The following is a 121,896-nucleotide window of genomic DNA, read 5'->3' on the forward strand; positions in this document are numbered from 1 at the left end:
ACATGTTTTTCAAACACTGTATTTCTGGAGCATGTTCACACGTAGTTTCTACTTTATATGAAAGAGCTTGAACTTACATTGAACTGGATTCTCAAACAGTGATTTCTTTAAGTGTTCCTGAGCCCATGCATTGATTTCCACGACAGATTCATGCTTGTTTTTAATGTTTTGCCACTCGAGGGCCTGAAGATCTCAGGCATGCATTACTGATTTTTCATCTTGTGCCTTTGCACACAGATTTCTCCAGATTCTCAGGATCCTTTGATAATATACACTGTAGATAATGAGATCTTTAAAGGTTTCACAATCTTATGCTGAGGAACATATTTCTGAAATTGTTCTGTTATTTATAAAGATGTAGTGTTTTCAGATTAATCAATCTTTGCCTCTCTAAGATGACCCTTTTAAACCATCATGTTACTAATCTGTTTCCAATTAGCAGCTTCTATTTTTCTAGCTTTTCATTGCCCCTGTTTCAAATTTTGAAATGTTTTGCTGTCATCAAATTCAAAATCAAAATTTTCTCTGATGAAACAATAAAATGTTTGATATGTTTTGTATATTCTATTGTAAATGCAGGTTTATGACATTTGCAAATCATTGTATTCTGTTTTTATTACGCAGCATCCAAACCTTTTTGCAATTAGGGCTGCATTTCTACAGTTGTATGCAACGCCAGTTCTTTTAAGCTATGAATTCATTAATTTTAAATGACATCCATGCCCTTTTAACACCACTGACAGTATGAAAACTCACACAATAGGAAATGCCAAACACACAGCAGGACGAATTGAAGCTGACAGCACTCCTCTTTCAAATTAAAATCACCACATCCCTCAAAACTAAACCTGTAACAGTGCTGCTGTGCAGTTTTACGTCCTTTGAGCCAAATCCAGAAAGAATACGGTACTCAGTCTGTGTTTCTATGTATGGAGCTGAGCTGCTTATTACCTCATGGGAACATTTTTTAGTATAAACCTAGTTTGCCATCTAGTGGTCCTGATTTGAATCACAGAGACACTGTCTGTGCAGGAGTTAAATTTTCACAGTTAAGTCTGCATCACTTCTTAGTGTTTGCATTTAATGAGGAAAATAAATATCAAATGTTTGCTTCATTGCCTGCATACTCAAGTTTTTGGACGGGATCAGTCCTGTAGATTTGCATCACCACTTACCAGTTCATGTGTAATCACAGATTTGTGGAGTATAATCACCCTCTTTCTCTATTTTTAGCTGCCGAGTCTGTGAGCGAGCCCCCGTTCCGCCAGTCCCTCTCACTCTTAATGAGATTTACTCTTGGCACATGGAGCAGCGTAGAGCAGACAATGGAGATGTCTAGACCAACCACATCTAGGACACAAAATGGTCTTTCATAAATGGAAGCAGCAACAAGGGCAGGAGCAGCGCCAGCATGAATGCGGCAATATTTAAACGGCTCGCCTTGTTTACCAACTGTGAAAATCTGTTCTAAATATATCCTCGCTGCAAAGGGCCTTCATGTGTTTTTTCTTAGTCTCTGCTCCCCTGTATATTCAGGACTAAAGTGAGTTTATTCCTTGTCCCCCTGTCCTACATCTTGAGGCCTACTTTTTGACTGGTTCTGCACTTTTCTAAAGTCTGGAAAGGCGTTTTATTATAGTTATGAGAAAGTAATTACTGTTTAATGCATCATCAGGGAACATAAAAAAGCTACAAGGTTTGCATTTTGATGAAAATAAAATATGATGAGGGCAGCATGGTGGCGCAGGAGTTAGTGCTATCACCTGACAGCAATAAGGTCCTTTTTATGTGGAGTTTGCATGTTCTCTTAACATCTGCATGGGCTTTCAGTACAGAGACAAGTGTAGGGTTAGGTTAACTGGTTATTCTAAATTGCCTGTAGGTGTGAACGTGACCATGAACGCTTGCTTGTCTCTGTGTGATTGCCCTGAGACCGATTACCACAGAGCTAACAAATAAAAATAGGGTGACACTTTACCCACCGACGCAAGACGAATGACTGAAAACAGTGAATGTAATTTCTGTTATGGTGCAACTGACTCATGAGAAAAGACTTTCATGAGAAGAAAAATGGAAGAATGGGACTGTGTTTATGTATCAATGACAGAGTGAGGACAGAAATACTGATGTCACCGAAACAAACTGTAAAGACAAAGCAATCCAGACTATTCGAGGCTGATGTAATTATTGTTGGTTTGGTTAGTTACCCTTCTTTCTTTTGTGCATATCTGAAATTCAAAAGTAACAAAAAAAGGTTAAACAATAATTAAACAATAAGAAAAAATGTAATTATTCGCAGAAATTACCTAATCCTGTAACACCAAGTATAGGTTTGATATTTAATGTATGAGTTTTTGAGACCTCTGCATCATCAGTGTGATTTTTATTCATGGGAAAACTTGATGTATAAAATAAGATACATGCAGTGCTAGTGTGAGCAATAAATTGAAAAAAAAAGTTGCTCAGTTTTCTGCCAGTTATTTCAGGTTCAGGCTTGGGTCAAAACTGATAAATATTTTTGCTTGTTATGAATTTGATGCTTGCAACATATTACTAAAAGCTTGGGGCCAACAGAATGTAATGCTAACAAAACAATGGAAGATCTCAGTTAGTAGTAACTGGGGAATAAAAAGAGCATCACAGAAAGGCAGAGCCTTTCAGAAGTAAGGACAGGGAGGGGTACATCACTCTGTGAAAGACTGTGTGGGCAAAGAGTTCAGCAATTTAAAAAAAACGTTTCTGTTTCTCAAAATAAAGTTTATGAGGAAATTCATTGTCATAATCGGGGTGTGACTGTGGCTTTCTGAGATTTGAGGTTCTTTGTTTGGTGCCCATAGACTTGTTTATTTAACTTCATGTTTTCTTAAGTGTTTTTGTAGCCTTTAGTTTTTGTTATAATGAAAGCATTAAAACTATAAATGAATGCACATGGAATTATGTAGAAAACATAAAAGTGTGACATAACTCAAACACTTTGCTTTGATTACTGCTTTCTTTTTTCTTTTGATGAGCCTTATGAGGTCGTCACCTGAAATGGTTTTTCAACAGGAGCTCCCAGAGATGCTGAACACTTGTTGGCCCTTTTGCGTTCCCTCGCGGTCCATCTCATCCCAAACCATCTCGACTGGGTTTACATCGCATGACTGTGGAGGCTAGTCCATCTGGCGCAGCACTCCATCAATCCTCCATCTTGGTCAAATAGTCCTTAGCCTGGAGGTGTGTTTGGGGTCATTGTCCTGTTGAAAACATAAATGATGGCCCAACTGAATGCAAACCGGATGAGATGGCAAGTCGCAACATGATGCTGGTTCAATGTGCCTTCAGTTTTGAATAAATCCCCAACAGTGTCACCATCATCACACCTCCTCCTCCATGCTTCACAGTGGGAACCATGCATGTAGAGAGCATCCATCCACCTTTTCTGCATCACACAAAGACACAGCAGGTGAAGCCACAGATCTCAAATTTGGACTAATCAGACAAATCTCTTCTGCTTGTTGCTTTTCCTTAGTTGTGGTTTCTTAGCAGCTATTTGACCATAAAGGCCTGATTCACACAGTCTCCTCTGAACAGTTCATGTAGAGATGTGTCTGCTTCTGGAACTCTGTGTGGCATTTATCTGGGCTCTAACCTGAGGTGCTGTTAACCTGCGATTTCTGAGGCTGGTGACTCGAGTGAATTTATCCTCAGCAGCAGAGGTGACTCTTGGTCATCCTTTCCTGGGCCGTCCTCATGTGAGCCGATTTTGTCGTAATGCTTGATGGTTTTTACGACTGCACTGGTAAACTCAAAGTTTCAGCAATTTTCAGGACTGACTGACCTTCAGTTCATTTCTCTTTACTTCGCTGATTGGTTCTTGCCATAATATGGGCTGTAAGCTGTGCACCAACTTAAATTCTGCACAACACAACTGATGGTCCCAACTCCATTAAGAAGGGAAGAAATTCTACAAATGAACCCTGACAATGCTCACCTGAGAAGTGAAAACCATTTCAGGTGAACATATAAATAAACATGAAGACAGAACTAAACCTACACTAAACATGAGGGGCACGGGAACAAAACCCAAGAACTAGAAATCACAAAACAAAGAAGAAATAGAGCTAGAAATGAACCACAACCCAAAAGACTAGTAATGATAAACCATGTTTAAATCAAACATTAATAATAACACAGAACACAAAACACTGGGTAAGTGATGTCCAGATGGCTACTCCGTCTCCTCTAAAGCTATTTTTCGCCTAACTTTGCTCTCAGACACCTTTATCTGACCTCTCTGCCGTGCACAGGTGCCTTCCTTCACATCAGTGGGTGTCACGTGTGGTGCAACGACCTGGTGTTTTGAATAGATCGCTCGTAATGAGCCGACTGGAACCAAGTGCATAATCAACAGTGACTCACAGGTGTGACACCAAAGGAGCAGGAAGCCAGAAAGATACAAGGACACGCACAGACAGAGGGAGATGGAGAGAAACGGGTGCATCGACCAGGAGATCGTGACAGCATGTAGATGGGACGTGCAGTAACCTGGAGAGTTTGTTAGAATGATTGTTGTGTGATGTAATGCAGATTCTTCATATTTCTTTTCTCTGTGAAACTCGGAGCTTTCTGTGTGAGAACAATCTGCTGGTTTGATGTTCATGTGTTGCAGTAAAGTCCTACGAGTCTTTGACGTAGGTCTTCTTTTGTGTTCTGTTTTTTTATGCTTTCTGATGGCAGCATGTCTCTGTTGCAGTCTGGTTTATGAAACCCTGGTTGTTCCTGCCTCCCTTTCTGTTTCCTCAGTCATGTCTTGTTTGGTTCTGTCAAGTTCACACGTCTTAGTCTTGTTTATTTAGTGTGTTTGTTTAGTTTTTTGTTTAGTGCAAATAATACAAATTTTAATTTATCAGATGCCTTACAAATATCATTTATATAAATAATAAATTTTGAAATGCAAAAATATGAAACAAAACGCCCCAAACTGTCAAAGCTGAATAATAAACAAGAATGGATCTCTTCAGTTTTGAAACGCTTCCCATGAGAAGTCGCAATATATCCATAATGTCCTTAAATATCCTGCCTATGAACGCAGCTCAGGATTACATGATGTTTATTTCTTAGTGTAGTTGAGTTTGTGTGTTTCTGTGTGTTGTAGAAAACTATAATATTGTTGTTAGCGTTTAGAAATTGCAGGTAATAAAACAGTATGAATGTGTTTTGAAACATGGCGGTGCAGCGTTTATCACTGTCAACTCACAGAAAGGTCCTGGGTTTGAATCTGCCAGCCAGCTGGAGCCTTTCTGTGTGGAGTTGGCCTGTTCTCCCTGTACCTGCGTGGGTTCTCTTTAGGTACTCTAGGCTCGTCTCACAGTCCAAACACATGCATGACTGTGTTTGGACATGCACAGTCCTGTTAGACTGCTAACTTGTCCAGGGTGCACCTTACCGTTCACCTCCTGGCACCTGCATAGGCTCCAGTCTCACCACAACTCTGGATTCGATAAGTGATTCAGAGGAAAAAAAAGGAGATTTTCAAATGTTTTTTATGTGAAAATTTTCACATGAACATAAACTACAGAAGCATTAGAGCGACACCTTGTGGTCTCTCTTCGCAGCTGCAAATAATAATCCTTTGATTTGAATCATATTCTTCCTCTGCACCATAAACACTCAGACTCTTGGACTCTGACCACGAGTGACGTCCTAGTGGATTCATGAACTGTCAGTGCAGATGCTTGTCAGACACCTCATGTGTCTGACAAGCCTCATGACATTGAAAATAAGACTGTAAGTGGACTCCTGATTAACGACATAAGTGACCATCTTCCAATTTTTACAATCTGTGATAGGAATTACAAGATCAATAAAATGGACAGTAAAAAAGAGTACAGACGAGTAAGAACAGAAGAAAGAATGAATGCATTTAAAAAAGATTTACTGAAAGAAAACTGGGGTGAAGTATATCAGGAACGGGACGTTAATAGTGCTTATAATGAATTCCTTAGAATATTTACATTACTGTACAATACCAACTGTCCAATAAAGCAATATAGTAGGAAACAGAAATATATGGACTGTCCATGGATAACAAAAGGTCTGCAAAATGCATGTATAAAGAAAAATGCTCTATACAGAGAGTTCTTAAGAACGAGAACTAAAGATGCTGAAATCAGATACAAAAGATATAAAAATAGGTTAACTAATATACTTAGATATAGTAAAAAGGAATACTATAAGAAGCAATTAGATATAAATAGAAATAATAATAAAAGATTATGGGAAATCCTGAACAGTGTTATAAAATGTGGGACTGGACAAAAGAACTATCCCAAGTATTTCATTTGTAATGACCATGAAGAATACAATATGGATGTTGTGGCAAATAGTCTCAATGAATTCTTTGTAACTGCTGGACCAAATTTAGCAAGAACAATCACTCATCCTGGGAAAGCACAGGAAAAACCCGATACACTGATTGACAGAAATCCATATTATATGTTTCTCACAGCCGTTGATGAAAATGAAGTTTTTGAAATTGTCAAAAAATGTAAAAATCAGAAATCTTTGGATTGTAATGATATTGATATGATAGTGGTTAAAAGAGTCATTGAGGCTATTATAAAACCATTTACATACATCTGTAATTTATCATTTCAAACTGGTCGATTTCCAGACAGAATGAAAATAGCAAAAGTTATACCTCTATACAAATCTGGAAACAAACACCATTTCACAAACTACAGGCCTGTCTCTTTACTACCTCAATTCTCAAAAGTTCTTGAAAAACTGTTTAAAAACAGACTGGAAAAATTTATAGATAAACATAAACTACTCACTGAGAGTCAGTACGGATTCAGATCAAGCAGATCAACATCATCGGCACTATTAGATTCAATAGAATACATCACAAATTCCATAGACAAAAAGCAATATGTGGCTGGGTTATTCATAGACTTGACAAAGGCATTTGACTCTATAGATCATGATATATTAATAAGAAAACTGGAACTTTATGGTGTCAGAGGGGTAGTTTTAGATTGGGTCCGGAGTTATTTAAGTGACAGAAAGCAGTTTGTGAAAATAAATGGTGGTTGCTCCTTATGTATGGACATTGCTTGTGGTGTACCCCAAGGGTCAGTTTTAGGTCCAAAATTCTTCAACTTGTACATTAACGACATCTGTAAAGTGTCCAAAGTATTAAAAATGGTTCTCTTTGCTGACGATACAAACATTTTTTGCTCTGGTGATGATCTGCAGAATTTATTGGAGGATATGACTAATGAAATAAGTAAAGTGAAGTTCTGGCTTGATAAAAATAAATTATCATTAAATTTGAATAAATCTAAACTGATGTTATTTGGAAATAGTAGTTTAAATACAAATGCAAAGATTCAAATAAATGGTGTTGATATTGAAAGAGTCAGGGAAAATAAATTTCTGGGGGTAATAATAGATGACAAACTTAACTGGAGAGCTCACGTAAGATATATTCATTCCAAAGTATCACGAAGCATTGCAGTACTAAACAAGGCAAAACAGGTATTCGACAGAACATCACTTCATATTCTCTACTGTTCACTGGTTTCACCATACTTAAGCTATTGTGCAGAGGTCTGGGGCAATAACTATAAAACCACATTACATTCACTTTTTACTCTTCAAAAAAAAGCAATTCGAATCATCCACAATGCAGGTTATAGGGAACATACAAACTCACTATTTTTGCAGTCTGAAATATTGAAAATTGACGATATAGTGAAATTCCAAACAGCACAAATTCTATTCAAAGCAAAAAATAAAGAACTGCCAGGTAATATTCAGAGTATGTTTTTTTTGAAAGAAGGAAGTTATAATTTAAGGGGTTTTTGTAACTTCAAAACAATGAAGGGACGTACTACAAGAAAAGGCTTTTGTGTTTCTGTTCATGGAGTGAAACTATGGAACAAACTGAATATGGAATTAAAGCAATGTCCAAACATAAAACTGTTCAAAAAGAGTTATAAAAATATGATCTTCTCGAACTATAAAGAAAAGGAAAATATTTAAATTAAGTGAATGTCTCTATTTAAAAACAAACAAACAAAAAACTCATGATGTGATATTATAGTATATAGTATATCAGAAATCTGTTCACTATTTTTATCACAAATTATATCAGTAAGGAAGCTGACTAAACATTAACTGATAATTTATGGCAAAGGGGTGGGATTAAATAAGTGTATACTTCTTCCCACTCCCTTTCAACATGTAAATTAATCAGAATGTTTTTTTGTATGTAATTTGTATAGTATTTTTTTTCTCTCTTATTTTCTTTTCTAAATGTACTTGTATATTGTTCACAAGTTGAAATAAATTACCAATCAATCAATCAATCAATCAATGTGTGCTAGTTTTTAGTGTGACAAAGAAACAACAGACAAGACTTCAACACAGGAAAGAAGCAGCATTTGTTTCGCAATGACTGTGGTGCACAAGTGGTTTCAGCATCCGCACGTTAATCAGTTAGTGCTATAACGTATATGTAATTAACAAAAAAAACCATGACAACCAGAGGCTGTATATAACTTTATGCTTATATGCTCTGGATGGGTTAGAGGACAGTGTCTTATTGCCTAGAGAACATCTTAACATACATTTTATTGCCGTTTCTTTTTTAAAACCCGATTTTTTGTCCTTTTGTCAGCATTTCCAACAACACTGCAGGTCCTCTTGTTAGGAATCAGTCTGCTCCACTGAGGGAAAGACACGGTTGTTTAAAAGTTTTTGACTGTGTTTATTTTCTCATAATTAAATCTGGACTTGTTCTCCTTAACATCCCGAATAGATGGAACATATTTAATAAAAACACACATTTTTGTCACGGACCCAGTTCCAGGGATTCGGGGTCCGTGAGCAGTGTGGACTACTATTGTAGTTATTATTATTATTATTATTATTATTATTATTATTATTATTATTATTATTATTGTGGTTGTTGTTATTATGGTTGTGTCTGCTGTCCTGTTTTTCCGTGTTGGTGTACTGTCAGGTGTTTAGGGGTGTGTGCTTGTGTATGTGAGGGTGCGGTCGTGGCAGGCACTTTTAGGCCTGGTGGGTGTGGCCCTGCCAGCTGACCGGTCCCACCCAGGAATCCACACACACCTGGCGCCGATCAAGCCTCGTCAGAGGAGCTTCAAAACAGTGTGGCTGAGAGCTCCTCGACGCTGGATCGTTGAGTGACTTCCCGTCAGTCTTAAGTGTATTGTGCAAGGTTAGTGCAAGTCTACTGTTAGGTTTTGTACTCACGGCTGCCTTTGGTATGCGTGTTTCCTCAGGAGGAATTGTGGCGACCAGGAGGCAGCACACAGAGAGTACACAGGGAACGGAGACAGAGCACGGAGCACGGGATAAAGGAGAAGACACGGAACGGGAGTTGGGATCGCACGGGGGAATTTATTGTTGTTCGGATTGTCACCACTGTAAATAAACACTGTTGCACTGTAGAGTCCTGCATTTTGGGTCCTCCTTTCCCCACATCCCCACGGTCTGCCAGCGAGACCGTGACAATTTTATCATCATACATGATGGTTTACTAGCAAAGATGGTTTCATATATGACTTCAGAAGCATCACTTGGAGCCCACCAAAATGACATTTTTTCTCTTCTCCCAGCTTTTTGAATTTCATGTGTATCATGTTTGCATGTTTTTCAGTTGCTAAAAATGTGTTGTAGAATTTCTATGTTTTGTTTTACGAGAAAAAAATCACTGATGATGTTGAAGTCTCAAAAACTCATGTATCAAATATGATGCACTTGGCTTTACTGGGTTAAAAAAGTCTTGTTAAAGAGAGGGATGATGCAAAACATTGGGAAACCTGTCCCTGTTCTTCTTCTTTTATCGTTCCTCTTTTTTCAGCTGCTCACTCACCACAGGAAATCATCTGCCTCTGCATCACCATGTGAATGCTATCCTCCTCTGTCACACCAACCCTCTGCATGACCTTTTGTCCTGTATATCCCCTATCCCTCCTCTCCACATGTTCAAACTATCTCAGTCTTGGCTCTCAAACTTTCTCTACAAATCGCTCATCCTGAGCTGTCCCTCTGATGCACTCTGGCAATTACAAAATACATGTTATTAAACTAGCTGGGATAGGCTCTAGCACTTATCCTGAAAAGGATAAGTAATTTTTACTTGATACTTAAAAACCACAGCGGGGTTAGACTGGTCTGTTTACATGGTCTATACACAGTTTGATATGAGCCATAAACTCCACATACAAACATGACTGACGGACAAAATGCAGGCGGAAGAAATCAAACATCGGGGGGAAACCAATGAAGATGGAGCATAAAGGAGCAGGAAGCAAAAGACAATGAGACCATCAGTGCAGTGACTTACCTGCAGTTAACGTTTGAATGGTGTTTCCACAGTGTTTCTGAATTGTGTGGGACTACTTGAGACGAGAAAACTGTGAAAAATAAAAATATGTGTCAGGGCACAGCATGTGCTGGGCTAATGTCAAATGTATTCAACAGATATATTAATGATGAGACTTTAAACCTGTAAAATCTGGAGACAAAAACACTCTCAGAATCAGTTAAAGGAACTTGCAAAGAAAAGCGCCTGGACTTCTTTTTTATTTTTATTTTTTTATTTTTATTTTTTTTATTTGGCCTGTCCCGTTTGGCTCTTTTGCCCTCAGAATTGTTGTCTAAAGGCAAAGAAAGATGCCCAACGGATTTACTTTACCAAACTGACCATCCCAGCCTTGCCGTAATGGTCCATTTGATTCACCTTTTATTGTTTATTTTATTTTCACTTACTGAATACGGGACAGACTTGACTGGGGGAAAGAAGGGGAGAAAGAAAGAGGGAAAGAGAAACAGCTGAGAAGAGGGACGGGGGAGAAGGGCAAAAGACAAAAACCAACAGAACGGGCAGAGAAAAAAAAATGCATATATCAATCACCTGGATCACCTGCTGAGAAAGAAAAAAGAAAGCAAGCAGAAGAGAACAAGAGTAATAGAATAAACAACATCACAATGATATATGGGAATATGACAGTAAATACTAAATGTTAAACATTATTGTGCAGTACATAAGATCAACAGAACACAGTGTGCTTTGAGGTAGGAGCCAAAAAGGGTGTAGTTTGTGGGTGTGATCACCCGTGTGTACACCTGTGAGCATGGACGCGCTTGTTTTTTGTTTTTTTAAAGGTTCCTTCATGTAATAATCTGCTAGAGGGTGTGGGGGGGCCACAGCCCCGTCCTCCAGGGTGTGAAGCAGGTGTGGAGGAGATCAAAAGAGCTGAGGAGAGTCCCAGATGAGGGCTCACTCAGCAGCCGCGGAGCAGAAGCCAGGGGGAGTTGCAGTGACGCGCCCGTGAGCTCCGCCGGCAGCCAGCTGCGCCTGAGTGACCGAGCCCCAGGCCGAGAGGCCGGGGGCACCCCACCTCCGAAGTGGCCCGAACGAGCCCCAGGCTCCAGGCCCCGATAAGCGGCCGCCAAGGAGTGAGCCGGTGTGTACCTGGACGCCCATCCCCGGACACAAAGAACCACCAACGCACCGATGTCTGAGGGGGTCCGCCACTGGCAGGGGAAGTGGTGGTAGGGGGAGATAGGCCTCCAAACCTTGGAGGGCCTGAGATGTCCCCAGAGAGGTGGCGCCTGACACCCAACCTGACATATAGACACAGACATACAGGCACACACAGATACAAACATCCATTCCCACCCTCATGCTCTCATATGCACTCACTCCACACTCAACCAACGTGGAGACAGACATAAAGAGACGTTGTACACACGATCACACTCCCCAAGCGTACTCTACAAACCTGGTCTAGGTGCCCCCGACCCTGGAGGGGGGAATTGCACCCAGACCCAGGTGGTGTTTCCCTTTTCCCTGCGGTGGGGGGAGGCAGACCGCCCCGACTCCGCAGCAGCAGGAAGGCTCCACACTCCAGACCGCAGTCGGACGGCCAACTCCTCCTCCTAGTCCCCCTGCTCCAGCAGGTCGCAGAGAACAGGGGTGAGAGAAGACTCCGAACCTCCCTCCACCCGCTCATTGTAATGTTGATGCATGTGTGTTCTAAGGTGCATTTAAAACCCAGGAGGGCATGGAGCTACCTGCCAGAGAGCAGCAGGTAAGCGCATAGTCCCTCCTGATAGCCCTCAATGTCTACGTGTATTTAAAATTGAGAGGTGGGCAACGATGCCAGGGGTGGGGTGTACACCCTGATGGTACTTTGGGCTCCGTGTATCGTGCCCACCCCCAAGATCCTATATGTATGTGTAATGAGAGTGTGAGTAATGTGAATGTCTAAGTTGTGGGATAAAATTGAGGCAGAGGCAGCCAGAAGGGGACAGAGGGGGGGGGGTAGCCTCCTCTGCACCCTGGTGACATACCCCTACTCCAAGGCCCTGCATGTGTGGGTGGTTGTGGTGGAGCGGGAAGAGGGAGGCAGCTGGAGATGGGGAGGGAAGGAAGGGAGGGGCAAGTGACCCCTCCCTGGGGCCAGCTCCCCCGCTGACCCCAGTAGGCACCCCCATACTCCGCGACCCGCCAGGGAAAGGGGGCCCAGGCCCATCCAGACCGGGCCCAGTGCAGCAGCGCCGCCCGGCCCCACAGAGCCCGGGACAGTCCACCCAACCCCACCACAGAGAAAACTGCACCCACCCCACCAACCACTCATCTTCCAGACTACATAAGACAATAAACACCCAGGCTGAGATCTTCCTCCACCTCTCCTGTATCTCCCCCTCCTGCAGAGGGAGCTCCTGAGGAGAGGAAAGCTCCTGCAAGATGTGACAATCTCCCCCACCAGTTGAAGAGCCCCCCAGGTGGCTCGACGCACCGGCGGCACCCTGCTCCAGGGCTGGGCCCCCATGCACCCACCCGCCCACAACCCCGGCAACACACCAACCAGGACCCAAGCCCCCGAGGCCCGGTCCGGGTCCCAGCCCAGAGACGGAGCGCCCCCAGAACCTCACGCCCATCCCGGACCCACCCAGGGGCAGCCAGGCTACCAGGTCAGTAACCCACGTCCGTCAGCACAGACCCTCCCCTAGCCCCGCTGCACGCAGCCGCGAGGAAACAGTCACCGGAGAGCCAACAGAGCCCCTAACCGGACATGACCGCTACCCCGGGTTGAGCCCCCCAAGGAAGATGCCTCCAGGGAACCCCCCGACGCCCTAAGCCTGTCCCTACCCCCACACCAATCACAACAGTGAAGGCGGGACCAAACTATGACCCCCCACCCCCACTAGGTGATGGAGCTGATCAAAGGAGCCCAGAGCAATTGATCTGATGTGGTGGCAGAGGCTGTATCAAGACTAATGTAATCTAATAGATAATTTCTATATTGGTTAGAATTAAGATTATTTTTATTTTTCCAGTTCATGAGGACTGTTTTCTTGGCTATGCATAGGGCAGTGAAAACCATATGGGCGATATTCTTTTCTGAAGTGACATTATCTAAGCTGCCCAACAAACACACTAAGGGGGAAGTTGGAATGTTACATTTCAGACACTTCGATAAGTCTTCACATATCTCGCGCCAAAACTTCTGAACTGGTGGACAGAACCAAAGAGCGTGGATATAATTGTCCGGTGAATTGGTTTGGCAGTGTGAGCAGTTGTTGGTAGCCGTAAAGCCCATCTTGAACATCCGATGACCTGTATAGTGCACTCTATGTAATATTTTGTATTGAATTAATTGAAGACTGGGATTTCTAATTAGATGAAAGGTTTTTAAGCAAATCTGAGACCAGAAGTTTAGGTCTAAGTTAACTGATAAATCCGCTTCCCATTTTGCAATAGGAAGTGATATTGATTCATCTGTTTTAGAAAGCATTCTGTATATTTTGGATAGTAATTTGGGGGTTTTAAGAGTAAGAAATTGAACCACACTTGGTGGTGTTTGTAGTTCAACTTGACCCGGTTTAAATTTCTTTTTTACTATGGATTTAATTTGTTGATATTCTAAAAATCTTTTCTTGTTGATCCCATATTGTGTAACTAGTCCGTCAAATGAAATAAATTCTGTTCCTTCTAGTATATGTTCTAAATATTTGATTCCTTTATCACTCCAATCTGAAAAGTTTATCATATTATTGTTTTGTAATATGTCAGGGTTGTTCCAGATAGGTGTACGTTTGCATGGGATTAATGAAGACGCCGTCAATTTTAGAAACTCCCACCATGCTGTCAGAGAAGAGCTGATGTTGATGCTTTTAAAGCATTCATGTCGTTGGATGTTTGAGCTGATAAATGGTAGGTCTGAGATCTCTAGATTATTGCAGAGTGCTTGTTCTACATCTAGCCAAGGTTCATCTAAGAGGGTGTGTTTTAGCCATCCTGAGATAAACTGAAGCCTGTTGGCTAAGAAGTAGTGCTGAAAGTTAGGCAGTTCTAGTCCTCCTTTATCCTTGGTCTTTTGTAGTGTTTTTAAGCTTATACGTGGGGGTTTATTTTTCCAAAGGAATTTGGACATACATGAATCTAGAGATCTGAACCAATCTTGTGGCGGTTTAGTTGGGATCATTGAGAATAAATAATTTATTTTTGGTAAGACCATCATTTTTATAGCGGCAACCCTTCCCATGAGTGATATGGGTAGACATTTCCATCTAGCCAGATCATCTTCTACCTTCTTTAAAAGTGGGATATGGTTTAATTTAGTTAGATCTGCAAGCTTGGGAGAAACATTAATACCTAAATATTTTATATTTCCCGATTGCAGTGGTGTAGAAGAGGAATTATGGAAGGAGCAATTAATCGGTAGGACTGTAGATTTTGACCAGTTAATTGAGTAATCTGATATTCTTGCAAAAGAGTTTATCAATTCAATCACCCCAGAGATATTGGTTTGTGAATTTTGGAGAAAGAGTAACACATCATCCGCATAAAGGCTGATTTTATGTTCCACGTTCTTGCATTTTATGCCCTTAATTACTGAATTCTGTCTAATTGCTGCTGCTAGTGGTTCAATAAAAATTGCAAATAGTGAAGGGGAGAGTGGGCATCCCTGCCTGGTGCCCCTCAAGAGACAGAAGCTGGAGGATGTCTGGTCATTTGTTCTAACACAAGCTGTTGGGGAATTATATAATATTTTTAACCAGTTTATGAAAGAGGATCCAAAACCAAATTTGTGTAAAGTTGCAAATAGAAATTTCCAGTTAACTCTGTCAAATGCTTTTTCTGCGTCTAAAGAGAATATTGTAGTTTCTAGGTTTTTACTGTATGAGTAGTCTATCAAATTAAGTAATCTACGTGTATTTGTTGATGAGTGCCTGCCTTTTATGAAACCAGTTTGGTCAGGATGAATTAAGAGGGGGGTTATTTTCTCCAGTCTCTTTGAGAGAGCTTTGCAGATTATTTTAAGGTCTACATTTATAAGGGATATTGGACGATAGCTTGAGGGATATACAGGGTCTTTGCCTGGTTTTAGCAGGAGATTAATGTTTGCAGAATTCATATTTGATGGAAGTCTGCCCTTTTCTTTAATTTCCAACAACGTTCTGTAGAAAACTGGTGCTAGAATCGACCAGAATTCTTTGTAGAATTCTGCAGGAAAGCCATCTGGACCTGGAGCCTTATTATTGTGCATACTTATCAGGGCTTCCTGGAGTTCACCTGGTGTCAGTGGTGAATCCAGTGCCATTGCTTGAGTGTCCAATAATTTTGGAAGAGTTATGTTGTCCAAAAACTGATCAATTTCTTTTTTAGATGGGTTTATTTGTGGTGAATACAGCGTTTTATAGAAATCCCTGAAAATGTTGTTTATTTGTATCGGTTCATATATTGTGTTCCCAGATGAATCTTGAACAGCACATATAGTTGTTTTTTCTTTATTTATTTTTAGCTGGTTTGCTAGAAATTGACCAGATTTATTACCATGTTCGTAATTTTGTAGGCGTAGTCTTTGTACTAAGAATTTTGTTTTTTTATCAATTATCTCATTTAATTCTAGTTTTGTTTTGCGTATTTTGTTCAATGTTTCCTGATCTTGGTGGGACGCGTAGGCTTCTTCTAGTGATTTGATGTTTTTTTCTAATTCCTGAATATTTTTGTTTTCTTTTTTCTTTTTATGTGATGAGAAAGAAATTAGCGTCTGGACTTCTTTAAGTTGCTTGAAGACGTTTCACCTCTCATCCGAGAAGCTTCTTCAGTTCTACGGTCAAATGGTGGGGAGTCCCAGATTTAAACCTAGTGGGAGTGTCCCCCCACAGAGGGACAAAAGGACCCCCTGATGATCCTCTAATCGCCTGAGCCAAGGTGTGAAACTGGGTGTGGGTCCCAATCAGCCAGGGTTTCGGGTGAGCTCTTTTTGAAACCTGGCCCCACCTTATCATGCGAATTCCTGAGGTGTGTCTGTGTGTCTTTGTGTGTCTGCAAAGACGTGACGTCCAACACATGCAGACACACAAAGACGCAGACGCACTCATAAAGTGAGTCAAGTTTGTTTCTCTAGCACATTTAAAGTACAGCTGTTGACCAATATGCTGTACATCTAAAATAATTAAATAACACCCAACACAGGATGAAATTACAGAGTTTAAGAAAGGAAACATAAAATTAGAAAACCTGAATAAAAACAGGACAAATAATTGTCATCTACACAATGAATTGAGATGCTCTTTTATTAAAAACTAAGCCAAAAGAGAACATAAACTGAAAAAAAAAAAACTGGCTCAAGGAAAAATATCAGATGCTAACAAGGCTAGACCACATGAAGATACTTTCAGGGAAGAAGAAATAAAAATGAAAACGTGTCTAATGGTCAGTGGAGGAATTTACAAAATCTGTGTTAGTTTTATATCAGCAACACTCCTCAAAGTTTTAAGACTGCTTCCTACACCTTTGCAACAATATTAATTCTTAAGAAAATCTCTTTAATGGCCAAAATATAAACACAAGAGGTTGGTCAAATACCTTTCATTTTATTTATTTTTTGCCATTTGTTTACAATTCAGGTTGAAATTCAGAGTCTGATCAAAGCTAACCAGAAAGAAAAAGGAAAAGCTTGTTTATGCGCTGGTATATGTTGCTTTAACAGCATCGCTGAAGGTTTATGCCAAAGGATGGTTGCACACAAGCATCACTTCATGCCTTTGGACTTTTCAGAGCTCCAGATTTCTTCGCACTCTCTGTTCACCACCAGTTTGCCGTCATCAGTCAGTTGAAGACGGCACATGTTGCAGTCAGGTCTGACAGAGTTTGTGTGCCACCTAGGCGTGTCACACTTGTTGTACATGACCAGGTTGCAGTCAGCCTGCATGCACAGACGGACGGCGTCTGATCCATAGGTGTCTGAAGCCCACAAAGGCTTCCAGCCATAGATGACAAAGTTACCATCATCCTGTAGCCATAAATTATATGTTAGATAACTGTCAGCACGCATGACTGGGAAACAAGGCTTTTATGAGCTTCTGAACTGAGAACATTTAGTCACCTGAAATATAGCTTTGAACTGCTTGTTGTTGGACACCAGGTAGTCTCCCCTGCGGAGCTCATCATTTTTGGACAAGAAGTTTCTGCTCATGATTCTAAAAGGAGAGAATATAGATGAGCTTGTATCCACAATATGCATTTAAAAGTATCAGGAATGTGTGAATCAATCAGTCAGTAGAGATGCGTAGAATACTTACAGGTTTTAATATTTCACACCAGCCGGTCTGCAAGCAGAAGAGAAGGGAAGAGTTAAAACTGAAAGCATATCACTTCATCTTTATACAATCTTGACCGGGGGTGGAGTCACACTCACTGCCCTTTACAGTAAAGGGATTGCATTTCCTAAGAAGTGTGTGTGTGTGTGTGTGTGTGTGTGTGTGTGTGTGTGTGTGTGTGTGTGTCCTTTGGTTGGGGGTGAGGGAGAGGGGATCGGGGGGGGGGGGTTTGTTTTATGTGTTGTTGGAGTGTCTCTTTTTTCAACCCACAGAACTCATATTGGGTGTGTATAGGAATTTCTTTTACTTGTGTATTAATCACATTATTTTATTGTATAATGCATTGGTGCCACTTGATTTTAACAAGTCTCACACTCATACAGTAAGACAACTGGTGGAGGTGTAGTAAGGAAGTTGGGGGAAGCAGGAACTCCACAGGAAGAGTCTTTTGTCTCTTCGAGGACTCTGGGAGGTAGCAAGGGAGTGTGAACCTTAAGGTGTGAAACAGCTGTGTACTGCCTTTTGTTCCTGGAGAAGGTATTTAACTGAGAGCCATGCTAGGCTCAGGGAGACTCTGCTGACCTGCCCCGCAGTCATGTAGGCTCTCCACAAGTTTGGTTTTCTGTTCTTTGTGTGTTTGGATTAAAGAATGTTAGCTACCGCTCACCGCTCGTCTGCAGGCTTTATTCAAATGGAAAACTTCCACAACAGGTGTTATACCATGTTCTGTTCTGGGCTTCTCTCATGCTTTTCTGTTTTTGCATCCCTTCATTATCTTTCTATAATCTTACATGATTAGTCCCATAAATCTGCTCAGCTGGAACGTTAAACCATCCTATTAAGAGAGGAAAGGTTTTTGCTCAAATTAAACAAGAAAATGCCTCCATTGCCCTTTTACAAGAAACCCGTGTCAGAGGTTAACTCAGGGCTTATGTCTCGGTGGGCGGGGCAGCAGTTTCATTTATGTTTTGAGGCCAAGGCCAGAGGAGTATCAATTCTCATCAGCCCCAGGGTTCCATTCAAACAATATGTTATTTCAGATCAACATGGTTGTTTTGTCATTGTTTCAGGGAGGTTGTATAACGTACAGGTAGTTTTGGTCAATGCATATCCTCCTAACACAGATGATCCCAAGTTTTTCAAACATCTTTTTTCGAATTTACCAGACGTAGGCTCGTACTCTTTGATACTTGGCGGAGACTTAAACTGCTGGTTTGACCCTGTTTTCAAGGGTTCAAGTTTCTTTATTTGTCACATGCATAGTTATACAAGTATGACACACAGTGAAATGTAGCCTGACACGCTCCTCGACATGTGGAAAAATGAGGGGGGGGGGGGGGGGGGGGGTAGAGGAAGAACATTATATAAATATATAGTATATACATTGGGTGAATGAATGTGCAGTAGTAGCAGCAAGCAGGTGAATTCTGTACATTAATATGAATAGACATCTGACTATTTTACAGGATAGACAATATAGACATATTTAAAATTAAAGGAATTTGGAATGTACATTGTGCCTTGGTTTAGTGTCTGGAAGAGAGTCCTGTCTCAGTCAATTATAGATGATGTGAGAGGGCGGGTGTGTGTGTTTAGGGCCCGGATGGCTTGGGGATAGAAGCTCCTCTTGAGTCTCTCTGTCCTTGCCCGGAAGATGCGGAACCTTCTACCAGATTGCAGAAGTTGGAACAGTTTGTTGCCAGGATGGGACGGGTCCTTCAGTATCTGCGCTGCTCTAGTCCGGCATCTCCTGGTGTAGGTGTCCTGAAGCGGGGGGAGAGCAATCCTGCAGCAGCGTTCTGCTGTACGGATCACTCTCTGGAGAGCTTTTTGGTCCTTCACACAGCTGTTCCCAAACCACGATGTCATGTTCTGTGTGAGGATGCTCTCCACAGCGCCTGTATAGAAAATCCTGAGGATCTTTGGAGAGACCCTGAACTTCCTCAGTTGTCGTAGGTGATACAGGCGCTGCCTAGCCTTTTTGGTCTGGACCTGAATGTGGGCAGCCCATGTCAGGTCTGAGGAGATGTGGACACCAAGATACTTGAAGGACTGCACCCTCTCCACTGGAGCTCCATTGATGATAATGGGCTTGTAGTCTCTGTGCTGACCCCTTCTGAAGTCCACCACCAGCTCCTTGGTCTTGCCGACATTCAGCTGGAGGTGGTTGTCCTGGCACCATGATGCCAGATTCTTCACTTCATCCATGTAGGCCGCCTCATCGTTGTTGGAGATGGCACCCAACACCACTGTGTCGTCAGCAAACTTCACAATGGTGTTGGAGCCATGGGTGGCCACACAGTCTGAAGTGTAGAGGGAGTAGAGCAGTGGCCAGAGGACACATCCCTGAGGTGCTCCTGTGTTGATGGTGATGCTGTTGGAGAAGCACCTGCCCACCCTCACCACCTGAGTTCTGCCAGTGAGGAAGTCCAACACCCATGCACACAGACGGCTGTTAAGTCCCAGATCCCTGAGCTGTGTGAACAGTCTGCAGGGCACTATTATGTTAAACGCTGAACTGTAATCAACAAACAGCATTCGCACATAGTTACCCTGTTTCTTGTCCACGTGGCTGAGAGTGGTGTGTAGGACGTGGGCGATGGCATCCTCTGTGGATCTGTTGGATCTGTAGGCGAACTGCAGCGGATCTGTGGTGTCTGGGATGGAGGAGGAGATGATGTTCTTCAGCAGCCTCTCAAACACCTTCATTACTACCGAGGTCAGTGCAACTGGCCGGTAATCGTTCAGGGATGAGGGTTTGCTGTTCTTGGGCACAGGGATGATGGTGGATCTTTTGAAGCATGTGGGGACCACAGACTTCGCCAGGGACTCGTTGAAGATGTAAGTGAACACACCTGCTAGCTGGTCCCCGCTGCTTTCCTTGTGTTCACTCTCCTCAATGCCACTCGGACGTCATGCTCCGCGATGCTGGTCACCGGTCTCTCGCTGATGACGTCACTGTCCTCGGTAGTCAGGCGGCAGATAGCATTAGCCGCCTGGCTAACCTCGAAACGGGCGTAGAACCGATTCAGCTCGTTGGTGAATGCAGAGTCGGCGTTGATCGGCGCAGTGTCCCTGGCTTTGTAGTCCGTAATGGTGCGTGGTCCGTGCCACATACTCCGTGTGTTGCCCTGGTGGAAGCAGGATTCCACACGTTCCCGGTACCGGCGTTTGGCATCTCTCACCGCGTGCCGCACGCCGTATGAGGCCGCATTGTAGGCGCTCATATCGCCAGTGGCGAGACCCGCGTTGTAGGAGGCGGTCCTGGCGTTTACTGCAGTGCGGATCGATCTGTCCATCCACGGTTTCTGGTTTGGGAATGTGGTGACTCTCGCAGTGGGGATAATCTCCTCCGCTAGCATATTGACGAAGCATACTGCTACTTCCGTAAACTCGTTGATGTCGACTGCGCATGCTCTGAACATGTCCCAGTCGACGTCGTTGAGTGCGTCCTGTAGCGTAGCTTCTGATTGGGCAGTCCACCGTTTTACCTCTCTCGTGGTTACGTCTTCCATCCGTATGCTTTGTTTATACTGGGGAATGAGGAAGATGGCGTTGTGGTCAGACTTCCCAAAAGCCGGGTGTGAGACAGCTTTGTAGCCCTGCTTGTATGGCGTGTAGCAGTGATCCAAAATTCGATCCCCTCTCGTTGGACACAAGACATGCTGGTAAAAGTTTGGCATGACTTGTCTGAGGTTCGCTTTGTTAAAGTCTCCTGCTACAATGAGGGCTGCGCCCGGGTCCTTGTTTTGAAGCAAGCTCAGCACATCATGTAATTCGGACAAAGCCATACCTGTGTCCGCTTGGGGTGGGATGTAGACCACCGTGGCGATGACCGAGGTGAACTCACGGGGCAGATAGAAAGGGCGGCACTTAATGATCAGGAACTCCAGATGTGGCGAGCAGCCGCTGGAAAGAGTAGAAATGCTCCTGGCATCACACCACTTTCTGTTTACCATGAAACACACTCCTCCACCTTTGGTTTTGTTCGACTCTGCCGTTCTGTCCGCGCGGAGCACAAAGAATGAATCCGACGGAGTTACGGCCTGGTCCGGCACGGTGGGGGTCAGCCATGTCTCCGTGAAGCACAGAATGTTGCAGTCCCTCATGTCACGTTGGAAGGTGACCCTTGCTCTTAGGTCATCGAGCTTGTTCTCCATGGATTGTGCATGCGCGATGCACCTGCTGTCTCAGTCTGTTCCTAATGCCAGCGCGTTTCCCCCGGCGCTTCTTTGTTCTGCGCCTCGGATGAGCGGCCCGTCCTTTGTTGTTCTCCATGCCGCGTAGAATCTCTGGCGGCCAGGAAGGGTCAGGTTTAAAAGTGTCCAAGATTAGATGTGCAACCTTGTCACTGATGTTTACAAGTGATCCGCTGTCGTATACTATAAGACTAGAGGATTTTGGGATGTAAACCAGAGCAAAAAATAAGTAAAAAACAAGAAAAGTGGATAGTCGGAGCGGAGGGTCAGGAAGGCGTCTGGACGTGGCCGCACCATCTGGATCGATCCTCATTAAAACCGGCCTTTCTGAGTAAGTCATCCTCGCGTATTCATTCAGCTTTTTCTACATATGGGGTAGGGGTATTTGGCGACATCTTCTTCCGACCGACAGGGAGTATTCTTTTTTCTCTAATGTCCATCACACTTTTTCTAGGATAGGCGACCTTTTCTTAGATAACTATTTGACTAGCATCGCGAGTGCCTGTGAATACCATGCCATAGTTATATCAGACCACGCCCCCCTAATTTTGACTCTGTCTATGACGACTTACCTAGAACAGACAGGAGTTGGCATTTTAACCCCACACTACTAACAGATAATACCTTTCTGGAATTTATGAATAACCAAATAAATTCTTTTAGACATAAACCTTTCCCTGAACATTTTTAGCCTTTTAGTTTGGGACTCAATGAAGGCCTATCTCCAAGGACAGATCATTTTTATATACAGCTATACAACCTCACGTTTTCCATCAGATGGCGAGCATCTACAATGGGGTGGCTATGACTCAGGTGATATAGCAGATCAGCTACTGATCGGAAGGTTGGTGGTTCGATCCTTGGCTTCCCCAGTCTACATGCCAAGTATGCTTGGGCACGATACTAACCCCAAAATTTCCATGGTCCTGTTAGGGAACCTGGGTGGTTGAGCCACTTTTCTTTTCTGTTAATAGAATTTTGAGTCTTGTCATTCATTGTGTTTTCTGTGTATCTTATGTTTCCTAGTTCAGTTTGTTTACACTCTTGAGTTTATTCAGTATTTCTAGTTCCTTGAGCTCCATCAGTCTGCGCCTCGGTGTGTGCGTTCCTCGTACTTCATGTTTTACTTTCAGTAATGGTCTCCTGTCTGGTGTGCGTCATTTTCAGTTTTGCATCCACCTGTCTCGTCTGTTAGATTTTTGCCAGCTGTGTTTCCCAGATGTTTCCTCTTTGCCTTGATTTCCTCTTGTATTTAGTGTCTGCGTCTCCCCCTGTCCTGCATCCCGGTCTCCCTCAAACAGGGAGAACGAACAGTCGGGGGGGGGGGGCTGTGTTCTGCCAGCCTGTTTGTTTAGTTTTCCTATGCCTCCCAGTTTTGTTTTATGTACATTTGGTTTCCAGTATTAAAGCTGAGGATTAAGTTTAGCCTTATCTGAGAGTCTGTATTTTGGGTCCTCAATCCTGCCTGCCTCACACAGTACATGACTAGTCCTGAGTGTTTGTCACGTTTCTCATAATGTTCTCATATGCATCCCTGTCTAATTCTAACCCTGTTATCTCATCATGACCCAGAAACATTTTCTGTAAGTCAGTTCATGGAAGCAAACTAGCCACCACTAATCGGAAACAGAAATTTAGTTGAGCAACTTTTGGGTGTAGAAAGTTCAGAAAAAATGGATGTGAAAGCATGAGTGGTTAATTTAAAATAATCTAACAAAAACTTACAAAATCAAGTTTGCTGATGGTTTGGTGTGCAGTGGGGAAAATTCTAGTTTTCACATTGTCAGACATTTAGATGTAGGTGTTTATAATCTCATTCTAGAATTTTTGTATATCCTTTGCATGCTTGGATGAAGTATGTGAAAACTGCTCAGCTTTGCTTAACGATGTTTGACTATGTTATCTGCTAACTGTGTAGGTCATAGAAGTACAAAATTCCCAAGATGACCAGTGCCAGGAACTTCCTTGGAAAAGATAGTGGGAGTTGCTCTCTGCCCAGCAACAGCCTGTGGGACAAAAACCTGTTGTAACTAAAAGATACAGAGAGTTGTGTGTGAGGGGATAAAAGGGATGCTGCTAACAAGTGCTCATGCTGACATGCAAAAATGCTCCACATGCACACAGACTCTGTTGCAAGAAGCCATTGAACACTTAGAATGCATTTCATGCCATCCAAAGGGCACTATGTACATTTAACAAACAAAGCCTATAAATCTCTGCCTATGTATACAATGTCTGTGTGTAGTGAGAAGGTGGAATTTCTTGTAGACTCCGGAGCCACTCACATCCTGGGCCATCTGACTTCAGGAAATCACATGATACGGTGAGGTTAGGTTTCACAATGAGCTCACCCGAAACTTTGGCTGATTTTTGACCTACACCTGTTTACACTGCGATAGACTTCAGTGAAAGTTTCTAAAACTACATGAACCTATTTCAGCCTCAGCAGTTGGAGAAGACAACTCCCTTTACAGGTGCTGATAACGCAAAGGCCGTAAAACAGTAGACCCATTGTTCAGTTAGGTTTCATAGCGAGGCGCGTGATGTGTGGTATGATCAATTTGTAACTTCCTCCCTCTTCCTTGGAATGCATAAAGGAGTGGGAGCACCAATTCTGTTTCAGAACGCTCATTACCTTGTGTCCCTTTCTGTCTGTCCTGTTTAGTTCTGTCAAGTTCATATGTCTTAGTCCTGTTTTTTTTGTTTTGTTTTGTTTTTTTAGGGTGTTTGTTTAGTTTTGTGTCCTGTTGGGTTGTTGGATTCTGTTCACTTGTGTCTTTTCCCCAGCTGTTTCCTCTCTCCCTAATTGCCTTGTGTGTATTTAAGTCCAAAATTGCTGTCTGCTTGTTGTCTTGTCCGTCCTCGCAGAATGTTTTGTTTGAAGATTCGTAGATGTTGGATTCTTTGTTTGGCTGGCTCTTTTGAAAATCTGGATTATTTGTTCTCAGTTTAAGTTAATAAAGCTGCTTTTTTACTGAATTTACGTTTACCGTTAGCCAGCAGTTTTAAATTTCCTTCAATGTCGCCTGCTCTGGCCCCTGGAAGACAATTGACTATGGTTGCCGGTGTCTCTAGCTTCACATGTCTGAGAACAGAATCACCAATTACCAGAGTTTGACCCCCGGCGGGTGTGTCGTCGAGTGGGGAAAAACGGTTAGACACATGAACAGGTTGGTGGTGTACCTGGGGCTTCTGTTTAGGACTATGCTTCCTCCTCACTGTCACCCTCTTTCCCCAGCTGCTTGGGGTCTGCCGGGGAACAGCTACTGAGGCCTACGCTATCTTCGGCTTCACTGCGTATAAGGGCCTGGCAAGCTACAGGTGAATAAAGGATGCGAATCAGAGTCTCCAATTCAGTAATCCTGGCCTCCAGAGCTGCAAATATGCTACATTTGTTACAAGTATCATTTACCATTTACTAAAGGAGGCCGAGGAGTAACTAAACATCTGACACAATGAGCAGAAAAGTGCAGGAGGGACAGGTGAAGAGGCCATGGTGCTAGCGAGTCAGCTACGAGCTAAGCTAGGCTAGCAAAACAATAAAGACACAATGAGTGAATACTTTGGCTATAAATTAGGGAGTGACTACGATGACCTGGATGACTTAGTACCTTCACAGACACAGAGTTGAAAATGATAAACTAACTGTGAAATATTTATTTTGAAGCTTTACATTTGCTGTGCTTGTGATTTCACTCACTGAAGAACAAAATAGTTGTATGGATGCATTCACCCCACACATTTCCCTTACTGGGTCTACTGACTGCAGGTGGGAAGACCTGGGCAGACTTGTGCGCAATTGTAACAGAACGTGTGACTGGCAAGTCAGGGAGGAGCCAAAAATGTTGTTCTCCCTAAAACTGAATGCTTATAAAACAGTTATGCTGTCTATTGTTATACTGTTCACTGTGTTCGCTCAGTTGAAAATGGTGGTTTAATTGTTTATTGCAGGTCACACCCTGTGCAGACTCCTCTCATGCACTGGTGTCTGACAGCCTGTGGGCCTCATCTAAATATGATGCAGGAATGATTAAAAATTGCAAACCAGTTTACCTCATCTTTTCCTGTCAACTTAGTTGGTTAAGAATTGATATATAAATTAGTTGATTGTTATTAGATCAGGGAAAGATCATTTGATCATAACACAAGTGAATAGAATGTTGCAAATGAGCGGAGACTAACAGACGGAGTTTCTTGTTTCTGATGTATGTGAAGCTTGCACCTAGACATACACGCACGCCTGCTTCAATGGAACAAACTGGCTTTGTCAAATACATGACAGCAATCTCAAACATTTTTATTTTACAAGCTAAGTACAATGATTGGGTGTGTGACTAAACTGAGTGCAACAGTACAAACCTGGGATGAAACATTACAATGAGGTGTTTAGTAAGCATCTGACAGCAAACATTAGTGTTGTGTGAACTGTGCAGCTGCTAACAAAAATTTATTATTGTATTCAGCAGGTGGAACTATGCCAGTTGACACCAGACCCCAGATTCTGTCAGTTAGTTGTGTGACACTATTTGGGTGGATGCCGTAGGCATCCACACTATTGAGATCCTGTTTCTCTTTATTCTTTATCCTTTATTATTCTAGTTGCTCCGTTTCTTTGCCGCTTAACTACTCCCTCAGTTTTCAGCCGATTTTTACCATTCAAACTCTAAACTGTTCTGCTATTTCTGCTTTCGACTGCTATATCTTTTGGTACTTATTACTATTATACTTTTTAAAATATTACACTTTTTTCCTTTAATTTGTCCCATTGAAATGAATGGGAAACTTCTACAATTCTGCTAAAACTTGCTTGTCTTTGAAACTTAACTACTTCCTCATACTTTCACCTAGAAACTCCATTCAAACTTTAAAACGTTCTCAGATGATTGGGCTATTCCTGTGTGATTCAGCTTTTTCATATCTGTTACCGTTTTCATGTAATGACTCTTTAAGTTTTCAGTTACAACTTTGTGATTTTTCAGAAAATACATGTGTTGCTATGGTTGCTATGCAATTAACTCCCACTGCACACTCGTCCGTTCTGAATTTTCTCTTCATGTCTGAACAACTCCTTGCTACTCGCTCAATTTCCACTCAACTTCCACAAATTATACATCAAAACGTAGGTATTTTTGCTGGCTTTAAGACAGTGTCACTATAATTATTGTGAGAGTTACGTTTTTTTCACAATTTGCCTCGAAGTGACACATGGTCTAAAAACTCCCCATTCAAAGTCTATGGGGAGGTTGTGAAACTCAGAGCTGAAATACTGAAACTGAAGGCATTTTCAAATCGTCATATCTCCTTAACGAAGCAAAGTTAAGACATGAGGCTTGTCCCTGTATATCTTCAGACACTCCTGACACTCACAATTCAAGAATTATTTTCTCACCTATTACCGTTCTGAGATGAGTTAGACTTGTTTGAGGGGTGGAAATCTGTCCTCCTCTCATTTTTCAAATTCCGAAAATGAAGCCGTTTCTTCTCTCGTCATATCTCCGCGACGGAGATACAAAGAGCTATGTAAATCGCAGTCAAAGTACACCAAAGTCCGCTGATTCACCCAGTGCAAGAATTATGCTTCTATCCCACCTAGTTTTTGAGTTACACGACGTTTTGTAACTCCAAAAAACGGCGTTTTTCGCGTCTCACCGCGATCTAATTCTGACTCCTCATCACCCTTTTTTTCAAAGCGCCCGCCCCCTTAGAGGTGGCGCGATTGGTAATGACACCGCTCTTCAGACCAGAGGTCGTGGGTTCGATTCCACCTTGGCCCACATGTTTTTTTTTTAACTACAAATTTATACACTATCACAGACCGGTAATTCATATTGATAATTTATTACAATTCTGCAAAGTTTAATGATTTTAGCAGCTTTTCTAATATGGACCTCAGATTCTGGTTAACAGTCTATGGCAGAAATACATACAAGTACACAGCCTGATGAAGCAGACAGAAGCAGTACCTCTGATTGGTTCCGCAGTTTCACCTCTTATCAGCACAAATCTCACCCTCTTCTGCTGTTTTCACCTCTTTTCTGCTAATTTGAGCTTCTGTTCCACAGTGCACTCAGCCTCTTCTGCTGTTTTCATTAGAATTTTAAGCTTTTCCACCTTTTTTCAGTTACGTGAGAACCAGTTTGGCTCAATGAGTAGCTGAAAAATATCAGCCTCTTCTGCTGTTTTAGCAGGATTTCAGAGTTCAGCTTTTTCACTTGTTTTAAGCACAAATTTCAGTTTCTTTACCTCATTTCACAACAAAGTTCTTCCTCTTCACCTCTTTTCTGCTAATTTGAGCTGCTGCTCCACAGTGCACATTTTCCCTCTCATCATATCTTTGCTTGTGACCAGAACTCATTTGGCTCAGAGGGTAGGGCATCTGTCGTGAGACCCGGTGGCAGAGGTTCGAATCCTACCTGTGACAGCTGCTACACATGTTCACTGCTTGCATGCGCTCTGCTTTCTTGACACTCTCCAGTGTGTCATTACACATACAGCCATCTTCAGCAAGCACTTCTGCTTCTACACTTCTTTTCAACTCGGCTTTTTGCTTCTTTACCTCTTTTCAGCAGAAATTATTCCTCTTCACCTCTTTTCTGCTAATTAGAGCTCCTGCTCCACAGTGCACTTAGCCTCTTCTGCTGTTTTCATTAGAATTTTAAGCTTTTCCACCTTTTTTCAGTTACGTGAGAACCAGTTTGGCTCAGTGAGTAGCTGAAAAATATCAGCCTCTACTACTGTTTTAGCAGGATTTCAGAGTTCAGCTTTTTCACTTGTTTTAAGCACAAATTTCAGTTTCTTTACCTCATTTCACAACAAAGTTCTTCCTCTTCACCTCTTTTCTGCTAATTTGAGCTTCTGCTCCACAGTGCACATTTTCTCTCTCATCATATATTTGCTTGAGACCAGAACTCATTTGGCTCAGAGGGTAGGGCAGCTGCCGTGAGACCCGGGGGCAGAGTTTCGAATCCTACCTGTGACAGTTGCTACACATGTTCCCTGCTTGCATGCGCTCTGCTTTCTTGACACTCTCCAGTGTGTCATTACACATACAGCCATCTTCAGCAAGCACTTCTACACCTCTTTTCAACTCATCTTTTTGCTTCTTTACCTCTTTTCAGCAGAACTTCTTCTGATTCACCTCTTTTCTGCTAAATGTTTAGCCTTTTCACCTCTTATTAGCACAATACTAAGCAGCTTCTGCTAATTTCACCAGAATTGTCAGTCTCTCCACCTCTTCTTTGTAAGAATCAGTTTGGTCCAGTAAGGTGAGACGCCGCCTATAGATCAGAAAGGCCAGGTTCGAATCTCGCTCAGGGCAATGTTTTTTGTTTTTTCAACTTTTTCTGCTTTTTTCAGCAGAAATCTTCAGCGTAAGGCATCCACACAGCATTTTCGCAGGAAATGCAATTTTTTCTAGTGTTTTCCTGTTTCTCTTTATTCTTTATCCTTTATTATTCTTCAAGTTGCCACTTTCTTTGCCGCTTAACTACTCCCTCAGTTTTCAGCCGTTTTTCACCATTCAAACTCTAAACTGTTCAGCTCTTTCTCCTGATGCCTGCTATGACTTTTGGTAGTCATAACTTTTATACTTTTTCAGATATTAAGCTTTTTATGTCATTTTTTGGCCCATTTTGCTGAATAGGACCACATTATCAGTGTGATCACAAGTTTTGCTTGCTTGGCTGAGCCATGTTTTAGCTCAGTGAGATAAGCAGCCGTTCTCAGAGAGGGAGGCCCGGGTTCAAATCCAGGTTGTGGCAACATTTCTTTCACTTAACAGTTAAACTTTTTTAACTCTTTTCAACACAAATTTCAGCTTTTTCACCGCTTATCAGCACAATTTTCAGTTTTTTCTGATGTTTTCAGCACAAATCCAAGCTTTTTAAGCTGTTTTCAGCAAAAAACCTCTTTTCAGCAGAAATTCTGCTCATTCAACTCTTTTCAGCAGAAATTCTGCTGATTAAACTCTTTTCAGCAGAAATTCTTCTTATTCACCTCTTATCAGCACAATTCTCAGCCTCTTCTGCTCATTTCAGCACAATTATCAGTCTCTCCACTATGGAACGCCAGGACTGCCATAATGAATTAATTAAATACACCATTAAATAATTAATTAAATGTGGCAATAATTAATTAAAATTGGAATTAATTAATTAAATAAATAGTTATGACACATGTAATTAATTAATTATTGACACATTTAATTAATTATTTATGTATTTCACATTTTAATTAATTATTGACACATTTCATTAATTAATTATTGACACATTTAATTAATTATTTATGTATTTCACATTTTAATTAATTATTGACACATTTCATTAATTATTGACACATTTAATTAATTATTTAATGATATATTTATTTATTTCATTTTGGCAGTCCTGACGCCTGGCTCTCATCATGAAATAATTTTATCTGTCAGCCTCACCCATCAAACTCAGGGGGCGGGGTTAACGCTGATCGAGTCAAAACCATTGCTTTGGCCTGGTGGCCATTGTTTCTAGCACACAACAACCGGCATGTGGAAGCTAACAGAACTGAGCTTTGAAAAACCCTGTTTGTGTGTTACCAAATACCGTTTTAATATTTTTTTAGCCGAGAATGTAGTGGTTTAATCTTCATGTGTCTGGTCGGTTTGTCAAGATACAGCCTCTTTGCAAAAGTGTTTTGATGATTTCGGAGATGTCGTCCCAGTCTCACGGCAAAGCGTGGGATAGACCCGCTCGCCTCGCAAGCAATCCCACCGACAAAGCGCAGGCCCCGGTACACAGCTGTAGTAACCCCCGCTGACTTCTTTTACTGAGGTTATATTTATCGGTGTTTTATTTCCTGATGTTCTTATGTGTCCTACGTGTTTCAGTCGCCAATTCTGAATTATAACTAACATTAAAAACATGTTTAAGGAGGAGAGAGAGCAAATAAATCTGTTTAACATCTGATCTTTGGGTTTTTGTTCAGTAATCAGCGTGACCTGTGTATAAACACATAAAAGAGATAACGTTGGTGTTTCCGTCATGTAGTAACTGCTGGCTTTAACTATACAAAGGTTGTTCGACACTATGAAACACATACAGACTTCATGATGTTCGGCTAATACTTTTATTGTGAATATTAATCATGCTGACCTCGCTCTGTACACCACGCAGCGAGGTCAGCATATCCACGATATCCTCAGCTCCATGAGTTAACACAAAGTTTCCCAGCTGACTATCTAACTGCCAACTATTCCAGAGACGTGAAAATATACAGCATAAAGAAAAGTGTAAGAGACTCAGCAGCAGATTAGAATAACAGTTATAGATTTAATAAATCACCAAATGAATCCAAGAAATGAGCAAACCTGTTCCGACAATTTGAATTTGTATTCCCTCAGCTGCAGACTCGCTGCTGTTTAAATGTTTGAAAAGGAAGATTAGATATAAAAAACGTCAAACATAGCCTCAGTCTGCCTTCACATTTGATATGAGGCCAGCACGTATAGTGGCCTCAGCAGGCTATTACTGAAATACACGTGCTATATCATAAACTATGATATAAACAGGGAGGTCCTATTAACATGTTTAGTTTTAAAGGACACCTTCCTGCCTTTAGGAAGAGCAGTATTAGTTTTCTTCTAACATCCAGAAGTCTGCACAATGTGTTTCATAGTTTGTAACAAGCCTTTGACAGGTAAACATAACATGACCGAAAAAGCAAAAAAAAAGAAAAAAAAAAGAGAGAGAGAGAGAGAGAGAGTTGACATAAGAAGAGAAAATTCTCTCAATTATGGAGACAGGCAAATGGTTCATTTATGTTTGATGTGTGTTTATTCCTCCCTAAATATCGTCGGTGAAGTTCGCCATGCATGTCAGATTTTCCTGCGCATTTTTATACCTCTGCCAACAGAGAGAGAAAAAAAATCACATTCTAACAGACAGCTGGTGCTTAGAATACAGTTGAATAACTATTAAAAAACAGATGATATTTAGATGATAGTTCAGTCTAACACATGTGCCAGTGAACCATTAAACGTCTGTGAAACTATGCAGTTATGAAACGTAACTTTAACCTCAGCCAAACCGATTTGCTCAGTTGTAAATAAAACAGCGAAGTAAACGTGACCCGACAGACAGAACCTGAGTGAATGAAGTCCAGCGTTTAACCACTGAGAGCTAAAACTCAGCTGAGGTTTGAAAGCTGTGTGCCGGTGATTGGACATCAGCCGCCGATGAAGCTGGTTCGCCTATAAAGTGCTCTGTAAGGAAACAAGCTCCAGCAGCTCTGCGCTCGGGGAAAATACTATATTTACTTATCTTGTGCAGAAAAATGCGCTGACATTGCGTTATATCGAGCACTGGCTGCCCAGTTAAACTGTGACTATCACCAGGTAACTAGGCGTGTTTCTTGAATTAGCAGCAGGTGTTAAACAGCTGACAGATGAGGAGGAGGATGCATGCAGGTAAACTGAGGGTCTGCTGAGCTGATCGCTGGTTTCGTGAGAAAAATGTCAGCTCGTTATTTATGTTACAGAAGCACAGAGACACAAGACCAGGCGGAAAGAGACGATCGTTCGGTGAGAATCTGCGAATGCAACATGTGGAACACGGAGAGTGGAATATGTAAACAAACCGGTTAATGTAACCCCCTCGGTGCACTCTGCATGCTAACTGTTAGCAGAGCTAGTGAAATCTCTGAAAACATCTGAGCACTTTTGCAAACATGTTCTATGTTGACAACCTGACCAGACATACGTCGCGACATTCGCGGCTAAAACACTGTTAAAAGTGTAGCTGGTGACAGAAAAACGGGGTATTTTAAAACTACACCACCACCATTGCTGCCTGTGATTTGATCTGCATTCTGGGATAACTGGCTGCCCCAAGTCTACACAAGCAATCGATTATCTAGGATCGACCTGTTTTGACTTACTTTGCACGGCAACCAATCAAATGTTAGAGAAGCTGCATGGGCAGCGTTAACCCCGCCCCCTGAGTTTGATGGGTGAGGCTGACAGATAAAATTATTTCATGACGAGAGCCAGGCGTCAGGACTGCCAAAATGAAATAAATAAATATATCATTAAATAATTAATTAAATGTGTCAATAATTAATGAAATGTGTCAATAATTAATTAAAATGTGAAATACATAAATAATTAATTAAATGTGTCAATAATTAATTAATTAAATGTGTCAATAATTAATTAAAATGTGAAATACATAAATAATTAATTAAATGTGTCAATAATTAATTAATTACATGTGTCATAACTATTTATTTAATTAATTAATTCCAATTTTAATTAATTATTGCCACATTTAATTAATTATTTAATGGTGTATTTAATTAATTCATTATGGCAGTCCTGGCGTTCCATACTCCACCTCTTCTTTGTCAGAAAGATGTTGGCACAGTGAGATGAGAACCTGCCTTGAGTACCAGAAGGGCCAGGTTCGAATCCTGCTCAGAGCAACATTCTTTGCTTTTTTTTTTTTTCAATTTTTTCAGCTTTTTTCAGCAGACATCTTCAGCGTTAAGGCATCCACACAGCATTTTCGCAGGAAATGCAAATTTTTCTAGTTTTGGTTTGTTTCCTCTTTCCAAGAGAAAGGCAGTTTTATGCTTGGACATGTCCTAAACAGTGCACTTAAATCAAACCTGTCAGGTGTCATCCCTCCAGGGAATGATATTTTGTGTGTTGTTGATTTAATAATCAGCTCTCTTTTCAGCAGGCCTGCAAAATTGATACTAAAGCGCTATAAAATATTCTTATTGAAAACAATCAAGTGTGATTCTCCGGATTTCAATGGGCTTATAAATTCACTTATCTGGGACACTGATCACATCAGGTGGTAAGTCCTGAGTTTAAAAGTGTTGTAGCAATAAAAAATAAAAAAAATTTATTGGTTGCATTTTGCATACAAATGTTAGACTTAGATGAAGAAAAGAGGTTAGTGAGAGTGAGGATGAACATGCAAAATTTTCCCTCTAACACTTTAGAATGATGCACATAGTGAACCTCTCTGAGTATGCTGTTGATGCTGAATGGTGTTGAATTGGAAATTTTGTTTTGGTGATTTTATAAAATAATCAAAGGTGGGATGTAATAGAAAATTTCTATTATATTCATTTAAAGTATTTAAGTGCATATGCTTAGTTGTGACACTGCGATAGACTGTTCAGTGAAAGTTTCTAAAACTACATGAACCTATTTCAGCCTCAGCAGTTGGATAAGACAACTCCCTTTACTGGTGCTGATAACGCAAAGGGCGTAAAACAGTAGACCCATTGTTCAGTTAGGTTTCATAGCGAGGCGCGTGATGTGTGGTATGATCAATTTGTAACTTCCTCCCTCTTCCTTGGAATGCATAAAGGAGTGGGAGCACCACTTCTGTTTCAGAACGCTCATTACCATGAAACTGATGTTTTGATGTGTTCTCCTGCATGTAGTAATAAATAGCGTGACCACAGCTGACTGTGTTGCAGACTTTATTTACAGAGAATTCAATGACACCAAAGTGCAGTTTGAACAACGCCGTCTGTGATTAATGCAGATGGAGTGTTTACAATCTTACGAAGTCTTTGACTTAAAGGTCTTCTTAGTCTTTTTTTTTTTTTTTTTTATGGTGTTTTAGTTTTGTGTCCTGTTGTGTTGTTGGATTCTGTTCACTTGTGTCTTTTCCCCAGCTGTTTCCTCTCTCCCTAATTGCCTTGTGTGTATTTAAGTCCAAAATTGCTGTTTGCTTATTGTCTTGTCCGTCCTCGCAGAATGTTTTGTTTGAATATTCTTTGTTTGGCTGGCTCTTTTGAAAATCTGGATTATTTGTTCTCAGTTTAAGTTAATAAAGCTGCTTTTCAGTTTATCCCTCCTGTTTCTGAACCCTTAATTTGGGTCAAGCTCTCCCAGTCATACAGCAAACTTTTCCAATTTCACTAAAAATGCAAAATATGAAACAACAGGCCCTGAAATCTCAAAGCTGAGTAATATTCAAGAATGGATCTTGGCAGTTTTGAAACGCTTCCCAGGATAAGCCACAAAATGTCCTTAAATATCCTGCCTATGAACGCAGCTCAGGATTACATGATGTTTATTTCTTAGTGCAGCTGAGTTTGTGTGTTTCTGTGTGTTGCAGAAAACTACAACACTGTTGTTAGCGTTTAGAAATTGTAGGTTATAAAACAGTATGAATGTGTTTTGAAACATGGCGGTGCAGCGTTTATCACTGTCAGCTCACAGAAAGAAGGTCCTGGGTTTGAATCCGCCCACCGGCTGGAGCCTTTCTGTGTGGAGTTGTTCTGTTCTCCCTGTACCTGCATGTTTTCTCTTCAGCCTCCTCTCACAATCCAAACACATGCATGAATGATTGTGCGTCTCAGTGTTACTCCTGCAATAGACTGCTAACCTGTCCAGGGTGCACCTTACCGTTCACCTCCTGGCACCTGCATAGGCTCCAGTCTCACCACAACTCTGGATTCGATAAGTGATTCAGAAAAAGGGGATTTTCAAATGTAGTAATTTTCTTTTTATGTCAAATGTTTCACATAAACTACAGAAGCGACACCTTGTGGTCTCTCTTCGCAGCTGCAAATAACAATCCTTTGATTTGAATCATATTCTTCCTCTGCACCATAAACACTCAGACTCTTGGACTCTGACCACGAGTGACGTCCTAGTGGATTCATGAACTGTCAGTGCAGATGCTTGTCAGACACCTCATGTGTGCTAGTTTTTAGAGTGACAAAGAAACAACAGACAAGACTTCAACACAGGAAAGAAGCAGCATTTGTTTCGCAATGACTGTGGTGCACAAGTGGTTTCAACATCCGCACTTTAATCAGTTAGTGCTATAACGTATATGTAATTAACAAAAAAACCATGACAACCAGAGACTGTATATACCTTTATGCTTATATGCTTTGGATGGGTTAGAGGACAGTGTCTTATTGCCTAGAGAACATCTTAACATACATTTTATTGCTGTTTCTTTTTTTTAAACCCAAATTTTGTCCTTTTCAGCATTTCCAGCAACACTGCAGGTCCTCTTGTTAGGAATCAGTCTGCTCCACTGAGTGAGAGACACGGTTGTTTAAAAGTTTTTGACTCTGTGTTTATTTATTCATAATTGAATCTGGACTTGTTCTCCTTAACATCCCGAATAGATGGAACATATTTAATAAAAACATACATTTTATCACCATACATGACGGTTTACATGCAAAGATGGTTTCATATATGACTTCAGAAGCATCACTTTGTGCCTCTGGACCATGTGGAGCCCACCAACATGACATTTTTTCTCTTCTCCCAGCTTTTTGAATTTCATGTGTATCATATTTGCTTAATGTGGCATGAAAATTAAAGTTTATGAATTTAAAACTGAAATCAGATCTGCACTCGGTGCCTGGAAACACTCGACAAGGAATTGGCTACCCTCCTCTGACCTACAGTGGCTTGCAAAGGTATTTGGCCCCACTTTTCAGTTATTTATTTGGAATCATGTATGATTTTTGTTCCACTTCTAACGTGTACACCACTTTGTGTTGGTCTTTCACGTGGAATTCCAATAAAATAGATTCATGTTTGTGACAAAATGTGGGAAAGTTCAAGGGGGCCGAATACTTTTGCAAGCCACTGTATATAAGTTGCTCCTGGATTCTGGGTCCCTCAGACCCAGGTCCCTGACATCTAAAGTTATTGGAGAAAACCAAACAGCATATCAGCACAAACACCTCATAACAACTGCGCTGCCCAGTGGTGGAGGGATGGTGATGCAGGCTGGCTTTACACCTACAAGACCTGGGTGCCTTGCAGTCATTGATTCAACCATAAGCTCTATATGCCTAATTACTCTAGATTCAAATGTGATGTCTGATAGCTAAACTACTACCCCCCTGCACCCCTGCTACTGTCACATGTGAAAATGATCCCAAGCACAGCAGCAACAACACCAACAGGATGACTGAAAATGAAAGAATGAAGGTGTTTGCAATGGCCCAGTCCAAGTTTGAAATGCTGTAGTGGAAGCTTAAGAGAGTGTTACATTAACAAATGTCCTCAAACCTCAATGGACTGAAGCCACATTGTGAACAAGAGTGGTGCCAAAATTCCCACACAATAATGTAAGAGACTGAAGATGATTACTATGCACTCCGTACCTCCAATTAAAATAAAAGCTCAAAGTAGTTATTTCTGCACTGCTCACAGCCAGTCTTTGTGGCATTAGTACTTACTTTAACAAAGGAAAACATGTGTTTCAAACAGGTTAAAGAGTCTAAGGGTGGGAATGTCCTGATGTGAAGCAACAGCTTGTCTACAGTTTTGGAGCCACAGATGAAATGAGGTACTGTATTCGTTTTGTAAACTGAGCCAAAGGAGAGTATATAAACTGAAAAAAGAACTGGGCCAAGGAAAAATATCAGTTGCTATTAGGTCTCGACAACATGAAGATACTTAATTCAGGGAAAAAGAAAGAAAAATGAAAGAATGTTTAATATTCAATGCAGGCCAGAGTCATCTACAAAATCTGTGTTAGTTTTGATATCAGCTACATACCTCAAAGTTTTATTATTTATTAATACTTAAGAAAATCTGTTTAATGGCATGAATGTAAACACAGGGAACAAGAGGCTGGTCAAATACCTTTCATTTTATTTTTATTTTTTGCCACTTGGTTACAATACTTTGTGCTTTACAGAGAAAAAATGCACATTCAGAGCTAAGATTCAGAATCTTGCAAAGCTAACCAGAAAGAAAAAGGAACGGCTTGTTTATGCGCTGGTATATGTTGCTTTAACAGCATCGCTGAAGGTTTATGTCAAAGGATGGTCGCACACAAGCATCACTTCATGCCTTTGGACTTTTGAGAGCTCCAGATTTCTTCGCACTCTCTGTTCACCACCAGTTTGCCGTCATCGGTCAGTTGAAGACGGCACATGTTGCACTTGGCAGAGTTGGCAGAGTTTGTGTGCCACTTAGGCGTGTCACACTTGTTGTACATGACCAGGTTGCAGTCAGCCTGCATGCACAGACGGACGGCGTCTGATCCTTCAGTGTCTGAAGTCCACAAAGGCTTCCAGCCATAGATGACAAAATTGCCATCACCCTGCAACCACAAAGAAATCACACATTAGATAACTGTCAGCACGCATGACTGGAAAACAAGGCTTTTATGAGCTTCTGAACTGAGAAAATTTGAAGTAGTCACCTGAAATATAGCTTTGTACTGCTTGTTGTTGGACACCAGGTAGTCTCCCCTCCGGAGCTCATCATTTTTGGACAAGAAGTTCCTGCTCATGATCCTGCAACACACAACAAAGTCAGAATTTTATTTGTGCACATCAATGAAACCTGTTCTTCTTACATTCATTTTTATCCAAAAACTTGATAACAATTGCAAACTTCTCTTCATTTGCAGATATTTAACAGAATGAGTTTATTTTAAAGTATACTTACAGGCTTGAATGTCTTCGACCAGTGAGAGTTCAGCAAATTCAGAGAGGTGATGTGTGAGAGGTAAAATTGACATTTTTATATACCACAGATGAGGGCGTGACAAAAAGTGAAAAGGGGGCTGAGAAAGGGGCAATAAGCCCTCCTTTTTACGCTTTTGTTCGTCTGACATTTAAAATTTGACAGACTATACTTTAATCGTTCTGACCTTTCCATCTTGGCAAATCAGTCAACATCTTTATATAGAAAAGTGTGATTATACAGCATGCAGCATTCAAGGTCATGCCTTCAGGGTCTTTACTAAGTACCTCTTCAACAAGTTTTGTCCTGTAAGGGCAAATCCTTTTCTAGGCAGCCCTGTGCTTTGAGTAATTTTAAGTAGTACTTTGAGTTAGCTACGTTAAGAATTTCCATTTCTGTCTTCTCACTCTTTTCTCTTAAGACTATAACATTAAAAAATACATGTAATCTGTGCAGTTTAACGGAAAAAAACCTGGCTGTCATTCTTACCTTTTTACATTTTTATTTTCCGGTTCTGTTCTGCTCAGTTGTTCAAGTAATACCAGGAATTTGGCCTGTAAAGAATCTGGATTTCTAACAAGTTTAAACAACACAGTAATGCATTGTTACGTTTCCTGGGTAATGCAACGGTTGGGTAATTTATTACACACACAGCTGTTTGACCTCTTTTTTATTATATGTCACACATGCAATGCAATGAGTTCAACAAGAAAAAAACACTTCTTTCACACGTTTATCACAAATGAGTGAGTGAATGATAAAAATTAAAGTGGAGTATGCATTTAACCAGTTAACTAATGGTTACTACAGATTTCTTTCCTTATAGCTTTCTGGATATATTTGAGCTGCAATGGGAAATCTATGCTTTCACAGCCAAAAGTGTAGGAGCGCCACTGTGGTAGACCATTTTTTTGTAGTGATCCTCCCTGGCTTTCTTCATCTCCTGAATCAAGAAAGAACACAAAAAGATGAATGTGTGAATATTATTCACACATAGAAAACTACACGGAAAGCTAAAAAATGTCCAGAGTTTTAAAAGTAAAATAGAGAGCAGAAGAACATCAAAAGCAAAAACATAGAAAAGGACAACAACCCAAAATGTTCTTATTACACATGAGTAATACTACCTCTGTGAATCTCGGTTTCTGGATACAGTGAACGTATGGGTTGGGTTGGGCTTCTATCTGTTCTCCTGATGTTTTGTAGCAAACTGCACAATCCATCAGAGGCTGTGGAGCAATGACAACATGAAGAGCATAACAGTGGTGCTGATGCTTTGATAGACGGTAAAGTTAACACTCCTTTTTTAAAAACACATTTGCTCACTCGATCATTCCTGTAGGGGCATCTCTGAGGGTCAGTCTCAGTTGTTCCTTTCGGACACCTGGTGGGTTTCAGGTGGAAGTGGTGGTAGAAGTATCTCATACCAAATCCACCCTGAAAGAGAACATAGGATAATTTTATGGGGAGCTACAAACACGTTGTTTGATACGTCTGTTCAGCTGATTTGTCAATGCAAATATCTTAACAGACAATCACATGGCAGCAACTGAATTGATGTAAACACTGCTGAGACAACCTACTAAAGTTCAAATAAAGCATTAGAAAGGGGAATTAAGTGAAACTAAATCTGGCATGGTTGTTGGTGCCAGACAGGCTGCTTTGAGTATTTTGGAAAATGCAGATCTGTTGGGATTTTCCAACACAACCATCTCTAGGGTTTACAACAACTGGTTTGAAAAAAAGAAACTATCCTGCAACCTCAACATTTAGATGAGACCATGGATCCATCCTGTCTTGTATCAAAAGGACAATGCACTGTGTGGACTTTGCATATTCTCCCCATGTCTGCGTGGGTTCTCTGCGGGTACTCTTGTTTCTCCCACTGTTTAAAGACATGCAGTTAGTGGGTTTGGGTGACTCTAAATTGCCCTAGTGAATGTTGTTGGGTTGTTTTGTTTGTCTTTCAGTGTTAGCCCAACATTAGGCTGCTGACCTTCCTCTTGCCCTATGCTAGCTTGGAAACCCCGCAACCCTGATAAGGATAAATGGAAGAGAATTGATGGATTGAAAAGGTCGAAAGCACGATGGTTAAGTGGAAACTGCATCTTGGACAGAAACAGCTGCATTATACTGCTAGGACAACTTCAGCTCTTTGCAAGTATCTGCACACAGCATGCTAACATTGAACTAGCCAGACAGGATGCTAACGTTAAGCTAGCCAAAAACCCAGAGTGATTTTAAAGTTGACTGAATGCCGACCCCAGCCCAGCAGCCAGACCCTGAACTTCAACAGGTAACAAACCAATGAGCAGTCAGCTGCCTCTTTTTCTAGCTGCTCATGTTTCTAAAGTTGATAGTTTTAAAGTCTCTGTGTGCTGTTTTTCATTTTTGCTTTGTGTTTTCAGCTTTGTGTTCGACTACACAGCAGGCAATTAATTTGCACAAATGTAATGTCTTTGATATACTGCCTAGTAATTGTGGTGACTCTCAAAATAGAGCCATCCCAATGAGAATCAATAAGTGGTAACAATAATTCTAACAAAATTATTGATTCGATAACAAAATCCTTATCATCTTTCTCATCCCTAATGGCTGATAAAGCCCATAAAATAAATGCAATAAACTGAATCTTTAATGTGTTTGTGTGGAAACAGCAGCCACAGAGAAAAGGTTCCACAGAGAAATCTGTTAGAAATGTAGTTTCTTGATGTAATTCCAGTTCAGTGTGCACAGCCCACTAACAGGCTTCAGAGCTTTTCTTTGGTTGTTTGTGATGGTCAGAATTTAATCTGCAGGGGCTGTGGCCTCCACTTCGCTCCACCTCCTAAACTATGAGACAGTTTCTGGAAAGAGGACACATGTCAGGATGCCAGGAGGCAGAATAAAAGTCCAAATAAATCTTCATGCGCAGAGGTCATGCAGAACAAGGCAAACAATCAAGGACTAAATTCCAAAAACAGCAAACTGATAAACAAGTAAGCAGGCCAAAGGGAACATAAGGGAACCAAGGACTACGAGGAAGACGTGATGAGTGTTATAAACACAAGTTAAATGGAAAACTGGCGTACTAAATAGTAGCATATGGGTAATTTAAAGCAACTGACAACACCTAACTACTGATTTTATTTTCTGTTTATTGCAGGTTATTATGCACAAGCTCATTTTCATCAAAGTTTGGAGAATAAAGAACATATTTGCCTGAAATAGCAGATAATCCACTGCAGCTGAGCCTCTTGGCTTGAAAGTACATCACCAGATAAATTGCACTTCCGCTGGTGACAGCCAGAGCTTTATTATGAGTGTGTGGAGATATCCACCAAATATCTCTCTGTTCTTCAGTATACGTGCAGGTACAGTAGCAATACTCAGCTGAAGTGATCAGCAGATCTGAGATAAAACCAGCTCTCCCCATAGCACCCTGCATCTCACCATTCACATGTCCCCACATGTACATCCTGATGTGAAATCCTACAACTTTTTACCAGATATACATCTTTTTTGATTGTAAATGGTAAATGGGCTGTTTCTTAAATTGTGCTTTTTTACTCTATTTGAGCACTCAGAGCACTCTATACAACAATACCTATTCAAAAAAGCATGTTTTATTCTATGCCTCTTCCTAACATTCATACACATTCACACCACAATGAATCCTTTATAGGGCAACTCTGGGTTTCTGTATCTTGCACAAGGACACTTTGGTATGCAGACTGTGAAAGGCTCCAGTGTTTGAAAGTTTCACATTCAACACTTTCAGTTTTAGCTAAACCTCCTCTGTAAGGCCTTATATTTGAAAAAGAAAGGAGTGAAAGCAGTCTTTAATGTGTACATTCTCACAGAGACACACCTCATCCTGTTTTTTTCTCTGCTGGAAACATTTTCCTCCCTGACATTTAACATCTTGCGTACAGATAGGAAAACAAGTATGAGCCAGAATTTCCCGGAGCAAGAGAGAGGAAAAGTGTGCCAAGTCAGTGTTAACTGAAAGCAGACTTTTGGGGTTTTTTCTCTTTTTAAGATTACAATTCAATGTTTGTCTTTTAAATTTAGGCTGAAAACATCCTGCACACATTTGGGAGAGTGTGGTCTTTATCTCACCCCATCAGTGACGCTACATGTTTTCAAAGTGGGTGTCATTATGAAACAAAAAAACCCAAAGAGCTTGTAAAAGAGCTAAAGCTAAAAGATGCTTACCTCAGTTTCTAACTTCCCCACAGTTTTCAGAAAGCGATAATGCTGTTGGACCCTAGCGTGGGTGCTGAGCTGTTGCATTGCCAGATCCACTCCTTTCTTGTAGATTTCAGGCAGACCATTGTAAGAATCCTGAGCTTCAGCAGAGTACAGCACAGCAACTGCACAAACCAAAAGCAGCAAGCCAGCAGCCATTTTTCTCTGAGTCTGGGAGGAGAGCAGCTTAGAGAATAAAGACCCGAGTTCAAAACAAGTCCTATTATGGCTCTGGGAATCACAAGTGAAACTAAAAACATTGATCATTGACAGACCAGCAGCCGTACTCACTATTTACTTAATATCCCACCCGCTTTCCTGTAACACTCAGGAGGTCATAGCTTAAAACTTTCCAACAGAAAACATGCTCAGTGCCAAAAGAGGACTTAGATTATTACAATCAAGCCATGGTTCACTGATTCAGATCCTGGAAACAAGCTAAGCATGTGGTGCCAAGCTTTTAGCACCAGGACAAATCTAAAGGTTAGCAGTAATTAGATGAAAAGTTTTATTTTCATTTCATTAGATGGCTCTTTGTTTTTACCAACAAAAAAATAAAACCTTTATTTCTGCCAGCAGAACACAAAACAGGCCTTGTGGTGGCTTCAAAACATGATGATCCTTGTTGGACATTGGTGGCAAAAGAAATCAAAGGCTCAGTACTCCAAAGAAAAGTACTTAAAATTCTGCTTAAATCAAAAAAAAAAAAAAAAAGTGAATGCACAGGTATTACAGAAAAATGTCCTTGTTAGTGTAGCAGAGCCAGTTTTACACACTTTATAAATATAGTTCCTTAAAAGGTTTCATGATAATACAGTTAAGGAGAAAAAAAAGCAGCAGTTTGTAAGCATTTTGTGGGGATTACATTATTTTTACATTATTTTTCTCCAGTAACCTCTTTGGGCCACAGTAGAAATCATGTGACAAGAGATCTAACTGAGAGACCTTTCAAGGGTTGATGGACCAAAAAGGTTGGGAAACACTGGTTTAACAAGTTCACGGATTAAATATTCTCTGTGTTTTTACAGTTTTTCTCAGTCGCTTTGGTGCTTTTCTCAGATCAGAATGAAAATTCTCAAAGCCATTAGTGCAACCTCCACAACATTTAGTCATTTGTGCACATCATAGTAGCAATTTCCCCTTCCTCTGAACAAATTGTAAATGCTCATGGACATGTATCAGTTGCTTTCATACAATTCTCTGCCGTCGACAACATTATCATTCGCTTATGTCATGTCAGTCAAAATGAACTATACTTTTAGATGCTGAATAGTCGTTCCCAATAAAACTAATAGTCTTCAATCATTGCATACAAAATTGGTGAATTAGTTTTTAAATGCTGAACTTCAGCTTTCACTGACGAGGAGGTGTGTGAAGTATCAGTTGTAATCAATGATAAGCCACTTGTTCACAGTCACTCATCAATCAATCCCATGAACCCTCAATTGGCAAGCATATATGAACCGAGCAGGACATAGTGTGTACCATTTCTACGATTCTGTGACACAGAAATGGAAGGTCAGCATCGTGGAAGAGGGGTGAGGATGCGGTGGGGACAAAACAGGGGAAGAGGGAGAAGACGCCAAATACATAGGCCGATTCCTAATGAAATTAGGGCAACACTTGTTGACCACGTTGTCAATCACGGCCTTACTGTTCTGTAAATAGTTTGAAATGTTTATTTTAAAAAAAAACACATTGGCTGCATTTTTAGGTAAACCGCTGCAAAAAACTTTGTTGTTTGCATAACTCAGTAACTTTTTTAAGAAGTAACTATATAATTAATTGCCCAACATTGGTCATTATTTACTGTATTTTGCAAACAGAGAGTTACTGGACTTTCTCCCAGACCACAGACTCATAATAAGTCAGAGCTTTATTTTTTTTTTTAAAAAAAGTTTTTTCAAAATTGGAGTTCAAGTTATTTTTACTTCCAATAGTGTTAAAATACTACACAGGTCATGAACAAGATTGTTTTACATTTTCATTGTAAGTGGGCTAAAGCACTTAATTAAAAGTCTAACATAAATGTAAATGCTGTAATTTGATTATTTTAATAAACCATGTAACTTGGATGGATTCGATGCTGGCATGACCACAGTGCACACGTCCAATGTTGCTCACAGTGGTCCAAGGGATCGCTCAGGGAGTTTGTGTGTTCGCTCAGACACATGAAAGATTAGAGAGAATATTGCTGCTCAGTCACCTGCTCAGCACTCTGTGGCTCCCACGCCGCCGCCTGTTCCTGCTGGAGGCCCAGAAGAGCCCCTCCAGCAACCTTTCTCATTCGCTGGGGGTTCAGGAGAACCTCTCCAGACTCGTGCCACGTCAGCTAGGGATTCTGGAGCGCCCTTCCAGCTGCCTGTCTCTGCTGAAGGGTCTGAGATTTGGGTTTGGGTCCTTTTCCTGCCTGCACACAGCCGTTTTATGACAAAACCTCAATGACCCAAAGCAACACTGTAAAGAAGACAGGGCCAAAATTCCTCCACAATGATGTCAGAGGCTGATAAAGTCAAACCAAAGATGATTACTTCAAGTTTTTGCTGCTAAACCTCGTTAAATTAGCACTTAGTATTTGCAATTAAAGTAAAAGAATTGGGGGGGGGTTCCAGTTTTTGTCACAGCTGCGGTGGCAGAGTGGTGAACGAAGGGCTCAAATGCAGGCACTAGCTTTGATGTGAGTAAGCTTTATTTTCAAAATGGTGAGAATACAGACTGAGCGAAGATGGGAAGGACAGAAACTAATATAAACCTAAACTGGCAAAAACTAAAGAAACAAACCTGAAACCATGAATCGCAGAAGAAAATGCAGAAATTATATGCAGAAAGATATGCAGGATAACACGCAGAGGTAACACAGATGGACCAGTCACAAGCAGAGGAAAACACAGGGCTTAAATATTCACAGGAGCAATCAGGGAATGGGAGACGGGGGGAATCAGAGCTGAAGAGACAAGGGCAAGGAAAACCAGACACAGCTACACACAGGAAAGGAACCATCAAAGTAAAATAGGAAATATAACAGTTACACCCAGACATGAGCTTAACACTAAGACATCAGACATGGGAACAGGGATCGAACACCGGAGCTCAAAACAGAAGCCAAACCCTAAGAACAAAAAAATCTTAAGAATTAACCCGAAACATAAGATAATAATAATTAAAACCAAAACCACTGAGTCCACAGACTCAGGACCATGACAGTTTTTTACCTTTTTTCTAAAAAAATATATTTTACTGTTCTGTTCTACCTAATTGCTGAAATAATGGCATGATGTTAAAAAGTGAAAACTTTCAGGATTCAGCCATGAGCCAGATCAGCTTAGGTAAGTGAAATGGTAGCCTGACCTGGGTTAGTATTTGAGTTATTATGGAATCTGATTTACTGGGATTTATTGTTATTACAGTATCTGCAGTCTTAATTAGTTAAACACCAAACCAGTGCAAACCAGGGCAGCTATCCATGACAAGGATTTTGGTCTCATCATGGAAATCTTGCAGACACTAATGCATTGTTGGTCGCTGACCCAATGTTTTGAGTTTGCTCTGGACTTATTATTCATCTCTTTGGAATCAAGAGATTTTCATGTTCTAGCTATGAATTCGTCTTGAGTTTAGTATTTCCTAATACCTCTGAGTTAGCTGTTGGTTCCTGTTTGATTATGTTAGTCACCTCTTTGTGCCCAGTTTGTCTCTTCTCTGTTTGGTCTTTCCGTGCCCTGTGTCTTTTGTTTTCTTGTTTCCCTCTCAAGTCCTGGTCCCTGTGTTTATCACTTCCTGTTCCCTTGATCATCTCTCTGTGTTTCATTCTTTTGTGTCAGTCATGTCTCCATGTCTGTTCCCTGTATCACATTTTCACATCTTGCTCTGTGTCTTATGTCCTGTTTTATTTAGATAGTCACTCGTTCATGTTCAGATTAGCTTCACCTGTCTCGTAAATAACACACACATCTGATTTTCTTTTCATTGTGTAGTAGAGAAAGCATACAATTATCATTATCTTCAACACATTTATCATTAGTAAGTAAATAGTAGCAATCAAAGTGACACTACAGTTGAGTATGCAAGCAACCACTTAACTAAGGTAACTTAGTAACTAAAATATTTTCTTACAGCTAAAAAAAACCATATATTTGTGCTGCAATGAGGAATTTATTTTTAGTTGGCAGTCAAAGCGAAAAGTGTAGGAGCGCCACTGTAGTAGATCATGTTTCTGTAGTGACCCAACCTGGTTTTCTTCATCTCCTGAATCAAGAAAGAACACATAAACACATTTGGTTATTCACACAAAGGAAACTAAACAAAGAGATCCAACTTTATTCCAAACCGATGAAGCCATTTCACCAGGCTCAATGGTTTGGGGGCCATCAGAAGAGCAGTTTGAGACAAAAAGATTGACTTATTGCAACATTTTTTTGATAACAGGTCAAATATCTAGGAAATTAATGTAGGAGAAGAACATAAAATGTAAGACACTTTTTAAACATTTACATTTGAGCAATAATACCTCTGTGAGTCTCTGTCTCTGGATGCAATGAACGTATGGCTCGGGTTTGCCTTTTATCTGGTTTGCTATTGCTTTGTAGCAAATGACACAATCCATCAGAAGCTGTGGAGCAATGGTGGGTTTCAGGAGAAAGTGGTGGTAGATGTATTTCCCGTCAAATCCACTCTGAAAGAAAAGCAGCAAGTCAATGGATTTGGGCAGGTAGACATGGTCAAGCAAACCTGCCAAAGTTCAAATTGAGCATCAGAAAGAAGACAGGGGAATTAAGCGACACTGAACATGGCATGATTGTTGGTGCCAGACAGGCTGGTCTATTTAAGAAACTACTCGTGTACTGGGATTTTGTGGTCGACGCATCACTGCAATACGGACCACTATATCTGAGGAATGTTTCAAGCAACTTGTTGAATCTATGCCATGAAGTTTTAAAGCACATCTGAAGGCAAAAAGGAGTCCAACCCAGAGAATGGATGCATGCTTACATTAATGCTTAAATTAATGAAATGTTTTTATAAGGTAAACACATTCAAATTCATGCAACCACAGAGAAAAAGTTCCACAAAGAAATCTGCCAGAAAAAAACTGTTACTCAACGTAACTCCAGGTCTATGCCCACAGCCCACTAACAGCCTACAGGGCTTTTCTTTGGTTGTTTGTGGTGGTCACACTTTAATCTGCAGGGGCTGTGGCCTCCATATGGCTCCACCTCCTAAAATATGAGACCGTTTCTGGAAAGAGGACCCAAGTGCAGGATGCCAGGAGGGAGAATAAAAGTCCAAATGAATCTTCATGTGCAGAGATCACGCAGAGGAAGACAAACAGTCAAGGGCCAAATTCCAAAATATATCACCGTGGTGAACTCAAAATATAGAACAGTGATTTTGACCGGTGCACAGAGGCTGTGATGCTCATGGTCAGTGTCCGACTACATCAAATGATTCAGAGACTAATTCATTTAATTCCACCTTAATAACAACTGAACACTGTCTATAGTATAAAGACAATATACAGTATACTACAGTAACAGTATTAAAGTGGGAAATGGCAGTCAGCCAAGATAGCTCATCAAGCTTATATCTTGTTGAACTCAGCTGTGTAAATCCACAAAGAGCAGCAGGTCAGCTGATCACAGTCTGTACACTAAGAAATTATTGGTTTTCCTCACACTGAGCCCCTACAGCCAGTTTTAGGTTTCCCCCACTTGCTGAATCCCACTTTAACCCCTTATTGTACTCATTTTCCTGTTTAGATGTAGAGTCAAATTCACCCTCTACAATGTAGGCAACACAAAATAGATATTTACTTTTTTACTTTGAGTGCATTTCGGAGCCTGGACCTTTTCACTTTTACTTTAGTAAAGAAGTTGATTCAGTATTTAATCTTTTACTGGAGTATTTTTTTCTGTATTTTTACTTAAGCAAAGAATGTCTCTACTTTTGCCACCTTTGGCTATTCTTAACTTTAATGTCTAATTATGCTGTCGTGGCTGTGCAACTCATTCATTATCTGCAGGAAGAAACGTGAAATCCTGCAAGTTTTCACCAAATACACATCAGTTTTGATTCTAATGAACAGCTGTGTGGAAACATCAGTCTGTTAAATAGCACTCCAGTCTTTGCACCTCATTATCTAAACATAAACTGTCAACAGTTTCAGTTTTATCAAACCTTTTTCTGTACAGCTGCTATTTGGCAAAAAAAAAAAGGAGAGAGGAAGAGAGAGAGGAAAGTGCGTCAAATCGGTGTTACCTGAAACCAACATTTCAAGTGTTTTTCTCTCTCTTTAACATTAGGATTTAACATTTGTCTTTTAAATTTTAGCTGTTTCTGTTCTTATGCAGACCTTTAGGAGACTGTTGACACAGTCGGTAAAGTTATCACACCTCATCAGTGAGGCAGCTACAGGTTTCATTAGAAAATAAAAGAAAAAGGGGAAGAGTTGGTGAAAGAGCAAACATCCAAACCAAAAAGATGCTTACCTCAGTTTCTAACTTGTCCACACTTTTCAAAAACTGATAACGGTGTCGGATCTTAGAATGAGTGGTGAGCTCTTGCCGTACCAGATTGACTCCTTTTTTGTAGATTTCAGGCAGCCCATTGTAAGGCCGCCAAGCTTCAGCAGAATACAGCACAGCCGCAGCACAAACCAAAAACAGCAAGCCAGCAGCCATATTTCTCCAAATGCGTGAGAAGAGCAGGGAAAACCAAGCACTGAGTGCAAACCAAGTTCTATTATAGGAGATTAAAACACACTCAGTGGGTAATATCACAGAAGACCACGGTTGTCAAATGAGAAGTTAGACTACATCCTAATGCATTATTACAATTAAGTCCTGGTTCACTAATCCAGATCCTGGAAACAAGCCCAACATGTGGTGACAAGCTTTTGGCACCAGGACAGGATATAAAGTTTAGCAGTAATTAGTACAAATTTTTTTTGTTTCGACTTCATTGGATGGCTCTTTGTTGTCACCTGCACCAAAAAACAGTTGTATTTGGGCCAGGAAAGCAAATGGGATGGTCATTTAAATATTTTATTTCCATGAAATGAAAACTCGTGAAGATTTCAGAGTCAAACATAGGCCTTATGAACACTTAACAAACGTTGATCCATGTATAGTGCATCCAGAAAACATTCACAGTGCGTCACTTGTTCCACATTTTACAGCGTTATTCCAAAATGGATTGAACACATTTTCCACTTCAAAATTCCACACAAAAAAATGACAAAGTGAAAAAAGTTTGCATGTAAATTTTTGCAAATGTATGTACTAATATGTACCTTATGTACTCTCAGCCTTTGCTTAATATTCTGCTGAAGCACATTTGCAGCAATTACCTTTGCTGCAATTATCTTTCTTGTTGCTTGTTTGAAAATAAAATTTGGCCTGTAAAGAATCTGAATTTCCAACAAATATAAACAACACAGTCATGCATTGTTGTTGGGTAATGCAACAGAGGGGTGACTTATTGCACACACAATGCTGTTTTACTCTTTTTATTTCATGTAACACATGGAATACATTTAGTTTAAAAGGAAAGAAGCCTCCTTTCACGTGTTTATCACAAGTGAGTAAGTGAATATTAAAAAAGTGACACTACAGATGAGTATACATGCAACCTCTTAACTAAGGTAATTAAAGATTGCCTTTATAGTTTTGTGGATATATTTGTGCTGCAATTAGGATCTTATTAGCCGCTAGTACGAGACAAAAGTGTAGGAGAGCCCGTGTGGTAGATCATCTCTCTGTAGTGCTGCAGCCTGGCTTGCTTCATCTCCTGAATAAAGATAGAACACAAAAAGATGTCTGGTGATTATTCACACTCAGAAAACTAAACAGACACCACAGACCATCCAGATCTAATCTAGGTTTTTGAGCCATCAACAGCAAAAAAAAAAAAAAAAAAAGGTTTATGCAGCAAAAAGTATAAAATGTAAGAAAAAAAAAAGAATTTTTTTAAACACATGAGTAAAATTACCTCTGTGAGTCTCGGTCTCTGGATACAGTGAACATATGGATTGGGTTCATCTTGTATCTGGTCTTCAAATGCTTTGAAGCAAATTGCACAATCCATCAGAGGCTGTGGAGCAATGACAACATAAAGAGCTTTAGTTCTGATAGGCAATAAAAAAGGCAACTTTTTTTTTTTAATGTTAGCATTCGCTCACTCGATCATTCCTGAAGGGGCATCTCTGAGGGTCAGTCTCAGTTGTTCCTTTCGGACACTTGGTGGGTCTCAGGTGAACGTGATGGAACAAGTATTTCACACGAAATACATCCTGAAAGAAATAGAGGTAAATTTTATGAGGTGCAATTGCAACATGGACTAAAACCTAGCAGGTTTCATCGCTGATTTTTCTGTAGTAGTCAGCTCACGCAAAGCACTGCAGAGGTCATGTACAGGAAGGCAACAATTATGGGCCAAATTGCAAAAACAGTCTGAGAAAGTGGTAAACAAGCAAGAAGACTACAGTAATAGGAAACACTTTAGCTTTAGTATGTTTCAGGCTTACTAAATCCACTGCAGCTGTGCCCCTTGGCGTGCATCAACAGATAAACAGATACATGTTTACTGTATGAGCCCCTGCGTAATTATGAGTGTCTGTAGATACGTAGCAAACATCACTGTCTTCTTGGCAACAATACTCAGCTGAAGTCATCAGCAGATCTGGGGAGCCGGGGATGAAATCTGCTGCAGTTCAGTTATCTTTCTTACTCTCTCAGTCTCACATCTGTACACTCTTTGTTGGTTTTGTTTAGTCTGTTTGGCCCCCAAAGTACCCTGCATCTTACCTTACACATGCAGCCACATGTACACCACTCATACCCCTGATATCAGTCTAAAAATCCAACATGATTTTTGCCCCATTCAGATTTGTTGCATTTTCAAAGTGTTCCTTTAATTTTTTGAGCAGACTGTAACTGTTTTGTTTTTCTGCACATAAATCTAAATGCTTGTGAATGTTTTAAGTTTCAAAGTTCACATAATCCAATAGAGATGGGAAAACAAGTTTGAACCTGAATTCTCCGGAGCCACAGAGAACTGCGGCTGAAAGCACTGAAAGCAGAATTTAAAGTATTTTTCTCTTTATTAACATAATTCAATGTTGTCTTTTAAGTTTTAGCTAGAAACATTTATGTTCTTCAGCAGAGCTTTAGAAGACTGTTGCTGTAATCAGCAAGGCTATCTCACCCTATTACAGATCTGATACTGATGTTTTTATACAGAATGTTAAGCAAAAACACTGATAACACTGATTCTGGTCAAGAGTTTTCAAAAGAGTCGACAGCCAAATCTAAATGATGCTTACCTCCTGTTCTAACTTCTCCACAGTTCTCAAAAAGCGATAATGGTTTTGGACCTTATCGAGGGTGCTGAGCTGTTTTATTGCCAGATCCACTCCTTTCTTGTAGATTTCAGGCAGACCATTGTAAGAATCCTGAGCTTTGGTGGAGTACAGCACAGCAACTGCACAAACCAAAAGCAGCAAGCCGGCAGCCATGTTTCTCTGAGTCTGGGAGGAGAGCAGGGCAGCTTGGAGAATAAAGACCCGCGTTCAAAACAAGTCCTTTTATGGCTTTAGGAATGACAAGTGAAACTAAACATACCTATCAACAACAGACCAGCTGCACTCACTGTTTATATCCCCCAGTTTCCTGTAATACCCAGGAGGCCACAGACTAAAACTTTCAGATGGAAAACATGGTCAATGTCATAATAAGAATTTGTTCTTACAATAACTAACTTATCCAGAATACGATCTAAAGTGTGATTAAAGCTGTGGATTAGCTCATTGACAATCTAATGATACATTTAAAGACGACCATCTTCAGCTTTTATGCTCTAGGAGCAGAAACATTCTCTGCAGGGATGGGGTTACATAACACCTGGGGATGCTTACGTAACAACTTCATTTCAATGAAACCACAACTCATAAACATTTGTTAGTCACACACATTGCAGCAAATTATCACAGCAAAGAAAACTCATTTCATTCTACTTAAACCAAAGAAAAAGTAAATGCACAGGTATTACACTGTTGTAGCCGTATATACTACATAGATCAGAGTTCCCAAAGAGGCTTCATAATAATATAGTAAAGGAGAGAAGTAACAAATGTTTATAAACATTTTATGGGGATTAGATTGCTTTTATCCAGTAACTTTTCTGGACCACAAATGACACCATGTGACAAGAGGCCCCACTGAGGGACCTTTCAAAGGCTCGTGGGCTAAAAAGATTGAGAAGTACTGGTTTAATAACTTGCCAATATCCTCTGTTTTAAATGCAAAACTTTAACATCAAGAATAATGACTAGTTGAACAGTTCAGAAGATTAAATACATGTCATCAGATCAATAGAGTGGAAAAAAGTGAAATAATCGTCACTGTTCTGACAGAATAATTTATTTATGCATTTATTTATATTTATAGTTTTGCCTGTTGTTACCACCACAGTGGGTTTTAAAAATAATAAAAGTAAGATGTGATCAAAGGACAGACTTCTAGCTTTAATTCAGAGGCTCTAATAAAAGTTTTATATTACCTGTTTATGAATTAGAGCCATTTTTATACACAGTCCCCCTCCCCCCCCCCCCCCCCCCCCCCCCCCCCCATTTTCAGAGAGTTAAAAAATAATCAGATAGAAGTAAAGCAGATAAAATTTTGGATTCAAAGTTTATTAGAATATAAAAAGAATGCATACATTTACTTAGCAAGGGAGCTAGGAAGGTTGCATTTGAATGAAATATGTTCCTCACATGATGAATGCCTCTCAGAGTGAATAATAGAATATATAATAATAGTTTAATAACATTTCAAAAGACAAGATGCAAACATCATACGTACATCTACCAAACTACAGAAAGGTTAAGTGCAGACTGACAAGAATTTACCTGTCTGATTGTAGTTTTTTAGATATTTTCAGAAGCAAAGACACTAAATGCTGCATGTTTTCTAACAAAACTTTCACTCTTTGCCTGTTGATCCCAGAAGAACTGTTGACCCGCTGCTGTATCCCAGTGTATTGCAGTGCTCCAGTCTGCCTGCTGTCATTGCCTGCCATTCATAACCAAGTAAAGATAAACATGTTTATCATTGCAGTGCGGTTTCATCACTTATGACAGGCCACAGTTAGAACTTTGGGAGAGACTGTATTAAAGGTAAAGCAGGAGATACTGACTTGTGTGATGGCCGGTTTACGGAGGCAGTGAATATACGGTTTGGGCTCTGGTTCGATTTCTCCTCTGTGCATTTTGTAGCAGGCTGCACAGTCCATCAGCGGCTGCATGAATGCAGAAGAGCAAAACAGCATAGACAAGTTAGGGCAGGCCATTATCCTCACATTCCACAGTCCTGAGCCGAGTAACTTGCCAAAAACTTACTCTGTCGTTTCTAGGCTCACACGCTGAGGAGTCAGTGGTCCCTTTTTCACAAGTGGTGGCTTTAAGGTAGAAGTGGTGATAGAAGAAGCTTACATCAAAACCCATCTGAGAAGAAAGAAGCAAAGCAACCCAGATGAGTTTTAGTTCATGAAAGCATCATATTCTTTGTTGCTTATAGCACATTTCCTGATGATTTTAATCCAAATACACCATAAACCATAAACTAATAACCAGGTCTTACAAAATAAATGATAAAAATTGAGCAATAAAACTGGATTTGCTGTTCAGTACCTCATAGTCCGACTTTGAGACACTTCTTAAGAAGACATAATGATCTTGGATTCCAGCGAGAGAGTGGAGCTTCGCTAAGGCCAGATCTACTCCTTTCCTATACGTTTCAGGGAGTTCCTGTGCATTCGAGGACAAGAAGAAAGCTCCGACGCTGAACAGCCAAACCAACAGAGCAGCCATTGTTCTCCTTGTGGCCATAAGAGTGAGGGTGATGTGGAAAGAGCAACAGACCACCCCCTTCTGTACTGTTTACTCAAAGACAGAAGAACACCCTGCCCTTACAAGGGAGAAAAACAGGCGTTTCTGTTTTGATTATGCCTCAGTGTTGATCCAGAGTAGATGTCTGCATCCTCCCAACTTCTTTCTTTTATCAGAAAGATTTTTGACATTTAAAAAGTAGTTTTAGTTTTCTATCAGCACAATGATAATAAAGTAGTACTGAATTTCATGTAGAAAATCACAAAATAAAGTTGGATTGATAAAGTAACAAAGTTCAAATTCAAATTCAAATTCAAATTCAAATTTTATTTGTCACGTACACAGTCATACACAGTACGATATGTAGTGAAATGCTTGGACAACTGCTCGTGACCTAAAGAAAACAAAAAAGGAAAGGCTATGAATAAGATAGGAAATAAATATGAAAAATTAAAAAGGGTAAATTTAACTAGGAAGGAATAAAATATAAATTAAGGTTAAAAATGAAATAACTGTACAACACAAATTAGAATGAAGGGTAAATTTAACTGGGAAGAATAAGATAAAGATAAAATATATAAATTAAAGTTGAAAATAAAATAACTGTACAACAAAATACACAATACACAATATAGAACTATATAAGAATGTATGAAGAAATCTAAATATAAATAAATATATACACAATAACAGCAGCTGTACAAGTATTAACTGGAAATGAAGAATATAGTGACCAGTGTTGTGCAAAAACAATGTCCAGAAAGTCCAGTGTGTGTAAGAACTGTATGTGTGGGTCAGTATTGTGTGGTGGTGTGATTGAGAGACCGTATCGCCTGCGGGAAGAAGCTCCTCCTCAGTCTCTCTGTGTTGGTCTTCAGGGAGCGGAATCGCTTTCCTGACCTCAACAGAGAGAACAGTCTGTTGTTGGGATGGCTGAGGTCCTTCACGATCTTCCTGGCCTTGGTCCAGCACCGCCTGCTGTAGATTGAGTGCAGGTCAGGGAGCTCGGAGCGGATGGTGCGCTCAGCTGACCGCACAACCCTCTGTAGAGCTCGTCTGTCCTGCATGGTGCTGTTCCCGAACCAGGTTAAGATGTTTCCCGCCAGGATGCTCTCTATGGTGCACGAGTAAAAGTTCCTGAGCACCTTGGAGGGCAGTTGGAAGTCTCTCAAGCGTCTGAGGTGGTAGAGACGCTGTCGGGCCTTTTTCACCACGGTGTTGATGTGACAGGACCATGACAGGTCCTGCGTGATGTGAACTCCGAGGTATTTGAAGCTGTCCACTCTCTCCACTGGGCACTCGTTGATGACGGGGGTCTGGTAGTTCCTCTCCTGCTTAGTGCTGAAGTCCACTATCAGCTCCTTTGTCTTACTGACGTTTAGAAGGAGGTTGTTCCTCTGGCACCAGTTCTCCAGATTCCTAATCTCCTTCACGTAGGCCGTCTCGTTGTTATCAGAGATCAGGCCCACCACGACGGTGTCGTCAGCAAACTTGATGATGGTGGTGGAGCTGGTAGTGGCCACACAGTCATATGTGTACAAGGAGTACAGCAGGGGGCTCAGAACACACCCCTGGGGGGCTCCAGTGCTGAGAGTGGTGGAGGCTGAGACATGTCCGCCCATCCTTACTGCCTGTGGTCTGCCAGTTAGGAAGTTGGAGATCCACTGACACATAGATGAGCTGAGTCCCAGATGCTCCAGCTTGGTGGTGAGTGTGGCGGGAATTATGGTATTCCCAAAGAGAACACATACTAAACTGATTTACATTATTTTACTGAAGGGAAATCTGTTGGCGCTCCACAGGGTTCAATTCTTGGTCCTCATTTTATTTAACAACTTTATAGTTTTGTACTATAAATAATGTAAAACAAATATAATAATTCTTGGCATAATTTTAAATGTTAGTCGTAAATATTAGCTGAACTGACCACCGACTGTATATAAAGGATTGACTAACCATTGTGATATTACTGGCTTGTTTGCCCATTTTCAAAGGTTTTGATCTGAGCATTTTAGAAAAAGTGAGTGAAGTTGCAAACTCGTTGGGAAGGTTTCTATTGAGCTCAGTGGATCCAAACAGCCATTTTTAAAAAACAGTCAAAGTCTTTATGGCGCCACAGCAGTCACACCCCCCCCAGTTGCAATTAAAAAGAATGTAGGTTTTAGGTACTTTTGCATTAGATACCAATTTCAGACCAGCAAGCATACATCCATCCTTTATATACAGTCTGTGGAAATGAGTGTTATAATTTCCTCACATAACAGGTAAAAAAAAGCTCATCTTCAGTCCCTGTCTATTAAAATTTTAGATCAAATCAGGAACTGAAATTAATTGAAAACAGATACTTTAAGAACCATACAAATAAAAAGCGGAGAATAACATGTAAAAATACTAAATGTGTAAAAATATCCTGCTCGCTGATAAACTGCTTGAAGATGGCCAGATTCAAACCTGGAAACTTTCCCTGCAAGTTCTGCTCCATGTTATCATCATTGCACCATTTCACTCCTCATTCTAGCTGCTTGTCTTTGGTAGCCGATGAGCTCATGAGTGAAGACAGAAGAGATGCTGTCTGTGTCAAAGCCTGATTCTTCTACCTCTGCAACCCAGTGGACAGGTATTCAGTCCCAGCCTTTCTAACCATATGTTGTTGTAACTATCCACTGTGTTTTCATGTTAAAACACCTATGTGCATAATAATTATTCTTCAGCATTTCTTCAGCATAGACAAGTCATCATCTTCCATTGAAACAATGGGCGATCGCAGGAAACTGCAAGGAAATTTTTACCGACCAATCAGGGGTTAGACATTTAGACCATAGTGCAGACTGGTCGTTAGGCCTATGTGACTTAGGCCTGACATTGTCACCATGATTGTAACACATCCAAAATGGCAAATAGGTTAATGTCACATGGTTAGGGGTCACATGCCTGCAAAACCTCCATATGCAAAGATGTGAATTGATGCAAATTCAAAAACAGATATTTGTCTCATGGCAGCCGCAGCTGTTTTGTATGACTCAGTGACCATATAAAGGAATTTTACTAGTTAATAGGTTCACCATAGTTTTGAGAGCTTAAAGTCAGATTTGTGCATTATATTGTAAAGAACCTAATTAAAGTTAAACGAGGCCTGGGCTGCGATTTCATGCAATTTCCATTTGTACCACCAGATGATGCAGTGGGCCTGTGTAAGCTTTCAACACATTTTTAGGCTAAAAAGAAAAGATGACGTTAAACGGGGATCACTCAACTGATAAAATGTTGCCCCCTGGTGGTTAAAGTTTTAGTTTAATTCTCTGTGTAATTATAAAAAGTCCCTTTAAAACACAGGAACACGTCAGAGTCCAAATGTGTTTGAATGGCAGTGGGACATCCCTGGAAACACATGAAACAAACAGAATCAGACGCAGGTTTACTCACTTTAACCCAGTGATTTATTATTTTGGACAGTAACCAATTAAAATGACTCAGGAAGAAAAGATCCAGGTTTTCCATGCTTTGTTATTTCTGTATCCAAAATGAAAAATTATGTGCAAGTATAATTTGTCTCTTTCCACTAAACGTGCTCGAATATTCTGGATCATATTATAAACACAAAGCCCTTAACATCAGTGTAAATAAAGGAAATAAACCTCCATATGCAGCCACTGTCGTCCATGTTTACAGACCGTCACGAGTAAAAGCTGAACCAGTGTGTGGCAACCTCTGGTGGGCTTATGAAAGAGGAGACTATATTACTTTTTATTATACATGTTTTTTTTTTGTTATTGGCTATAATTTGAAAATGTGTCTTACAAAAGATTCCAAACTTTCCATTGTTTCTTTATAAACACATGATACAAATTCAGTTTATCATCATCTAAGCTAGAGATTTTTATTAAAGCAAACTATCCATTAATAGACACACACACGACCCTGAATTGGATAAGTGGAAGAGAAAAGACGGACAGATGGATGGAACAGCTGAGTAAATGTCCATCCATGTAAATGTGAAGCAGTGTAACATTCATAAATATGTAATATAAAGGATTTAAAAACACATCACAGGTCTGATTTTGGGCATTTTACATTAATCATCTGTAAGTCTTGTGGTAGGGCGACGTTCCTCTTTAAGTGGGACTGCATCGCATCTTTATTCTTCCTCCTCCGTCCCACATCTCTGGAGTCATACAGCTCACCAAAAACATACAAGCTTAGCAGATTTTTTGAATATGATGAAACTATCACTGAGAAAATGAATCAGCAGTATGTACTCACATATCCTCTGTGTCCTGTCCAAACTACAGTGTGTCTGTAGAGGCCTCTGACGGTTAAGCAATAACTTAAATTCAAATTGGTGATGTGTCCCACACAAAAAACTAAGCAGATCTATTTTGTTGGGACCTGGTCGCTCTAAGTGGAGCTGTATCTGCCCTATGAACTACAGTACAAAGAGCTTGATGCCCCTGTTGTAATGTATCCGACTCCTTCATCTGTCACTCACTAACACTGCTTTTCGTTTCTCCCCTTAAATATTTAACTCCTGTCTTGCTTCAAGTTTCTAAATATCACAAACACCTGTTCCTACATGTACACCCCCTTTCAGGCTCCAATCAGTTCAGTTACAAATACAACTCAGCCTGTCCCAAGTTACTATGGTAAACAGGGCTTTTCTACTATACTTGAGCACTCAAAGTGTTTTATATGTCATGTCTCATTCATACATCACATATTTCTACAATGCATTCTGTTTAACATTCACACACATTCACGCTGAACACATTGGAAAGCAAAGTGGGGTTTAGCATCTTGCCCACTAAGAATTATGCAGACTGGGACCAAACTTCCAACTTCCAGCTAGCAGATGATCTGCTCAACCCCCTAGCCACCTGTCAAGTGCTCTATGAGGGTAGAAACGTTTTTGCACAGCAAATGAAGTCAGCTGCCATGAATCAGATGTGCTAAAAGGCTGTACTGTTTTCTTAAGCGTCATACTGTCCGCTCAACAAGCCCTGAGCTGGAAAACACCTAGACCACAGGTGGGCAACTCCTGGCCTCGAGGGCCAGTGTCCTACAGGTTTTAGATTTGTCCTCAATCCAACACAGCTGACTAAATTACCTCCTCAAAACGTCTTAAACCTCTCCAGGGGGCCTGGTTATGAACTAATCATGTTATTCGGGTATGTTGACACAGGTTGTCAATAAGCAAATTCTGTGGTTTCAGGTCACGATGGAGCACTCGGCGACAGTGACAGAAGTAGATGCCCTCCAAAATCTGGTAAAGGTAGCTCTTGACCAACATAGAGTCCATGTACTGGCCAGAGGGGATGGAGTCCAAGTATTTCTTCAGGTCCATGGACAGGAACTCGAAGATGAGGTAGAGACGAGATTCTTGCATTAGGACGTCTAGGAGTCGTACAACATTGGGATGTTTCAGCTCCTGGAGCAGAGAAACCTCTCTGACAGCTGTGCTGGGAACGCCCTCCTCCTCACTCTACAGTCGGATCTTCTTCATAGCCACAATTTGCCCCGTTGCCTTTTGCTTACCTTTATACACAACCCCATATGTACCTTCTCCGATTTTCTCTATTTTCAGGTAGTCTTCCATTATTGCCTTTTTTTTTTTTTTTTTTTTACAGACACGAACAAACCTCTTCAGTTTTGCTAACGCTGCACTACCAGCACATAAAAAACCTGCACCTGTGACCTTTAACTAAAACTGAAACTAAAGCTTCAGGAATACTTTCATATCACTTCACACTTTTTGCTCACTGGCTTCCCTTCAGGTTCCAGGTTTTACAGATTTTATTGCTGAGAATCAGAAAGTTTCTTGGTCCTCTGAGCCCTCTGCTCACACACATTGCTGGTCCGTCACTTTTAATATGTGGCCAGCATTAGGAGTGAGACCCGTGCACCTGTCCACACTCTTGAATATACCGTCCATGTAATAGTAAATTGAATGCATGAACACACTCATGCTTTCTTCATGCTTCACAGCATATCATAGACCAATATGTGAGTCAGATTGTGTTCTTGCAGACTCAGTCTTGATGTTTGTTTGCACATTCATTGAAACCATCATATTTGTGCTGCCAAACTCTTTTTTGCTATTTTAAAAACTCTTGGATGTAAATTTTACAACTTTTTTAGTCAAATACCAGATCATTAAGAGAAGATTGCTGCCACCTGCATAATTTCTGTTTGGTGGTATGGCTGCTCTGGGACTTCCTCTACCTTTCAGTGGAAAAGCAGTGGAAAGGAGAGCAGCACCAAGATGTGATAGTTGACAATCATAGAGCCCAGTTCCTTGTATGTGCAGTTGGGACTAAATATGTCTTCTGTGCATCTACCTTTTCTCCTTCCTCCAAGGTGTTTTACATAAAGACAGCCAAACAGACTCAAACGATAGAAAAGAACTTTTATTCATCATCAATATTTGAACCATTATTGTACACGGGAACATCAGCAATAGCCTGAAGACTTTATTGCGTTGAAATGAATCCACATACTTTTAATCATCAGCATACTTTGACATACACAGACTGCCTTCACTCCAATCACAGGCACAAGAAGCAGACACAAAACTGACACTCAAATCCAACCTCTCATAAATATCGCCTTCACTGCCGTGGGCGTGCTGCAGCTGAACGTGTGTGTACAGAAGAAAAAAATATTGTGTGACGTAACCCGATTAAGGCTTCTAAAGCAGCAATTACTCCACAGATTATAAACAGATAAATAACAGAGATTTTTGATTTATGCATGTCTCAAATGTGCAAACTACTGTAACGTGTGCCATCCTTAAAACACAGGAGACACAGATCACTTCATGGTCCCACAGGCACTTCAGATTTTGTGCGACTGTGACATGAAAAAGGCAACAAGATCACAGCAACAGTGAAACTGGCCCGCCTGGAGGGAAACGTAGTGCTTGAAACGTGTAGGTGAGAGTAACAGGGGCTGAATATTTAAACTATTTGACACAGTCAAAGCTTTAACCAATCCATGAGATTGTCTAAACAGGTTGTTTGGAAATTTTGTCGACCAGGCTGACACAATCGCGAGTGACATATTAAAAACGAGGAATGTCCTGCTGTGAAAATATTTAAAATTAGGCTGAAAATCCTTCAAGTTAGAGGAGATCTAACGTGACTGAAGTGCAGCTTATTTTTCTGACCACAAAACTATTTACACGAGACATTTGGCACAAAGAAACCACCGTTAACCGACCACAGGAGAAATGAGACCTCAGAACAAACTACATTAGTGCCCTACACGTGTACGGGTGTGTGTATATATATGTGTGTGGAGACATTTTAAAGTACACTTAATAAGCCACAGTGTCATTTTCCGTTTTAAAAAAAGTGTTTGCACGATGAGAAATGTGATACGATGTCATTAGTTTAGAGAGAAATAGCATTTTTTTTGTACAGTTTTCTTTTTTCTTATGGAACGTCATAACAGTCCCACAAGATCTCCCCCTGCTGGTGATCTTCACTCACCACAGGTGAAATATAAACATTTAAAATGCTGCATTTTCTGCACAAAAACAACAAATAGTTAAAGTAGGCTAAAAATCACTCACAGATCATTTAAGAAGCAAACTAAAGCAACACTGATTACATAAAATACAGTCATTGTTCAGATTTTGTTATGTTAAAAGTGCTACAAGCTTTCGTGTAAAGTGATCAGCTGTCTAAAATAAGACAAAATAAAGAAAAAAAAATCTTAATACCTTTATATTTCCTTCGTAAGGCGCTTGGTGATCTTAAAATGTGAAGAAAAGAGTGTGAATAGCAATAACTCATAAAGCATAAAGGAATGTATCCCGTATATCTTCCACATATTCAATGTGAATCAGAGCAACTTTCAGGGCTAAAAATCAATCGTACACGTCTATCTACTGTTAACATGTTTAACTCGAGCTCGAGATAAAGTCATTTGATTCGGTATCTCCTGTCCCCTGAAATGTTTAAAATAAAAACAAATAAACTAAGCGAAGAGTTTCCAGCTGCTTTTCCATTATTTGAGACACAAACTGTTATTAAAGCAGCAGAAAAGCTTCTTAAATAGTGAAAAGTTAAAAGCCAAAGCAACCTTTGACATACTGCATTTCAATGTCTTGATGATGATGATGATGAAGAGGGACATCGCTTGAAGGACGCCGTCCCAGAACTCTAACTGGTGATAACTGACAGATTTTCGGTGCGATTTGACAATGCGAGGGCTCGCTGTGGATCACACCGGCATTTGCATCTCCGAGTACTCGTCGTGACACTCGCGCTCGTCAAACTTTGGCTCTGCGTCGTCAGCATCCAGCTAAAAGAAAGACAAGAAGTCACATTCAGTAACCTGAACTAACTCCGAAACAGTTGTGACTCATTTAAACGACTATTTTATCGCAAATTTGTTTTATTTTTTAAAAATTAGTGAAATTTTGATCTGATGTTTTGTGCTACCCATCTCTGTGGATCAACATCAGAGCCATAAATGTTATCGATATTATCAATCAGTTCTAATCATAACATTTAAATTACGTTTCCTTTTTTACCTCTACAGTGTGTGTCAGCGTAAAGCAGGGCACTGCGCCCCCCTGTGGTTAACTTACGCATGCCATCTCTTTGACAGTGAAGACCCGTCGCAGCACAAACATCTTGACGGGGACGGTGAGGATGAGGACAAAGGGGAAAGCCAGAGACGCCGCCGTCGACATAATGGCCCACAGCACCGCCAAACACACCAGCTGGATGCAGGTGAAGAGATGCATGCGCAGCGTGCGGACCTGAAGGATAGAGAGGTCGCTCACATATCTGACAAGGACAACAGTTTCTGCAGGGAGCGCTCAAAAAATTCCCAAATGTAGATACATATAACCTTTGCAAACTATTTTAGGGGTTTAAATAAACGTTTAGAGGTTGTGTGGATTAACATAGATAAAGTCTCCCCTAGCTGGAAACCACTCTGAGGGAACTCCGGCGTTTTTAAGTGTGCAAAACATCTTTTTTGTGACAGACCGCAAAAATCCTGAAACTTCTTTTTCTGTTTGTTTCTGCTACAGCAGAGCATCTCCATCCTCACGTCCTTTACTTTGGCTGTAAAAGTGTGTTTTCATGTTCCTCTCACCTTGCGTACATAGGTGTGGTCAGGGTGATACTTTGGTGGCATGAGCAAAAGCATCATCCGCTCCGTTAGCTGGATACCGTTGAGCGACATCACTCCCATGTAGAGGAAGATCCCGAAGAGCACGGCGAGGGGGATCTGACACAGCAGGTCGCCGATCACGATCGACAGGCCTAACGGAGGAGAGCGTTAAAGGGTAAAGTTCACACAGGACACAGCCACGGGAGGAAAGAAAAGATGATAAGTCTGGAACTCACCAACTAAGATTGCAACCAGAAGCCCAGTGACCCGCTGCTCCTTCACCTCCTGGATGCGAGGTTTGTCTCCGGGAGCGACGGCCTTACTCATGACGGTGAGGGCGTTGACGTGGGTCACCGAGCGAACGGTCGCAGCGGCCATCCACGGCAGGCCGAACAGAGCTGAGGTGCCGCCCAGCACCACGATCAGAAGCAGGTCCAGATGGAAACCAGAACCTTTGACAAGCATGCGCTCCTTTTTACTAACTATCAGCCTGCAGGAAGCCGGGACAGAGCCAAACGTAAGAAACACATTTCAGATTAATCACATATGATGAGGTACGGCATTTTTTTTTTGTGTGTGTGTGCTTGTTTATCTGCATTTTGATGCGTTACAGAAGCTAAAACACTAAACACATCATTTAGAAAACAGCTTAAACATCTGATGGGTTGAAACTGGGAAATAGCTGGAAAATTCAATCTTTGGTATGACCACCTTTATTCTTCACTCTGGGTAAACTTACTCCTTTTGTCCTCAACTTTTTTAAGGACACACTGCACACCATGTCAATTTGACTAATAGTTTTTTGCAGACAACCCTGCTAGTTTCATAGATTCAACTAAAGGAATCAGAACTAATTGTGTGTTTTTGTGACAGGCTGCTAGTAACAAAATCCCTAAAGATATCATTTCACACTGGCTCTTTGCTAAATTGTTGGTTATGTGTAGACACAACAGAAGTTCATCCCTTGAGTAAGGAGTTTATTTTATGCTTGAATGTCTCATGAGGGCAGTGCTGAGCAATTTAAATAAACAAACAAAATATTCCTCTGAAAATGGTCAGGTACATGGAGTGGACTGGACATGAGTGGTAAAAGCAGCCAATGTCCAACAAAACTCGTCCAGAAATTTTGGTCAAGATGAAAAAATGATAAGAAATTCTGGCTCCTTGGAAGAAAAACAAATAAATGAACAGTGGTTAAACGTTTAAACTTGTGCACGGTACTGTGCATCACGACTAAAATACACAAAACTTCCAGAGAATCTCCTGATTCAATAAAATGTTGGTCACTAAAGAACTCGGCTGATGTTTTGTTGCTGTAGTTTACCATTTCAGTTATGGTAAAAATGTAGAAAATAATGGAAAAAAATAAAGGAATACTGCCCCCAGCAGGCCATTGTAGAAAGTGTTAAACTGAAATAAATATCTTTATACTTTAATATCCTGCATAAAAAAAGCTGAGTGACATTTTCCCCGTGTTTCATCTTTTACATTATCTGCCTTCTTTCAGTAACAGGGTGTTTGTCTGTTTTTGGAAGGAGGTTATTAAATGTGCAGTCTACTCTGTACAACTGTGTTTAATTAAAAAATGATCTGGCTGTTTAGAAATATCAGTTAGGAAATAAATAATGACCAGGTGCATTTATTTCTTTCTTAGTAAAAAGTTACAAATAGTTCTCTACTAAACTTGTTTGACCCCACATTTGGATATGAATCTGATAGTTTTGTACTTTTAAAAACGTAACAGATTTTATTTATTTGATTACTGAATGACGTTCATACAAAACTATTGAAAAACTGTCAGTGCCCTCCACCTGTAAAACCATTCCTGGTTTGGGGTCTGTCCCTCTCTCTGTTGTTGCACCTCTAATGTGCGTGTTGTTCATTTCATTAACATCCAAGCAGCTGAAACCGATTAACAACCTCCTCTGCTACTACACTGACCAGATCAATATCCCAGGACTTTGACTTGATAGTGTCCACAGGGGAAAAAATAAAAAGTGTTCCTTAAGGAGTTTTTGAGCAGCGTATAAATGTACACCAGCAACTCTTCAAACATCTGCCTGTGTGATGCGGCTCCAGCAAAACTCACGTGGTGATCTGAGTCTCCATGAAGATAAGGATGAAAACCAGCAGAGCGGGCAAGCAGCAGGCAAACATCATCCAGATAGGGAATTCCCCATTTGATCCAAGCGGACTGATGAACCAGCCGCGCTTGTCGGAATTCGTCACCGAAAATCCACTGGGGACACTCAGTTTCTGTAAGGAAGACACGAGACAGACTCCCATCAACCTCTGAGATAAGGAGGTTCCTTATTTTTCCAATATTTTGCATGATAAACACACTGCACAGTCCACTGAGTCTCACCTGTGTGAATGTGTCTTCTATGGAGTAATCCACCAGAACCATGATGAGAATGGCGATCGGTACCCCAAAGTCTCCAATAATCCTGCGTATCTAAACACCACAGACGGCGCGGTTTAAAGAAGACTGCAAAATGTGTCACATCAAACAAGATCAAATATTTGCTGCAGATCTTAATTACAGATTTCAGCTCCTCACCCTTCCAGGGAAGAAAGCGCTGTTCTTGAATTTGCGCAGGTAGAAAGCGATAAAAAACGTCCCCGCCATGAGAACCAAAGAGAGCAGCGCCGTGTTCGGTTCCCCGCTGACCTTCACAGTCGACGGCTGGCTGCTGTTTTTCATCATTAGGGTGATGTTTTCCGCCAAGTCGTCTGCATCGGTGCCGTTGAGGGAACAGCTTTTCAGCGGGTGCTCCTTGAAAATCTGCACACAGAGTTTCATATTATAAAAAGGTGCTCACGCAAACACGCTGTGATTACTTTTCTTAGACAGATTAACAGGTATCGCAACCACTCTTTCTTTGAAATGAGATTAGCTCGTAGCAAAATGCCTTTTAAGTCCGTGCCATAAAACTCTAAAAATAGCAGATCTTCCAAAAATCATAAGTCTGGACCATAATTAAAACTCTAAATCCATTTAGGATTCAGGCTCCATCAATCAGAAAAGATTTCAGGTGTGCTTGTTAGAAAAACACGCTCATTTCGACCCCGACTTCTGAACCCTGTCCAGAGATTAGTCTGCTCTGCTTAGCGTCAGCGGCGCAAACACACAGCGTGCCAACAAAAACTTTTTCTAATCAGGAGCTTTTCACGTCTCATGTGTACCCTGACAAGCTTGATGAAGGTCTCGCAGATGAAGATGAGGGAGATGAGGAAGGAGAAGATTTCCTGGGTGAAGCGGGAGACGAAGCGCACCAGGAAGCTGCCTTCGAAGGCCACCATGGTGACCACGATGATGATGAGCCAAAAGCCGATCCAGACGCGGCCCGTCAGGTACTCTATGTTGTTTGATGTGCAGAACTGTGAGCACAGAGACATTAAGCACATTTGTTTGCCTATTTAGTAAGTCACCAGCATTTTTAACATTTTTGAAATTAACTTCATATGTTTTTATGCAACTTACACTGTAAAAGGCTTCTTCAAAGACCAGCAGAGGTCCAGAGAAGCCCACAACCAGCAATGGCTGAGCCCCGAGCAGACAGAAGACCACCCCCTGCACTGATGTTGACACAATCAGCTCAGAGACACCGATCAGGCCGTTTGTCTTCTCACCTGGAGGCAGACCCGGGGTTAAAAGGTTAATCAAGAGGCCACTATTACCAAAACACGGAGAGGATTTGCGATATGAGGCGTGAATACGCTCTCAATTCCCTCACACAGACTCACCCAGCAGACCTCCAAATGTTATGGCCGGAGAGAGGGCAGCGAAGTAGATGAAGATAACTGCGGCCATGCACTGGCTGTTCAGGGCATCCTTGAAGTCGCTGACATACTTTGGGTAACGCCGCTGCACGTCTCGTATCAGCCCACCAAAAGGCCGCCCAGTACGCTCTAAGGGGTCATCTGACTTTTTCGAAGGTTTGAGGAGTGCCTCTGAGTGACAACAGAGCTTTACGTTAAAACCCATGAGAAGGCACCTAAAATCAAATCGAGTGAAATTCCTAATTGAAACGGAAACACTTACCTTTTTCTTCAAGGCTTTTAGGCTCTTTGGCCATTAGTTTGACCTCGAGTTCCTCCCTCTTCCGCAGCATCTCCCTCTGAAAGCGGGCGACAGACCGCAGCAGTTCATCACCTCCCACCTCTGAAGGTGGCAGCACGATGCTACAGTCCAAGAAGCTGTTGATGGCATTCAGCAGGTCCTGCCTGTCATCTGCCAGGTAGGCCGCCTCGTGGAATTGCTGAAAGATGATGGCAGAAATAAACCAATTTACCCAACATCATTGGTGCCAACAGAAACCTACAAGTGTTATTTTATTTCATATAAATGTAAAATTCTTCTATGTCCTCCTTCACATTTTTCAAAGTTGACCAGTGGTCCGGATTAGAGCCTTTGCTGGGCCAATCCTGGCTCCAGGGGCTTATTTTTGACACCCCTTGTCTAAATCAGCACCACCACTCACCTTATCAGACATGAGGGTGGAGATGGAGCGTCCTATCTGGTGGTAGTCCATGCTTGTAGTGGCGGGTCCCAGCAAAACAAAGAGAAATCTGACCGGCACTGGCACTTCCAGGACGGACTCCAGCTCCACCGCTTCCTGCAGCCGCACAAACGCCATGGTGGGCTGCGCCAGGAAGTCCACGCTGCCTGGGAAACCACAGGACATGATGGTCAGTGTGCAGAAAGCGCTACATGCAACCAAAGGCAAAGTTTTGTAAGTAGTAACCGGTTTTTAGACTAACTGTAGTTATAAAAAAACAAAAAAAAAAAACAACTAGTGGTACAGCATTACCTGGCCTGTGATTTTAGTCTGTTGCTAGGTGGTTGCTGGGGAACATGATGATTTCATATATAATTCAAGTTTTTCTGGGTATAAATTAGATGTTACAATCATGACATTAAATTTATACCATGCTTTTATAAAAGTGTTGTAGGTGCATAAAAACCTATAAATGGGTAATCTTAGCCTGTTGATTGATGGTTGCTAGGCAATGTGATGCCATATTATGTGATATAGATGAGAACCTTCAGGGGCCTAAGATGTACCTGTGTGCCACAACTGCTGATGCTGTAAGAGAAGTTCATGGACAGATGAGTAACTTACCCACGAGGACCACTGTAGCCTCGGCATTTTCAGGAATCTTCTCCAGCAGCTTCAGTTCATGTTTGGACTTGGACCGATGCATACCAGGTCCAATGCTTGGCTCTCTCTGCTGGAAACAACACAGGAAGTGTAAATAAGGACGGTAAAGATCCCTGTGATATTCTGCAAACTCTGCAGACTCGGACTTACCTGCACTTCATTCTTCTCCATGTCGATGTGCGTGTCTGTGTCCCCCGTAACGCGAACTGTGCCCATGAGGGGGTCGGTCACTGACGGCTCTGTCTGGTTGGTGTGGTTGACACTGTGGTGATGCGCTATCAGACTGCCGAGGCTGGCTGCGGAGATGTTCCTGGGGAAATGGCTACTGTGCTCCTTCTCATCGCTCGGGTGACTAGGGGAGGCAGAGGTGGGGAGAGAGAGGTTGAACAGGAGGAGGAGAGGTAGTGACCAAGCATGAAGCCATCTAATAGCAGGAAGTGTGTAGCGGTGAGGAAAAGAAAACACAGTTTAACCAGCTTCCATTTGTTTGTGCACATACATATATCCGGTCTCCATTTTCCACACCTTGCAATTTATCATTTAACTACCTTGAGACATCATCGCCATTGCAGTGCACAGCATGTGCCACATTTTTTCAGATCATTAACAAGAACAGGTTCACCTCAAATGGCACTGAATGCCTCTGTAAGATGAAATCTCTGCTAGCTTATTTGTAGCACTGAGGTGCTGCCAATCACCTGTGTTTGAGCAGCAGGGCTCTGAGGACGTTGGCCCGGTCCTCAGCTTTGATCTGGTCAGAAATAATCATCTGTTCCACCACCTGGTGGGCGATGCCAGGCAGGGTCTTCTGGTCCAGGTCCAGCAGCACCGCACCTGCAAATACACAAGCAAGCTGAGCTCAGTCGTCTATGAACCAGACGAGAGACTTTCAGGCATACAGCTTACACAAACACACTCAGTCTCTCTCTTTACCGTGGGAGATGGTCCTTCTGAGTTCCAGCAAACTGCGGAAAGACAGCGAAGCGACGTGAGGCTTCCCCCAGCGGTCCGTCTCCTCTTCAACATCTTCCTCAAACTTGATCCAACGGGCCGTCTCCTTCCACTGCAGCTCCTGGTTCTTGTCCATTGTCAGCTCGTTCAGCTCCACAAAGACCTGAGGTGGTTTACATGCATACGGTCCACACGTCATCACTTGCACATCCGTGCCAAACACACAGAAACCGTGAGTAAAGCACTCTGACTGGTCATTTTGTCCAACTTTTCTCATTTCTGTTTTGTGCCTCATCTCATCTGCCCTTGATCCTGCAATCAATCTCAAATGCCACGCTCGAGGATGTCTCCACACCTGAAGGAGAAAGGAGCTATGGTGGTGGATGAAGAAACCCATCATTCACTTTAGCATATTAAAAGAGGCACAGGATAAAGCTAGAATACATAAATAACAGCAGGAGGACCTAACAAATGTTGGCGCTAACATTTCTGATTCCTCTTGCCTTGACTCATACGTTCACATATCTGCTCAAAACTTAAGAAATGAGGAGGGGAAAATTTAGTGATTCATGTCATGCTTTCCAGAAGTGAGCTATCTAAAAAAAACATACTCAGCACACAAAGATAAGTGTTGTTAATCCTTAATCTAAGTTTTAAGAGTAGAATCTGTACAGCCTTAACTTTCTTCCCCTTGAGCATCCAAAAGCAGTTTTTATAACTGTACAAATTTGTAGTTTCCAACAAAATGTGATGTAGCTGGATGCGCTTTTTACAACTACATTTGTCAAAAAGCTTCTTTCGATGCCAAAATATAGCTTAAAAGCAGCAACTACAATGTTAATAACCACTTCAAGCATGCTTAAAATGTGTTTACAACTATTACAAACTAAACAATTTACACATCCAGCTGCACTTGAAAAACAAGCAACTACAAAGACTGCTGTGCATCAGCAGCAGCAGTCTCCCAGCTGCCAGGATCAGGATCTGTTAGGGAGAGATTAATTACGCCATGCTGGGTCAGTCGAAGTCCTCCGAGTAATGATGTCCAAAAAAAAAAAAAAACAAGCTGCAAAATATTCCCTTATTCCCTGCTGCATGCCTGTGAAGTCACGCTCACACAGGATCAAACCTGACTCTTGCCGGCCATCCAGCCTCACCTTCAGACGAGCCATCTGTCCGCATCTGTGGATGCCTTCTGTCCACGAGGCAGAGCGGTACAGAACCACCGGCTGCAAACGGTGCAGGAAACGACTCAAACGCTGACCCGACCGACAGTGCCACAAAGGACGGGACCTTCACTTTCACACACATCCCCACACAAGTAGTTCTTCCTCATCACACACACCTGACAGGGACCTGTTGTTTACTGGGGCTGCTGGGGGCTCGGAGCTGCGTATGGGAATCTGTGTGTGCGTGTTAATAAAACATAGCTCCCCCTTTCTCAGGAGCTCCCAGTGTCTGGTTACCCAAGCTCCCCTCTTTTTTCCTTTCCGTGTGTGAAAGGAAAGAACGAACTCATTCATTTTTAATTGTCTCCTTCTCTCCCCAGCCCATCGGCAAAAGAGTCGAGCCACTGCTAAATTTGAGAGCGAAAGAAGAGAAAACATTTCCTGGACTTTGAAGGATTTGAAATCTGAAGTAGAAAACAGAGCCAACCAATTACGACTGGGTTTAAAAGCCCTGCTATTTACTTTCTCACCACACAAACTTGTTTGTTTACTTCCACTACAAAAGTGGAAGAGTTTCACTTTTAAAAGCTGCTCGTCTTTAAACTCATCTCTTCCAAAGATCCCTGAGATAAAGAAATAATTTGAAAAATCAAAGAAACTCTTAAACTTTCACTGAGGTGACAGCTTCCAATTCAAACTCTGACTTTCCTCAGTTTTATCTCGACATCTTTATCTCAATTAGGGTCATTCAGACTACCACACACAAGCTAATTTAAGACCTTATTCTTAATTCAGCCCAGTAGATTATAAATGTGCTATAATAAGATTTTTATGCAGTTTATTAAAATGCAGTGCTTACTAACAACATCAATTTAAGACACCTGTGCGACGTCAGTGTGAGGTGTTGTCTCACCTCATGGGGGGTGCGATCCTGCTTGCGACTGCGAGTGGTCGGCTCCTTGTGGTCCTTGCCGATGTGCACCACTTGGTTCTTGGTGCTCTTCCGGACCAGGTGTCGGCGCATGCCAGGAACATCTTCAAAGCGATGACCTGGAGTAACGGAAATAAACATGCAGCAAACTGTAGCTCCATGCAACACAACAGCATCAGGTCTTTAGTTTGTATGGCACATTTTGTTTCTTTAGCCCAGAGATGGCACACATTGACCTTCCACCCTTTTAAATCTCAACCCATTTAATCACAGGCCTCTTCGCTTTGTATCTAAGGGAGTAGAGTTACTCATGCTGGCAACACACCAACCACTGAAAGGATGAGGAGAAAGAAACATGATGACAGAGACAAATGGTTCTGTCAGGTGTTGGAAGTTCAAAGATCAACAGATCCGCTGATTCATTCAAGTTGAATTCAGAAACCGAGGAGATGACAGCTTCACACTGACAAATAAACTTGAGAAAATGAACAGGCCTGCTCTTCAACAAGAAATATGCAACAGACATCCAATTACTTAGGTTTTAACACTAAAACACTATTTTTGAGACCATAAGGGAGCCTCGACTCAATCTCACATTTAAATGCATTAACTGTGGCCATGAAAACCGGATCATTGAACAGGAAAGCCTACACAAACCCCGAAAAGCTCACATCAACCTTAAATGACAGTCTGCATCTGTTGAACAAGCATCTTTTCTCTGAACTCACTCAAACATACAACCACAACATCCAAGTTTATTATATTTTCAGGACTTCTACTACAACCTTTTGTGACATCCTGTTTATTCTAAATTGATCTGTTAATAAGTTAAAACACATTCAACACAAAAACGAGTGAAATTTTCCTTAAAAAAATATCAAAGCTTACCATTATCAGAGCTTGCATATCCTACGTAAAAAACACTGAGGCTTTTCTGGTTCTTCATCAAGGCTTTAACTCATTATCTGATAACCGGGCAGGCCTCGCCAGGACAAAAGATGAAATTCTGTCCAGAACTGACTCATTGGTTCTCGCGTCACTCGTACAACCTTCAGGTTTTATTGGGAGGGCCCCTTGTCAGGTCACTACATGATGTTTGCCTGCACTTTGGGGCAGAACCTGGAAAAAAAATGAGCCCTGGCTGGCGTTAAGGAAGAGGAGGGTTTCTGCTGCAGGCATCGAGAGCATCTGGCGCTGGCGCAGCCACCTTACTGCGTGACCCCAACCCTCCTCGCTGCTCAAACTTAAGTGTTGGACTTGTTTTGACAAATTGGAAAAAGTCGCCACTTCTTGACCGGCTCCTGACCCCCGCCGGAGCTGAAGCTTTCAGAATGCATCAGTGAGCAGAGGTGCTAATTTGCTCGGGTCGAACAAAAGGGGAGGGACAGTGATCTAATAATTCCTATTGTTGAGCGGCAGCCAGAGACGGACACTTTCCCAGGATGATTTAGGGTGGCGGGAGGTAGATAAAAGAGGACAGAAAGTATGTGACAGTGAACCTGTTTGCAGGCTCACCTCTTTCATAATGACCAAATATCACGCCCACACTTCCATCCTCAGCTGCCTTGTTTTGGCCCTCGGGTCTACTTAATTCTTCCTCTGGTTTCACTCCTTTAATGATTAAAGGTTGGAAACAGAGGTCCGGATTTAACAATTAGCCACCATGTTGGCTCAGGCCCGAGTCCAGGGCCCTCATCTGACAGCGGGAACAGCTAATTTAATAATGCAGGCCTGTCTGCCACAGTTTCTGATAAGCTGCTGCTCTCTGCGGAGGAGTCGGCTCCCTGACGCAAATCACCTCGGCCCTGGACACTACCCCACGCTGGGCTTGGGGCTGGGAATGTCACAGGGCAGTGGAAAGCAGTCTGCAGTCAAACAGAGAAGGGCCCCACACCTTCACCCTGATGTTTGCGAAGGAATCTAAGCAAAGTGACTAGCTATCAGTTCAGCTGTATTTAATCATTTCTCCAGCTTCTTTAACACGCAGAACATGTTTTAGTGCAAAGTACAAAGTTTGTGTTAATGCTGGTGAAGATTAACAGCAAATGATATCTACAAGAAAGAGTAACGCGTGAATAATACCATATTTTTAAAATGACATTCCCAACAGTGTGTTTTAAACTTTTTGTAAAAGGTGTAGTTAGGAGATTTCCTGAAAACAAAAGAATAATCTACTCACATCAAGGCACTTTTATTGTAAGGCAAAGATCCTAAAATATTAGATAGAAAACCAACAATCACACAGCCCCTCTGAACGAGCACTTAGTGACTGTGGGAAGGAAAAACTCCCTTTTAACAGGAAGAAATCTTCCGCAGAACCAGGCTCGGGGAGGAGGGGCCATCTGACAGTTAGGGTGAGCAGAGACGGACGGGAGAAAGACACAATGTGGAGTGCCAGAGTTTAATAACTGCTAATGCAAATACAGTGAAAAGAAATGAGTGAAGAAGAAGCACCGTGGGAAGCCCACAGAGGCCTAGGCTTATTGCAGCGCAACTACAGGAGGGTTCAGGGTCATCTAATCCAGCCCCATCTTGAAGCTTTATCAAAAAGGAGTTTTAAGCCTGTTCTTAAAAGTAAAGAGGGTGTCTGTTTCCCAAATTCACAGTTTGAGCCTGAAAGCTCTTCCTCCCATTTTACTTTTAGTTACTCTATGATCCAACAAGTAAGCCCACAGTCTGACAGTGAAGTGCTCTAATGGGGTGATATTCTCGCCGCGGGATTTTGAATCAGCCGAAGACTACAATAACATCAGTTTTATATGAATTTAGAAGCAGGAAATGTAGGGCCTTTATCTTTATTATCCATGAAACATTTTCAAACCAGGATAAAAAACAAAAAAAGTGAAGTCCCATTGATTGACCATCAATGGGACTTTTTTCTTTTTTGCATTCACAGTCCAGAGACAAACTGATGATTGTAAATATGTGATTATCTGTATCACAATGACCTGTATCCCACCTCTCTACCTATGACAACCTTAGTTTTGTTGAATAAATCAATAAAAGCAATGGTTGGATTTTTTACTAATAAATAAAATACTCTAATAGATCCATCACCTCAGACATTTTGCCCACAAACTGCATATAAATACTTAGTCTTAGGCAAAGAGCAAAGCAGACACAGACAGCTGGAGACACCACAGATGAGTAGTCATACCTGTTGTGCTTTCTCTGGAATCCACCTGAAGAGTGTGTGCAGAGTTGATGTACTGTAGTCTATTGTCTCTCCTCATAAGAGTCTGGACATGCGCAAAAAGCTAGCAAGCACTCTTTTGTGCACACAAAGCCCTGCACTCTTCACCTGATGACGAAATTGAAGTCATATGGCCCACCGGAGGCTCAAGGATGCAGAAACAATAACAAACCTTTACAGCCTGAGATTTGGTGGATTATGCTGTTTAATCACCGTCGTTTTCTTTTAAGAAAACATCTTTCTATGTTTAACAATAAGTCACTATGTACTGCTGAGCAGGTAAGTATACTTTGTACTATTTTTTGTCCAACCTTGCAAGCTGTAACAATCATCATTTTGTAAAGCAGACAGAAACTGCAGAGTAAGGAGATGATTATCTGTTGGGTTTATCATTACAAGGAGCTCATTTTACATACAGGCAGTCATGTGAGCCACTGGTGATCCCAGAATACAGATAAAAAGAATGCTACATATTTACCAGAATACACAAAACAAAGAGGTAACGAGTCCTCTTTTAACAATATCAACAGCCAATAAAAAGCAGGAGAGAAACGCTTTATTGCTCACATTACATCTCACTTCAATCAACGCTCAAAGTGCGTTTCCTTCAAAAACACCCCTCAAACACAACCACAGAAGGCTAGTTGGAGGGCACCTATGTCAAATACCACTTTACACTTTTAGTCTGTGTAGGCTTGAACTTAAGCCACGATTAGTATCTGCTTGCCAAATGATTCGCACTCACTCTTGATGCCGTCCAGGTCAGCAGAGGCCAGCGTCTGAGCTTCGCTCTCATCAGTGGGGATGCGCTGGTACTTGGCCTGCTCGGCACCCGTCATGTTGCCCGTGCGTCGACGCTCTGTCAGGTCGTAACTGCGGCTGGCGGAGGAGACGCGGGTCAGTGGCGTGTGCTCGGCTGGGACTGACTGGGCAGTGGGGCTGGAGGGCTCAGATGAAGGCAGTTTACTAAAGAAGAGCAGAAAGATTAGAAGTAAAAAAAGGATTGTTTTTCATCTTTTATCTTTAGGATTGAACATTTCCCCCTTTAAAAACTGGGAACTGTGCACACTCAACCACACATAAAAATCCTCCCAATAGTTATTTCGTTTTAACAGGACTAACATTGTCGAAGTATTACAGCCTTCTACTGCTTCTCCTACTCTGATAAATGCATTCACGGTGCAAGTTACACATTTAGCTGCAAAAAGCAAAAAAGTGGACAGAGGACAAAGAATTTTAACAACACATCCAGCAAAAATAGACATAATTAACTTACCGTCTAGCGTAAACGCTACTTTACAACCTCGTCTTTAAGTCAACTTCCTCCACTTTAGGTAAGAATGGTTTAAAAGACAAATCTTCTGCGGTTAAGCTGATCTCTAATCGACTCAAAATAAGCAAAAGGTGTATGTGCAGCTTCTTTCAAGCTCAGATTTCTTTAAAAAGAAACAAAGTAAATGTCACAGGTGGAGTCAGGGCTGCTGAGTAGCAACAGGTGATATATGGGTCTCTGAGGACAGGATTCCTCTGGTCCATCTGATCATGCCCAGCAGGCTCACTGGATGCCTGAGACATGGTAACGTACAGTGCATCACACACCCCCGCCCCCCGAACAGGCGTGAGCCTCAGTGCTCTCACCCAAACAGGATGGCTGTGAGGACATTTCATCAAAAAAGACAAAAACATGCATTAAGCAGTCATCGCGGCAGGTAAGGCATGATTACCAACCTAACAATCACGCCCTTTTTCACTTCTTTTTGAAGTCTATGAAGCACACTTGACTCACTCTGTGGAAGTTGCGTCTTCATGTTCACCTCCCACACCGGACTGCGGTACGATGTCGAGCTTTCGGACCGAGTGTGGGCTCTCTTTGACACTTTTGGATACATGGTCATCTTCGGAAACGAAGAACTGTGGAGGGAAAAGGAAGCGTGAGAGTGCTGCTTCCTGTAACACGGTCAAAAATAAATAAATCAGATAAATCTAACGTCTCTCACATCCAGACAATGGAGAAACAAAGCCTGTGGAGACTTTTGCACATAAATCAGAGTTATTTAGATGTTGCTGGATTTCAGTATGAATTCAAAGGGAGCAAAAAGTTTCATGCAATCGTTTGATTATTACTTGTTGATTTTATGCGAACTCATTCAAGTGGGTTGAGGCAAATAGCCACCCACTCCGAGTCCGGTTCTGTTTGACATTCCCTTCTATTAAAAGGGGGATTTTTCCTGCCCAGTGTTGATTAGTGTTTGTTTAAGAGTATAGAGTTTCTTCTCAAATTCCACCAAGCCTCAGGAACCCATCAACATTTATTCTGGTCTAGCTTTGGTCAGCAAATCAAAAAAAAAAAAAAAAAAGTCTCTTTATGCTTAAAGTAGAAAATCAAAGGTGAAAAGTTGTCAGACAATTGCAAAACCCAGAATTCAACATAATTCAAGCTTTTAATTACTCCCGAAATTAGAACAAGCCTAAAGGTACACAGTAGGTTTCAATTTGGTTTAAAAGAGAAAAGTTACATCACATTGTTCCATTTTCTCGAAGCAAATTTGTATTTAAAACCCATTTTCAACCAATTTTTGTATCAAATAACGCTTCTCGTGGGGTTTTATCTTATTTGCTCCCAAACACTGTGTTAAAAAGACTCAAATGAATCTAATAATAAAATGATTACCTCCACATCTTTGGTTCTCTCTGACTCAGATCGCTCTGACAGAACAGAATTTAGCTCTGTCCCCTCTTCTTCCTCTTCCTCCTCATCTTCACCTTCCTCTATGGGGACACTGCAGAGAGGATGGCTGCTTTTGTGATCTTTATCCTTCTTCCTTTTCTTGCTGCCCTTCCTCCTGCGTACGTCAGAGGGCAGTTTGGACAGAGGCCGGTGGATGTGGTGAGAGGAGTGTCGGTGGTCTGAAACACAGATAAATACATCAATTTCAGAGCTGTTCGCACACAACTGAAAGCATCTCCATGCTTTATGAAGCTTCTGTGCACGCTCACATTCAATGTCTTCGTCATGGTAAATGTGGTGCTCCTTATCAGGCACGGCAGCAGCAGGCGTGAGGATCTGCTGGAAGCGCTGGACACCCAAGGCTTTATTCAGGTCCCCATCATCCTCCTCTTCTGGGCGCGGAGACCCGTGTAGTGATGAAGCAGCAGGAGCTTCTGGCTGCAACAAAAGATGAAAATAAACAAGACAGCAGTGAAATAAGAATGAGGAAATGCTTCAGATTGGCAACCTGTCCAGGGTGTACCCCGCCTCTCGCCCTATGTTAGAAGAGATATGCATATGTCTAAGAGTGCATGCTGAAAACCCAGCTCAGAATGAACAAGTGTGCGCCTCACTTAAAACCACCACTAGAGGGCGTTCTGTCCTAGCTGTGAACACATCAGTTAGGTCATCTCTTCTTCAACATGAGCTTTAAAGTCAGAAACCATAGCCATGAGCTTTGATTAGTTCCAACAGGGATCACATGGGTGATAAGAGATCTGTTTTCCTGCAGCACGACGCAGTAACCCGCTGAGCCCTGCTCCGTCTCTCCCGGTGAGATATTGAGAAAAGGATGGACTGCAGCGATATGACAAGAGTGCTCAGACACCATTCAGCAGGTGGCAAAACTCGGGGATCGCAAGTCATTTGACACCCTGTTAAATGTTCCCAACATGGTGGTCCTACACTAGGCTTTCCTGTGCTGCAGGGAGCAACAGCAAACGTGATGATAGTTTTGTGTCTAGGCTCAAAGTTTTGGCACAGATGGTACTGTACTCTTATTGTTATCAAATACTTTTCTGATGGGTTTAAACTACAAAACTTCAGTTTAACTACTAGTAATTCAATTAAAACGACAATAAAAATGTCGTTACTTACAAGCACGCTGTAAAATATTTTTAGCGTTTTTTTATAGCTCACATCACATTTTCTACACCTTCTACAGCACCTGTGTGATGTACAAAGGTCCCCTAGACACACGAAGATTATGAAGTCCATCGAGATGAGAAAATTTAAGCGGGAAACTTTCTGGTTAATAATAATTATAGGTCAACAGATGATCAGACATGCAGGCATGTGCAGGAAGAGTGTGGAAAACTGACTCCCATAGCCTGTAACACCATGCTTCTTTTTGCATGCCACACAAAGGTGACAGCAGCGGTAAGCCCTCTGCTGAACGGAGGACGGGCTGAAAATAAAAGGCTTTCAAGAAAACGTTCAATATTGACCCAAGGTTCAATTTCTCAGATCTCTCTCCACCCCCCCACCCCCCACCCCTTTTTTTTTTTTAAACAAGTGCCTAAAAACAGGAGTGAGCAGACTCACTGCACCTCAGTGACCTCCAGAGTCAAGAATTCAGCTTTAAGGACCAATAACCAAGCAGATCTGTGCTATTTTGCTATGAACTGAAGCATCAGCCTGCATCCACATCACCATCAACCGTTCAGCACTTAATTACTGATCCAAAACCCTGCAGCGCATTATCCAGACGAGTGAAGCCCTCAGAGTGTAGCTAAATGATCTCGTTGTTTGTTTTTACAGGGCCCTCATTCATATCATGGTTTCACGGTGAATCCCTCGAGGTGGAAGCAACGTGTGAAGGATTCTCGAAGGGGTGCAAGAATTTTCCACAACCGACGGCACGTATGAGAACAAGCTGAGGGAAGCATAGTAGGGAAAAAAAGAGAGCAGAAAAAAAACGAGTAAATTGAATAAGATCAACACTTCTTCTGCAGTTTCAGTGACTTACCTCGCTCATGACGTGAGCTTTATCAAAAGCACGGTTTTTGGTGACAACAAGCGTCAGCGCCCTCCACCATGACAAAACTGGATCTCTTACTTCACTCAGCACCTCTATTAAAGAACTGCAGGCAGGAGATATCCCTCTCCCCCTGCTTATCAAAGCCTCGTGATGCCATAATCAGAGCCCTATCGCCCAGCCTGCCACCTTCACCAGGTTGCGTATTGTGCCGAGGCCGAACAAACAAGACTCGCATTCTCGCTTTGAGGACAAGTGTGGCCTGAAAGGACAAGCCGTGTTTAAACAGTCAAGAACAAAACCCGACGCTGACATTCATCCCCACGTTTTCCACATAAAGTCTAAATATTTACCTGGGTGCTTTAAGTGCATATGATCTAAACCTCTTACACTTCTTTTTTTTGAAGGCTAATATTGACAGAAGTAATGTTAAGCAACGGGCTGAAAAGAAACATGAAAGACTCAAAAGTGACTAAAATCTGACCTGTGAATTACAGTCTGTCTCAATTACAGAAACTAACAAATGCAGCTGTTTTCACCACATATCTACAGCTACATTTAAGACTTTTTAACAGTACATTAAATTATTTTGATGCACGCTCAATCATCCAGGTAAGGAAAACCTAAAAAAGCTGGACACGTTTTCTCAGACTGAAAAGAGATGAACAGAATCTACTTATTTGGGTTCTACTTTAAATGAAACTAATTAAACTTGACATGGAACCAAAGAGCAGTGTGAAAATAGACTCTTTCCAAGAGCTCGAGTTTATGCACGTTGCTCAAATATATTCATTACGGCGAAAAGAAAAACAAAAGTGTGACCCATCTTAAACACACAACGCAGTTTGTTTCATAAGCATTTCCAGTTTTTAGCTTGAGCTAGAACTGTTAAGTTAGACATTTTACAGTCAATGCTTTTTTAAACATGTGAAAAAGCCTGAAAGGTTGAGTCAGACAATAAAGCACGCTCTTAATACTGAATTTGCACTGCATGATCCAAATGTGTAGACCGGGGCTAGAGATGTGCGGTTTGAGACCCGGCAAAACTGAGTTTAAGACATTTTAATATTTTAGCTTTAGCCAGAAAATGAGAGAAGTTTAAATGCATTAGTAACATAATTCAATCTAAGCACACTCTTCATCAATCCTGTTTAAGTGGTTCAGCTATTTCAACAAATGATCTATGTTCATGTATGAGAATTAGCAGTTGAGGGAGCTAATGTACGGTAATGCAATCTAATGGATCCAATACAGAGAAAAAAACAGTTTAGGATTTCAATTGTTGTGAGCTGAAGAAGGAAGAACAGTGCACAGAGTCCTGGGAGGACTTGAGACGGGGTCTGGGTGCTAGGGAAGACTTATCAGATGACTGGGGAAAGTTCAGCAGTAGTGCCAAGAAGGTGTTCGGTGTGTCCTCTGGACAGAGCAAAGAGGACAAAGAAACTTGGCTGTGGAATGAGGGAGTACAAGAAAGTGTTCAAAGAAAGAGGTTGACAGAGAATAAGTGGGATAGGCAGGATGTTTAAGAAAGTAGACAGGAGTACTGGGAAGCGAGGTGTACAGGAACGAGAGGTGGTAAAGACAAGGAAAAAGTTTATAGTGAGTTGTACCTACTGATCTCCAAAGGCCTGAGCATTTCAAAGGTTACTGTGTCTGATGTGGGCGTGTCTGATCATTACTGTGTTTTCTTTGAAAGTAAAATCTCAGCCCACACAAATATATCAACAACAGTGATCACAAAACGGTGTATAACTGAACACAGTAGTGCAATTTTTAACCAGGTCTTCCCATTAACACCTGACCTGTCCAGAGGGTCAGTCAATGAGCTCGTCAATAGCTTCAATGCTAACATGTTAAATGTAATGGACACTATTGCTCCCATTAAGGTGAAGGTTATCTCTGGAAGGAAAAAGTCTCCATGGAGAAACTCCACACTGGTGAAAAATGAAAAAAGAGAGTGTAGGAAAGCTGAGCGCAGATGGAGAAAAACAAACCTCCAGGTTCATTATGACATTTATAAAGAGAAACTTCACAATTATAATTTACAACTGAGGAATGCAAGGAGGTCCTACTTCTCTGACATCATCACTAAAAACAGCCATAATGCTCGGGTCTTATTTTCTACAGTTGACAGGCTAACAAACCCTCCTGTGTCAGTGGCAGCTGAACTTCATTCGACCATGGCCTGCAATGACTTTGCCAAATTCTTCACTGAAAAATCCAAAAAATTAGACAAGCAATTGGTACATCAACAGCAGATCCAGGATATGTACTGTGTCCACCAAAAAACTGTTTAAACACCATGAAACAGTTTCAACCTATTAACAGCAAAGACCTGGAGGACATCTTAGGTCAACTGAACTCCTCCTCCTGCTGTTTAGATGTCCTGCCAACAAGTTTTTTCAAAAAGGTCTCAAAGACTTTAGAGTCAGACCTGTTACAGATCGTCAACTTTTCTTTATTATCAGGTGTGTTTCCAGAATCACTAAAAACTGCTGTAATCAAACCTATACTGAAAAAGGACAATCTTGACAAGACACAAATGAACAACTACAGGCCGATCTCAAATCTCCCGTTTTTAAGTAAGATCATTGAAAAAGCAGTTTCTCAACAGCTCAGTTACTTCTTAAAACAGAATAATTGCTACGACGCCTTCCAGTCAGGTTTTAGACAGAACCACAGCACTGAAACCGCTCTGACCAAAGTGTTCAATGACATATGTCTGAATACAGACAGTGGAAAAATGTCAGTCTTAGTTTTACTGGATCTCAGTGCAGCATTTGATACAGTTGACCACAACATATTACTCAAACGACTGGAGAACTGGGCAGGTCTTTCAGGAACTGTACTAAACTGGTTCAAAACATACGTAGAAAACAGGAAATACTTTGTATCAATAGGTAACTTCACATCTGAGCAGACAAGTATCACATGTGGAGTTCCCCAAGGTTCCATCTTGGGACCCCTTCTGTTTAACATCTACATGCTCCCACTGGCACAGATTATAAACAACAACAAAATAAACTATCACAGCTATGCAGATGACACACAAATATATATCACAATGTCACCAGGAGACCGAGGCCCTGTACAGGCTCTTGGTAAATGCATTGAGGAAATCAATGACTGGTTGTGCCACAATTTTCTCCAGCTAAACAAAAACAAAACTGAGGTAATAGTCTTTGGCGCCAAAGAAAAACGATTACAGGTCACCAGAGAACTTCAATCTATACATCTAAAAACCACAAACCAGGCGAGAAATTTGGGTGTAGTGATGGATGCAGACCTAAACTTAGAGAAACACATTAAGACAATAACAAAGTCAGCTTACTATCACCTCAAGAATATTTCAAGGATAAAAGATCTGATGTCTCAACAGGACCTGGAAAAACTAGTCCACGCATTCATCTTTAGTAGGCTTGATTACTGTAACAGCATCTTTACAGGTCTACCTAAAAAATCAGTCAGACAACTACAGCTCATTCAGAACTCTGCTGCTCGAGTCCTCACTAAGACCAAAAAAGTGGACCACATCAGTCCAGCTCTGAGGTCCTTACACTGGCTGCCTGTCCGTCAGAGGATAGACTTTAAAGTTCTGATGCTGGTCTATAAAGCTCTGAATGGTTTAGGACCAAAATACATCAGTGACCTCCTGACCCAGTATGAACTTTCCAGATCCCTCAGGTCATCTGGATCCGGTCTTTTATCAGTTCCCAGAGTCAGAACCAGACACGGAGAAGCTGCATTCAGCTTTTATGCTCCTTATATCTGGAACAAACTCCCAGAAAGCCTCAGATCAGCTGAAACACTCAGTTTATTTAAATCCAGGTTGAAGACTCACCTGTTCTCAGCTGCATTTGAATAAAGCACCAAATCCACACTTTAAGCTTAAATTTCAAAACTTACATTAACTACTGATTTTATCTACTGTTCTGATTTTATCTGTTTTGATTTTATATACTGTTGTTTGTTTGATTGTTAATTAGTTAGTTTATTTGCTTGTTTTAATCAATTTTAAATCATGCTTTTTATTTGTTCTTGTTTCTAATGTCTCTGTAAAGCACTTTGAATCACCTTGTTGTTGAATTGTGCTATACAAATAAACTTGCCTTGCCTTGCCTTGTATGTGAGGCTGGATACTGAAGGAGTGTTCATAGCTGCACCGTGCTGTTCTCTTCAAGGAATTACCATTCCACTGCTTTGATAGCACTTTAAAGCATATACCTAAGGTTAGAGCATTTAATATTAATTCAGTGCCAACTGAGTCATGTGTGATTCAGCGAATTTCAGTTATTTACCCACATTAAGGCCTGTTTATCTTAGGCTCAGCTCTTTTGTGTTGGTGCAACCTGACAGGAGCCCATCCACTCGCGTTACATATAAAATGTTATAACGCAAGTTAAATCATCAGTCAAGCAGAAGTTAACACCAAGATAAAAGTAGCGAGGTAGTGGCTGGATTTCATCTTTACTTTTTGCGGATGATGTCATTCTGTTTGCTTCAACAGGTGGTGACCTCCAGCTTGCACCGGAGCAGTTTGTGGTCAAGTATGAGACGTCGAGAATGAGATTCAGCACCTCCAAGTCCGAGATGATGGTTCTCAGCTGGAAAAGGGTGGCGTGCCCTCTCCTGGTCAGGGGAACGTTTCTACCCCAGGTGGAGGGGTTTAAGTATCGGGGTCTTTTTCATGAGTGAGGGGAGAGTGAAGCGTGAGCCACAGAAAGGAGTTTCCTTTAGAAGTGTCCTGGACTGTGTTAAACTTGATTTGGACTTCTTTGGGAAATCTGATTTATGACGAAACCAGAAGTCACTCTTGACCCTACACCGCAACTCTCCACGCCATTCACACCGTTGTGAGCTGCATCAGTCTGATGTGTAGTTGCATTTCTCAGGAGGTGCACATCAAAGGTTATAGCATAAGGTTAAAATGAATTCACAATTACATTGTAAATTACATCATAGATTTGCCTTCGAAGCATGAGTCACGCATTAGAAATAGGGTGAGGAGGGCTGTCTGTGTCAAAAGGAGCCAGTTGAGGTGGTTTGGGCATCTGACTAGGATGCCTCCTGGACAATTCCTAGGCATGTATTTCAAGTATTTCCTACTGGAAACAGGTCCTGGGAAAGACCTAGGACTCTGAAGATATTATCTCTCTCAGCTGGCTTGGGAACAACTTTGTATCCCCCTGGATGAGCTGGAAGACGTGGCCAGGGCGAGCAAAGTCTGCCTGAGCTGATCCCACATATGCGGCAAAAGAAATATGGATGGATAATTTTAAAAGGGGCATGTCTAGTTAGCTTTTCCTCAAAAAATATATATTTTGTTAAAAGCGATTTTCAAATAGCTAACAGGGTTTATCAAATACTGTATTTGCCAATTTTAAAACCTTTATCCACTTGTGAAAGATTTCCTTTCAACATTAGTTTACTGTATCTGCCGCACTAAGACTGCTGAAACATGTAATGCATCCATTTTTAATGCAGGTTTTAGTAAGTGGCATGCATGTGCAGAGACTGTTGTAGAAAGAAACCAACACTCAGCATGTGGAGGCTGCAGGAGATTATTTGTGTGGTGAGGCAGTCGCAAATCCTCCACAGTCAGCACTTGGAAGCAAAGTGGAGGCGGGGGTGCAGACACTGTAGTGATCATGTCGTGCATCGTGGCTGATGTGTCGCTGTATTAACTCATATCTTTAAAGTAAATCAACTGCAAGGAAATCCCAGTGCAGATTGTGCTCAGTTTTCCAGAACAGTGTGTGAAAGCAGAAGAGTTGTAACCCAGGTCTTACCTCAGCCAAATTTCTATTACAAACATTGATTTCAACAACCTTACTGTTGCATCATGCATTAAAAAAGGCCATGTTTAAAGTTTTGCTTTTCCCAGCCATCAGTCTGACGCAATTTGGTAGTATACACAGCCTGGGGTCGTGTTTCTACGCCTCATTTTATTTTAAAATGTCCAACTGACAAACTCAGTTTACAAACCTAAGTGAGATGAGTCACATACAGAGGGAGTCAGATACACGTCACAGGAAGAATGAAGCTAGAATGATATATAATAATTTTTTTTTAAAAAGTGTGAAAGAGGAGGTAGTGCAAACCACAGAGGGCTGATCCCAATCACGGACGACCAACAGCTCACTGAAAGAGTTCACTGAAAGATCAAAGTTCAATGCCGTAAAGACAAAGTGTGCATTTCAATCTCAACGTGAAGTTCAAGGGTGAGACTCCCTAAAAGGAATCAAAGAGGAGGGCGTGATTACGATTGTGAAATAGTCAACAGGCAAAGAATATTTTTATTTTAACCTCCAACAAGAGGCCATCTATCCTGTTTAAAGCTGATTTTTTAAGATTTTTGTAGCATCCCTTAACATAACAATTGGAATCACGTGTACCATGTTTATAAAGCTCTACATACTAAAACCTGTAAAGCGGGAATGGAACCTCGTGAGAAATGCCACAGTCGTGGAGGGCAGCACCAATAAGCTGAAATAATTCTACTCAGTAGAAGTTTTCTCTCCTTATTAGCTTATTGATGCCGTTCTCCACAACAGTCCCAGTTAGGGCTGCTCGATTATGGCAAAAATGATAATCACGATTATTTTCACTGAAATTGAGATCACGATTATTTGACGATATTTATTTAACCCTTTAAGACCTACTATAGAACCAAGTCCACCAGAGCTTATATTATTTTTATTTATTTATTTTTTACATGCTGTAGTGCCATTTGTGGGAGCATTTCAAGTTGCTGTACATCAATACAACTGTTATAGCCCATATTTTAATAATATGTATGCATTAAGTCCATAGTAATTACATAAATTGCAAAAAAGTGCAATAAACTACAAAAAAAATTGAAAATCGCTTTTGTTTTGTTTACATATATTTCTACTTGGAGAAATTTAAGAGGTTTATCCCTCAAAACTTTAAATACAATAAAGTTGCAAAAAAATAGTTTCCCACCACAGGAAATTTATTTTGAGTGTCTTCATAGTTTTATTTTGGAGATACACCAATTTTTATATACTGCAGGAAAAACAAAAAACAATCCTATGATGCAAATTTGCAAAGAAAACAGCAGGTGCATCATTTCACTGTGGGAAGTGTTACGAACAGCTGATCGGATCGGCAAAGCGTGTTTCTGGAATATTATGTTTTTGTTCCTGCAAGCGCTTTTTATGCAATTTTTGCAAAGCTATATGTGGAACGAAACCGTGACCGAGGACAAGCTGATGGCATCAGATGTAAGTACAACTCCTCCGGTTTCATATGCAAAACAAATTATTGCGCTAGCTTACACGGTTCAGGTTCTACAGGGATTTAAAAATAGTTACGCAAAACGGAGCGTGCTGCTCTGACCGGCTTTAAAGGGTTAACAATGACTTTAAAATAATATAAAATGGTGTGCAACACCACTGAAGTTTTTTTTTTTTTAAACTCTTTTCAACCAACGGCAGTCACTCTCCAAATAACTTCTGCTTAGCTTTCCGGGCTTCCCTCGGGTCCTCTTAATCAGCGGTCTCCACCCTTTTTTGCGCCACGGACCGGTTTATGCCCGACAATATTTTCACGGACCGGCCTTTAAGGTGTCGCGGATAAACGAGGGAGGGGCTAATAATCGGCTCAGTCATTTTTAATGATCGTTGAAAGCCCAGATCGTAATCGTGATTAAAATTCGATTAATTGAGCAGCCCTAGTCCCAGTGTCAGTTAAGTGTAACATTTCCCATTAAAAAACAAAGTTTAATAGTCTAAACCTGCAGTTCTCAAAATCACTGATGACAAATTTTATGTCACTTAAACTAAAGTGGACCCAACGAGGCTCACAGACGTGTAAACTATAACAACTATTACAGGGGAGAAAATAAAGGATCCTCCCCAATAATTCTAACACTGACTCAGCTAATTTGCTAATGTGGACTGATTAAGCCATTTCTCCATGTACTCTGTTTACATTCCTAATAAGGTGACCTATGCAGCAGCAGGGGCAGAAGGAAGCATGTGTTGCACCCCGAGAGAATGGAGTGAGTTAGCTTAGGGTCACCAACCAGCAGATGTTCTGTAAGAAACCGTGACTTCAGAGTTTCATTTCCAAGGAGAGAAGTAACAGAGAATACTGCCACAACACTTGCCCCGTTATTTTTTGTAGGAAGTTCATTTCCTTGTTTGCTTTGCAATTTAACAGTTAACTCGTTGTGGTTTGGTTACAACCACTGAAGAAAAAAAAAAAAATCTCTGTAAGCCCCTGTGAAGAAAACCCATAATCTCACTGCTGACTAGGGTTGCCAACCGTCCCTTAAAAAACGGAATCGTCCCGTATTTAGAAACAAAAGTACACGTCCCGTATTGAGCTAATAAGGGACGCACTTTGTCCCGTAATACAGTGAGAATCAAAAGTAGTCTATAACTTTTAATGGAATTAACACTTTGTTTGAAAACATAATTCCCAGCCCCTCTCCTGCTTTGTGACCAATGAGCTGACAGCACACTTATGACAATTCGAGTATGACAAGTCAGATTACCGCTCATCTCATTGGTTGAGGAAAGGTCGCTTACGGAGAAAATACCGGAAGACAACAGATGACCACAACAACAAGCATGGCCAACAGGGGAACAAACGCCGACACTGCGGTGCAAGTCTCGGACGGCACACTGTGCGTCCATAAAATGAAGGTTATAACAGAAAATCTGTCGCTCGCTCTCTCTGTCTTTCACTCACACAGACACACCACCACATCAACTTTGCTAAATTGCTAATGAAAAACATGATCAGGCAGCTGTGATTGAGCAGCGATGTAAATCCAACTATTTTCACGGTTGTTGTGGTCGTGATAATTTTGTGATGCCACATGGAAAAGGCTCGGATGAGCTTTCCAAAGTTCTACAAGTTGTGCCTCCATCGCTTGTGTCCAGATCACACGCTGCACAGCTGTGCTGCAACGTCTTTTTCACCGACGTTTACGTGTTTGCGCGTGAGCAGCTGCGGTGACACCCTCACGAGCGATTGATGATCGGGAGCTGGTCGTGAGGTGTTAATCGCTTCTCGTTACCCAACGTATACTACACGACGCACGATGAAGGCCAAAATCGGGCTGATCACCAAATCGGTCGCACGACTCAAAAATCGGCTCAAAATGGGCCAAAAATCGCACAGTGTGAGCCCAGCATTAGAGCAGCAATGTTTGTTCGCTCAGAGAAAGAAAAAAAAAAGGCTGCAAAAGTACAGGGAGGAATGGGAAAAGGAAAACACCTGGCTGGAAAAGTGCACTATAAAGCGCACTGCACTGTGCGCTGGCGCACTTTTTCCATAGGCATGCTTCTATTGGTGGGCACATGAAGAACATGAGGGGCGTGAAAGCTCGGGGAACCCTTTACCAATTTTTTGTCCGCCAGGCCACGGCAGAAGCAGATATGGTATGTAAACACTGGTTTGTTTTTTTTAAACCCTCTGGTTAAGGTTAATATGGGCATGTGCAGTGAATATCAGCGCTATGTGGCCAGAAGTGTAATAATATAATTTATTTTGTGTAATAAACAACTGCAAGGATAGATGATTACAACAAATAGATCACTAATACATAAAAGTAATACATAGATGAATAATGATGATGAGTTAAGATGCGTAATCATGGGAACAAGTGGGTTTACAAACAGGAGCAGCTGATTAGCATTAGAAAAGCTGAAATAATACCTCAACTGAAGCCAACTGTACTAAATGCACTAAATGTGCACTGTTACAAGAATATTTTTCGTTCTATTGCTTTCTATTAATTTATATAATTTTAAGTTAAGCAGGACAGAGTTCTTTTAAAGAAAGATTTACTTATATTCTCAAAAGTTAAGCATGACAGGCTTCTGTTTAAGAAAGAGACCTGTTTTACTGTGTTAATGTTGTCATTGTGAGCTAAAAATAAATGGCTAAATGATCATTTGTTTCCCATATGGTCATATCACAAAGAATATGCATCTGCTTAAATCAAGTTCAAGTCAAATGGTTAAAAAAATAATTTCACACACAAAAAAAGAGCTACCACACTGGGAAGGGTGAAGACAACTGGGTTGCCCGGCCCTGGCCACGAGGTGTCCCTTATTTATTTTTCAGGGAGTTGGCAACCCTACTGCTGACCATCAGAGGAGTGACTATGTGCAACTACTCGCGCATTAAGATGACATAAGGAAGTAATTATTAACTTCTATTTCTGCAGCTTAAGGAGAAAAGGAAATGAGCTACTGGGCATAGAAAAAAAAAACCCTCAAGAACAAGACTGAACATTAAACAGCTGCAGGGGTCGTGCTGAGGTTAGGTTTACCTTAAGAAGCAAAGTCAGACAACATTTGGAACAATCTCTGTTCGGGGAAAGCGGGGAAAGATAACATCAAGCCAAAATGTCACACAAACAGCCTAAGCACAAAGGCGACAAACTCACCTTATACAGGAAGTCCATCAAATGACATTACAGGCGTTTTTGCGATGTGAACCTCAGAGACAGTTTTGGTTTTCCTGTATCAAGGTAGTGCTGGCTCCTTTCCTAGAAGGCAACGCGTTTCCATTTCAGTTTGCCTCAGTTACGTGACCAGGGCAGATCTTCACGGCAGGAAGACGACAACCACTGACATTAGTTTCAAAATGTCAGCACATAAAATCCAGAGTGGAGTAACTGACCACTCCTTGACCACACACACACACACACACACACACACACACACAGCTCAGGAGTTAATCATTTACCCAGAATTTTTTTTATCTTTTTATCTTTTTTATCACAGCCAAAAGAAATTATGGATCACAGGCTCAGTTGACTGCCATAAACCTACTAAGTACAAACACAATAAAGACATGCAGAGTGCTGTAAATGAACACAGGAGCTCTGCCCTTTGCACCATGTTCTTCATAGCAACTAATGCCTTTGGTATTATACACAAACTGAATATCTGTGCATCTAAAAGGCACTGTATTAGGAATTTACTGCTTCTAAATAAACAGCATTTTACCTTTTTCGCTTTGTCAGGAACAGAAAGTTTATTTAGTTATTATCATTATTATTATTTAGTTATGATTTTGATCAAGGGAATAATCTGATCCTGAAGTGCTGATTAGATGTGAGCTGTGCAGGATGTAAGATAAACAGTCATACGCAAAGCTATGCATCCATCTATCCACAGCGGGGTGTAATATTAGTCAGATGACTTCATTTAAGTGCTTAAATGAAGCAGCAGCACAAACATGGTTGAGAGGTCCAGTTCACTGACTGGCAAAGGTTGCCCAAGTCGGCATGCCTGTCAATCGAAGCAGCAACATCCCTAAATTTAAGCCTTAGTAGCATAACTCAAGGAAGAGTTGGATATAAATAAATAAATAAAAAATCCGCCCATTACAGTTGTAGAACTATTACCTCCAATCTCAAGGCCACACCTGGAAATGGGTGCAGTTCAATGAGTTGGTGCTCCAAGTATCTCAGTGTCTTGTTAATGTGCAAGCAGGAGACTAACAGATTAGTGCAGCATCTGCAGTGATGTGGATGCTGAATCAGTCTGTTGGGGTGGAGAGAGCCGAGTGTAAAAGTGAAACTGCCGATTTTTACCGATAAATCGACAGCTTTACTTTTGTGTTTTGATGTACGTTCCTACCCTCACCTATTGCCTCGAGCTGAGGGGAATGATTAAAAGAATGAGGCTGCAGAAACAAGCAGCGGAAATGATCTTCCTCTAAGGGCTGTCTGGGCCCTTAGAGACTCAGTCATTCAGGAGGAGCTCAGAGTAGAGCTGCTACTCCTCCACATCGAATGGAGCCAGCTGTGGTGACTGGACACCTCCTAGGTGAGGGGAAACAAGCACGTCCTGCAGGGAGGAGGCCCCTAGGCAAACCAAGGACATACAGTAGACATTGCATCTCTTAGCTGGCTTGGGAACACCTTGGAATATATATCTATATCTATCTCTCTATATCTGTATTTATCATTAGACATCTCAATAGATAGATCAGTAATTGCGTTTAGTGGATCGAATTTCATCTAAATGCTTCTAATTCTCTGCGTTAACTAGTGAGATTCGACTTCGAAGTGTGTATGCCTGGTGATTCAACCTTTGTCTAGTTCCCGAGTAGTTGCAACATTTGAAATGAAGTCCAAAGTTAGGCTCAAGGTGGGATTTCCTCGATTGGATCTGCCGTGAAAAACTGAAAACAACGGCAGAAGACGAACGTGTACTCTCAGTCAGTAGTGGCCTTCATGACTGGTTATTCAGAAATAAATGTTTTCCCATTTCTACCTAGCTGCACATATAATTCACAGTAAAGTTATCAAAAATATGGCTTGTCATTCTGGGAAAGATAGAGCTCCTGGGAAAGGTGAGTAAATCAGTTAATAAAACCGCAATCCTGATATTTCCTGGTATGAAATTGAATGTATGCCTGGAATTTACAAACCATAGTCATAAACGGATCAGCTCTAGCAATATGAGAGTATTCACGGCTGGATTGTAATTATTTTCTGCTGCAGCAAGATAATCACGAGAGGACCTTGTTGAGAACCTCTGTGGAGGAATTCTGCTTTCTTTGGCCACTGACCAGCTGCCCTCAGGCCTTTGCCAGCCATGTTTATCAACTCGTGCTCCACCAGCAGCCTCGCAATCAACTCTCATTATGTGCCAATATTGTTTTCACTGTTTTCAACAACGTCAACTTCAAGAAAAGAGGAAGGAAACAGATTTAACTGTGTGCCTGCTGATATTTTCCAGTGCTGTAATAAGAGGGCGATTTCAACAGGAGCTGCTCTCTGAGCGTTCCTGAACATTTTTATGTTGTAGTCAGAGCTGCTGTATGTTGGCAGAGAACTGGATGTTACTAGATCTGCACGGGAGGGAACATCACTGTCCAAAATACACACTCCAATGCCAGAGAGGGCAGAGGAAGCTGATGCAGCATAAATCCAGCACAAGGAGAACTGATAGGAAAAGACCAAACTAAGGAAAGACTAAGTCCTGCCAATGTGTTTAGTTTAATGTGGTTTTAAATCAGAGCCACTATCTCATATCCTTTATCATGCAGCCAGTGATGGTGTAGCCTGACCTGATAGGGCAGGCTGAAGCTTTTGTGCATGTGGGCGTGCGTACTTACTCCGTGAATAACCGAAGCCACGGCGTCCGTAACCTGGCTGGGAGCATCGGGGTTGCTCATGGCTCTGCAGTAGAGTCGTTGCTGGAGAGGCGCTGGAAAGCTGGTTTAGACTGGTGTGGCTTTAGCCCTTCTCTTTCTCACTGGGACTCAGACAGCTTTTGGGCAGCATAACCTGGAGCCAGATGCAGATCAGGGAGTTAGATTACATGATGACAGATTTAAAACTTCAAGGTGAACAAGAGTGCAAAAGCCACCAAATACAAATCTAGAAAGAATAAGGACGAAGCTATCTTTGAGATTTAAACGAAAATTGTCAGCGTTACACTTTTTTTCAAGGTCAGACAGTGAACTGTCCTAGTCAATTAACCCCGGGGGGTGGGTGGGGTGGGGAGGCCCTTTTGTTTCTTCAGACTTAAACTGGTCACTTTTATGATGAAGAAAAATGTAATGCATTATATTTGAGCCATAAAAAGGCAACAACTTCAGAGAACTACATTACATCTTTCTTTTCCTTTTTATTTGATTCTTGCCTTGAAGCCCTGCAGAGCTTCCCAACTACCATTCAAGGTCGTTGACCAATTCAGCTCGATAAGATAAGAGCCAGATAACATTAATGCTACTATGAAGAGGAGCCTTTGATAAGCGGCAGCACGTGCCTCAGCCAACCTTCGTCATTCCAGAGTCTCCGTCACGTATGGTACACATGTAATCATAGGTAGAGATTGTGTAAAATGTTATTGAAGGGGCTTTCGGTACAATACGTACAAAATTAATTGTATCTCTCATTAGATTTTCTTTTTCATTATTAAATCAAAAGTTGTGAAATGGTGTGGTTCTGACTTCTTCTGAGTGCACCCTGAATGTCCTTGGCTGTTGATGAAAGCAAGAAATTGAAGATGCCATCTTAAGCACCTGGGGGAAAAAAAAATATGGTTACATTTTACAGTAAAATGTAACCATATTGTCAGGCTAAAAAGATCAACCGAAACTTTAGCCAAATTAAGCAAACTGGTTACTTTTGTATATATCAGGTACCCAAAGAGTCCTTAAACAATATTAAAGCAGCAGGAGGGCCCTCTGTGGGTTCATGTTCTGCCAAAGCTGGCTTTCTGACAGCATCTATCAAAGAAATGATAAGCCTCCTTGGTGCCTGAACGCAATCATATCACTGACCTCGTTCACAGTGAGCAATTTCATAGAGGTTTCTCTGAAGTACAATCAATGATATAAATTTTAATTTAAGAGGCAGACTTGAACTTTTGTTTGGACATGGATTTAGCAAAGATAGTACTTCACTGCACCAAATGTTAATTACATGCATAGTTTGAGATAATCCCATCCGTGCGGCAGTGGTAATAAAAGAGTCCGCCTGAGTTTGAGCTTTGGGCGTGCATGAAAATTACTTTCTCAGTAAACCTAGACCCCACCACAGTGGAGGAGGCAGAGCTGGCTACACAGGGATAAAGTTACCAAACCCTGGGATTCTGGGAGAAAACTATGGGAACCAGCTCATCCACCTAAGGGCACGTCTGTAATCATACCTTTAGGATAACAATAATGATCAGAAAAGGAAAACAATAATGACTGCAGTTGCCTTTTCAAGCAGGTAGGTTAAGAAACAACATGGTCCTCTGTCTGACATCAGGTACACTTAGAGGACTGAACAAAAGAAAACTGGTGGGTCCCTTGTGCAGGAACTGAAAAAGGCACTGATAAGTGCTGAGGTCAGCATGTTCCTTTTCCCACCTGGAAGAAATCCATCAGGTCTTCCAAGAGTCATCCACGAGTCTGGTACTTTGTAAAGAGTTTCTTAGATGAGGAGGATGGAATTTTTTTTCTTTATAAGCTTGAAAACTTTTCCGTGTTAGACTTAGTCACAGCCTTTAAATGTGCAAACACAAAGCTTTGGGAAATCTTTCCTTCAGGGAGGAAGTAAGTATGAAAACAGGAAGAAGGTAACAGCAACAGACAGATGCCTGTCAGTAGGAGCTGTAAACTTATAGAAAGAAATGGAACAAGTGGTTTCCAGATTTCTTTCTAGCAGCTGAAAAATAGGTCTGATCCACACATACACAAGTCCAAAGCTTCAAATGCAACCAAATTAGCTGAAATTTTAGTGCCATGTGTGTAAACTAAACAGAAGTCAAAGACGCACAGCAAATGTTGAAATTGTAAATTTTTTGTTTTGTTGAAAGGTATACTCTTACTTTGAAACCTATTAAAGCAACAGGTTTCATAAAAGGCTAAGTTAAGGCACCACCTCTTCTTTGAACAATACTTTTGGTAACTGAGGAAACTTTTTACCAGCCAATTTTCCCGTTATTGCTTAATATAGGACTCTAGCTAATTAGCTAGTCAGGCTTCCTTTGTATTATGTGCCAAAGGTTTTATTTTGGTGAAAGGTCAGTAAGCAGCAATGAGACTGATGACACATGCAGAATGTGGTTTGGCATTACCTTGTTGGAACAAGGAAGGCCTTCCCTGAAAAAGGCTTGTTTGAATGGCACCATACACCAATCCAAACCATGCAAATATAACATTAATGGACCCTTTACAGATATGCAAGGTAAACACACCACGTGCATTAACTAACCGCCATACTATAATGGATGCCGACCTTTCACGTGAATCTAATAACCTGCATGGTGCCTCTCCTCCTTAGCTCCAATGACTAGTCAAATTCTGAATTGCTCATTTTAAAAGCGCTCTAGCCACCTGGGAGCTTGTTTGGTTTGCATGGTAGTTGGATTTGTTGATGTGCTGCGTTCAACGAAAATAGCCTATGTGTTACTGAGCCTTTGCAGTTGTATCGACGGGCTTGTAGTGGTGAGCCTGGATTTATAGTAGGCCCAAAGACTTCATACTCAGAAACAATACTAAATTGCTTTAGCCTGAACTCTTTTCATCTGTATTTGTTAAAGACTCAGCCTTGTTTGAATGCCTTTTTTTGTGTAAATATAGCAAGTCTTGGTCAAAGGACAACGTCTAAAGCTTGGCTGGGAAAAAAATAACCTGGTGCAAAAATAAAATGAATAAAATCACATTTAAATGTAATTTATAAGTAATAAAAACATTTTAATGCATTTACGAAAAAAAAAAAAAAAAAAAAAAAACTTCCACCTGACATCTAAATTTAAATGTCATTCTGCTTGACAGGTGCCCCGACTGGTAAGTGTTCAGTGTTTTATTAGCCTGTTACTGAGGACAGCTATGCATTGCACCCATAGAGATTACAGATGCAGATTGCTATATAGCCCTCTAGCTTCAGCTGATAAATGGCACTCCAGCCTTTCATCCATATAAGATAACTTTAAGAAAACAGTAAAGTTGAGCTTTCAACACCAATGAGTGACATCTTTCATGCCATCTGTGATTAAGACACTAGCCTAATCTTTTATGAAGTGACGTACAAAGATGATTTGTTTTTCATTCTAAGCATACAGATTAATAAAAAATAAAATCAATCACAGCTAACATTTTTCACCCAGATCTACCTCTCATACTTTTTATTATACAAGCACTGTGCCAACCAGGAGATTACCGCTTGAGAATTTAACATTTACACTTTTTCTTCAGCATGTGCAGCTTGACTGTGTCCCTAAGCATATAGCAATGTAATGGAAGACCACGATTATAAGTATCCCTGCAACAGATGGTCTGCCCCCCCAGAGACTACTGATGTCAGCATCATCCAGTCAATTTGGGATTACTTACTTATTAGAGAAGTCACTGCCCCAGCCTAAAAAAACAATAGAAATTAAGCCAGTTCTTCAAGATCCTCAAACAAATTAAGTACTTAATGCTTATGTCTGCCTATGGTTACCTTCAAAGGGGTCACACCCAGTGTTGACTTGAATCAGATTTTTACAGAAAACAAGCGGGTGTAGCGTGTAACATGTTATTTTATAGTTTCTAACGCGAGACTGCAATAAATCCCAAAAGCAAACACTTCCTTTGCTTTTAATTACACATCAGATTAATCTGTAAATCTCCAAAGATCTGCATCCCACTTTCAGAAGAAGAGGATAACGGAGTGGGAGAGTGATGAGAGCTTGACATTTTCTCTTTATTTGGATCTCTGATGTGTACTTTGTGATGACTCATCGCTCCCAAAGTGTATGAATGCACCTGACTCTTTGGCTCTGTGGTATGTTGTAAATTTCCATTCCTGATGGAAATCCCTCTATGTTTTTAAACTTTTCTGTGAGGAAGAGTTCCCTACCACCTGATGCATATCACAGACACATTTATGGGTAAATGGGATCCTTGAAGACAGCAGGTTATAGAAAACAGAGCGCTGGATTAGGAGTCAAGTACTGATGGTTTGGCGCAAGAAAATCTCAGAAAAATAGCAAAAATGTCTTATACAGACCTACAAACTGCTTATTCTGCACCTGTGCATCTTCCACTTTGATGTCATTTGACCGTTTGTGTTAATCGCAAGCAAAAGGTTAAAAACAGAGGTGGGACCAAGTCATTGTTTTGCAAGTCTCAAGTAAGTCTCAAGTCTTTATCCTCAAGTCTCAAGTCAAGTCTCAAGTAATGTCAGGCAAGTCAGAGTCGAGTCTCAAGTCACTGGTGTAAAAGTCCGAGTCAAGTCACAAGTCTGAAATTTTGAATTTCAAGTCCTTTCGAGTCTTTAAAAAAAAAACGAAAAAAAGCATGTTGCAGTTATGCTAAATGTAAATATTAGACCATGTAATTTTTTAATCTGTGTTTTTCTCAACACATGACAAAATTAGTGATACAAAAAACCTGTTTTATCCTGTGAATAAAAGTATATGTTTTTGTCAATGTACCATAATAACAGAAGCGAAACGCAATATTGTGTCAGGACAATTCACTATTTATGCACAATAAATAAAGGAGCATAGCGCGACCATTTCTGTTCAGCGCCAGACTTGCTTGTAACCTATATCACCAATTATGTTAACTACAACAGCAGACTGACCTTTGTGTAAATGCTTGGAGCAGACTAACCTGTGAGCTGGAGGGTTCTGGGACGTTATATTTGATCTTTGAATGGCTGCAATCCAGGCCACCCGTCGCGTCTTTGTCACTTCGGAAACATGGCTCGAACAATTTCTCTTCAACGACGTAATCCGATAACAACCGATCTCTTTACCCGTCGGCTTCCCGTGGCTGTCATGCGACCGGCTATTGCAGTTAATAATACAACAGCTTCTTGACATTTTTGTGTTTCTTTTTATCGCTGTGTGACTGATTTTAATTGAAAGCCTGCGTGCGCTAGTACCTCTTGCCACGAGTTCCCAGAATCCTTTGCGGTTCTACCCGTGAATGACGTCACATTTTCAATCTCTATATAATATGCATGTTAAATTTTATATTTGGGGTAAAATATCAAGTCTTTTCAAGTAAACCGGTTCAAGTCCAATTCAAGTCCCAAGTCATTGGTGTAAAAGTCCAAGTCAAGTCACAAGTCTTACAACATTTTTTCAAGTCAAGTCTAAAGTCATAAAATTAATGACTCGAGTCTGACTCGAGTCCAAGTCATGTGACTCGAGTCCACACCTCTGGTTAAAAATATCCTATGTCGTGCCCTCATAAATACACGAGACAGTCAGACGACGGGACGGAGGTTATGAGCCAGAAGAAAACCCACGACAAAAGCCCACATGTGCGTTAAACCAACGTTCTGTCAAGACGCCGCGGCCGGGCCCGGCTTCGGTTGGCAGCTTGGCACGTGAGCGCCAACCGCAGTCTCCCTGCACATCTACAAATTCTATCAAAAACAAAGCATAATTAAAGAACAGTTCAATAAAATGTGCACACTGCCAATAAAAATGCCCGTGCACAGAAATAGAAGCTTGATCACAATGTCCAAACCTCAACCAATACACTGGCCTGTATTTATGAAAGCAGGACAATGACAGGGAAGAAAGAAGAAGTATGAGGTTTCATTAAAGAACAGAGCTTTTCCTTTAGCTGACAGTGCAGGTTTGAACAGACAACACCATTTTTTTTCCTGAAACACCGACTGTGTTGCTAACCTATTATACTATTAACCTTTTATTTAAAAAAAAAAAGAACAAAAAAAATAAAAAAAAGAACTAAAGTGGGTGAAGCGACAAACACTTTAGAAAAATCACATCGTTTTTTGATGTAGCCACAAATGGTCAAATTCTGATTTAACCACATCACTTAGAAAGCAATCCAGTCCTAAAATGTGTCCTTTGAAGGCACCAATTTAGGATTTACAACACTGGAAAAACATGTTTGTGCTACTGAAACACAAGTGGGCAACAAGAGAGCTCATTTAAAGATCATTTAAAGGGCTTTTTGTTGTTTTTTTGGTTTTCTTACCCCCTTACTTTCCCTCCTTCCTCAAACTGTGTAATCTGTGGAGCATATTTTGATTTGTTTACAGCTGGCTACAGATCACTGTGGTTGAACCCTGAGTCAGCTCTAATCTCACCTCAAATGTTTCATTATCAGGAAGGATTAGACTTGACAAATAACGGATCAGGTTACTCTTTTAAGCACTAGCCCATATGAATAATGAATTAATAAACCAAATAAAAATGAATGGCAAAATCAATAATCTGTAAAAAAAAATACATACAAATGTGACAAATGCAAATAGTTGAAAACCTAGCAACTGTTAAAGAAGCAGTAAAAAAAAAAAAAAAAAAAAAAAGCTTATTGATTGTACCATACCTTTGTGTGCTTTACTGCAGAGAAGCCACCGCAGACATTGTAGTGCAATTCTGAACTCTGCTGTGAATACAGACCCGGGGCTGATCAGAGTGCAGGGAGAAAACAAACAGAGGGAGAGGAGACAGATAGGAAGACAAAAAAAAAAAGAAGGAGAGAGAGCGTGTTAGAGATGTGGAGTGTCTCGTCGAGCCGAATGCCCTCTCAGACCAACATGCACAGACTGATAACGCCAGCCTTCCTCCTCGGGATTACGTTTCCTCCTCCAGCCTGCTGACATGTAGCCATGTGACTCTAGGACCCATTCAGCACTGAGTCAGAGGCTGCTGCACGCACACACACACACACACACACACACACACACACACACACACACAGAAAGTGGAAATGCGGCGATCGATATCTCTCTTTACATTCTTTACAACAAACCGAACGAGGGGAGTTGGATGTTTTGACAATTTTTTGCCTTTGTGACATAGACTTGCATTTGCTTACCACTAACTGTGACCAGTTCAGCTAAAACTAAACAGTGATTTTCTGCAATTTAGTTATGCTTTTTTTATTTTAGAGACCTTAAAATTTCAAATAACCCATAATTGGCACGCACCAAAAAAAGAAAACAATGATTAGACGCAAGTTAGGAAGGGTAAACATACTTTTGAGCAGCTGAAGTGTTATTTAAGAGTTACTGTAGATATATCCTCAGGCTCCAGCCTCCAGGTTATGTTTTTGTGCTTTTTCACAGACAGTGCAGAAGTGTCTTAAATATGCTAACCCTTTAGGATTCACCGCAGATCATCTGTCCCCATCTAGCCCCATCCTCAGCATCTTCCCGTCACACAAACCCTCTGCATGAACCCCATCCACTACATCAATGAATCTTCTGCTGGCTTTCTTTTCTTTCACGCTGAAAGCTCCATATTCAACATCCACTGTCCCTTTCTCTGCACACGCCTGACCTCGCCAAAAAGATTTTTGGTTGTGTCTCTGGGAAAACACTTGCTCTGTGATGTCAGTGAACACTTTCCTCCTGGGTTTATGGACTCAGTTGCTCGGAGGATTATCCAGAACCTGCTCATGTCCCTGCTGTCATTGTCATAGATCTTCTTGTCATTTTCATGATGGCAATGCCGAAAATGCTCAACTCAAGCCTAACAGGACTTCACTAACCAGTGGGTGACGTAAGAGTAGCTAATTTCATCTTTTATACTGTGCATGATCCTAACATGTTAAACTGAAAGGTTAAATTAATAAAAACAAAATTAGCCAATATATTTCTGGCATGTTTGCATACTGATATTAGCATGAAGCTGGGGGGGGGGGGGGGGGGGGGGACAGTTTGGGGGATGCTAGCATGTTTACAATGGGCAACACAAAGTACAGCTAAGGCTTATGGCTAATTAGTGACCAGCAATGAGCCAATAAGCACCATGGAAGTTACTAATGATGTTTTCTCACTTGTTGTCCAGCTGCGTGCTGAGACACCATTGCTATCCTATATTCATTATCTGCCTGGACCCACATCCTTTATCTCACTGAAATTGTGGCAATATTACGGCTAACTAACACTAATGTTTTGTGCATAAACAAACCAAGGTGGGAAAAACAAATGTAGGTGTACACTCTGTGTACATACTGTTTGTTTTTCCAGTCAGTTTAATATCAGATTAATGTTTTAAATGAAACATGAGGGGAATCACCAAAGCAATTACAGGTAATCGTAAAGGAAATCTGAATACAGTCCACCCAAAAATTGTTGCAGAGACCTTTACTTCAAAACCACAAATGTCAAACTCGTGAAAGTTGGAGAGGAAACATGAGGGGATTTCTAAAGTCAGTAGACGTCAACTGCTGGGGACAACGACTGCATGTCTAATCTAGCATCTGAGGGGCCATTCATAAGGGTAGGTTTCACCTGAGCTCAGCTCCAAGTTTCACAACAAACTGTCTCCTTTAAAATAAAGAAAAAAACTTCTCATTGTAATTAGATGATAAAAGAATTGAATGCACTTTATGACAAACTGTGTAAACCCTCCAGATGCACTGTAGGTAACTGTAAACTGTAAATATTAAACATAAATAAAAACATAAATTAATAAATTAAGTGTTTCTTAATTGGTCGACCCAGTAAACGGTCAAACCATACAAGAATATTTTGTGGTTCTCCAGTTTTTCTAGCATCAAAGTCACATGAGGTTTGCACACAGTGCTTCCCATGTATTTGTTCTCAAAATATCCATGACAAATCTCTTTCTCAACCTAAAAAGGGTGAAACAAAGTCATGTGACACAAACTTAACAGGTGACCAAAGATGGCAAAGAACATGACAGGGGGATTTGTGAGGGACATGAACTGGACAGATTATTTTCTTGTTATCGTTTATCATCTTCTCATTTGGGCTATGAAACTTCTGCTTTTATTTCTAGCTCCCTCTGCAGGTTATTTACTACAGGTGTTTCTACTTCGCCACCCACACCTGGTTTTCAGACCCTGCTGAAAACACATTGTCTCTTTCTTTATTTTGTTTGAAAAATATATTTAAAACGTTGTTTTACGCGAAGACAGAGTGCTTTAGTTGTTCCCTATGGTTATATCTGCATAACAATAATTATTACAGAACTGTGAGAATGTGTTAAGCCACCCCTCATTTCTTTAGATTTTACTAGGCAAATGAGAAAAAGGTGCAATGATTGGATGTAGTTTTGTTCAGTTCATTTTCAGTCCAGTTCATGTATAACTGGCTAACCAACTACTTCAACCTCCCCACTTCCCTTCCTTAAGAATGGCTTTTTGACAGCTGCTCTGCTGGCTCTCGCACCATTCGCGCTGTCTTCTCTGCATCTTTCCCCTTTTCCTCTGGTAGAGTCGGACTCATCCAGAGGAAACATTCCTGTTTACCCTCAACTTTCTCAAGATGTTTGTCCACTGTGAACATTTCTAATGACGCGTCCAACTGAAGGGCCAGAAGCATCTCTCAGCTCCTGTGTCGTCTCTTCACTTTCCTGATGGAAAAAACACTGTTTTATGTCTCGAAAACTGTTATCTTTGGCATTTTTCATAGAATCACCTAAAGAAGTGGGAACAACTGTGACCGTGCCTGAAGATACAATTGTTTTGAATTGTATCTAAATTGACTTTTGTGTGTAGACACAACACTGATTCATCCCTTGAGTCAGGTGCCTTTTATATGCTTGAATGAGTCATAGGTCTGTGTTAAGTGGCTTTAGAAAAAGATAAATAAATACTAAAATAAATAAATAAAACACTTCCTATACAAATAGTCAGCTACAAAGACTGAACTGAAAATGAGTAAATGAGCAAGGAATTTTTTTTTTTTTTAAGCCTTCAGAGTCTACTGCTAAAGTCAGCTTAATGATTACAGGAAACTCTGGAAGCAAAATAGAAAGCAAAATACTCCTTGGAAGCAAAATAGAAAGAAATGAGATGTTGAAATGTTGTTCTTTAAACATCTACCTGCTTCACTAAAGAGCGCCCGTCAGATCAGCCACGCAGCTCTTCTTTTCTTCTTTAATTATTAAAGGGTAATAGCTTTCATCTAAACATGTAAACAGTGGGTGCTGAAATTAATAAACAAGTATTATTTTATTTTATTTTTTCCCCTGGCCTGCCGCAGCTTTGCAGCATAGTTGGCAATGGAAAAAAAAAAAAAAAATCCTCTCATGTTATGGAAGAATCAACACCATTACACAATTAATCCCACCTAAAGTCACAAAAGCCGCCACATTAATTGTGTTTTGCAGCGAGCAAAGAACAACCCTGTGATCTAAACAAGTTGCTTATCCATTCGCCAAATAATCAAGCACTGCATTCCACAAAAGCTTATATCAGCCTAAGGGCTAAAGAAAAACCAAACGCCAGCAGAAGTCGGAGGGTGTGTGTGTGTGAGAGAGGTATAGTTGTTTGTCTCCGGGGATGTAAGCTCACTGCAGAGTCACATGCATATCTTGCGGGGGAAAAAAGCTAAAATTAAAGCCACTTCAAAGTCTGGGGCTTTCCTCAATAATAATAGCATTATCCACTGTGGCCAGCTCTAAAAAGGTGCAACTTCATACACACATTGACAACAGGTAGTCATTTCTTAACCGCAACCACCAAATGAGAAGCTTACATCACATCACCAACCTGCACAGAATATGTCAAGTTAATGTTAGGTTAATATACCGAGCCAGATTTGGCCCAAAAGCTGGACTAAATAAAGAAATCTGTACTTCGGTCGAAACATGAAAGCAAACACAAAAATGACATTTGACGAGAATTCTTGCACGACAACAAGCTGCCTTAACGCAGTGTTAGTGTTAACGCATTTCGGAAAACTCCCCTCAGCTTCCTGTAATTCTTTTCTCCACTCAAGTTTAACACAAGGCAATATTCTTAGTCATAAAGACACACAAACACACTGAAGTGATGCAGCTGAGGCTGGACTTGCAAAGACTATGCATTAACACAGAGGTTCACTACAGCAGTCAGACCCCTTGTGCTGCCTTCTAATGCAGACTGACCTCGATGAAGCTGTATACCTCTGACAGCTGCCCTGCCTGTGGATCTCTATGGCGATTTGGCACTGGTGTGTTGATAGCGTTCACTCAGTTGCCTCCGAGTGTTTTAGCCTAAAATAGCTCAGCAGTTTAGAAGTGACCCCGCCAACTCCTGAGTTTTGTAACATGCAGACATCTCTTCACAGCCCAGTGGCCACACCAGCTTCACTCAGGGTTTGGCACGGTCTAGAGACTTCAGCATGACTATGCTTGTTATGCGCACAAAGTCACTGGAAGAGCTCCAGTCTAACACAGCGAACAGCTGCTCTCAGTCAATCTATGCACATCTTATATCAAACTCCCATCAGAGGGTTCAGGCAGAAAATGGCTGTGCTTACAGCTGAAACAGCACCTGTCTTTGGAGTGACGAGAGATTTCAGAGACTGCTGAGTCCCAGCCAGTCTATCGTCCTCACCTCCAGAAAAGAGAACGCAATCATCTCTCAAGCATTCACATACCTCAGAAAGGCTTAGGGTATACGAGACACAGCGGCAGGCTAAAACAGACGCAAGTCTTCGCTCTACTTGAAGAATATCAGTGTCCACAAAACCGAAACAACCCAAGACTCAGCAAGTTAGAAAAGGCTGCAAAGACTTAATGTGTCTGCTATAAATAGGAGGCATGGAAACTGAACAATGCATTCAATCAACATGAAATAGGTCTTCTTTTTTTTTTTTAATCCTTGTTTGACCTTTATTCCCCGTTTATAGAGATAAAAGAGATGTATTAACAAAAGCTTCCACTCTTTGTCCTCCTCCTTAAAAAAAAAAAAAAAAAAAAAACAGTCAACAGGAAGTAGCAAGCCTCTAATAAACATACAAAGTAAAATACGTGTCTATGTTTTCATCTTATATCTAGATATTAGTTTGTAAGGAGTCAGTGGTTAGCCAAAACAACCAGTCACAAGCTTGAAAATCACAACAACGAGCTTAAAAAGTAAAAACAATAAAAATGTTAAAAAAGCCATAAAGAGCCAAAGGGTAGTATTCATATTATCCACCCATTTCATCCTCTGTTATTAAAAAGATATTGACAGCCTCCAACAGCAATTGTGGTATTGGTCTCAAAGTACCCATATCAGATTGTAATAAAACCACTGAGCTAGCACAGTGAAGGTTCTCTCGTATTCTACTTCAGTGAATACTGAGATAAAGCACCTTGTCTGCAGCAATGTAATTACAATGCTGGATTACACATAGTAATATAAAGGGGGGGGGGGGGGGGGGGGGGAAGCACACAGTGTAATAATGGAGAAAAGACGAGTTGGAGCCCCCCGAGACCGGTCCTATCCAGCTCCAGTAGTCTTAGGGTGTGGTTCTCCTTCTCAAAATTGCATCAAGGGCTGCTCAGGTTGCAGAAAAACAGCAATTGTGAAGCTGTGACCCGGTGCACTTAGAATAACCACTTATTGTCCTGAGACTTAGAAAGGCGCGGGAATAAAATATCCCCTGGACTCCCAGACCCAAAACAAAGCCCTAAAAGAGATCTCACACTATGCCAAATACAAGTCAGCCATTTATTCATTTCTTGGGAAACAACGTAATGTGATTACGTTTGTGTGGCTGGCAACACAACTTGGGAAACCTTTGCCAGACTGAGAAAATGAATGAAATTTGAACTTGTGTTTGCTTGGGAAAGGATGATGAAGGCAAAGATTGATCCAAGAGGAACAGAAAGGATGTCAAACCAGATCATATTTAGTCTGGTTTAGATGCTCCCAATAAACTACAATCTGCAGACAACTTAATGAGCTTTAATGTAACAGGACAGCAGGCCTAACAATGCACATTCCAACGTCTACAGCCAAATCACATAATGATAATTAAATGCAAAATAGCAGGATAGAGCCGAGCAACAGCTGAGCAACAGCCAAGCAGGCCAACGTCATGGTTCCAGATAATAAACAAGACAAAAATAACAGTGTTTAGGTTCAGATACATTTTTCAGGATTAATATGTTTATGGAAAAAGCAGCATGCTTGTTTATCTGCAAGGGGAAGGTAAAACAAACATGAAGAGCTACAAACCCGTGATAGATTATTACCAAAAAAAACATAATGCAGAAAAATGGGTTTGGGATAATGCAGAGAGGATATAATACTCAGTTTGTCCAGCTTCTCTTTTTATTGCTTATTGCACTCTCAGCATAACATGTAGCAGAATGTTAGGGGTGCAACGATACACAAAATTCACGGTTCGGTTCGATACTTTGGTGTCAAGTAGGGCTGCCACGATTAGTCGACTAGTCACGATTACGTCGACTATCAAAATCGTCGACGACTGATTTAATAGTCGACGCGTCGTTTGAAGCTTTGTAAGATCGCAAAAGACGCAGGAATAAGTAGCAGGATTTAAGAGTGTAATAACGGACTGAAACAGAAGATGGCAGCACTGCATGTACAAGGATGCCAGCTGCCGTTAAACCCCGAAGAAGAAGAAGAAACTGTGTCCCAGAATTCATAGCGCAGCCCAGCTCAGTTTCCAACAATGGCGGCAGCTAGCTAGTTTTAATTTTACTCTTATTATTCTTTCTGGGTTACAAAATAAACGTTTAACATATTTTCAGGCGAGAATGTAGCTGTGTAAACCTCAAATATCTGCTCAGTTTATCAAGACACCAAATATTTTCAAAAGCGCTCCGACGTTTTCGGAGACGTCTGTTACCCACTAGCTCGATAGCGAGCCGGGGGCTAGGTCACTAGCGCCGTGAGAACACCGGACTCCCGGCAGATCGTTTTCAAACCCACCGCCGTCTTTCGCTACTCAGGTTAAATATATATAAGTCACTTAGATAACTTAACAATGTTATTGTTTGGCTTTTTTTAGTCTTTTATTTGTTCCTGAGTAAATCGGTTTGGCTGAGATTAAAGGTATAGTTTTTACACAGCTGAATAAACGTCAAACAGACAGCTGATTATCAGAAGTGTGAGATGCTCCAGAATTTACTCCAGTGTCCTGTTATATTTTAGATAGCAAGGAGTTTATTAAACTTCACTGAACCAATCTGCAAATTTCATTAAAATTTAATAAACTATCATCTTGTCTTTATTTTTAGTTAGCACCTACCTTAAACACTTAAAGCTGTAAGCTAATGATAGTTATATAAGAGCAGATGCTGCTGGTGCAATAAGCTGTACGTTTTACGTCCAATGGATGATGATCTGATTAGTCGACTAATCGCAAAAATAATCGGTGACTAGTCGACTATCAAAATAATCGCTTGTGGCAGCCCTAGTGTCAAGGTTCGATTTTTTTTGATACAAAAAAAAAAAAAAAAAAAAAAAATGTTCATGCCCGTTTAATTTGTCATTTATTAAAATTATAAATATATATTTAACTCAAAAGTACAGTTTTTAAATTTAATGTTGCTGAAACAACAAAGTAATAAAAACATAAATCTGATTGAGGAATCACTCATCTTTGGAAAAGAGAGTTTATTACAGAGAAATGGCTCTTTCCAAAATAAAAGCTATAATATACGCTTCTTCTGGGCTATACTCTCAGCAGCATATTAAACATATCAGGTCCCCATAAGGAGAATCATATGCTAACGGCTGTCTAAATGACTCGGGTAAAGTTTGTAGCATCTGTGCTTGTTGTTTTTGTCTGCTTCCACTTGTCTTTGCACTAGGATGGCGTCGGAGTAAATGTGCAGTCATATTCGTTGTGTTCCCACTAGTGCTGTCAGCGTTAATCTCGTTGAAATGACGTTAACGCCACAACACGGCAAATCTCCGTTAACGAGCTACCGCAGATCGCCCCGTGCGTGGGGCTGGACGGCCAACACGTTAACGAGCAAACTGCGCTAACACACTAGTTCCCACCCATGTAATTGAGCATTGCGTGGCACATCCAACATACTGTTTTACTTTAGTACATGACGCGCTTACCTTCAGGGTCATACGTCACATGAAAACCAAAATAAGCTAAGTCCATCAATGAGCTTGTTTCTTTTTGAGGCAAAGATGTGAGATTTTTGTCATTTTATCTACCTTGTTTAGGTGTCTGCCTCCATTAAATCAACTCTACAAAATATTTACATGTGAGGTGCAGTGGCTGAAAAGCTCCACTACCCTACTTGGCTTATTAGATTGGGACTGTGCAATTATCATTTTTGTTATGACTATTATTTTAATTACAAATTGTCCCTTTTTTTTTAACCAATGACCTGAGTTTGTGCAAGGGATCGCCAACCGGTCTCTAGGCCCGTGTGACTGATGCCCAACACAAGAAAATCAAGATAAAATAATTACAGTGCCACATCCTTTTCTTTTATCGTTGCTGCAGTCTGAAAATCCATATTCACATTGGCATCCATTTGTGGCTGTTCAGTTCACTAAGCTATTTATTTATTCATTCAGGTTTTTCAGTTGAACTGCCCTCCATACAGTGGAAAGCAGTTTAACTGAGAAGATAACTTGTTTATGTATAATAAATACGCAGTTTCTCCAGAATCTGTAAATAATTGCGTTAAATGATCTCAAGCTTGTTACTGACCAAATTAGTTATGATCATGATTTTATAGAAAATTAATTATAAACATTTGGTATACTATCCTGAATCATCAGGCGTAGCACTGATGGTGGTGGGTTAGAGAACTTCAACACATAACCTGACAACTCTAGTTAACCTCCTAAGACCCAAACTCTTTATGGCATGCATTTTTTTATTTCTCTTTCCCATTGTGACTTTATAGTGTTCGATAGAACACTATAAAGTCACAATTGAGTAATGATGTGCAAAACTCTTTATTTACAAAAACAAAATAAGAAACAACAATTGTGCGCCTTTGAGCAATATGGCTCATTTGAAAGCAATTTGCAAGAGCAAAATTTAGTATTGTGGTCTAGACAACCCCAAATGTGATGTCCCCATATTTGGACGCCAGATCCTAGGAGATTAAAACAGTGTGTTCATATTAACTAATTTGCAAAAGTGTGAAGTTAGACATTAAAGATCATCCTTCTGATTCACTAATATCTACATTTTTCACTCCTTACAAATCAGCATCAGAGCAGATATCCAGTGTCTGCCATGCTCTGATAAAAACGTTCAGCTCATCCCCCCCACTTTTCCTTCCTCCCCTTCTGCATGACCAAGCAATTCACAAAAGGAATGTGGAGACGCTCTGCTCAAATATTTATCCTTCAGCATTTTTTCCCCCCTTTCCTCTAAAGCACAACACGCTGCTGTTGTCAAACCAGCTCGCAATAAGTCTGTTCGACATATTTCACAGAAGCAAAGGAAAACAAAAGCTGAGACTGATCACACTGATAAGTGTTCAAGCATTGCAGAGCTTTATGGGACAAAAGGACATCGAAGGACTCGGGAATTTTATTTATTTATTTTTTTCTTTCTCAAAGATCAAATAAGTTCAGATTGACCAAGACAAACATTTCACATTCCTCCATCTAGCCCTCAGGTTTTGAACAGTTATAAGGGGGAAAAAAGCATCACTGTGGTTTATATCACTTAAACTTAATTATTGGAAACGATAATCAGTTTAGCCAGTGTATTGGCCTTGCATCAAAATAAAAATATCTCCTCAAATAACCTGCAGTGCACAGAGATTATACTGGTGAGTCAGCAGAAGAGACATCCTTCCTCCATCCTGCCAGAGGACATGTGTCCTTACATCCATTAGACAAAATACACAGTCCTGGTTTCCAAGATGGGGATTTCAAATGGTGCAAATAATCATGAGTTATTAATTCACTTGAAATTACACCTATCCATTTATGAATCCAAACAGATGATAGACTAAGATGGGGTTTCTTTCTCTTTTTTCTTGCATAAATTATCTTATTTTCTGCAACATAATCTGTGGAAACCAGAAACAAAACAAGCCAAAATGGATTTTTCCTCATTAGTTTCTGTTGCAACGCTTTACTGACAGTGAATTTAAAAAGGGATGTTGCCCATTTTTGCCTCCTTAGACTTTGCTAGAGTAGTTTTGCATTAGTCACAATCCACAATAATCCACTGTTCATCCACTCTCTGAAACAAGCTATTTTAGCTTTCTTCTGATTGGCTGCCCCTCACAAACTTGAGGTTTAAACAGCAGATGGATGTGGCTTTTTTGCTTGGAGCCAGAGCCTTGTACTTGAGATGACCATATAAGGAATATCCACTCTTTGTGACATCATAAAGAGGCAAAAGTAGACAAAAGTGTTTTAAACTAGACATAAAGCACAAAGTTTTTAATATTTAATACATGCATGCACTATTGTAACACCCTGCATGTATGACAGAAAATAAGGAAGAGCATAGTAATAGGTACAGGTCCACTTTAAAAGCAAGTTAAGTTTGTATTTACCGTAACCTCAGATATCAGAGAATGCGTTACTGTAATCCGATTACTTTTTTCAGGTAACGAGTAAAGTAAGGGATTACTATTGCAAAAACAGTAATTAGATTACCGTTACTTTCCCGTAGGAACGCTGCATTACTGCGTTACTAAAACCGTGATTTTTTTGCGAGTACGTCTCATGACGGTGACGTAAGCGAGTGCAACGTTTGTGACAACAGCTGTGTGCAGATCAACAATGGATCACATATCGATTGTGGGAGAGAGTATGAGCGTGCAGCGTTTAAAGCGTGGAAGTACTGACCTTACTTTGAGTTTGATTCCATAAAAAGTGACAAAAACATTAGTGTCCGTTGTGCGTGGGAAGAAAACTTCTTTTTACAGTGAAACCCCCCCCTAAACTTCCAAGCAAGCACCGAGTGCGCAACGACGTAATGGGAAACTCAGAAACTCGCAGATTCTTCAACTGACCGCTGCGGCACACCTGCACCAGGGTAAACCTCCGCCTACCCTACTCCTGCTTTACAGGTGAAAATAGAGCAACAGGACCGCTGAGTCTTTGATTTTATTTATTTTCTGCTGTGTTTTACTTGCATCTATTTGAAAGACTGAGTGTAAACACACACAAAAAAAAATTTATGTGCTGGAATGTGCAGAAAATAAGTTTAAATGTTAAACAAATTTCTTCAAGTCAGAGAATGTTGCATATAATTAAAATTTTGCTTGATGCATAAAGTTAAAAGGTTAAAACTAATAAAACAAGTTTTAAAAAGAGACTTTTCTATTTGATTACATTTTGTATGATAGATTATGCAGAAAAAGTAGAATTGGGCTGAAAGATCTATCGCTTTATCACCTATTCAGGTTGTAAATCATGTTTTTAAAAAGTAATCAGTAACTAAGTAATTAATTACTTTTGAAAATAAGTAATCAGTAAAGTAACAGGATTACTTTTTTGGGGAAGTAATCGGTAATTAGTTAGTGATTACTTTTTTCAAGTAACTTGACCAACACTGGATATGAGCATCACTGTTTCCTTTGTTTTTTCCACAAAAAAAACAAAACTATGTTACTTGTAACCGAGCCCTCCTGTGTCTTTGTTTCCCCAGATAAAATCAGATTCAGACCTCTTTTGCATCACATGCTCTGCCGCAGCAGGAAACTCACAAGTGGCACTACAACATAAATAATGCTACGTTCCAGTAATTAGTCTAAGGCAACATAACCTCACGTCTAATGACAAAGCGCCATTCAACATTTCTCTTCTTGTCATGTGCAACCACCGCATGAGAGCCATTTACAGAAACGGTAGATGTTTCTTACAGGCTACAGCATCAAATGATACGCATTAATGCTTTTCTATGCTGTCTTATTTGGAAGAAATATGCCATTTTTCTGTCATTTCTCATAATCTGATAAGCCTAGATGTCTGTTATTCTTAAGTAAATTAAATCCCAGTTAACAAAACTGATTACAGAAATTATTTTATTACCTGCTGATTTCCTTTTGGCTCTAGCCAGAACTTGACTGCAGGGGCGGGGTATCTGTTGCCTCAAATCAATGTAAAACTTTTAGAGCAGTTTGTCTTTTTTAAAACAACAAAGATATACATTTTCTTGAACAGACTTGCTTAACAAGCTAAATTAAACAAAACTGTTCATTTGAACATTGGCACAGGCCAAATTTCAAAAGTGGGACATGGCCATTTGCCGCCATGTTGTGTAATAACTTCAGAAATCATTCAGTAATTTCTTGCTGTGGTGTCTAAAGAGAATACCCAAGAAACTGCTGATCGGCTGAGATTTTCCCCACACACCCATCTTTAGAGTTTACAGAGACTTGTCAGAAGAGGAACTATCCAGTAAGTGGAAGTTCTGAGCAAAAATGCTTAGTAGAGCTTCTGAAATCAACAAACTCAAACACTCGTTACAACCAAAGGATGCAGAAGAGCATATCTGAATGCACAACATGCCAAACCTTGGCAGCACCCACTCAATGCCTCTCCTGTCAGCTAAGAACAGGAAACTGAGGCTACAGTTCACAGTTCACACAGACTCACTAAGGCTGGATAACTCTTATCATACTGTACTTTGTTATTCTCTCTGCAGAGGATGTGCAGATTTAAGTGCAACTATTGCAGTGTGTACTTGTACTTTAGATGGAGGAACTGTACAGAGAGATAGCCAGAGGCAGGAATGATTTCCGGTGTCGTTCAATGCTGCATTTTGGTAATCTCAGGCTCTCACTGGACGTGCTCCTATGACTGGCCAGGAGGTATCGTCTAGCATTTGCCCATCTCTTGGCTAAGACTCCAGCTTCATCCCCACACATTACTGGCCTTCGGGATCAGTTTATTGAGTCTGTTGGCCTCTGTGACCTTCAACCTGTGGCCCTAGGATGCAGGGGCATGGAGGATGGCACTGGCCACAACAGACTCTTACTGTAGAAAAGCAAAGTTTAACTGATCTTGCATATTGCCTTGATCTCATTCAGATTGTGGAATCTGAATTTATTTCAAGCATCCATCCTGGCAAGTATCAAGGTTTCAGGCTTCTAGTGCAATGGTGTGGGGGGGATACTTTTATTGGCCACCTTTGCGTCACTTAGCACTAACTGAGCCTGTTTAGACACCACAGCCTTCTTGAGTATTGTTGCCGACCACAGATTGTTCATCTTCTGATGTCTGCTTCCAGCATGACAACACACAAGGTCACAAAGCTCACATCACCCCAACTGGTTTCCTGAACATGACAATAAGTTCACTGTACTGAAATGGGCTCCACGGTGACCAAATCTCAGTCAAACAGAGCACCTTCGGAATGTGGTGGAACAGGATATTCATATTGTCATGTCTGCAGCAATTGTGTAATGCTACCAAGTCAACATGGACCAAAATCTCTGAGGAAAGTTTCCAGCACCTCGTTGAATCTATGCCATGAAGCATTAAGGTGATTCTGAAGGGGCACACCCAGTATTAGCAAGGTGTACCTAATAAAATGTCTACAGAGTGTGTATTGAGAATATGTCTTATCCTATGTGCGTTCACGGTCATGTTCCCAAAGCTCCACGCCACGTGGGGGCAAAAAGAAAAAAAAAAAAAAAAAAAATTTATATTAAACTTTTTTTCCCTCCTAAACATTAAGTCTTGATGTTTCTTTTGAACCTTTATCTATAAATTTATATGCATATGTAACAGAATGATAAAACCGATTGACCGTGCTTTCGTCATCAGGAATCTCAGCTTTGGAGTGACCTTCCTGAGAAGATAAAGCAAAATCTACAACTTGCTCCAAACCACTTCTAAAAACAATGTTTGGTTTTTTTAAACCTGCTGTTATCTCCTCTCCTCTCCATCTTTTTTTTTTAAATATATCTCCCTCTTACTGTCCTTACAGTATTATCTTTTTTTTTAACTGACTATGTGTTTTTCTTTTTACTCTAACTGACAATTTGTCTTTATTACAGAATGTTCTCCTCCACCCTAACTAAAAACCATTATTCTAAGAGGCAGAACAGAGACACTTAGTGTTCAGTGTTACAAAAGAATGAATAAGCTGGCAGATGGGCAGACAGAGAGACCCCTGGAGATCAGAGGAGAGCAAAACAACATGTGTGCATATATTAAACATCATTTTTTTTAAAAAGGAATAAAAAGCTCTGGCTTCTTCAGTGGTATTTTAAATTCACACAGCAGTCATTTTACAGCTGTAATCATGTTTTTTAAAAAAAGAAAGAACCGTTGTAGTCTGTAACTTTATAACTTTTGGGTGTATGATTAACACAACAAATAACCAAAATAGGATGAAACGGCTTGTTACAGCTCCTAACCAGTGCTGGCATGCCTCGTTTAATAACTGATTAATGTATTAACAGGAAGATAACCAGACTGACGACATCTGGATTAACTATTCCCCTTATGACCTGAGAGACAATAATGCTCCTGTTGATCCAGTGAGTGAATGAATGAATGAATGAATGAATGAATGAATAAGACCGACCACACGTCCACTCCCTTCACTGCTGTGTTTAAAGCCGTCTGTCCTTCCTGATGACACAACGTGAAACAACATCCTAGCTCTTAAAACAAAATCACCAGCGTGGCTTTGGTCAGGAGGTGAAAAGCACTAGTCTATGGGATGAGGAACTCCCACGACATCAACAAAAACTCTCAGTCCGACCACATTTCTACCACTTTCCCCCCTTCCTCTTTGTTTTTTCACATTACCTGGTTAACAAGCTGGGAAACAAAGCTAAGTCATCCACCGGCGGAGGTAACGGACACTTGACTGCATGTGTGGCAGTTGACTGGCTGTCAGCTCCGCTTCTTCACTACACAACAGAATAAGACGTCGGTCGAAACCCGTTAACTGACTTCAAAATTACGCCGCTCTGAGCGAAAAAAAAGATGCTTTTTCATAAAGCTAAAGTCGTGTGAAGCGCTCACTCACACACAGATTACAGCTTAATTACTTACCGGTTCCTGGTACTCGACCCCAAACTCTACGTGTGCTCAAGCCAGTGTCAACACTCCAGAAATAAAAGCATTTCAACTTCCGGCTAGACTTTCAACTTAAAACAATTTCGCACCAAATTCGTGCATTTGCCACGGTCACGTTAGATGCATGACATCTTGAAGCTTAAAGCAAGAAAAATAATCAAAAACGTGACACTGCAGTGAGACAAAGGACTTGATTGTTTCTATACTGCATCGTGCACCTTTATTTTGAAGTTACACCAATCTAATTCCGGTTTAATCTAGGTAACTTTTGGCAGCTGTCGCCGTTTTCTTCAAACAGAAGTTGCTGCGCCTGCGTGAACTATAAATCACATTTCAGAAGGCCTGTGACGGCGTCGTTCCGTTATGATGCTTATGACGTTAATATAAATAAATGTACGTGGGAAAATAAACATTAAAAACAATAAAAGGTTTTCTGTTTCTTATATTTCTATTTCACATTTTACGCAGATCAAAGCGCAATATGACATTAAGTTAAAATAATAACGACAATTTACTTATCTTGACTTAGGAAATTTCCAGAAAACCCTTAGTTTGACCCCCAGAAAGGACGGGCAACCTTTATTAGGATCACTAAAAATCATTTAAGGCTCATAATTTCATAATTTTATTCTGTAACAATGTGAATTTATAGTCATTTTGCCCTTAGTGTTAGTTTTCAATGACTTCACGTTTATTAGATAATTCCCTTTTCTGTTCCCATTCTGTTCCTTTAGTCTCCGTACTTGTCTTTTTGTCCTTTCTTGTCTCCCCGTTAAGTTGACTCTCTTCCTGTTTTATAATAGTAAGTGTTGTTCTCTTCTGTGTCTTCTGTGTCTGTGTGGAGTTTCTCTTCCTGTCTCATTATGTTAGCTGTCTGCAGCAGCTGTGTTCCCACCTGTTACCTTTCCCCTCGTTATCTTCTGTGTGTGTGTGTGTGTGTGTGTGTGTGTGTGTATTGAGTACTGATTCGCCCCTTATCCTTTGCTGTGTTGTCCCACATTGCTGTGTGCTACCTCGCTGCAAGCTTTGAGTTTGAATATTTGAATTCCTGGCTCAATTTCAATAGATCTTTCAGTAGATCTTTCCTGGACGTTGTTTATTTCTTGGAGTTACAGCATTAAAAGCTGATTTTGACCCTTTTTCCTGAGTCCTGCATTTGGGTTCAGCTTTGACTGGTTACACAGCTGAGTTATGACACTTTAGTAATGCTGTTGTTGAGGCTCTGGGGAGAGCAGTCCATGACTGGTAGCTTTCTGCTGTGTGTGTGTGTGTGTGTGTGTTTTTTTAATATATGGGTGTACTTGTATTGCATGGCCACCATGTTTGGCCTCATTCTCATGCTGAAAAATTAAGCTGCTGCCAGTTAAACTATTTCCAAATGGTATTGGCATTTTCTGCATTCATAATTCCATCAGTTTTGACAAAATTCTCAAAACCTCCATCGTGTTTTACAGATGCTGTTCATCTGCTGCAGATAGTTTTCATTATATATCTCCTCACAAGAGCATGGTAAGTTTTCAGCTTATATTTCTTCAGACATCAGTTTCTTTGTGCAAATATATGATTTTATGTCTGTCAAGCTGAGTTACCTTCAACAAATCTCTCATATCACATGTCGTTTATAAAGAAATATATCTGAACAACACTGCAGTGGGTTCATATTTCGCATTACTCATTGCTGGCAGCAGAAGTGGACTGCCTTGTCTTTCCTTTGTATACCAGCAGAACCTCAGGGGCTACCTCAGCCCACCTTGCTGTTCCCTGCCATCACCTGACTGCACACCTGAGCCACTTGTATGCCCTTGCATACTAATTATTAGTCACATTGTTTGATGACAGTGTAATTTCTGCAATTTTATTGAAATATACACATATATGTGTACATGCAGGTCTACTTTAAATATATGTCTAGCTTTACCCAATATCTAAGAATTGTATAATAATCTAAATGTCTCCATATGCATGTGAATAAAGTAGTAAGTAAGAAAGAATATATTATGAAGGCTGTATAAGCTGTATGAACTTTATCTAAAGGTCTTCCTTCTTCTTTCACACATATTAACCCTTCCTGTCGCATTACGGTCTGCTGCAACTTTATGAATATCTTATCTCGCTTAATCACATTGTTATCTGTTCCTGTGTCACTCACTGTTGCTGTATTACTTGTCCACAGCAGTCCTGCAAAAGCATTAAAGAAAGAGTCTTTATATTAATTTCAAGTGTAGAGTAATATGAGTAATTAAATCCTACCTTTTCTTTTCTTTTTTACAGTGCTTTTTAATCAGAAGAACTCACAATGATACAAGCGCATGGTGTTATTTTATTTTATTGTTTGTATCTTCTCAGTTGATCAGATAATTGGATAATCAGACCATCGGGCTTATTTATGATTAATAAATTGTTTATGCCAATCAAATTTTGTATTTGTCTACTAATAATGCATGACATCTGAAAATCAGTGTATAAAGTCTATGGCCACATCACATAGAGTAAGTGTGACCCCTGCTGACAGCTTACTGCTAATGAACTCTGAAGTTACACCTGTTGTGTTTAAGCATTATAATATATGTAGTGAATGAATACCCACTTCATTGAGACAAAAAGAGATTAAACATAGTTTAATTGTTCCAGAATGTGGAAATTATTGTCTCACAGCAAGCAAAATAAAGTGGAATGGACAAAATAATTAAATAAGGGGGTTTTTTTCAAACAAAAAATCCAAAATGTAGTTTTTATTACATAGTTAAGTTCAATAAAGACATGAAAACAAGTGAAATAAAATAAAAGAGCTCAATGAATTAAAATCTGGCACTGACAAAAAGACAGGAGGTTGAGCTAGGGGAGCAGATGATGTTAAGATTCTCACTGGGAGAGACCAGAACGGACAAGATTAGTAATGACTATATCAGAGGGACAGCTCACATTTGGAGATAAAGTTGGAGATGCAAGGTTGAGATGGTTTGGATGTGTGCAGAGCAGGGACAGTGGCTATATTAGACGGAAGATGTTAGATGTTGGAGCTGTCAGGCAAGAGATAAACAGGAAGACCTCAGAAAACGTTCATGGATGTAATGAAGAAGGACCTGTAGAGGTTTGATGTGACAGAGAAGGATGTTAGGGTGAGATGGAGGCAGATGGTACCCTGTGGCGACCTGTAAAAGAAGCAGAAAGAGGAAGAATGAATAAAAAGATAAATATGATAGAATGAAAATCAGCATCAATAAAACTCTGAACAAAATCTTCTTGCTTAATACAAAACAAAGATCACATCAGTAGGCCTCTTTTGTGGCGTGAAGCCACGGTGCCGCTTGCTGATCATCATCTCTCTTCTTAATCTAGCTTCAGCAACTCTTTCCCACGTCTTCATGGCTCATCAGCTTTATCCCTCTGTAGTTACTACAGCTCTGCACCGGTGCTCTTGAAATCAGAACCAGAACAACGTTTTCTCGATTCCTGATTGAAGTTTGTGTTAAATAGTGTGGTTAAAAAGTGCACTGCCCTCTCGCCCAGACATCTCCATACCTCCACAGATATCTCACCTGGACCAGATGCCTTTCCACGCTTCATCCTATTCATAGCTGCCCCACTTCCTCTCCCTGATTCACTGTTACTATCTCACAGCACACAAAACATGAAACACATACATACAGAACATAACAAATACAAAATAGTTCAATAAGGTCAAGATTGCACAAAAATGGAGACAGTTAAGTAGGAAAAATAAATAAAGTAAAATAAATAAAAGAGCCCAGTGAATACAAACTAAATATTACATGATAAACTTTATTATATTTACATTATAAACATTATAAACTAAATATTATATTATAAACTTTATTGTTGTTTTGCAAATCTTCACTCATTTTGAATTTGATGCCTGCAACAGGTTCCAAAAAAGCTGGGACAGGTGCAGCAAAAGACTGGGAAAGTTGAGGAATGATGTAAAGGATATTACCATGTGGGCTCAGGTATACTTCAGAAAAACTATTGTTAGTTAACACAGTTTGTCCCTACATCTACAAGTGCAAGTTAAAACTCTACCATGCAAAACGAAAGCCATATATCAACTCCAGATACAGCCCAGAAATGCCACCGGCTTCTCTGGGCCTGAGCTCATCTCAGATGGACTGACGCCAAGTGGAAAAGTGTGCTGTGGTCTGACGAGTCCACTTTTTGAAATTGCTTTTGGAAATCATGAACTTTGTGTCCTCTAGGCCAAAAAGGAAAAGGATCATGTGGATTGTTGTCAGCACAAAGTTCAAAAGCCAGAATCTGTGATGGTATGGGGGTGTGTTAGTGCCCACGACATTGGTAACTTGCACATCTGTGAAGGCACCATTAATGCTGAGAAGTACATAGAGGTTTTGGAGCAACATATGCTGCCATCCAAGTGACATCTTTTTCAGGGACGTCCCTGCTTAAGCCACATTCTGCATGTGTCACAACAGCGTGACTTTGTAGTAAAAGAGTGCGGGTACTAGAATGACCTACCTGTAGTCCAGACCTTTCTCCCATTGAAAATGTGTGGTGCATTGTGAAGCACAAAATACCACAACTGTCATGGTCCTGGGTCGGTGACCCAGCGCTTTTAGTTTGTTATCATTTTCCAGATGATGATGATGATTGTTTTAGTTCTGTGTTATATTCGGTCTGCCTCTGAGTCTGCGTCTGGATCTGTCTGTCTATGGTGTCACCCCATCTGTTTGTGAAGCTGTCTGTTTAGATCTGTGTCTTGTTTGGTTCCCCGTGTCTGAGTTTCCTGTTTTATTGTGAAGGTCTCTGTCTGATGTGAGTGTGTTCAGTTTACATTTCCCCTGTCCCGTCAGTTCTGATTTCTCCCAGCTGTGTTGCCCTCCTGTCCCTCATCCCCTGATTACTGGTGTGTATTTAAGCCCTGTGTGTTCTCCTGCCTGTTGTCGGCTCGTCTGCGTTCATCCGTCTACCTCTGCGTTCTATGGTGTTCCTGTCTCTGCGTCTCTCTGCCCCGCACCCCTTTTGTATGGTCTCAGGTTTGTCACTTAGTTTCTCCCAGTTTAGGTTTCCGTTTGTGAAGTACTCATACCTCGTTGCCTGTTTTTGTCACCACCACCTTTGTAAATAAAACATCACTCGTATCATCAGTTTGCTGCATCTTGGGTCCTCCTTTTCCTCCACACCGGCTCCCTCCGCCAGCCGTGACAACAACGGAGATCCCAGAGTGTTGAGCAAAGGAAGTTTCTGGTACACCTGTAAAATGATGTATACCAGATCTTAGGTAAACCTACAATCTCAGTTTAATGCGGTTTATTATAAGTGTATATTAACTAATGTTACTAGGCCTGTATACTCGAGGTATTGTGCTAGACTACATTATCAAATACCATCAATAGCATATAACACATCATAGCCCTTTGACGTTAATACCAATCGACTTTAAAATAAGCATTTTTATTCTATCAGTAGATAAACAGTAGATGAAAACAATATTTCTAAGATTTTCAAAGGGTAGAATTATCTGCTGGATGCAGCTCATAAAGTGTACCTAATAAATTGCAATTTCTTTTTTTATTATATTATTTTAGTTGCTTCAGGAAGGTGAACGCGCACAAAGCTACTGGTCCGGACGGGATTCCCGGCCGCATCTTCAAGTCATGCGCGGCTCAGCTGGCTGGAGTGTTTACACACATCTTCAACCTTTCCTCTCTCTGTCTGTAGTCCCAGCCTGCTTCAAAATGGCCACCATCGTCCCAGCACCCAAATCCTCCACAATCTCCTCATTGAACGACTGGCGACCTGTAGCCCTGACCCCCATCATGAGCAAATGCTTCGAGAAGCTGGTCAGGGACTTCATTTGCTCTTCACTACCCGACTCACTGGACCCTCTACAATTTGCATACCGCCACAACAGGTCCACTGATGATGCCATAGCCCTGACACTACACACTGCCCTGTCACACCTGGAGAAGAGAGACACGTATGTGAGAATGCTGTTTGTAGATTACAGCTCAGCATTCAATACCATCGTTCCCTCGAAGCTGGATAGGAAACTGCAGGATCTAGGACTGAGCAGCTCCCTCTGCAGCTGGATCCTTAGCCAAGTGGTCAGACTGGGCAGCATCACCTCATCCCCCATCACACTGAACACTGGTGCTCCACAGGGGTGTGTACTGAGCCCTCTCCTGTACTCACTCTACACCTACGACTGCATGGCCACTAACAACTCCAACATCATTGTGAAGTTTGCGGACGACACTACAGTGGTGGGTCTTATCACCAACGGTGATGAGACGGCCTACAGGGAGGAGGTCAGCGCCCTGACCCACTGGTGTCAAGACAACCATCTCACCCTCAACGTCGCAAAGACAAAGGAGTTGATAGTGGACTTCCGGAGGTGCAGAGAAGTACAAACCCTTATCACCATCAACGGCGCTGCTGTGGAGAGAGTGAGCAGCTTCCGGGTCCTTGGTGTACATCTGGCTGAGGATCTTACGTGGTCAGTACACACAAACAAAACAGTGAAGAAGGCGCAGCAGCGCCTCCTCTTTCTCAGGAGACTGAAAAGATTTGGCATGAGCCCCCGCATCCTCAGGACCTTCTATCACTGTGCCATTGAGAGCATCCTCACTGGATGCATCACCACCTGGTATGGCAACAGCACCGCCTACAACTGCAAAGCTCTCCAGCGAGTAGTGCGGTGCTCTGAACGGATAATTGGAGGTGAGCTTCCCTCCCTCCAAGACATCTACAGGAAGCAGTGCCTGAGGAAAGCGGGGAGGATCATCAAGGACTCCAGTCACCCCAGCCATTAACTGTTCAGACTACTTCCATCAGGAAGGAGGTTCTGCAGCATCCGGTCCCGTACCAGCAGACTGAGAGACAGCTTCTTCCACCAGGCCATCAGACTGCTGAACACGTCATAGACACCTCAGCTTCACTGCTGGAACTTCAGCATTATGCACTCCACACTGTATATAAATGCCACTGTTTTGCACATGTCCAACTACCAACCTCTGTATATTCTATATATTTTATTTTATTGTTTACTCTATTTAATTTGTAAAATATGTATACTCACTCACACACACA

The 121,896-nt window shown here is 40.9% G+C and overlaps 7 protein-coding genes and 1 long non-coding RNA gene across 15 annotated transcripts; all 8 read right to left on the reverse strand.

Annotated features, from left to right (window-relative positions):
• Nucleotides 1-16,597: 16,597 nt before the first annotated feature.
• On the reverse strand, nucleotides 16,598-17,665 carry LOC146701784 (B-type lectin plumieribetin-like). The gene is made up of 3 exons (XM_085469209.1): nucleotides 17,620-17,665; nucleotides 17,424-17,517; nucleotides 16,598-17,330 (listed from the first exon to the last, which is right to left on the reverse strand). Exons 2-3 carry the CDS (start codon nucleotides 17,511-17,513, stop codon nucleotides 17,070-17,072), a joined length of 351 nt encoding a protein of 116 aa, XP_085325335.1. The 5' UTR covers nucleotides 17,514-17,517; nucleotides 17,620-17,665; the 3' UTR covers nucleotides 16,598-17,069.
• A 19,785-nt stretch (nucleotides 17,666-37,450) lies between these two features.
• Nucleotides 37,451-38,869, reverse strand: LOC146701785 (B-type lectin plumieribetin-like). The gene is made up of 3 exons (XM_085468157.1): nucleotides 38,275-38,869; nucleotides 38,027-38,120; nucleotides 37,451-37,924 (listed from the first exon to the last, which is right to left on the reverse strand). The coding sequence occupies exons 2-3, from the start codon at nucleotides 38,114-38,116 to the stop codon at nucleotides 37,661-37,663; spliced, it is 354 nt and encodes a 117-aa protein (XP_085324283.1). The 5' UTR covers nucleotides 38,117-38,120; nucleotides 38,275-38,869; the 3' UTR covers nucleotides 37,451-37,660.
• A 76-nt stretch (nucleotides 38,870-38,945) lies between these two features.
• Nucleotides 38,946-42,809, reverse strand: LOC146701786 (uncharacterized). Its single transcript, XM_085468154.1, has 4 exons — nucleotides 42,490-42,809; nucleotides 39,619-39,729; nucleotides 39,420-39,521; nucleotides 38,946-39,235 (listed from the first exon to the last, which is right to left on the reverse strand). Exons 1-4 carry the CDS (start codon nucleotides 42,787-42,789, stop codon nucleotides 39,152-39,154), a joined length of 597 nt encoding a protein of 198 aa, XP_085324280.1. The 5' UTR covers nucleotides 42,790-42,809; the 3' UTR covers nucleotides 38,946-39,151.
• A 2,366-nt stretch (nucleotides 42,810-45,175) lies between these two features.
• LOC146701787 (uncharacterized) lies at nucleotides 45,176-49,235 on the reverse strand. The gene is made up of 3 exons (XM_085468159.1): nucleotides 49,008-49,235; nucleotides 47,030-47,194; nucleotides 45,176-46,767 (listed from the first exon to the last, which is right to left on the reverse strand). Exons 1-3 carry the CDS (start codon nucleotides 49,197-49,199, stop codon nucleotides 46,681-46,683), a joined length of 444 nt encoding a protein of 147 aa, XP_085324285.1. The 5' UTR covers nucleotides 49,200-49,235; the 3' UTR covers nucleotides 45,176-46,680.
• Nucleotides 49,236-50,010: 775 nt separating this feature from the next.
• Nucleotides 50,011-52,087, reverse strand: LOC146701788 (uncharacterized). Its single transcript, XM_085468156.1, has 4 exons — nucleotides 51,842-52,087; nucleotides 50,699-50,809; nucleotides 50,509-50,610; nucleotides 50,011-50,307 (listed from the first exon to the last, which is right to left on the reverse strand). The coding sequence occupies exons 1-4, from the start codon at nucleotides 52,031-52,033 to the stop codon at nucleotides 50,221-50,223; spliced, it is 492 nt and encodes a 163-aa protein (XP_085324282.1). The 5' UTR covers nucleotides 52,034-52,087; the 3' UTR covers nucleotides 50,011-50,220.
• Nucleotides 52,088-53,188: 1,101 nt separating this feature from the next.
• LOC146701789 (uncharacterized) lies at nucleotides 53,189-54,464 on the reverse strand. The gene is made up of 4 exons (XM_085468155.1): nucleotides 54,206-54,464; nucleotides 53,915-54,019; nucleotides 53,713-53,814; nucleotides 53,189-53,588 (listed from the first exon to the last, which is right to left on the reverse strand). Exons 1-4 carry the CDS (start codon nucleotides 54,401-54,403, stop codon nucleotides 53,499-53,501), a joined length of 495 nt encoding a protein of 164 aa, XP_085324281.1. The 5' UTR covers nucleotides 54,404-54,464; the 3' UTR covers nucleotides 53,189-53,498.
• Nucleotides 54,465-60,786: 6,322 nt separating this feature from the next.
• slc4a2b (solute carrier family 4 member 2b) lies at nucleotides 60,787-114,873 on the reverse strand. 8 transcript variants are annotated; one of them, XM_085468137.1, is made up of 26 exons: nucleotides 114,808-114,873; nucleotides 114,559-114,722; nucleotides 99,475-99,554; nucleotides 92,797-92,968; nucleotides 77,933-78,101; nucleotides 77,607-77,842; nucleotides 76,722-76,846; nucleotides 75,681-75,901; nucleotides 71,725-71,861; nucleotides 70,800-70,871; nucleotides 69,625-69,805; nucleotides 69,390-69,525; nucleotides 68,842-69,043; nucleotides 68,653-68,758; nucleotides 68,011-68,195; nucleotides 67,572-67,788; nucleotides 67,274-67,480; nucleotides 67,011-67,159; nucleotides 66,713-66,907; nucleotides 66,087-66,311; nucleotides 65,892-65,981; nucleotides 65,616-65,782; nucleotides 63,763-64,016; nucleotides 63,509-63,678; nucleotides 62,994-63,167; nucleotides 60,787-62,704 (listed from the first exon to the last, which is right to left on the reverse strand). In XM_085468137.1, exons 4-26 carry the CDS (start codon nucleotides 92,854-92,856, stop codon nucleotides 62,624-62,626), a joined length of 3,759 nt encoding a protein of 1,252 aa, XP_085324263.1. In that variant the 5' UTR covers nucleotides 92,857-92,968; nucleotides 99,475-99,554; nucleotides 114,559-114,722; nucleotides 114,808-114,873; the 3' UTR covers nucleotides 60,787-62,623. The 8 variants fall into 8 exon arrangements, with proteins under 8 accessions (XP_085324263.1, XP_085324259.1, XP_085324267.1 ...); XM_085468133.1 differs by having other exon boundaries at nucleotides 68,653-68,761; XM_085468141.1 differs by lacking the exon at nucleotides 70,800-70,871.
• A 2,766-nt stretch (nucleotides 114,874-117,639) lies between these two features.
• LOC146701791 (uncharacterized) lies at nucleotides 117,640-119,378 on the reverse strand. Its single transcript, XR_014922234.1, has 4 exons — nucleotides 119,323-119,378; nucleotides 118,371-118,441; nucleotides 118,100-118,248; nucleotides 117,640-117,983 (listed from the first exon to the last, which is right to left on the reverse strand). It is a non-coding gene; the product is annotated as an uncharacterized LOC146701791 (long non-coding RNA).
• Nucleotides 119,379-121,896: the final 2,518 nt, after the last annotated feature.

Source organism: Copadichromis virginalis, linkage group LG9 (assembly GCF_057382275.1).
Source record: "Copadichromis virginalis isolate Kocher_CV1m ecotype Utaka linkage group LG9, C_Virginalis_male_GT1.1, whole genome shotgun sequence".
NCBI classification, from domain to species: Eukaryota; Metazoa; Chordata; class Actinopteri; order Cichliformes; family Cichlidae; genus Copadichromis; species Copadichromis virginalis.

Bases quoted from the DNA above. Each gene is read 5' to 3' on its own strand.
- LOC146701784 (XM_085469209.1), bottom strand. From the start codon at position 17,513: ATGAGCAGAAACTTCTTGTCCAAAAATGATGAGCTCCGCAGGGGAGAC. The intron at 17,331-17,423 runs GTGACTAAATGT...TTATGGCTACAG, and splicing joins AGTTCAAAGCTATATTTCAG to GATGATGGTAACTTTGTCAT.
- LOC146701785 (XM_085468157.1), bottom strand. From the start codon at position 38,116: ATGAGCAGGAACTTCTTGTCCAAAAATGATGAGCTCCGGAGGGGAGAC. The intron at 37,925-38,026 runs GTGACTACTTCA...TTGTGGTTGCAG, and splicing joins AGTACAAAGCTATATTTCAG to GGTGATGGCAATTTTGTCAT.
- LOC146701786 (XM_085468154.1), bottom strand. From the start codon at position 42,789: ATGATCAATGTTTTTAGTTTCACTTGTGATTCCCAGAGCCATAATAGG. The intron at 39,522-39,618 runs GTGAGCAAATGT...ATTGCTCCACAG, and splicing joins GCCCCTACAGGAATGATCGA to CCTCTGATGGATTGTGCAGT. The intron at 39,236-39,419 runs GTAGTATTACTC...TTCTTGATTCAG, and splicing joins AGAAACCGAGATTCACAGAG to GAGATGAAGAAAGCCAGGGA.
- LOC146701787 (XM_085468159.1), bottom strand. From the start codon at position 49,199: ATGGCTGCTGGCTTGCTGTTTTTGGTTTGTGCTGCGGCTGTGCTGTAT. The intron at 47,195-49,007 runs GTAAGCATCTTT...CTTTTCTTTCAG, and splicing joins TGGACAAGTTAGAAACTGAG to AGTGGATTTGACGGGAAATA. The intron at 46,768-47,029 runs GTATTATTGCTC...TTCTTGATTCAG, and splicing joins AGAGACAGAGACTCACAGAG to GAGATGAAGAAAACCAGGTT.
- LOC146701788 (XM_085468156.1), bottom strand. From the start codon at position 52,033: ATGGCTGCCGGCTTGCTGCTTTTGGTTTGTGCAGTTGCTGTGCTGTAC. The intron at 50,810-51,841 runs GTAAGCATCATT...TATTTCTTTCAG, and splicing joins TGGAGAAGTTAGAACAGGAG to GATGTATTTCGTGTGAAATA. The intron at 50,611-50,698 runs GTGAGCGAATGC...ATTGCTCCACAG, and splicing joins GCCCCTTCAGGAATGATCGA to CCTCTGATGGATTGTGCAAT.
- LOC146701789 (XM_085468155.1), bottom strand. From the start codon at position 54,403: ATGGCCACAAGGAGAACAATGGCTGCTCTGTTGGTTTGGCTGTTCAGC. The intron at 54,020-54,205 runs GTACTGAACAGC...CTTTCTTCTCAG, and splicing joins TCTCAAAGTCGGACTATGAG to ATGGGTTTTGATGTAAGCTT. The intron at 53,815-53,914 runs GTAAGTTTTTGG...GCATTCATGCAG, and splicing joins GTGAGCCTAGAAACGACAGA to CCGCTGATGGACTGTGCAGC.
- slc4a2b (XM_085468133.1), bottom strand. From the start codon at position 92,856: ATGAGCAACCCCGATGCTCCCAGCCAGGTTACGGACGCCGTGGCTTCG. The intron at 69,044-69,389 runs GTGATTGGCAGC...TGCCTCCCCTAG, and splicing joins GCCCTGCTGCTCAAACACAG to TCACCCGAGCGATGAGAAGG. The intron at 66,312-66,712 runs GTACACATGAGA...CTCTGTGTGCAG, and splicing joins CCTTCATCAAGCTTGTCAGG to ATTTTCAAGGAGCACCCGCT.